The sequence below is a fragment of the Adiantum capillus-veneris genome, chromosome 14 (assembly GCF_014529385.1).
Source record: "Adiantum capillus-veneris isolate H3 chromosome 14, ASM1452938v2, whole genome shotgun sequence".
Classification (NCBI taxonomy): Eukaryota; Viridiplantae; Streptophyta; class Polypodiopsida; order Polypodiales; family Pteridaceae; genus Adiantum; species Adiantum capillus-veneris.
Genome location: NC_140944.1, coordinates 65,283,755 through 65,410,297, shown reverse-complemented (window position 1 = coordinate 65,410,297; position 126,543 = coordinate 65,283,755). Strand labels below are relative to the sequence as shown.

At 44.1% G+C, this 126,543-nt stretch overlaps 1 protein-coding gene and 3 pseudogenes across 1 annotated transcript; 3 read left to right on the top strand and 1 right to left on the bottom strand.

The window, feature by feature from the left end:
• Positions 1-17,984: 17,984 nt before the first annotated feature.
• On the top strand, positions 17,985-22,434 carry LOC147442521 (pentatricopeptide repeat-containing protein At5g27110-like; annotated as a pseudogene).
• Positions 22,435-29,415: 6,981 nt separating this feature from the next.
• On the top strand, positions 29,416-106,734 carry LOC147442520 (dynamin-related protein 3A-like). The gene is made up of 20 exons (XM_086528677.1): positions 29,416-30,227; positions 30,514-30,796; positions 30,891-30,919; positions 31,003-31,104; positions 68,332-68,400; positions 68,479-68,538; positions 68,619-68,732; positions 68,819-68,867; positions 68,981-69,090; positions 69,168-69,260; positions 79,534-79,626; positions 104,356-104,493; positions 104,573-104,674; positions 104,759-104,863; positions 104,967-105,036; positions 105,114-105,268; positions 105,361-105,507; positions 105,600-105,652; positions 105,740-105,839; positions 105,947-106,734. The coding sequence occupies exons 1-20, from the start codon at positions 29,832-29,834 to the stop codon at positions 106,232-106,234; spliced, it is 2,556 nt and encodes an 851-aa protein (XP_086384803.1). The 5' UTR covers positions 29,416-29,831; the 3' UTR covers positions 106,235-106,734.
• A 5,191-nt stretch (positions 106,735-111,925) lies between these two features.
• Positions 111,926-115,724, bottom strand: LOC147442519 (receptor-like protein kinase FERONIA; annotated as a pseudogene).
• On the top strand, positions 115,723-116,336 carry LOC147442518 (expansin-A10 pseudogene; annotated as a pseudogene).
• The last annotated feature ends 10,207 nt before the right edge of the window (positions 116,337-126,543 follow it).

The window sequence follows — 126,543 nt, the reverse complement described above, 5'->3', positions numbered from 1 at the left end:
TTGGATTTGGATTTATATTGGATTTAGACTTGGTATATGACATTTTCCTGTCGCGACAGTATTTATGGAATTGACATGGACATTGATGAGGATTCACTTATTGAATGATGAGTGTGACCAATGATATCCTGATACATTAGGGTATGACATATACTTCTTATTCTAGTGGTATGGGACACTAGAATAGGTAGTATATGGATGACGACACGCATAAACAACGTTGTTTAGTTTAATAATTTTTTATGAGATGTTCCTAACACAGAATACTAATCGCTGTTTTTGACCCATATAGTTTGTAGATTCTTATCTTTGCAAATGAGGACAATTGCTTTCCAACGGAGAGGTATGTAATGGAATTGATATTTTACTATTTATTGCAGCTGATAGGTGGAAAAGGCTTGACCGATCTAGGCCTATGCGAATGGATATATATATATGTTGGAATAAGGGTTGCAGAAAAACACCCACAGCTTGGAGAAGACGAAGGAAGCTCAAGGCACACAATAGAGAGTGTATTACTTAGTGTGCAATGGAAAGATAGATAGCCCTAGAGTGATGGGCGTATATACAATGCATGGGGGGAAAAAACCTCCTAAAGATGGAAAAAATGCCCCGGCGGTCCTAGTGTGTTCACACACATCACTACCACATGTATATGGTAACAAATCCCCCTGGAGTGATGCGGTGAACGATGCGGTGAATGAGAGCTGGCACATGAGTAAAGGGAAGTGCCATGCCCTAAGGACATGATCAGTCCACAAAGGGGAGTAAGCCCAAAGCTTTGCGGAAAGCTTCGAGCTTCTCACGAGACAATGCCTTTGTGAAAAGATCTGCAAGGTTGTCATGTGTTGTAGATAGTGTTGGCAGTGTCTTGTCCAACACCCAAATCAACCATAAGGCGTTTGAGCCATACACACTCAACCGCAGCTGTGAAGAGAGCCATGTACTCAGCCTCACAACTCGAAGTGGCCACAATAGGTTGCTTCTTGCTCAACCATGATATACATGAACTGCCAAGCATGAAACAAAAACCACTTGTGGACACTCGCGTGTCAAAACAACCAGCACAATCTGAATCCAAAAAAGCATGTAAGTCTGGCGGCAATGACCCCCCCTTGGGATAAAACAAGCCAAGATGTAAAGTGCCACTAAGGTAGCGAAAAATCCTCTTGACAGCTGCCAATGCTTAGACCCCTAGGCTATGCATGAATCTGCTGACCTATGGGCCTGCAAACTGAATATCTGACCTCGTGTTGCATAGATAAATGAGGCATCCAATAGCAGTTCGGTAAAGAGTGGCATCTGTAGGATCACCAGCATCATGAAGACTCAATTTTAAACCTGTTTCCATGGGAGTGGCAATAGGTTTGCAATCCTCAAGTCCAAACTTACATAGCAATCTCTCTATGTAACTTTTCTAACACAAGGCAATACCACCATCACACTACTTAAATTGTATGCCCAAGTAATGGTGCAACAGCCCCAAATCTTTCATCTTGAAAGTAGCATTCAAATCAGCCTTAAATTCAACAATATGTCTCTCATTTGGTCCAGTGATCAACAAATCATCTACATAAATAACCACAATGAGAAGTACATCACCCTCACGCTTTACATACAATGTGCTTTCTGTTGGACTGTTACAAAAGCCTTGTTTGACCAAATGAGTGTTAGCTTTCTCATATCAAGCACGAGGAGATTGCTTCAACCCATACAAAGCCTTCTTACATGTGCACACTTTGTCTTCTTGTCCTTTCTTGACAAAACCGCGAGGCTGCGTTACATAAACTTCCTCAAATATGTCACATTCAAGAAAGCAGTAACAATGTATGATTGATGTACATCCCAACGAAAATGAGCTTCCAATGCACATAGAAAACGCACAGTAGTCATACGACAAGTGGGAGCAAAAGTCTCTTCATAATCTATGCCTTTTTGTTGTGCATAACCCTTTGCAACAAGTTGAGCCTTCTGGCGATCAATCTCACCATCCGCCTTGCGTTTCAACTTGTAAACCCGCTTTGTACAATGGCCTTTTTGCCAAGAGGCAAATCACATAAAGTCCACATGTCATTTTCTATAAGTGCATCATATTCTGGTTGCATGGCAGCCATCCAATTTTTTGAATTCTATGCTTCCTCAAAAGACAGAGGTTCCTCAACATCATGTAAGCTAGACACAGTCAAAGCATAACAATCTGATGCATAAGATGCATGTCCAGAGCCTGAACAAGTACGACTAGACAAAGGTGCATCCAATTTATTGTCACGCAATGTATGCACCAGTCATTTTGGCATACCTCTAGCCTGCTCATTTTTAGCCCTTTCCTCATCAAGTACATCATGTACACCTGCATCAGTAATAGGCTGATCTGTAACATTTTTGAAAACCCCCATAGGCTGTACATTTGCCTCATTGGAATTTACATTCGAACTTCCACCACTGAAAAGAGGCAACAAAGTGTCATAAATGTCCTGTGAGCTTACATTACTATCTCTAATACATGACAACAAGGGTTGAACAGAATCTTTCATAAACTCTACATCCCGTGAAACCAAAATATGCTTTGTTTACGGATGATACAACCTGTAACCTTTGCTTTCGACACTATAACCAACAAAAATACATTTGACAACCTTATCATCCAATTTTTTGTGTCACCAAAGCATATGCCAAACACCCAAAAACACACATGTGCTCAAAAGAAGGCTTTCTATCATGCCATGTTTCATATGGAGTAATAGACTGCAAAGCTTTCGTAGGATACCTGTTAAGTACATAAGTGGCACACATGATGGCCTCAAGCCAAAAAGAATGTGGCTAAGCTTGACTTTTGATCATACATCGTGCCATTTCCGTAAGTGACTTGTTTTTCCTCTCAGCAACACCATTTTGCTGAGGTGTATAAGGCACTGTATATTGGTGTTTTATCCCATGACTAGCCAAAAATCATTAAATTCATGATGTTGGGGTATAAAGCCCAATGTGGTCGCCCAGGTAAGTGGGCGGGCCGCCAAGTATGTACACATATTCTTTTGTAAAAACCTAATAAGAACTCACTATGCTTTGTACATTACAACAGAGCGAGTTCACCATATCGTCGTGCTCTTCTTCTCGCACTCTCTCTCGCGTCGCACTTCCGCTCATACTCCTTCAACTGGTATTAGAGCTCAGATCGAGGCTCGGGGCAGCATTTGCAGGTAGCCAGAGTCACCTGCTCATATTGGAGTGAGATTTGACAGGCGAAGACACGGCCCCAAATCTTGTGGGATAGCCCGAAGGGCTAGGTGTTCTTAGAATTTCATTATGAGGTCATCTCGGCCACCATTCGGCTTCAACAAAGTTCTATGCAGGCCATTTTCGACTACGTGGTCTCGGCGAGTGCATATCCGACTCTGCAAATTTGGGGTTTTCGGTCTACGACTGCAGGTGTTGAGGATATCTGCACCCTTCTAGAGTGCTGATTTGTGGATGTCTACACAACGAAGGACGGCTCACAATTCTTGGAGGCGTGTCACATACGACACGGACGCACCTACACACAGACTGTAGGCGACATCCACTAGTTCATCAGGTAGCTTGTGTTTGCTGCTTGATATTCCAGATTTCATCCTGACATTGCAGGTACTTCCACATGGGATGTATTGTCAGAGATGATGTATGTCTGTTGAGGGTTTGCTGGCTGTGAGTCACGCAGCAAACAACCGCCGCAGCGGTTACAGCATACAGTGGGAAATTTGTGGATGTATGACTTTGTGGGAAGTCTATGTATTGTCAGATTTACTACAGCCTTTGTTGAGGGTCGAGTGAGGTTTTATTGAGCTGGGGGATTCTCGAATGTTGAGATCCTTTCGGTGATACAGGTCTTGGAGCGATCCATCGAGAACCCTTAGATAGGCAGCTAGGATGTATTGACTGTGAGTTAGACAGTTGGGATTGCATCTTTGCTTTACTGCCGTTGAGGCATTGTCGCAGTCTATGCTTACAGGACAGTGAGAGACAGTACAGGTGCAGGACAGTTTACCCACAACTTACAGTGTTAGAGAGATAGTGGTTTTTTGAGCTGTTTTTGGTCTGTTTTTGAGTACACCAGAGCCATTTTGCAAAGGAGACTCTGCCAAAATTTCTGCAGAATCTGAAGCTTTCTTGGTTCATTTGACAGGTTGATATTGGTTCAGAGGTCAGTTTACAGGGGAAACTCTGCCGAATTTTTCCCAGGAAAGTAAACTACTGTGAAGCGTAGCTATGGCTGGATCACAGGACACTGCTCTTTACAATATCAAGAAACTGGATGGAACCACTTTCCCATTGTGGAAGAAGCAGATTTGGCACGTGTTGGTACAAAAGAAGGAGATAAAACCTATAAAGCTGAAGGGGATAAAACCAGAAGATATGGACGAAGATGAATGGAGCGAAATGGATGAATTGGCACTTTCTACCATTATGCTGACTTTGGCAGAGAGCGTTTACTTCAATGTAGCAGACGAGATGTCGGCTTATGAAGCATGGTTAAAGCTGAGTGATCTTTATGAGAAGCAGAGTGCAGCTTCACAGGTATATTGGCTTAAGAAGCTTGTTGACTTGAAGATGAAAGAAGGGACACCTATGTCCAATCATCTGAATGAATTCAACACAATCTATAGTCAGTTGTCAGCTCAAGGTGTCAAGTTTGATGAACCTGTTAGAGCTATGTTCCTGTTGATCACATTGCCGGAAAGTTGGGACACTTTTCGCACAGCTTTGAGTAATTCTGCACCTCCAGATGGTTTGAACATACCAGGTGTAGAAGGAAGTCTGCTTACTGAAGAAACCAATAGAAAGACAATGGACAAAGGCAAAGGAACAGCCTTAGTTGTCAAGGGAAGGACCAAAGAAAAGTACAAAGGTGGAAAGAGGAATCAGTCTCGTAGTCTCGTAGCAAGTCCCGCAGTGCTAAAGGCAAGAGTGACATAGAATGCTACCATTGTGGCAAGAAGGGTCACATGAAAAGAGACTGCAGAGAATGGAAAGCAGAAAAAGGCAAAGAGAAAGCTGAAGACCATGGTGAGAAGAACAAGTCCTCATTGAAGATTCAAGAAATAAATGTGACAAACACTGTTGCAGAGGATGACAGTCTAGTGTCAGGAGACATCTACTTCTTGAAGAATACAATGGACTCAGCTCTTCTTACATCATCTGATGGAAATGCACTGAGTGACTGGATTATAGACTCAGGGGCATCACTTCATGTGTCTCCAAACAAGGACTGGTTTACCCCTTATGTGACCACTAAAGATCATGTTCGGCTAGGCAATGGGCAGACATGTGAGATCTTAGGTGTTGGAGATGTTCAATTGAAGTTTCAGAATGGCTCTTCTTTCACGCTGAAGAATGTGAGACATGTTCCCGCAATTACAAAGAGCTTGATCAGCACATGTTTACTTGATGAAAGAGAGGGTTGAGGAGATTAGAAGAGTTGTCTTCCAAGAAGATGGACCTGCGCGTGCAAGACAAAATGTCAGGGCTCAAGAGGAGCAAGGACAGGATAGATTGGAACCACAGGTTGTGGCTGAGCCTGAGCCACCTATTTTGCGTAGATCTGGACGTATCACGCGACCTCCTGATCGGTGTGTTCCATCTATGAACTATGTCATGCTGACTGATTGCAATGAGCCTTCATGTTACAAGGAAGCAGTGCAAATGAAGGACTCCGGGAATTGGCAATTGGCCATGCATTCAGAGATGACATCTCTGCATAAAAACCAGACATGGAAGCTAGTTAAATTACCACAGGGCAAAAAGGCTCTACCTTGTAAATGGGTTTACAGGTATAAGATCACCGCTCATGATAGTCAGCCAAAGTACAAAGCAAGGCTTGTTGCCAAGGGCTTTAAGCAAGAACAAGGCATTGACTTTGATGAATTCTTCTCACCGGTGGTCAAGATGACTACATTGAGATGCTTTCTTGCATTGGTTGCCATATTAGATTTGGTGTTGCACCAAATGGATGTCAAGACAGCGTTCTTGCATGGTGATCTAGATGTGGAAATTTACATGCAGCAGCCAGAAGGGTTTGTTGACAATTGCAAGGAAGATTTGGTATGCCAGTTGTTAAAGAGTCTTTATGGCTTAGAACAATCACCGAGGGCATGGTACCATAAGTTCCACAAGTTTATGCTTTCTCAAGGCTACAAACGTAGTGAGTTCGATCACTGTCTATATACAAATAAGGCTAAGGATGGCAGTTGGCTGATCCTTATTTTGTATGTGGATGACATGTTGATTGCTGGCAAGCACTTGGAAGAAATTTCAGCTTTGAAGTCAAAGATGGCAAAATCGTTTGACATGAAAGACATGGGTGAGGCAAGTCATATACTTGGTATGCGCATTGAGAGAGACAGATCAAAGAAGTTGATTTGGTTATCTCAAACAGATTATATTGACAAGGTTTTGCAACGTTTCAATATGGAGAAGGGAAAGGCATTGAGTGTTCCATTGCCACCATATGTGAAACTTAGCAAACAAGATTGTCCTGTGTCTGAGGAAGAACAGACTGAAATGGATAAGATTCCATATGCGTATGCTGTGGGTAGTTTAATGTATGCAATGATTGCTACTCGCCCAGACATTGCATTTGCAGTGGGAGTAGTAAGTCGATACATGTCAAACCCAGGCAAGAAACATTGGGAGGCAGTGAAAGGAATATTGAGATACCTGAAAGCTACAAAGAGTATGCGTATATGCTATGGGAATCAGGAGCTAAGTGTAAAGGGTTTTACAGACTCAGATTATGCAGGTGACTTAGACAACCGAAGGTCTACGTCAGGAATGTCTTTACATTGGCTGGTGGAGCAGTATCATGGCGTTCTAGATTACAAGATTGTGTTACTCAATCTACTACAGAGGCTGAATATGTTGCAGCATCAGAGGCATGCAAAGAATCAATTTGGCTTAATCGACTAGTAACAAATTTGGGAATCAAAGAAGAGATGCCTGTGTTATATTGTGATAGTCAAAGTGCTATACAATTGGCTCGCAATCCAGTTTATCACTCAAAGACAAAGCATGTGGATGTGAAGTATCATTTCATCAGGGAAATGCTCGAGGATAAGCAACTTCAGCTTGTCAAAGTTCACACCACAGAAAATCCTGCTGATCTACTTACAAAAGGACTTCCCTCAGAGAGCTTTGCGCATTTTCGCAAGCAGTTAGGTGTAGGGTAGTACATCACTTCTCTACATCTCTTGTATATTAGCTTGTATAGTAGCTTCTCTCACACTTAAAGTACCACATTGGACTTCAAGTGGGAGGTTGTTGGGGTATAAAGCCCAATGTGGTCACCCAGGTAAGTGGGCGGGCCGCCAGGTATGTACACATATTCTTTTGTAAAAACCTAATAAGAACTCACTATGCTCTGTACATTACAACAGAGCGAGTTCACCATATCGTCGTGCTCTTCTTCTCGCACTCTCTCTCGCGTCGCACTTCCGCTCGTACTCCTTCACATGAGACATATACTCCCCCCCTCGATTGGAACGGAGGGTGCCCATTGTAAATTTTGATACATTTTCAGCCATAGCCATAAATTGTTTGAAGCACATAAAAACTGTGGACTTCGCTTTAAGCGGAAATACCCATGCATGCTTGGAGTAATCATCAATGAAAGTCACGAAGTAAAGGTAATTGCCCAAGGACGGAGTTTTCATGGGCCCACAAACATCACTATGCACAAGCTGCAACCTGCATGTGGCCCTAACTGAACCATCCTTTGGAAACTTTGAACGTTGCATCTTACCCAAAATACAGCCTTCACAAACATGTTTGACAAGTGCTTCAAGAGGCGGCAAAGAAGCAACCATATCAGATTTCTGCAAACGCAGCATACTGGCAAAATTCAAATGACCAAAACATGCATGCCAAAGTTTTGCATATGAAATAGCCCTTGAATCTGCAACTGCATTTGCAAAATTTTGTCCACACTTCTCATACAAAGTGAGCTTATACATCCCATGGTACAAAAGGCCAAATGCAACAATTTCATCACCAAAACTGAGATGTGAATTGTACATCTGTCATCCACAAATTTGACTACAAGTCCAAGTCTAGCAAGTGCAGATACAGACAAAAGATTCTTCTTGATCCCAAGTACATAAAGTGCATCAAAAAGTGTGAAAGAACTGCCATTAGTAGAAGTAAGCACAATCTTTCCAGCCCCCTAAACCGGATAAGAGGCATTGTTGGCACAAGTGACTGAATTCCCATGAGGGACAGACTTGAGAGAGGTGAATAATTCACGGCGTGAGGTAATGTGCTTTGTAGCACCACTTTCGAAATACCACACATGTGAATCTGCAGCAACTGACATGCATGCATCATGGACAGCAAGATTGTAAGTGCACTCTGCACTAAAAGCCCATTGTGCATCAACTTCAGCATCACAGTCTCTTTTCACAAAAGACTCAACAATGGCTGCATTTGTAGTGAAACTAGCATTTGCAATGGAACCACCCTCTTTCTTCTTAGCCTCTTTGGCCTTCAACTTAGGACACTGCTTGATCAAGTGATCGTTAGCTTTATAATAAGGGCAACGCATCTTCTTTTTGCCCTTATCACCAGAATTTCCAGACGAATTGCTGCCAACAGAAGCATTAGGAACAAGTGATTTTCCACTCGCAAAAGAACCATAAGAAGTGGCTGCATTGCTGTTTCTACCCTTTCTTTGAGAAGCAATAAAAGCCTGTTCAATTGCACGCTGTCTAGTCCGTTTTTTTCTAGAAAGTGAGTCTTGCAACAGCAATGTGCACAATGCATCAAACTTGACAACTTCAGGTTTTCTTAGGTCATAAGTCTCCAAGTACTAGCAAAAGTCTGGTAAGAATTTGGTAAGGCATCATAAAAAGTCTGCACAAGGGAACTGTCTGAAATGACTTCACCTGCAAAAATAAGTTGCTCATTGATATCCTTGACACCAGCAAGGAAAGTGTCCATATCATCTTCCTCATGCATAATCTTCAACTCCATCTCTTTACGCAGCAATGCAATTTTAGCCACATTGCGACTTGCATAAAGACCAACCAGAATATCCCAAGCTTGTTCTGCAGATTTCGTTGAATGAATGTGAGGAGTAATGGTGCACTTCACAGACAACGCAATCAAAATACATGAGCCTGCGTATCCTTTACATCCCAACGAGCTTGTTCTGTCGTAGGCAAAACAACTCTAACAGCAGCAATTCTTGCAGCAAGACCTGCCACATGCTCAAGATCACCTACATCCTCAGAACCAGGGCGTACATCAATGCCCTGCACAATATTCCAAACGCCCTTTGACACAAGAACATGTTGCATCATGTAAGCCCACATAGGGTAATTGTCCCCATCCAATCTGTCCTTAGCAGCAAACATCTTGAACACATCTGTGTTGTTGTCATCCATGGAAATGCATGCACCTGATGTGAGAACTGCCCAAAATGAGAAGAAACTGAGTGAGACCAACACGTGCTATATAGCACAACCCGCAGTAGATTGTATGAGACCTGTTATGCAGTATCTGGCACTGATAGAAATTCTACACAAAATGACAAAATTGCATGTGCAGACCTAGCTGTAGTGGAAACGGAGGCCGAAATAGCCCGAATAAAAACTATGAGCAAACTAGGCTCTATGAACTTACTCGATATTTTTGTCGACCTATGAACACTCACCAAAGCTCACTAAAATCAGAGAAAGTGAGCAGGCGTGTGTTGGAGCTGGTTGGCGACTAAGCCCTAGAGGACGCAACCTACTCTGATACCAATTGTTGAAATTAGGGTTGCAGGAAAACACACACAACTTGGAGAAGATGAAGGAAGCTCAAGGCACACAATAGAGAGTGTATTACTTAGTGTGCAATGGAAAGATAGATAGCCCTAGAGTGATTGGCGTACATACAATGCACGGGGGGGAAAAACCTCCTAAAGAGGGGAAAAATGCCCCGACGGTCCTAGTGTGTTCACACACATCACTACCACATGTATATCGTAACAATATATTTTATGTACATTTTATTATTCAAGTCCTCTTTTATGGGCTTTGGCCATTTATGACCGTCCGGCAAGTTTATACTCACTTTGACCATTCAAGAAATCTATAAAGTAAATACGTGCAAGAGGAAAATGGTCACTCTTGCACGGGGGGAGATCGCACCCAGTGTCGTTGTTCTTCTCTCCTCTCTCTCCTCTCTCGCCATAGGAGGTGCGCCTGCACGTACTTTCTCAATCTATCTCGCTCTCTGTCTCTCTGTGTTTGTGTTGAGCTCGATTATGGATTTGTGTGAGTCGTCAGGTATGTAGATTTGTTCGTTTATGGCTTGCAGTGTGCTATTTTGGGTATTTTGCAGGGCCACCGTGTTCTCCGATTGTAGCAGGCTCCACATGGGCCTTCCCCTTCAAATGAGAGGGAATGCCCCTGTAGCAGCCAGGGCCTCCCTGTACACAAACTAGAGGGAGACATAGGGAACGCTCGGCTCCACACCCCAGGTCATTGGTCTGGTTCCAAAATCGCAGGCCAAGGCAGCATGGCGATAGTGGTTCTGATAATGTAGATAATTGTCAGAGACAAAAAAAATCTCCCTGTCCAGCTATCATATTCCACCTTCTTCTATGCACCCCTTCCCCCCAATGCACCACATAATCCCCTCCATGTCATGGCCTGGCTGCTGCCTGCGACTCTTCTTTTCCTTTAGTTCCCAAAGGGTATCTCTTGAGATACCCTCTAACAAAGTGCGAATGCAAAATTTACAGACTTATTTTACTACACCTATTGATCTACATTACTAAAAGTCAATTAATTTGTTAATGAGATTCCAAAGTAAGAGAAGGGCTCCTGTCACTATCATGGCCTCTGCACAAACCCTTGTCCTCACCATTGCTGCCTATGCAAAAAGCTCGCTCCCTTTCTCTCTCTGCCTACCACCTCCTTCCCTACCTTTGCTATTTGGTCAGAGCACACACAGTTGAGCCCCTTTGCTACTCCTCGTGGTGCAAGATTATCGTTGAGCTTGAGTTCCTGGGCTGCCTTCGCGCGATGTAGGAGCACTCTCTTCCTCTATCTTTCCCATTACAACTAGGGCCATCACTCCCTGCAAGTCTTTAACCCTCCTTCTCTCTCTCTCTCTCTCTCTCTCTCTCTCTCTCTCTCTCTCTCTCTCTCTCTCTCTCTCTCTGATGTATGCAGTGGGCTTGAAAAATTGGCCACTCGCAAAGCCGGAGATCTTCAAGGTATCAAGCCGGAGATGATCAAATGGACGGGAGATTTTACCCATGAGTGGATGTGTGATATGTTCAAACTTGCACTTCAACATGGTATGCCTTATGATTGGAGTACTAATTGAGTTAAGCCTTTGCACAAAGGAGGGGATGTAAAGAATGTAAACAACTATCGGACTATAATGATTGGGTCTCTTATGGCAAAGTTGTTTGGGTGCATAATGGAGATGAAATTGAGTGATTGGGCTGACCTTCTCTTTTTCCCTGCTAATAATATGGAACGTTTTTGTTGGGTCTATAAATGTTGCATTTCCAACTTTGAAGTGGCGGCTATTGTTTCAAAAAGTGAAAGAGCCTTGATTTGTTTATTTAGACCATTGTCCATCAGATGTGATTTGTTAACTAATGTGTGTAAACAACACAAAGAATATAATCACCCAGCCTATAGAAACCAACAATTTCAAGAGCCACGAGACATGGACAAGCTTTGTTTCTATCGATACAAAATTTGTATTGCTGCTAACATCAATTTGTATTGCAACCCGAAATTCAAAACATCTTGCATAAATTGTAGACTTGACCAACTGATAAAAATGAATAGTAAGGCTCCTTGAACATCCCTGTTATATAATGCATGCCATGGAACTCCATCTCCATTGAAGGAAAGAGTTATTATGGCATGAAGCATGAGAAAAAGTCCAATCCACAAACGATCAAGGTGCAAAAGAGTTTCGAAAGGACGGTTGCTCAACAATAACTATCTTACCCACTCTCTATCGGTCCAAATATACACCTAATCCCCTGTTTTCCTTTTTTGGAGTTAGAAGCTAACCACAAGAGATCATGTTTAGTGGCCATGATAGCTCTCTGAAGCCCAAAAGTACTGATTCATAATTTCGGCATGCAGACACAAGAGGCGGTGGAGGTGGCAATGGCACCAAGGCTATAAATGTCACCCTCTTTGCTAACAATATTCTATTATAGTTGAAAAAGAATGCACCTATAATATTATTGAGAAACATAAATCCCCAAAGAGGTCCATAACGTGCATGATTTGCAAACATTTCTTCAAAAGAGTTCTTGAAGTTGAAATCGTTACATGAACTCACATTGGAGATAAAGTTTTTTTGCCAAGAATAACCTTCATTCCAAATTCAATAACTTTATCATTTGAAATAAGACGAAGGCAATTTTGTATAAAAATTGCTTTTGCAATGACAATATATATTTATCAGCACCAATATTTAGTTATGGACAACTATATGTTGCGTTATCAAGGGCAAATTCTTCAAAATTTGCTTATACAAAAAAGCACACAAACAATGTTGTCTATGAAGAAATATTGGAATCTATACTATTATAATGGAGGAAGGGATTCTGGCCACTCCCCTCGGACACATGGTAGAACATGCTTGCTCCGGCCACTTCAGGCAAGTGTGCCTTGCGCGAACGGAGAGAGAGAGAGAGAGAGAGAGAGAGAGAGAGAGAGAGAGAGAGAGAGAGAGAGAGAGAGAGATGTCACTGACATTATTCCTTGAAAGGGGTTGAAGCCTGAAGGAAAAGGCAGGCTGCAAGCAGCCTTGCACTGTGCATGACTCAGCGGCATAAGGATGCAGGCTTGACAACACGGTACAATGTGTCAGTGAGTTTGTGTATGTGTGTGTGGACTTTTGAGTGTTCAGTCGTAGTTAATTTGAGAGATTACAAAGGCGCATGTAGGTGATTAACATTGGACTCTGAGAGAGAGAGAGAGAGAGAGAGAGAGAGAGAGAGAGAGAGAGAGAGAGAGAGAGAGAGAGAGAGAGAGAGACTGCTCATGCTGAGCTTACGTGGACCAACTAGTTGAAGCGCTTCATGATATGTAGTTCACACTGCACATTATCTAAGCTATGGGATGCTCACACCCAAGCACCACGTTCTATGTTCCAGCCTGTTTCAGCCGCTCAAGGGGGGAAACCCGCTTGAAGGACCAATCAAGCAGCGACCTGCATATGAGCACTTTTTGCAGGCTATGTGTTGTGTAGTGCGAGACTTTTGTTAGGTAATGCTTTAAATTTTGAAGTGGATGGCCACGGTAGAGAAATGAAATGCTATATTAACTTCAAGATTGAGATCAAAATGATATATTAACGTCTTCAAGTGGCCAGAAATGACCTATGAGACACAAACTAGTGAATCTCATACCATGTTTGGGTATAAAACATAGCAAATGAAACTAGAAGTCTACTACCTGGAAGAGAGAGAGAGAGAGAGAGAGAGAGAGAGAGAGAGAGAGAGAGAGAGAGAGAGAGAGAGAGAGAGAGGGGGGGAGAGAGAGAGTCTGCGATAGAAAGATCACGCAAGATAGGAGACAAACTCACTGAGAGAGAGAGAGAGAGAGAGAGAGAGAGAGAGAGAGAATAAGTCTTTCTTTTGTGAGCTCCCTTAAAGATTGTGCTAAGAAGAAGGATTTGTACCAAGGCAGTAGGATGCATGCTGATATTTGTGATAGTTGGTTACTTGATAAGAACACGTACTTACACAACACATTAGTCAACATCTATGTCAAGTGTAGCGCAATCCTCGACGAGCTTCCTATCCGCAATGTTGCCTATGGAGTGTCAGTGGTTGTCCCCGTGTCTAGGCTTATAGGCATTATGTCCAACCATAGTGAGCAACTGCCAAGTGCTCAACAGGTGGTGTGTGCGTGTCTGTGTGTGTATGTGTGTGTGTGTGTGTGTGTGTGTGTGTGTGTGTGAGAGAGAGAGAGAGAGAGAGAGAGGGATATGATTGATACGCGGACATACAGGGACTCGATCATGCAACATAACGTACAGGGGTTCGCAGCCTCGATTATGCATCGTTGGAGCTAAGAAAACGAGGTGAGGGATCACGAGGGCCTGCCAATGAAAGGATTTGTGAAGGTGTTGTCAAGAAGGAGGAAGAGGGGGGCATTGGAATGTGTCAGCTCAATATCGTGCCGTTTCGAATCTCAAAAATGCTGATTGAGTGCAAGGGGAAAAGGAGAAATTTCGACCCAAAATAGAGAAAAATACAAAAAAGTACTCCTAATTTTTAAAGATTTCCTCTTGGCAAACTCAAGGAAAGTAATTTTGCTTGTTTGGAAAAATGATTTTTCTTGAACAGTAATAGTCTCTCTCTCTTTCTCTCATGTGGACACCATGATCTCTCTCTCTCTCTCTCTCTCTCTCTCTCTCTCTCTCTCTCTCTCTCTCTCTCTCTCTCTCTCTCTCTCTCTCTAGCGTGCGCGCACGCGCGGACTCACTCACTCTGAGATACTTTAATCACCCAATTGACTAGTGATCAAGCATTGTTTGATGATTCATTTTTGTTTCTTCAAGCCAACATGACCAACCTTTACAAGGGGATGGCTTCATGCTCTGCAGCTTCTTAATCGCAAGACTGTTATTTGAGGACTTGCTTGGCAAGGTCTTGTTGTGCCATTTTTACGTCACTTGGGTATCCTATTGGGGCAGATGTTGCCTATGAACAACTTCTAGATTAGATCTCAAGCTCGAGCCACATTCACAAAAAGTATGTGTCCCAGAAGTCTCAAGCATAGCTATTTATACCCGTAATGGTGCCTTTTCATATCCATTTATGGCGGCCATCTGGCAAATGTGATTAAGTTTGATTGTGATTTACTTTCTTAGTTTGAAGAGGCTTGACAACTCTTATGCAGCGTAGGTTATAAGAAAATAGACTCGATCAATATGGGGTAACTTTGGTTGCATGAAAGCATATTGTCATCCCCAAGAGATTGGAACAGGATCTATTTTGGACCTCCTTGCTCATGGGTGGACCTTGCCTGAACTTTGAAGAAGCCTCATGCCGTATAATTTTGGTTGGTGGCTAGTAAAATATGGGCTCTTATTTCCTCGGTATGGTACAAGCTCAGTGCTCACTAGTCGTACCTTCTCTCGAGAGACTCGTCCGACATGGGCTCCCATCTCCTCGGTATGGCACAAGGTCACTAGTTGCAACTTCTCGCCTCGGTACTGAGTATTTCAAATTGGCAATCATGATCTTATTTCCTTCCCAATTGTCGGGCTTGAATCGTGTACAATGTTTGATTTTGATTCACAATCTGCGGTGATGAGCCATGGTCAACGTATACGAAGAGTTTTGTAGTGACAGGTTTCATCTTTGCTTGATGAAAATGTTCTTACCAAGACACCTCATTACATGCTATTCGCATGGGCATGCCTTACCCGATCCTGGTTACTTTTGTGACTGAGTGCACAGACTAACAAACTCCATATACATGTTTTGTGAGTTGGTCATGCGACCATTTTCTTGATCAAAATTACTGGTTTTGGGGGGGGGGGGGAGAGAGAGAGAGAGAGAGAGAGAGAGAGAGAGAGAGAGAGAGAGAGAGAGAGAGAGAGAGAGAGAGAGAGAGAGAGAGAGAGAGAGAGAATACGGCTGACCTACATAAAAATTAAGAAGAAAAGTCATCAAAAGCAATGAGTTATTGAGAGCAGGCAAGCAGCTCCCAAAGCAAAAACCCTGATGCATGGCTATGGGACAGGGCAGGCACAAAATAATCCTGAAACATTGATGTCAAAAAACATCAAATCAAATAAGCTACTCCATATGCTCTTTCCATATTTCATTGTAGCATCCACAAAAAGGAAATGGTTGTAAAACGGAATTCCATGTACATGATGTGGCCTAAATAAAGACGAGCAAAAAAAAGTAGCCTTGTTTGCCAGATAAATCAATATAAGTGTGGTACGCCGCATCAACACAATTTCTGAAAGCATTCAATTATAGGACGCTTGTTATTACAGTACAGCTAATTGGTGTCAATCACAGAGATCACAAGTTGGCAAAATGATAAGTGTGTCCGTCAAACTTTTGGCCGTTACAAGGAACAATCTCAAAGGGAATTGAGCCTACCTTACATGAGGCGATATTCTTGGCTGCGGGATAAAGGGGAGACCAAAAGAGGGATTCAGCCCCAAGAAGAAAAGAATTATGTCAAAGTTGTTGGAACAGTGTATACAGACGTTCTGTTGAAAGGTCAAAGAATACAGAATTGTGTATGTCACATATCATTGCCAGACTGTATGGACTCGAGTACCTGCACCACTTCAGCCATGCTTGGTCTTTTGGAAGGCATTTGAGACGTGCAAACAAGACCCAATTTCAACACCTGCATAACCTCAAGCTGAGCAGCAGGTCCCAGGTTTGGGTCAATGCAAGTAGGTCCCCGTCCCCGTTCAAGGGCCGATCTCACAACATCACACAATAGAATGCAATCTGCTTCAGCATTTTCATAGGATGTCTGCCAGTTGCAAGCTCTAGCAAGACAACACCAAAACTTTGACAAGCTACTTCTAGAGCCACATATCCCAAAGCTGAATAAAACCTCCGACTTGTAACATAAGTATCAAGCAACACTAGGGAAAGCTTTGAGAGCCCATAGTCAGATAAATGTGGCAGAAAATCATGGTCCCAAAGAATATTTGATGACTTCAAATCCAAATGTAAAACCTGGGGCCTGCAGTCATGATGAAGATATGTAAGACCCCTTGCACTTCCTAAGGCGATATTGCATTCCCTAATATTGGGTTAGTCTCGGGAGAAGGTGGGGTGCTTTCAAAGACCCTGTCTTCTGTCATCTTCCTCAACGCCCTAAAGTTCATCACAAAAATTACCACAACACACAGAGCAACGAATCCAGTGACCATTATGGACGCATCTACAAATAGCCGAACACTGCCATGATCTCTCTCTCTCTCTCTCTCTCTCTCTCTCTCTCTCTCTCTCTCTCTCTCTCTCTCTCTCTCTCTCTCTGGCAATCGACTCATCTGACTCCTGATTCATGCTTTCGAGCTCAGCTCACAAGACCAAGCTCTTGAGCGTGTGCAAAAGATGAGTCTCAGCCTGCGTCACCAACCCTGTAGGAGGAAGTTAAGGCACACAGCCAGCAAGGTGCGGAGCATTGATGATGATGCCATCCAGGTTTTCTTGGCTCGACAGGCAAGCCTGGGACAGGTGTGGGCTGCTCTGATGCTCGGTGGCACCCGCCAGTTGGTGGTTCTCTCTGTTTAAGCTAGTCTCGGTGGCGGTTTGGCGAATCTCTGGTTCTGACGGCCTTTTCTTTGGGTGGAGGCTCCTAAGAGGCCGGTAATGGAGCTCCAAGCTCCCCCTTCTTTCGGCTTGTTGCAGATCTGAAATGGCTCTTGCGGTGATCCTGTTTGGGCAGGGTCTTACCAGATGCAGAGGGTAAGTCTCTGGTGGCAGGGTACTCGTGTCATGAAGTGCACTGTTCAAGACTCGCAGGAGCCTCAAGACGAGCAGAGGTCTAGTCTCTAGACAAGACCTTCTGCTGCTACAGGTGAGGGATGCACCCGAGTGGGGGTTTTGGGGGGGGGGGGGGGGGACTCCTTAGAGTCGTGTGCGATCGCTCTGCGAGTCTACGTTACTGTTGTCCAGCTCACAATGTCGCTCTCAGGCCTCAACAGTCTAAGCACAAACTCGCACGCAGCTCCAAGTAGAATTTCACACGCGGCTATCACGTCGTCTTGCAAAACTACTAGCCGTCCACGTGGACACCATCCGTGAAAGAACGCCCAATGTAGCCCAACACTAAGGCCTTTCCTTAGCAGGCCAAAAATATACATAGCACTGCCAAAGGTAGTGCCGCCGCAGAAGGCAGCACCATTGTACTACTCTTGCGTAAAAGAGTAAGTTTACCTCCTCCCCTTGAATTCTATCACCTCCACATTTTACTTTACCCCCTCGACATAGTCCTTACGTCTCGTTTGTGACACGTATGGCATTTCTGTCTAATATCTGTGCATTATGATCCAAAACTGCACGAGCCATGGCTAGCGCCGTCGACCAGCTCTGGAAGCTTGGTGCGAAGACGAACATCGAAGAGGATGTTTGCTCCCCCTCTTCCGACAGCGAGGTTCGTCTTCCTCCCCTGGAATTTAACCAACAGGGCCTTGTTAATGATATCCTTGTAGAAAGAAGACATTCTGCATCAGAAGGAGCTCAAAAGCGAGAGGTGCGCAAGAAGGATTCCAGCAGAAATAAATCCCTTCAGCTTGGTGAAGACCGTGCTTCCTTTGTAGCCTTATTGAGGGCTTGTGCTAAGAACAAAGATCTCTCCAGAGGCATTATCATTCATGATGATCTCCGCAAGAAAGGATTGGTTGAGAGGTGCACAGATGCTCTCATTTCCATGTATGCAAGTTGTGGTGCCCTCTCTGAAGCTCGGGACTTGCTTGACATTTATAGAAGCAAGAATGCATTCTGTTGGACTGCAGTCGTTACGGAATGTGCACAACAAGGTCTGGGTCAAGACGCTCTTGCGTATTTTGAACAGATGCAGCTTGAGGGCCTTTCCCCAGACTCAGTTACCTTTGCTTGTGTGTTGAAAGCATGTGGAATTGTCAAAGCAATTGAAAAAGGAGAAGACATCCATGACCAGATTGCACAAAAAGGATTAATGGAGAAGGACCTGGTGCTTGGCACTGCTGTAGTGGACATGTATGCCAAATGCAATGCTCTTTCAAAAGCAAGGCAAGTACTTGAGGAGCTTCCCTGTCGTGATGTCACCTCTTGGAATGCATTAATTGGTGGATATTCTCAAGGGGGCCAAGTTGAGAAAGCATTTAGTTGCCTGGAGCAGATGAGACAAGAAGGTATTTCTCCAAATGCTGTATCATTTATTTGCATTTTGAAAGCTTGTGGCAGAATGAAAGCTATCCAAAAGGGTGAAAAAGTATATGGTGAGATTGCTCGCCGGGGTTTGTTAGGACACAATTCTAAGCTCGCCACTGCTTTGGTAGGTATGTATGCCAAATGTGGTGCCCTATCGAAAGCTCAGCAAGTGCTAGAAAGTCTCAGTTCTCGGAATGTTTTCTCCTGGAGTGCATTAATTGCTGGATTTGTCCAAAAAGGTCTAGCTCAGCAAGCACTAAATTGTTATGATCACATGCATGCTGATGGCATATCTTCAGATTCAGTCACCTTTAGTTCCCTCTTGAAGGCATGTGGTGCTGTAGGTGATATTATGCGAGGGGAACAAATACATGATGAAATACAGAAACAAGGTCTGCTAACAGACAATGTTGTGCTTAGTGTTGCTCTCTTAGATATGTATGTAAAGTGTGGTGCTCTCTCAAAAGCACAAGATGTTTTTGATGAGATTTCTTCTCCTAGTGTCGCTGCTTGGAATGCACTTCTTATAGGATATACACAACAGGGCCATGATGAGCGGGCCATGGATTCTTTCAAGCAGATGCAACATGAGGGCATCTCTGCAGATTCTGTGACTTATGCTTGCATTTTGAAAGCGTGTGGCACACTAGGAGATTTGGACAAAGGGAAACAAGTTCATGGTGAAATTTCAAAGCAAGGCTTGCTGGGAAACAGTACAGTGCTCTGCTCTGCCCTTGTGGACATGTACGCCAAGTGCGGTGCTCCTTTAGAGGCACAGAAAGTGTTTGATGAGCTCTCTTCAAGGGATGTGGTGTCTTGGGGTGCACTTATTGCAGGATATGCTCAAGATGGCCAAGGGCATCAAGCACTTGCCTGTTTTGAACGAATGCATCAAGAGGGCTTCTCTCCAGATGCAGTGACCTTTGAAAGCTTGTAGACAATTAAAAGTAATTGACAAAGGGAAACGAATTCATGATGAGATTACCACACAGGAGCTATCAGGGAAGAACATATTCCTTGGAAATGCTTTGGTGGATATGTATGTCAAGTGTGGGGATCTTTCAAAGGCAGTACAAGTGCTTGAGGAGCTCCCTTCTCGGGATGTTGTTTCTTGGAGTACGCTAATGGTAGGATATACTGAGCAGGGCCAACATGAGAAGGCATTGGACTGTTTTCAGCACATGCAAGATGAGGGTATCTTTCCAGATGCATTGACGTAGTCTTGTGTCCTTAGTGCTTGTAGTCACTTAGGCCTAGTGGAAGAGGGCTGTTTGCATTTTGTAAGTATGACTACAAAGTATGGCATAGAGCCAGACAATGAGCACTACACTTGTATGATAGATCTCTTTGGGTGTGCAGGGCATCTTGATAAGGCAGTGAAAGTCATACAGGAAATGCCATCCTCCAATTGTTCTGTGCTTTGGTCTGCCTTACTTTCTGCTTGTTGAAAGTGCCTTTGAACGAGCAGCAAGTAGATGAAAGTAATGCAGCCGCATATGTCCTCATGCTCAACATGTACACAATCGCTTGCATGGAGGAAGATGCAAAGAGGGTGAAACCTTTGCATCAAATCAGCACATAGTCCTTCGGTTCATGTAACTCTCAATGATACTTTATACCTTGGTGGGGATACAAGAACCAGCCGAGAAAATCGCTTTCTAAAAATGTAGATGAAACCGAACAAAGCTACTGACAGCACAGACTTGATACAACCACCAGACTGGAAAGAATAGACAAACTTGCACTGACTCGAGAGGCATAGTTCTTTTTCTGAGATGCATTGGGTCCCAAGATAGGCACCCCCGGCAGTATTTCTTTCTTTACAAGCCCCCAGCAAGATTTTTCCAAATGGTGGAAGTAGGAAAGGTCACGTGGATTGAGGGAGCAAGCATTTTTATCGGTTCTTTAATAGAGTTACATTGGCTTTCTGCACCTCGAGAGACCACATGCTTTATTCGTGTTGCAACTGACACTGTGGCTACTCTTTACAGCTCTTGAGGTTGCACGGGGTTGTCGGTATCTTGCCACATCAGCTTGTGATGCCATTGTCTGTACGCTGCCAGGTCAGCATTCTCAACGCCATCACCTGTATGTTTGGCACATAAACACCCAGAAATCACAATGCCATTTGTGCAGTTTGACACGCCAGCTGTTTCCGTACAGTGGCCCCATCAGCAAATCGGTGACATACCTGTTTGTAAGAAAACAGTCATTTGTTCCTGATTATGCCTATCATTTCAGACATAGCATGGTAGATCCGTGGACACTGTCATGCCCACAATTATCTTACCAGGACAGTACACGTATGGCATATGCATCGCAGAGCTTGCATAATACACACGCACGATGTCACATTGGTAGCATTTGGGCATAGAGACCCTGCCATGGCCTTCCAAGGGCGAGTGCTACACCCAAGTGCAATGCACCTGACTACTAGAGCGTATGAAATAGACTCAAGTCACTTGATAGCCTCTGATGGCAAGGACTGTCAGAAGTGGTGAAGAACTTTCCATACTCTGCTGATGCAATTGACATCAAATACTATCAAACAATTGTGTGCAGCATTTGTGCACTCAAACCATGACTATGGTGTGTCACTGTTCGGTGGCTGGTTGCCAAGCACCATTGATAGTGTGATGTAATTGAGGATAATTGTGCACTCAAGCCTTGGCTATGGCGTGTCATTTTCAGGTGGCTGGAGGGGAAGCACCCATTCCCACGAGACCCCACTATTCGAGAGACGAGAGCAAGGATGAAGCATCCTCTTCGCAACCATTACCTAAACTTCTCCTCAGCAGCTGTCATTTCTCTCCATGAGTGTAGGTATACCTATTGGGTATTATGTGCCCAGCTCTTCCGTCTTGCAAGACTTTGTGACAAGCCGTTGACGTGGAATAACGGAGGAGCAGCACATGAGCAGTAAAGCAAGGAGCCAAGTCTGAGTTCAGTGCGCCCTCAGTACTCACACAGGCAGTGCGCCCGTTAGCACCGTCTCATATGGGCATGGGCAGAAGGGTTTAATGGCCCATTTTAATTTCGGGGAGTGGGGCATCGTGGGCCGTTGATCTTGCGATGCCGCCCGAATTTACCAATCTGTCCGAATTCTCTAAACTGACCCGAATTTACAACACGACAGCTTTATCGTAGAAGAAACACATCTCCCGATACTTTCAACAAGAACGCGCAGGGGGTGGATAAGGTGGCTGGCTTGCAAAGTTGATGGGGGCGCCCGAATTCACATGTTTTGCGCACCTGAATTTACCTATTTTCATGAATTTACAAAAAGCGGATCTGACGGCCAAGATCGTACTCGATTGCTGAAATAGCTATGGCCATTGATCCCCTCCTGCCTTATGCCCTGTGAGATAGTGAGGAGGTCCAACACGCCGCAAAATCCCCCGCAAATAAATACGAGTTGTATGGGGCATGCGGCATACCCTCCGCACTATCGTATGTGGACGTCTAAAGAAAGCTTAAGCACTAATAGCAGGGAAAAATGAGCAGCTCAAATGAATCATCTCTATATATAATCTCTTGTTTTGTTTGCATCTCTAAATGCACTAACACATGTCAGTATTACATGAGAGAGAGAGAGAGAGAGAGAGAGAGAGAAGGAAGAAAAAGGGAGGAGAGGGTAAGGGACGCAGAGGAGAGAAGGGGGGAGAGAGAGAGATATGGGAGGCTAGGGGGATTGACAAGGAGACTATACCAAAGAAAAAAGAGAGAGAGATATGAAGGAAATAGCTATATCACTAGTGTCAGTGTCAGTTATGATCTTTTTTTTTTGGGTTGTCAAGGAAAGATAGACAATAGTTAATAAGAAAAATATTGGAGGCACTAGCGATCGATGTTTCTAGTGTCTCCTTTTAATTCACCCTCAAATTTTGTATATAATTAACCTTCTCTCTGAAAAAACACGTTCTCTCTCTCTCTCTCCATACACTATTTCTACCTCTTGGTTTCAATCTCCCTCCCTTTTACCCTCTCTCCCTACTTATAAATAAGAGGAGGAGAGGATAGAAAGATCATTTGCAGTTGTTTTGAATAGTAGGTATGGTCTATCTCCTTCTCTGTTTATTTTTGTTTCTTCCTCTTCTTTATCTCTCTCTCTTTCCATTTGCCCTCTCCCTCTCCCTCTTTAAGATACTCTCTCTCTTTCTCTCTCTCTCTCTCTCTCTCTCTCTCTCTCTCTCTCTCTCTCTATTGTCACTCCCCGCTCCCTGCTCTTCCCACTCTCTCTATTGTCGCTCCCCGCTCCCTGCTCTTCCCACTACTCACACTCACCCTCCCCTCTCTCATCCCCCATGCAATACACTAGAGCACATGCTTCTTCACCCATCGTTTGTTGCTGCCCGCAAACAATGTAACCTTCCGGCCACCCCCTCTCTCTCTCTCTCTCTCTCTCTCTCTCTCTCTCTCTCCTACCTCATCCCCTTGGTACTACTAGTTATTGAGGAGCCCCTTCCCGCAGTGTGCCTATCATCTCCCTGTTCTTGCTCGTCGTGGCTATTGACACACTTGAGTTGACTTGACGCACTCTCCCTCCTCCTTTCCAACGCATGATATACAAGAACTGGCAAGTTGAAGGATGTGGAATTGAGTAGCAAAGGTCAACATGAGCCTCCCTCTCTCTCTCTCTCTCTCTCTCTCTCTCTCTCCCAACCGCTTCCATCCTCTTTCGGCCCTCTCTCTTTCGTTGTGGCCTTGAATTGGATATTCACAAAAAAATATAAAAATCAAGCACTAGCGATATCACTAGTGCTTGATTTTTTTAAAAGAAAAATTAGCACAAGACAATTTCGTCCACTTGAACATGCAAAGCCACTACCCCAACTGGTATTTAAAAACTGGGTTCCAAGCCGCCACCATTGGCCCTTTCCTCTGCTTTTGCCTTTCCTCCAGCTCTCTCTCTCTCTCTCTCTCTCTCTCCCCAAGCGTTCATCCCAATTCATCCTAACAGCGTTCGATTAGGGAAATGCAGATTTCGGCGTGAAAATTTTGAAAGGAGATTTAGGTGTTCGAATGGCTTCATATCTAGTGTGCAATGAAATTGTATTGAGTATATACGTCAGTATTCACCAAACCTGTTAAAAAAATTGTGTTTTTTGGGTTTTGGATATAAATTTGAAGATTCTTAAGTAGGAGTGACTTCATATCTGGTGTGTTGAGATTTTATAATATGTATATACATCATCACCGATCAAACAAGAAAGAAGTTTTGATTCAACCATTTTACGATAGAATTGATGTTTTTCGACGAAAATGAGTTTTCAATTTCGGTCACAAAACTTTTGATTTTGGTGTTCGAATGGCTTCATATCTAGTTGGGACATTGTGCTATGTATATATCTCAGCATTCACCAAACATGTTAAAAACTTATGACCCGATCACTTTATGATAGAATTAGCTCGTTCTAGCAAAAATCACGTTTTTGGATTTCGGGTATAAATTTGAAGATTTTTAAGTCCAAATGGCTTCATATATGGCGTGTTCAGATTTTATAATATATATATACATCAGCACCCATCAAATAAGAAAGAAGTTTTGATTCAACAATTTTATGACAAAATTGGTAATCATTTAACATGTAAAAATCTTATGACTCGATCATTTTGTGATCACTTTAACATCAAATCATATTTTGACGACGCTCATATTTCAAACTTCAATCATTAGGAATCTTTTCAATAAAGGCGTGGATTTCATTTTGATGTTTAAATCCGGATAAAAAATAACAAAGGTACCGAGTGTACCTCAAAGGCCGATCCAAACAAACAATGTTGCATTGAAGCCTTTATGTTACAATGTATAGTACTAAACAAGATGGTCCAAACATTTATTTTTGTCCTCTCATCCTTTCCTTTTATGTGCCATGGACACCATCTCCTCGAGGACTGCGTGTCAACTCCATTGTGTGCTCTACTTCCCCGTCATTCGCTGTAGAAATTACATTTAAATATTGGTTAGGCATTTATAACGCCGGATGTACAAGTTGTGTGTGTGTGTGTGTGTGTGTGTGTGTGTGAGAGAGAGAGAGAGAGAGAGAGAGAGAGAGAGAGAGAGAGAGAGAGATAGAGAGAGAGGGATATGGCTATAGCAAGAGAGAGAGAGGGAGGCATCACCACATTTTGATACATTTGCATGTATAATGCTCATCAAATATTGCATAGCAAAAAATAAATTTGGCTTATCTACACCTTTGCTAGTAATAGCATAATTATTTTGCTACCCTTTTTTGTGGATAATCATGTTCAAATGCTCTTGCCATTGGTACTTGAATTATTTCTATGAAAATTTCCATAACCTCTTTGACTCCACTACCTTAGATTTCCTCTATAACCTATATCTTGCCTTTGGCTATCATACATCTGCTAATTGCCTTCATTTTGATTGCCTCGACCATTGCCACCTCCTTGACAAGCACCTCATCTAATACCTCTATTGTGGAATCTTTTTGGGGATGATAGCCTCCTTTTTCTCTTTCTTTGTTTGCCTCCCTTCCTCCCCATTTGCCTCTATTTTTGTCGCTTTCTTTGGATCCCTCCTTGCCTCTTCCTCCTTTGTCTCTTTCTTTGAATCTTCATATGTCTCCTTTAATTGGGTGGTTGTTGGTAAACCTTGTAAACCCAAGGTTTGGGTGTAAACCAAAAACATCATGAAGCTGGTGACTACTTTACCTCCACCCTAATTTGAGGGGAGGCTCTCTAAGTAGTGTTGGGTTATGAGAAAATCTAAAACCATGGTTGTGGAGGAAACTTAAAATCCATGGTTGATGAGTAAAGCAAAAACTCATCGTTTAGAGTAAACCCCAACAAGTTTGGGATTGTTAAAGTAAGCCCAACTTGTGAAATATAAGTGGTGCCTAGCTGCAAGGCTTGCATAAATTGGCTAGAACTGAGGTCTATAACACCTTAAGGTTTTATGGTTGGATGGCTAGCCCAGCTTGTGTAAAAATTGTAGCTAAGTGTGCATGTGCATGAGCAATACTAAGATCCATGACCTTCTGAGAAGATGTGCTCCCATGCCATGCCACTTCCTTTGTCTCTTATTCCCTTCTCTTTCTTTGAGTCTTGACTTGTCTTTGAGCGTCTTCTTAGGAGGTGACTTAGTGCCTTTCACTTTGTTGGCCTCTTCTTTTGGGGTCTTGTTCCACCTTTGTCCAAGATATGCCTACCTCTCTAGACTTCTTTTAAGTCATTGTTTTGCCTTGATAGCATTTTTTATTCACTTCAAGTATGTGCTTGGAGGATCCTTGCTCTAAATCACCAAACACGATTTTCAAGGTAGCATTCCCTATTCATTTAATTATAAACAAGTCAGTATCAATGGAGATTGGCAGTATCTTAATAGGCAAGCTTTCAGATTGGAAAAATCTTACCCCTGTCTCCTTATTTGAGTTGTGGTAGATGTCGTCACCTAGCAGCTTTGCATTGGTAACGAACCCTCCACCTAGTCTCCTTATTTGAGCTGTGGTAGATGTAGTCAACTAGCAGCTCTACATTGGTAACAAGTCCTCCACCCACAACAAAAGGACTCTAGCTGAATGGGGAGTCATATCAGGAGTTGAATAGTGAAACTATATTCACACTTCTCTATAAGAAAATCATGGAATCCATAAGCTTTGATATTGGTGGACAATTCTCGAGCAATTTCACAAGACTTGAGGTAGATCTATTTCGAAGAAGAAATTTAAAATAAGCTAAGAATTAAAAAACTACTAAGCTCCATTATATAGCCAATACGATGTACCATACATCATACCCGACCTACTAGGTCCACTTTCATGTAGAATGCATTAATTTCTTGCAGATGTTCCTAAGGAATCTGTGAATTGGATTGCGCACATCACCACATCAAAGGGATAGATCGAAGAGGAAACAAAAAGGTGGTGCCAGGTGGTGTGTGAGGCAACAAAGGGACGGAGGCATGAGCTACTACTAGTGGGCGAGGCCACCAAGTGGCAAAACCACTTGCATGAGAGGGGAGGAGAGGGATGTGACGCTGCACTTTTTTTTAAATAGTAGGGATGGCATGTAGAGCGTCTAGGCAATGTGTGACGGTGTGTGGCTTAGCGAAGAGTGCATTGTCTGAGCATGACGTAACAACCTCAATTCCACGTTGTTGTATACATGACGATTTTAGTGCCAACTGCATGGTTCACAACCTAGGATGGAATCCATGAAGATTTTATATAATGAAACGGAGATATAGAGCCCATATAGAATGTTGATAAGCTAATTGGGCCATTAATTTTATAGTTACACGATAGAACCAAAACTAGTTAAAAAGATATAGTATGTTGTAGCAAAATTTGGGCTTATACGAAAGACTTATGATCAGTAGACTCTTTGAAGTGCTCTCATTATCGCCTTCACTTGTTTTCTGATCAGAGATAGACTAGAAAGCATGGCATTGGTTGAAAGATAGAGAGTGTTCTCGCTCCCTAAGACCCAAGACACCTATTGTGAGCTTGTTTACACAGACTGGTTTACCCCACTCACCAAAATATGGAAGAAAAATTGGTCTGAAGCGCGTTGGAAAAGAAGCGTTAATGCGATATGGGAGATCAAATGGCATGAGTACATGAAGTGTTTTATCTGGAAGGTACTTTGGGGAGCCATGCCAACTGGAATTAAGTTTCACACTAGAGGGATCGACACTGACACTTGCTCTAGTTGCAAGGTGGCTTCTGAGGACCCCCTACATCTATTTAACAAGTGCCCACCGACCTCGCGGGGACTGGCCGTTAAAGTCTGCAAATGGGTACAGAAGACATGGAAGATTAGCTTCTTTACAAATGACCTAATCTTGGGAGGGTGGAGCTACCAAAGCTAGGCCATTTTGGTGTGTACCCAAATCACCAGATTCTATTACCTTAATCAAGTCTGGAAATCTAAGAGCCTTTGAGTGTTTGAGACTAAACTTGTTGTAGCCCAGTTTGATAATATTGTGCGCCTCAGCACCAAGCTCATCCATGTTGTAGGAGCTAAAAGAGGGACAATAGGTAGAGATAAAGAGTGGCATCATGCACTGAGCTGCCTAGGCTTCTCATAGCATGTTTTGGTTTCAGTAGAGGTTGGGTTCATGCCCCCTATGGAATTGTTGACACGTCAAGGCACATGTTGTGCTTGAGGGCGATAGTATTCTTTTCAAGTTAATATATTTTCTCTCCACTCACAATTGTGAGCAAGACAAAAAAAAAAAGAAGATCCACTCTTTAAGAATGAGAATTTGTGAGCCTTAAAAAATTACGTAAAATCTCCCATGGTTCCTATGACTTTCTCAAGATTTAAAAGTAGCGATTTGATACTATGGCTTAGCAATAAATAGCGATTCCATAATGAATAAGCTTTCTTTAGGCAAACTTCGGGACTTTCGAGCAAAACTCGACAAAACTAATGGGTAGATGGTGCTCCTTGCCCTTGTCTTCTTGTCAATCAACAATTCAACAATCCATGGAGGTGTGCGTGCATTCCTCTACCATAGCGGACACATGTATGCTTTTAACCTAGTGGTCATTTTGGGTTCGAGTTTTATTTTTCCATTCAACATGGCTTTCACCAAAGCCACTTGGCATCAATAGAGGGTTTTCACACCCCGTCAAGGGAGGGCCACGGGGCGAGGGCCGGGGCTTTGGAGGGAGGGGGGGGGGCACCCAATGCAAGGTGGGGTTTGCTTTCTACTTTTGCCTCTAACCACTCACTTGTGCTTCTTGAAAATAATGGAAGTCCACATGGTTTTGTAAATGAAGGCAAAGTGTAAATTCAAAAAAATTGCTAAATTCGGGTGCCTAGGCGACAATTGTAAATTTGGGTCTCGAGATCCACAACCCCGATTTCGTCCGCGCTTGTCTATTGCACCTCCACCCTTGATCCACTCAATATTGGTGGCGTGTCACATAGAGACAAGGGCTTGAGCCCCCCCTCCCTCACCCCAAGACTTGAACCCTTGACACCTCACTTGACAACCGATACCCTAGCCACTCACCCATGTGTACTTCTTGAAAATAATGAAAGTCTGCATGGTTTTGTAAATGATGTAAATTTGGTAAGTTTGGGTGCTCAAGCGCCATTTGTAAATTTGGGTCTCTAGATCGACGGCTCCGATTTCGATTGTGATCTTCACCGAACAGCGACGTCGATTTTCAACCATAGATCCCCTCTAAAAAAATGAGGGTGTCAATTAGACCGTTGATCCTTACTGTGAACTAGATGTAAACTTGAACAAATGTGAACTTGCATGTAAACTCTTGTTGTTGTAAACTCGAAGTAAACTTAGTGTGAACTAAGATCGCGACTTGCAATATAATGCTATAAGTCTCCATGCCTAGTAGCGGTAAAGGAATCGCCTTGGGATGGGGAGATTGCGAGCTAGAATCCCACCCCACCCTTATTTTTTTCTTCCAAATGAATCAAACGGCCCAGAATGAACAATTATCTGGGACCCGAGAACCCCTCTAAAAAATGAGACACATTTAATTTTAGAGTATCTTGGCGCAGGGGTAAAGAGTTGCGTGGGGCCCACTACGTCAAAGCATTCTCCAGTATATGTTTTGTCATTCTGCGCCTATCATTGAGAGCCAGCTGAAGCCTGTGTTCTGCTCCCCCCCCTTCTTTGGAATTTAAACACCATCGTGCTTGCGAAACCTAATCTTGTATAATCTGTCTTTCAGTAGAGCAAGCCCTAATTGCGTTTTCTGCAACCTTGCTTGTACGATTGCAGAAGGAGCTTTGTAGCGCCATAGCATTTGTGCAGGTTTTCTTGGCAGCTTTGCAGAATATCGCTTTTGAAGATCCGAAATAAGAAAGCTGAAATTTTGATTTTCTTTGAAGATCTTCGTTGTTATTAAAGAAAAGAAGGTGGGCTTGATAACGCCATTGTTAAGAGCTGGAGCACTCAGAGAGGATAGCAGGTGAGCAAGGTACCATGGCTGCTGCTGCCCCAGATACGGGGTCAGCGGCAGCACATGGGGCAACAACAACCAATGGAAATCCTGTATTTATTGGCCAATCTGTTGTTCCCCTGGTCAACAAGCTCCAAGACATTTTTTCTCAGCTTGGAAGTTCATCTACCGTAAACCTTCCACAGGTCGCTGTTGTTGGAAGCCAGAGTAGTGGTAAATCTAGTGTTCTTGAGGGTCTTGTTGGCCGTGATTTCTTGCCCAGAGGTTCAGACATCTGCACTCGACGTCCATTGGTGTTGCAGCTCATCCAGACCACTCGAAGACCTGATGAAAAGTCTGAAGTAGTAGAATGGGGCGAATTCTTACATGCTCCAGGAAAACGCTTCACAGATTTTTCCTTGATTCGAAAAGAGATTGAGGTAAGGGATGCTTGGATGTTGTTTTGTTGATCTTCAAGTTAGAAAAGCAACTGGAGGAACCTTTCATCGTTAGTATCGGCTGGCTTACCACTGAGCATAAGACTCTCTCAAAAAAATGCTGTTTGGCTATTTCTTTGTTGCCAGAGTGTGCAGCACTTTGGACATGACTTCTGCATTGCATGATTAGTACTGTAGTTCACATGCTCAATTACTCTCCGTTTAATGTGATGTATCCACATGGCACATGTCAAAATGCAAAATATGTGACAAAGGGGGTGCTTGGCAGGCTGAGACTGAAAGGGAACTGGGGTCAAACAAAGGCATTTCCGATAAGCAAATTCGGTTAAAAATATTTTCACCCAATGTTTTGACAATCACATTGGTCGATTTGCCTGGCATCACTAAAGTTCCTGTTGGTGATCAACCAAGCGACATCGAGTCCCGTGTAAGAACGATGATTCTTTCTTACATCAAGCATGAGACTTGTATTATTTTGGCCGTTTCTCCTGCCAATGCGGACTTGGCTAATTCAGATGCCCTTCAAATGGCAAGACTTGCAGATCCAGATGGTACTTGTTCATACTTTCATACTGGCTCTGATTGTTAACTGTATCATTTCTAAGTAGTTCAATTTACTTTGTTGTGTTACGATGAATTTAACAGGTTCTCGGACAATTGGAGTTATTACAAAGGTGAGTTGGTTTTTGATCTTCTTGCATAGACTCCATTAGTCAACTTCAGCTGATTTTGTTGTTCTTTTACTCATCGGTGACAGTTGGATATAATGGACAGAGGAACAGATGCACGAAACTTGCTCTTGGGGAACGTTATACCTCTTCGTCTTGGTTATATAGGTGTAGTGAATCGAAGTCAAGAGGTAGTGTTCATTTTTTGTACTCAAGCAGAATGTTGCTCTTGAGCTTTTTCAGGAGCTTTTAGAGAAGTAGAACTTGAAAAGAGGCCATTGCTTTGTTCCAAGGTGCCTAAATTGGAGTAGCTGATAAGCATGTTGACTGTAAATGCAATGACAGATTTTTTAGGAATGCGTCATCTTCTGTCTGAGTCCTTGTTCTTTTTGGCCTTGAATTTCCTATGTGCACCAGGTGAGACTTAGATAATTGATTGCTTTTTCCCATTAAGCTATTTAGTTTTCAGTTGCTTGTCAGCTGTTTCAAGCTTGTAAATTGGCTGTGTTCTTATTAGCTGTTTATGCAAGGTCCCTCTTGGGTGCAGTCCACAATTGTATGACAGACAATGCACATCCTACTTCATGGCATAGTTACATGGGACGGCGGGTCGGGGTCGGGACGGCAAAAGTCAGGAAACGGGGACGGGGTTCGGAACGGCAAAAAGAAAAAAGAGTTTTTTTGGCATTTTTTGACCTACACACATGCCACACACATAGAGCATCACTTTGACCATAAATTTACACTAAATAGACCAAAGAACACGAGTCATATAGGCTGAAATGTGCTAATAAAACATCGATGATCGATGGATACAAAATGAGAAGTGCATGCCACAAGGGCTCAAGAGTCAAAAAGCCTAAAGGACTTAGGACAAGCCTAAGGCCTCAAGGATAACAAAAAGTACAAAGGGCTATGTAGTAGGTAGAGTCGTAGACTCAAGAGTCTAGACTCGAGAGTCGAGTGATCAATGATCATCAAACTCAAGAAGTGCTCGCCTGCTGAATCTCCACATCGTCGTCGTAGTCGAGGTCGTCGGCGACGTATGAGGGCTCGGGAGGCTCGCATTGAGGCTCGAAATCCTCCTCTAGCTCCTCCAAAAGAGTATCGGCCATAGATGGATTCTCTTGTGCCGTCTCCCACTTAGTGAAAGGATCTGCCTTGTGTGTGACGCTCTTGGCAAGCATGCGCAAGTTAGCGCTCACAAACACCAAATCATTGGCCCTCTGAACCCCAAGGCGATTACTCTTCTTAGAGGCAATGTGACTGTACACACTCCATAGTTGCTCCAAGCAACTAGTTGTACATGCTTGGCTAAGGACACGAACAGCCAAGCGCTGCAAATGTGGACCATCTCCTCCATAGTCCTCCCACCACAAAACCGAGCCAATCTTGTTGCGATCAAGCTGTGCATCTACACATCCATAGGAGCCCTTCTTTTGCCGGTAGTTGAGTAGCTCGTCTCTAATCTTGCGCCTAATGTCACTGCTAGGCTCAAGGCGCTCCAATGCAAGCCGCCATCCTTTGCTCACCTCCTTGTCTGTCTCTTGACGCCTTCCTTGAAACTCAGGGTCAAGCACATAAGCTGCCGCATGAAGTGGAGAGTAGTATCCATTCCACCTCGACTCACACAAACCATGAATCTCCGCATACTGAACAGGGTCAGGCAGAAGCTTCTCAAGTGCCTCTATCATCCGATCCATGGCTTCGTAGACTTTGCCAATGCATGGCTGCAAGCCATCCACCACTAGAAGTAGGTGTAGAATAGGCTTGACCATGGCATCAAGAGTCTTCACCTCCTCCCACCAAGCGGCGTCGTCGGCCCATTCTCGGCATTTCAATCCTACTGCTGATGTAGACTCCGGCATGGCCTGGAACTCATCACTGAGAAAGAGGCCCCTTAAGGCTCCGCCACATGTAGACAAGCGGCCTAGCATAAGCCAATTAAATGCAAATCTTGTCTCTGAATATTTGAGCAAGGACAAGTGGCTCCTCTTTGAGAATTCATGGCGCACTTTTTGATGGTTGAGCACAAAGGAGACAATTCGAGAGACGTCACCAATGGTGGGTGAAATCCATGACAAGTTCCCTATGTCCTTGAGGAGGTTATTGAGGCAATGCGCCATGCAAAATGTGACATGGATGTTGGGATACATGCCCTCAATGATAGCTCCGGCTGCCCTATTTGACGCCTCTCCATCTGCAACCATACAAAGGACATTCTCTGGGCCGGTGATCTCTATGGTGCTTGTCCACTCCGCAGCAAGCATCTCGGCGGCCTTGCCACTATCGAATGCATCATGTGACTCCACAAAGTACATCTCCCCCCGAGAGTAGGCCACCACCCCGTGGATGGACCGCTTGCGGGTGTCGCTCCATCCATCTACAAGAAGAGAGACGCCATTGGTCTCCCACAAATCCTTTGTTGCTTGGGCCGCTTGTTCCACGGCAAGCTTCTCTTTGTCAAGGAGGGTGGTGCGAAGCCTCTCCGATGAAGGTGGCACATAAGAGGAGCTATATTCCCCTATTTTCGTAACCATGGTTCGAAAGTATGGAGACCTATCCACACAAAATAGAGCATGTTGTGTTAGTATGGAGAATCGAGAGTCGAGAGTCGAGAAGTTATAACCCATTGTGAATACAAAATGGAAGATTGCAATGTGCATATGCCAAGGGAAACTCACCGCGAAGCATGGAAGGCAATGTGGTCGTGGAAGAAGAATCGGGCAACCGACCTATCCACCTCTTCCTTCAATTTAGGATTCCAATTTTCGTTGAGAGTGGTTTGGCGATGTGGAACGGAAGAGGACGGTGTAGATCCATGGCTCTTGAAGGTTCGAGAGATGTCGTCAAGGTTGGCTTCCCTTTGCTCTCGCAGTGTCGCTGTGGCGGAGGGATCAACGGCAACAAAACGGCCCCTCTTGGCCACTTCCGCAACCTCATACACCGTGAGCTTCTCAAGAAGATCCAACCTCTTCTCGGGAGCTACATGAGGGCAAAACTTCACCTCGTGACCGGGTTCATGAAGAAGATGGGCTCGCACTTTGTTTGAATCACCCGATCTCTTGTATGGACATAGCTTGCACGTCCATGGTCTTGCACCGCCACCTTTGCCACGCGAGCTAAAGTCGACTTCATCCCACCACGACCACGTTTGCACGACGGGCCTCCTTCGAGAAGAAGCGGCTTGAGAAGTGGAGTTGGCTTGAGATGACATGATGGTGGAGAGACTCGAGAGAGTAGAGCTTAGAAGTTAGAAGAGTTAGAGGAGAGCTTGTGTGGAGAGAGAGTAAAGGAGAGCTTCAAAGTGGGTAGAAGAGGAAGAGGAGAGCTTCAAAGTTCAAACTTCAAAGTGGGTAGAAGAGGGAGAGACTTGAGAGTGGAGACTAGAGTGTAGAGTAGTCAATGGTCATGCTTCAAGCTTGAGCAATGAGCATTGAGTAGAGAGGAAAGCATTGATGATTGAGACTTGAGTAGCTTGAGCCTTGAGCTTGAGGGAAATGGAATGAGCATTGAGACTATGAGTATTAAGAGGCCCAAGGGAGCCTTTTATAGCCTTCCAAGGGCCAAGGCTCCAGAAATATGGCAGTTGGGGCTGCACAGATCCGTTAAAAACGGTAAAAAACGGGCAAATTTTTGAATGGACCCCGTCCGACCCCGGTCCGTCCCCCCTGCAACCTGCCCGTCTGGCCCGATTTCCGTCCGTCCCTCGGCGTTCCCTTCCGTTCCCGGCCCGGTTAGGGCCGTCCCCTGGCCCTAGGGCCCGTCCCCCCCGTCCCCTGTAACTATGCTTCATGGACACAAAGCGAAATAAGGGTACTTGAGTGGTGGTTATGCTGGTCAACTGGGCCCTTTCAAAGCACAAGGATGTTTGCTCAACCTGGGATCATCATAGTTTTGGGTAACGGGTTCTCATATATGGTCTCTTAGGGGGTACTTGTGAGAGCTGCAAGCACATAACGATGAACATGAGTACTTGCAAGCAAAATTGATCGGGGAGAAGAACAATTGGAGAATTTTGAACGTCAGAGGAACAATCCCAAAAGACCTTAAAGATCTATAACCAATCTCAAAGATCTATCCAACGACTCTTGAACTCAAGAGAGAGAGGCAGTCTGGTGTAATCTTTTTGCAGAGTATTGCAGAAGTAGAGCTAATACACGCTAGAGCAAGGGACCAAGACGAAGGATTTGTCTAGAGGCTCTGGAGAAAAAGACTACATTGGAGAAGAAAGTTCTGCACAGAAGATGAGGTTGCCAGGGGTGAGGGGGAGGTCAATACTTATTGCGATCGAGAAACATTACTGAAGCATTAACCAAAAACGCAGCCTCTACAATTTTTAATGTTTAAGAAAGTTGCATTTAGTTTTTAATGAATCGATCCTCACTTTGGTGAAACTTGGTGACGATTCCAAGGAGGGTTTTGTAGCCAGGACAATTATGGTGGTTTGGATGTGACGGCCAACTACAAGGAGAAAGACCTTGGAAAAGTATACATTGAGAAGTGGTTGACTTTTCAAGCAAGGAAAATTGTGTGCGCCCAACAATCATTCTATTTGCTACTAGATTTATATGTGTCATGATGCACCTAGTGCTTATAGACGGAGCAGAAATCGAGGAGAGGGTGATATACACCCCAAATGTTGGCACTACACACTATGCGATGTGTGTTCAATGGGAGGCCAACCAAGGGTCCTATTGTCACGAGGACGTGGCAATTATTAACCATGTCACAGAGATGTGGCAACTGCTAACCTTGGTTGTTGGTTTCTTTCCAATGGGGTTTATTTTATTTATTTTGAGACCCTCTTTTTGAAGTAGCAAACGGTCGGACATTGTATGGCCAATGTGAACGGTAGATTCACCGCAGACGGGAAGTGGTCGGCACTGGAATTCGTATGGTAAGAGGATGTCTAGGCTCAGAGCAAGATCATATAGGTCCCCCTGTCGCACTTAGCAAGTTGGTGGATACTAGGAAGTGAACTCAATTAAGGCGTAAAGTCAAGGTGGGACTACCAACAAAAAGTATCCGACAGTTGGGCCACATTGCATTTTTGGATGCGGTCCCAATGAGGATAGATGGTCAGAAGACCAGTGGGAGCCCAACGGAAGCATCTCCTAAAATTTAGGGAACTGCTATTTTGGGCCACGAAATGTGTTCGCGTCATTACCTTCGGTATGACTAGGGGAACACTTTATAACTCTGCCGCGAAGTCAACTGACGTGTCGGTTGGGATATTTTTAAGCGGCGAACCCGAAACGGGAAAATGCTTGAAAATGCGCCAAGTGTCACATTTTGGTGAACTTTCCTCTTGCAGAAAAATGGGCGCTGATTTTTTATGCTGGGAGAGGCCTCATTTGCAACCTGTCACAGGTTAAGAGCTATGGAGTGCTTTCTTTCCCTTCATGTACAGTGTGGTGCTAGGAGTGATGCCCTGCACACTACACACTGCTCTCTCTCTCCCCTACGTGCAGTTATGTGATGCCCCACAAGAGGGCTACTCATTTGACTGATGTACAGTTGTGTGGGTTCATGCTTTTGTGCTGAGGCAAGAGCCTCTTTGAGCAGGAACAGGGGTAGCTAACTGCTGCTCCAAAGCAGGCACTGGTGAGGGTCATAACCTCACCGTACAGGTGCAAAATCAGCGCTGTGTATGCGCTGTAAATTCACTGTTTTTCAGCCATACGGACGCCAGGATCATTGGGAATCGTGCCCCACTGGCAAAGGACAGTTAGGGGACTGTTTGGGGCTGAAAACAGGGCAAAAACCAGTAAATACAGCGTGCTGAATTTACTGTTTTTGGACAGGAATCAGAGGGTATACGCCAGTGCAAGCGAGTTCTAGCAGGGGAATTGGTTTCGCGCAAGTTTTGGGGCTGTTATGCTGCCGAAATTTGGCCAAATCAAATGGTATCTAGGTGGATACACGTGAAGGATTCCCAGGACCTTACCTTCTAATTTACCCTCCTAAAGAATAAAGAAATACCGAAAGGGGCGCCAATTTTGGGGCCTACAGGTTGTCGGCGTCTGCTCGGAGCATTCTAGCTTCCGAGCCGTGTGTGAGTTGAAGTGTTAATTCCCATTATAGGTTCTCTTTGCAAAGTGCTCTGTGTGTGTGTATAAAGTAAAGAATTTCGGGTGAAAGCCAACGCCTACCGCCCTACGGGCCGGTTACATGGTTCCATTGCCGGGATATCAATCACTTTTTCTTCAAAGAGTGAGCCTGGATTGTTCAGGGTAAAGACACACAGTGCAAGAACGCGGGGATTACACTATGGCCGACAAGGGAAAGGGAATTATGGAAGAGGGTTCCTCTCCAAAGGACAGGCAGGAGATTCCTATGGTTTTTGAGATTGGCGAGAGCTCACGGCCACGTCAGTCTGTACCTCCTGTCAACGTGAATGTCCCTCCAGTAGTCCAGGGCTTTATGACAGGGCAACTTGAGGATGATGCGGTTAAGACTCAGTTAGTTGCCGCGGTGAATGTCTTTTCGCAGCTGGTGCAGAATCCGAGGTTTATGGAATTCTTGCAAGCGCCACCAGTGCAACAGCAAAATAGGCAACCTACGCCGCGTACAGAGCTTGTTGAAGCTCAAGCCCAGGTACTTCATGAGGCGCAGGAGGAAAGGGAACACTCGCATGTTGCGGAGTCGGGGGCTGCAAAGCAGGTTCCTCCCGTGCTTGAACAGGTGGCTAGAACGCCTATTCCACAGGTTATGCCAGTTCAGCCCGCCACCTTTCAGAGCCAGCATGCTGTCTTGAATGGACAGGGAGCTGGATACCAGGCTATGCACTCAGTTTTTCCACCACCCACGGTACATCCTGGGTATTTCAGGGGTGGATCAGTGTTCCAAAGTATGGCTGGTTATGCGTTTGGAAGTCAGCCGTACATGCCAGGAACAGTGTTTGGGGGTATGCAAGGCATCATGCCAAACCCCTTGTATGGTACTATCGGCATGCAGCAAGGTTTCCACGGCAACCAGGGCCAGTTTGGGGTGCCACAGGCTCATTTTGGCATGGCTGGTTTTTCTGGACAGCAGCCAGATATCGCACCTCTGACGCAAAATGTGAATGGCCAACACGTGCCGATCATGCCTAGTACAGTGCCCATGTTGCAGACCATCCCGTATGACAACTTGGGGGCACTAGAGAAGCCGAAGGCTTACAAAGAAGGTGGTGCAGCGGTAAAGTTCAGTACCTTCAGTGGTTTCGAGGATAAGACAAAGGCACTCACTTTCCTCCAGCAGTTTGATACAGCTTATGCGGGAGGGAATTTTACAGAGGCCTCGAAGGTCAGGAAAGCTGCCACTTTCTTAAAGGACAATGCGCTTACCTGGTGGACGACATTGTTAATGCAAGGACAGGCACCCGCCACTTGGGTTTACTTCAAGCAAATGTTTGCATCTGCTTGGCTATCAAATGAATTTGAAGCTGATGTCTTGACAGATTGGCACCAACTTACGGCAGCTTCGTGCAAGAGCTTGCTGGAGTACAATAGGAGGTTTTGTAAAGCATTACTCTCAGTGACCTCCTACAGATTTGTGCCACTGACAGAGCAGATAGAGAAGTATTGTTGTGGGTTGCCTAAAGGGCTTTGCGATTACTGTACAAAGAATAGAGTGGCTACCCTTACTCAGCTTATGGAAGTTGCGAACACTGGTCTTGCCCTGTTGAAAGGAGAGGACAGTGGATTTCCGAGCAGTGATAAAGGAGGGCAGCAAAAGAAAAATTCAGCGAAGAAGCCCTTTGTGAAAACGGCTCCTGATGCGTCACAGGGGTCTGAACAGGCCACCAAAGATAAGGATTCAGTTGGGACTTCTGGAGCGCAGGCAAAGAAACAGAAAAGGAAGCCTTTTGTGCGCAAGTCGCTCGAGGAAAAGAAGGTCCTAATGGCTGAGAACAAATGCTTTATATGCGAGCAGCCTGGTCATATTTCTATCAATTGTCCACAAAGAAAAAGGCCAGCTGACTCATAGGATAAAGAAGACCAGAAAGGCAAGAAGCCTAAACCCACGGCAGGTTTAGTGCCAGACATGGTGGGTGACAGGCCCAGCACAGATGCCAGTGAGTTATGCAGGGCATGGGGTAAAGTTAGAGATCAGACGGCACTCATCTTCTTTGATCCAGGTGCCAAAGCCAACTTTATCTCACCAGAGTTAGCTATGAAGCTCGGCATCAAAGCTGAAGAGATGGGGTACACAGCAGAGGCAGGGTTGGCATGTCCTGGCCACTCAGAGTGTGTTACTCCCATCATTGGAAAACTGCGTCTGCATATTCAGTCGTATGTGGACTCTGAAGAGTTCTACATCATGCCGCTGGAAGGTTGTGACGCCTTGTTGGGGATCCCGTGGATGTTCCGAGTGCATGGAGTCTTGGATGCCTACAACAAAAAGATCACTGTACAGCATAGGGGCAAAACTCACATCTTGGATGTAAAGCTTAAAGGAGAGTCAGTCCCTATTGTATCTGCTTCTGCTATCACTTCTGTAATAAAGAATCATCTTTCTGTGTACTTGATTTTTGCACGTGATGTCTCAGATAGGGATCAGTCAAATTTATCTGTGTTAGATAAAGAAAGGTCAGCATTTTTGCAAAAGTTTAGTGACTGTTTTTCTGATTCATTACCGTCGCAATTACCGCCAGAGAGACCTGAGGACCATCGGATAGATTTGGTGCCAGGGTGTAGCCCACCAAATAGACCTCCCTACAGGGTTAGTGCGGCGCAGCAGAAAGAGATTATGGGCCAGGTTGAGGAGTTATTAGAGAAGGGGCTGATTCAGCCTAGTTCTTCACCCTTTTGCTCCCCAGTGCTCCTAGTGCAGAAGAAGGATGGCTCATGGCGCATGTGTATTGATTACCGTGCGTTGAATAAGAATACCATCAAGAATAGGTTTCCTATTCCTCGCATTGATGATATTCTCGATCGTTTAGAGGGTGCTGCAATTTTCAGCAGGATAGACCTGAAGAGTGGGTACCATCAGATTCGTATAAGCCCAGAGGATGTGCACAAGACTGCGTTTAGAACGACATTTGGTCTTTATGAGTTTCTAGTGATGCCGTTTGGGCTAACAAATGCTCCTGCCACGTTCAACAGAATGATGGACCGGATTTTCCGCTCGCATCAACAGTTTGTTGGAACATTCTTCGATGACATGATTGTGTATTCGAAGAATGAAGAGGAGCATAGGCGTCACTTGACCATTGTGTTCGAAGAGCTGCGCAGTCACAGGTTACTTGTCAATCCTAAGAAAAGTGAATTCTTCCTTGAAGAGATCCACTTTCTGGGCCACATAGTCTCAAAGGATGGTGTAAGAATGGATCCCGCAAAGGTCGAAGCTATCAAGACATGGCTAGACTTGAAGACTGTGCACGATGTCAGAAGCTTCTTGGGATTGTGTTCCTACTATAGAAGGTTTATCAGAAATTTTGCAGAGATAGCATCGCCTCTTCACGCATTGCAAAAGAAAGAGGTCACTTTCAGATGGACCCAAAAAGAGATTTCAGCTTTTAGTCTCTTAAAGGAAAAGTTGACTTCAGATCCAGTTATTGTTCTGCCAGATCTCAGGAAGTCATTTGTGGTCCAATGTGACGCGTGTGGCAGTAGCATCGGAGCAGTGCTAATGCAAGATGGACGGGTAGTAGCCTATGAAAGCCGAATTTTGCAAGGGCCAGAGAGGACTATGCAAGTCTATGAGAAAGAACTCTTGGCCGTTATTCATGGGCTTTCTAGCTGGAAGCACTGCCTCTTAGGTGCTGATTTTGTTGTCCAAACAGATCATCAGACCTTGCGATACTTCTTGACACAGTCAAAGTTATCCGAAAAGCATATGCGATGGGCAAACATTCTTTCCATGTTCCACTTCCAGATTATGCATGTGGAAGGCAAGAAGAATGTTGTGGCTGATGCGTTATCAAGAAAGCCACAAATTTCAGCTGTGTCAATTCCTTATCATCATGAGTTAGATGACATGAAGGAACAGTATACTGCTGATGAAGATTTTGCAAGGATCTTTGAACAGTTACAAGAGGGGCAACATCACGAGCACTACCTCCTCAGAGATGGTTTTATGATGATGCATGGCAGACTTTGTGTCACTAGGCCACTGCGACATAAGGTCATGGAAGAGAGTCATGTCCCACCGTATGCAGGGCATCGTGGCATTGATGCAACAGTTAAAGCGGTAGAGACGTTCTTCTATTGGCCTACCTTGAGGAGAGATGTGGATGCCTTTGTGCGAGCATGCATAGTTTGCCAAAAGGTCAAGTTTGACAGGCAAAAGGCACCAGGGTTGTTACAACCACTGCCGATTCCGGATAAGCCATGGGAAAGCATTGCTATGGACTTTATCTTTGATCTTCCAAGGACGCCAACAGGGAATGATGGTATATGGACCATTATCTGCAGGTTCAGCAAGCAGGCCCATTTTATCCCTGTCAGGAAGAAGATAAAATCTGATCAGATGGCACGCTTGTTCATGTACAATGTGTTTAAGTACCATGGTATGCCACAATCGATTATCAGTGATCGTGATCCTCGCATGACCAGTTTGTTCTGGAGAGGATTGTTTGAGAACATGGGTACTACGCTCAAGTTCTCGTCTTCGTTTCATCCACAAACTGATGGACAGTCAGAAGAGGCCAATTCTACTGTCTTAGATCTGCTGAAATGCTATGTGTCAGATAATAAGGGCAAGTGGGAACAGTATTTGCCTATGCTTGAGTATGCGTACAATAATACGGTGCATTCGTCTACTGGCAAAGCACCTTTTGAAATTGTTGAAGGCGGCAAAAAGGTTCCTCTCATTTTGCACACAAAGGACAAGATCTTTGAGGCAGATCGATATGTTGAGAACATGGATGAGATGTATAAGAAGATTAAAGTTGCCTTGGAGAAAACTCAGGCAAAACAGAAAAAGGCTGCTGATCGTCACCGTCGTGAATTGTTACTATCACCTGGTGATTGGGTTCTCTTAAAGTTCGAAAAGGCAAGGTTAAAGAAGATGAAGGGCAAGGAACGGCTGTTTCCTAAGCTCAGCATGCGTTACTATGGGCCTTTTCAAGTGCTTGACAAGATCAGCGATGTGGCTTACAGGCTGAAATTGCCTGATGCATGGAAGATTCATAATGCGTTTCACCTGAGTCTTCTAAGACCCTTCGTGGGTGATGTGCCAGAAGATATGCCAGTTGAGGATCAGCCAGAAGTTGAGGAACTTGATGAGATCCTGGTACCTGAGCAAGTTTTGGCACATAAGGACAGAAAAGTTAAAGGACAAGTTGCAAGACGCTATTTGGTGAAGTTCAAGAACTATCCGCCTATGGATGCAAAGTGGATGGAAGAGCATGAACTGTCAGAGTCACCAAATGTATTGCAGCTTTACCTTGAAGCCTTTGGGTTACAGCCTACTTATGCCCCAACCCAACGTGTGCAAAGGAGGGGTAATGATAGAGCTAGTACATCGAATGTACATATGAATTCAGTGCCATAGATAGAAATGGCAAAAGTATGAAGGCCTCATTAAGTCATTTGTATCTATGTATGTTACGACCTTTCTTGCGGATACATGCGATGATAAAAGAGTGTTGATAGCACAAGATCATCAGTGGCGTGTATTTATGGTATGCAATCGAGGACGTTTGCGATTTCAAGAGGGGGGTATGTCACGAGGACGTGGCAGTTATTAACCATGTCACAGAGATGTTGCAACTGCTAACCTTGGTTGTTGGTTTCTTTCCAATGGGGTTTATTTTATTTATTTTGAGACCCTCTTTTTGAAGTAGCAAACGGTCGGACATTGTATGGCCAATGTGAACGGTAGATTCACCGCAGACGGGAAGTGGTCGGCACTGGAATTCGTATGGTAAGAGGATGTCTAGGCTCAGAGCAAGATCATATAGGTCCCCCTGTCGCACTTAGCAAGTTGGTGGATACTAGGAAGTGAACTCAATTAAGGCGTAAAGTCAAGGTGGGACTACCAACAAAAAGTATCCGACAGTTGGGCCACATTGCATTTTTGGATGCGGTCCCAATGAGGATAGATGGTTAGAAGACCAGTGGGAGCCCAACGGAAGCATCTCCTAAAATTTAGGGAACTGCTATTTTGGGCCACGAAATGTGTTCGCGTCATTACCTTCGGTATGACTAGGGGAACACTTTATAACTCTGCCGCGAAGTCAACTGACGTGTCGGTTGGGATATTTTTAAGCGGCGAACCCGAAACGGGAAAATGCTTGAAAATGCGCCAAGTGTCACATTTTGGTGAACTTTCCTCTTGCAGAAAAATGGGCGCTGATTTTTTATGCTGGGAGAGGCCTCATTTGCAACCTGTCACAGGTTAAGAGCTATGGAGTGCTTTCTTTCCCTTCATGTACAGTGTGGTGCTAGGAGTGATGCCCTGCACACTACACACTGCTCTCTCTCTCCCCTACGTGCAGTTATGTGATGCCCCACAAGAGGGCTACTCATTTGACTGATGTACAGTTGTGTGGGTTCATGCTTTTGTGCTGAGGCAAGAGCCTCTTTGAGCAGGAACAGGGGTAGCTAACTGCTGCTCCAAAGCAGGCACTGGTGAGGGTCATAACCTCACCGTACAGGTGCAAAATCAGCGCTGTGTATGCGCTGTAAATTCACTGTTTTTCAGCCATACGGACGCCAGGATCATTGGGAATCGTGCCCCACTGGCAAAGGACAGTTAGGGGACTGTTTGGGGCTGAAAACAGGGCAAAAACCAGTAAATACAGCGTGCTGAATTTACTGTTTTTGGACAGGAATCAGAGGGTATACGCCAGTGCAAGCGAGTTCTAGCAGGGGAATTGGTTTCGCGCAAGTTTTGGGGCTGTTATGCTGCCGAAATTTGGCCAAATCAAATGGTATCTAGGTGGATACACGTGAAGGATTCCCAGGACCTTACCTTCTAATTTACCCTCCTAAAGAATAAAGAAATACCGAAAGGGGCGCCAATTTTGGGGCCTACAGGTTGTCGGCGTCTGCTCGGAGCATTCTAGCTTTCGAGCCGTGTGTGAGTTGAAGTGTTAATTCCCATTACAGGTTCTCTTTGCAAAGTGCTTTGTGTGTGTGTATAAAGTAAAGAATTTCGGGTGAAAGCCAACGCCTACCGCCCTACGGGCCGGTTACACCTATATGTAGACCCTACGTGCGCTTTGCGACTCCATCCATTTCTTGATGACATGCAAACGTGGACAAAACTGGGGGGGGGGGGGGGGGGGGCATTTAAAGCCGACAAAAATACTCCCAAAGTAGGCATAGATCCCAAGGGCTTGAGACATGTGAATCATAGCTTGGTACCAACTAACTAGTCAGGCCACATACTTGGCGCTACCTGCTTCAAAGTGTATCAATCTCACTCACCGACGGGCACACCCACAAAACAACTCTTATCTTCTAATCTTCGTGGTAGATATCGCAACCATTACTGGTCGGGAGGTGAACCAACTTCAACATTGCAGAAGCCAGAGTTACCAGAAAACCCCACTTTGTGGCTTGGGAATGTTGGAACGGCACTCCGAGCAATGCACATTGCATGGAACGTCTCGGAATGCTAAACGTTTTGGATAATCAGCCTTTATCAGAACGTGCAGGACGGAAACGGGCAGGGAATGGCCAGATTGGCGGGCAGCACGCTTGATGGACGGATTCAGTTCAATAGCTATAATTCTGGTCTACAATAAAAAATGGGTGGATTTTTGAAACTGAGTTATTTTGAGTGAGCCTCCCCCTTATAAAATGCACCCCCACACCCATTACCTTCACTGTGCACATGCCACAAGCTCTGTGCTATCAAGCTCTACCCTCTCAAGGCTCAAGCTCTAGCTCTAGCCTCTATCTAGTAGTATCAAGCTCTCGAGTCTCAAGTCTACTGGCCTACAAGGCTAGAAGCTTTGAAGCTCTCTCCTCTCTCCCTCTGTCTTTCAAGCTCTCTCCCTCTTTCTTTCAAGCTCTCTCCCTCTCCCCCTCCCTCTCTGTCATGAGAGTGTGACAACTACTATATATATTTGTTGGTTTTTTTTGTCACAAACTGGTGACGTGGCTGCCCGGTACACACACACACAACTTCCATTTGGCATGGAACAGTCCCGGATTGTTGGCGGAAATGTTGCACTGTACGGATCCGGAAATCACGTAGTCTTGCTGACGTGCCATGCCATTCGGAAGCCGGTGAATTGCGGCGCTTTTTATGGAAATTGCTGGCAGCTTTTGGCTACGCTCTACGCAAGAGGGGAGAGAGCTTTTATTTTTAAAAGCCTTGCTTTATTTTGCCAAGCAATGGCTTGAGAGAGAAAAAAAAGATAACTTTATTTTTAAAGTGCTTTTAATTGGCAGCTTTTGGGGCTCTGCTTTTAGCATCCCTTGTAAACCTTTATAATAGTGGCTTGGTCTCCCACTTCTCATAGCATTTGGACGTAAAGTTTGAGAGTGAGACCCTCCCACTTCCTTGTACTTTGAGTTGCAGATTAATACAAAAAGAAATACCGAAAGGGGCGCTAACCTTTGGGGCCAATATCTCTAGGCACAGAAGTCCGCCGGGCCGTGTCGAATTAATTGTGAACTGTAAACGGTTTTGAAGTGAATTCCTGTCGTGTCGCGGTAGAATCTTGACTTGGAGTGTACAAGTCTGTTACAGTGGTATCAGAGCCTCTTCATTTAAGAAGATCTCGTTCATAGTTCAGATTGAGCGGTTTACCTTGGGACTTCTTACAGAGATCCGAGATCATTGCTTAGAACAAAAGTCAAATTCCATTAAGGAATTGATGAGTCATGCGAAACGGGGTTTTGCCATTCATTCTGGCAGTTTGACCTACCCCACAGATGAAATCATGACGCAAAGGACTGAACAGACTTCGAACAATGAAAGTAGTAAGAGGAAGAGCAACCCAAAAAAGAAAGAAAAGGATGCACGATCCAAGCTTACTCTTTAAGAGAGAGCTCTCTACATCAAAGAGGGGAAGTGCTTTGGATGCGGGGAAACGGGGCATACCTCCGCAAAGTGCCCTAAAAAGGCACTGAAAGAACAGAATGACAAGGATGAAGACAAGCTTGAGGATTCGAAAGCAGCTAAGGAACGTGGACGAAAAGGCAAGATGAAAGCAGGACTGGTTCCAGATTGCATGGGTAGTGACCCAAGCAGAGTACAAAACATTGTCGAGCTTGGTTGGCAAAGTGAAAGACCAAGAAGCCCTGATTTTCTTTGATGGAGGAGCCAAGGCCAACTTCATTTCACCTAAATTGGCGGCGCGGCTCGAGATCACACCCGATCGGATGGGACCACGAGCAAAAGCAGTTCTAGCGGCACTCGGTAGGGACGTAGCCATCACACCTGTCATTGGCAGACTTTGGTTGTATTGTCAGGGGTATTTGGGGCATGAGAAATTCTACATAATGCCCTTGGAAGGTTGTGATGTCCTCTTGGGAATTCCCTGGTACCATAAGAACAACGCCGTGGTCGACTATTGGGCAAGAAAAGCAACTTTGACTACAGCGAAGGGCCGAACTATTGTACTTGATGTAAAACTTAAGGGCGAGTATGTCCCTATTGTATCGGCTTCGGCCGTTTCCAAATTAATGAAATCTAGTCTGTTTGTTTACTTGATCTTTTGAAAAGAGTTGAATGATGAGGATAGGACAAATATGTCTGAACTTGATAAAGAACGCCAAGATTTTCTCCACACCCATGCCGATTGCTTTTCAGAGGGCCTGCAAGGCGAGTTACCACCCGCTTGTCCTGAGGATCATACCATTGATCTGATACCTGGAAGCACACCACCGCACCGGCCACCTTACCGTGTGAACCGAGCCCAAAACGAAGAAATTATGAACCAAGTGAGACCTCTTGGAAAAGGGTCTTGTCCAGCCGAGTACTTCACCGTATTGCTCTCTAATGTTGTTGGTTTTGAAGAAAGACGGATCTTGGAGAATGTGCATTGATTACAGAGCTCTCAACAAAATCACCATCAAGAACAGATTTCCGATTCCTAGGAACGATGATATTCTTGATCGACTACAGGGATCCTCGTGCTTTAGCAGGATCGACTTAAAAAGCGGATATCATCAGATCCGAATCGCGCTGGGAGATGTCTACAAGACAGCTTTTCGGACGACCTTTGGGTCATTTGAGTTTTGGTGATGCCTTTTGGCCTAACCAATGCTCCTGCGACATTGAACCGGATGATGGACATGATTTTTCGAGAGTACAGAGTATTTGTTGGCACTTTCTTTGACGACATCATTGTTTTCTCCAAGGATGAGGCAAAACATAGACAACATCTGCTACAAGTCTTTCAGGCATTACGAGATCACAAGTTGGTGATTAATGCGAAGAAAAGTGAATTTTTCCTACACGAGATACACTTTTGGGACACATTGTCTCAGCAGCAGGAGTGTAGATGGACCCGACCAAGATAGAGACTATCCGTGATTGACCCGATTTGAAGAATGTCCATGAAGTTAGAAGCTTCTTGGGATTGTGTTCGTACTACAAGCGGTTCATCAGAAAGTTTGTAGAGGTTGCTTCCCCTTTGCATTTGTTGACACAGAAAGGAGTCCCTTTCTCATGGGGACCCACAGAGGTGACTGCCTTTCAGACACTGAAAGAGAAATTGACTACAGGACCAGTTTTGACTTTGTCGGACTTGCAGAAGGCATTTGAAGTATATTGTGATGCTTGTGGTCGTAGTCTGGGTGCGGTCTTAATGTCAGGAAGGCCATGTATTGCCTACGAGAGCCGATTGTTCTCAAGGCCAGAATTGACAGCACAGATTTATGAGAGAGCTTTTGGCGGTTATCCGTGCCCTTACTCAGTGGCGACATTACCTTCTCGGAGCGGATTTTACTGTCTTCACAGACCATCGGAGTTTACGCTACTCCTTGTCACAGAAGCAGCTATAGGTAAAGCATATGCGATGGGCGAACATCTTGTCACAATTTCACTTCCAGATTGTCCTTGTGCAGGGACATAAGAATTTGGTGGTGGATGCTTTGTGTCGGAAGCCGTTGGTTCTGGCTATTTCCGCGATTCATCATAGGAGCTTCGAGGATATGGTCGATCAATATGTCACAGATATAGATTTTGCAGTTATTTTCACTCGAATACGGAATGGGGAGATAGTAGCGGATATTCCATTCGGGATGGCTACTTGATGAAAAGAACGATGTTGTGCGTTACATAGCTGTTGAGGGAAAAGGTTATGACCGAATGCCACTGCCACCTTTTACGGGTCACTGCGGCATTGCTACCACCTTGAAAGGTGTAGCGAGATACTTCTTTTGGCCGAGACTCAAGAAGGATGTGGACGATTTTGTGCGTAGTTGCTTGGTATGCTAGAAGGTCAAGTTTGACAGGCATAAAGCACAGGGATTGTTACAGCCTTTACCCATATCCACCCGCCCCTGGGAAAATATTGCAATGGATTTCATTTTTGATCTCCCGAGAACACAGAGTGGTCACGATGGTATTTGGACTGTTATTGACAGATTTAGCAAGCAAGCTCATTTCATTCCAGTGAAGAAAACAGTCAAGCCGGATCACTTAGCGAGACTATTTGTGGCCCAGATTTTCATATTACATGGCATGTCCGAGACGATTGTCTTTGATAGGGACCCTAGTTTCACGAGTTTGTTTTGGAAGGCTATTTGGGAGAACATTGGCACGCGTTGCAGTTCTCGTTATCTTTCCACCCGCAGATTGACGAGCAATCTGAGATTGCCAATTCAGTGGTACTAGATTTATTGAAGTCTTACATCTCGGATCAGAAGACTCAATGGGAAAAGTATTTACCTTTGGTGGAATTTTCCTACAATAACACGATACACTCTTCGACGAGGAAGGCGCCATTTGAGATTATTGAAGGTGCTACGAAGGTTCCACCCTTCCTAAGCACGAAAGATAAGATTTTTGAGCCGATGAGTACACGCGTGACTTGGACACGGCTTTTGCCAAGGTCCGCGAGGCTTTGCAGAAATCTCAAGAAAGACAGAAAATGGCAGCAGATCGCCATCGTCGCGATTTGAAATTGAAGGAGAACGATTGGGTGCTCTTACGTTTCGAGAAGGCACGCTTGAGAAAGAAAAAGGGAAGGAGGGCCTTTTTCCAAAGCTTAGTATGTGATACTACAGACCTTTCCAGATTTTCGAAAAGATAAATGATGTCTCCTTTAGACTGAAGTTGCCCGACACTTGGAGGATTCACAATGCTTTTCATGTGAGTCTCGTGAAACCTTTTAAAGAGCAATGTGCTCGAAGATGGGGAGCCTAATGAGCAACCCGACGTGGAAGAAAACGAGGAGATCGTTGTTCCAGAACAGATATTGGCACATAAAGACAGAAAGATTAAGGGTAAAGTGATAAGGCGGTTCTTGGTTAAATTCAAGAACTATCCTGCATTGAATGCGAAGTGGATGGAGGAGGAGGACCTAGCAAATACTCCTCAGATTGTGAATCTTTACCTTGAAGCATTTGGATTAGCATAGTCTATTCTAAATGGAACCCTGAACTCAACTTGGGCGGAATCTAGTGCAGCGTGTATGCACGAGAGGGGAGTTGCTCCGCTCCTTTGTCAATAGATTGCCTCGATTTTTGATATTAAAGTCACTGATGTCTCTTTGAGTTTTAGGGATACTGTGAGCTGACAGTATTCTGCTGTATGACTTTATGAACTGGAATTCCCGATAATATGATACTGATTTGTTCCTGACTTGTTTAAGTGCAGCGAAATGATTGCAACATTTTGGTCTGAAAGTCACAAGGCGGGCATCACGTGCCAATAGAAAAGAACAGATTGAATAGACTTTTAGCACTTCAATTAACAACTGAACTGAAATAGAGAGAGACGACACGCGACACGGAGTGGCGGAATTCCACCCCAGAGAGTATTGGCCCCAAACCTTGGCACCCCTTTCGGTATTTCTTTATATTGCATCAACACAGTGCAAGCCGGTACCCCAGACTTTGCACCTTCTCCAGGAAGCATGCAAGAGAATGAGCCCTAACCTCATATTTAAAGGCCCTTGGCCTAAAAAGCAATTACAGTGAAAAGCGTTCAAAACTCAAAAGCTCCTGGTCCAAAAAGCAATGTCAAAAGCTGCCAGCTTTTCGTAAACCGTGCTGGTGTCTGTACAGCAGGCCACGTGTCAGTCTGTCACGTTAGCAAATCAGGGTTAGGGTTAAGGTTGGGGTTTTTGATTTTAGGGTTAGGGTTTCAAGTAGAATTAGGGTTTTTGATTTTAGGGTTAGGGTTTCAACATGATCAGGGTTTCGGGCATAATTAAGGTTTCTAATTTTAGAGTTAGGGTTTCAGCAGAATTAGGGTTTCGGGTAGAATTAGGATTTCTGATTTTAGGGTTAGGGTTTCAACAGGGTTTCTACACGTCAGCAATTTGTTACATCTCCACTTCTTGAAAGAGTGTAATCGTCTGCGATTACAGCATATCTGCAAAACAACTCAAGTTAGCTCAAAACTTTCCGAGGGTCATTCCGAGGGACTTTCCGAGGGACAATCAGTTTGCTCTTTTTATTAAGGAGTTAGCTTCTCCTTTCTGCTCTTTTGATCAAGGAGTTAGCTTCTCCTCTCGGCTGTTTTTATCAAGGAGTTAGCTTCTCCTTTCTGCTGTTTTGATCAAGGAGTTAGCTTCTCCTTTCGTCCAGATCGAAACTCTTGATATTCCGGCGTAGTAAAATTAGCCATCACACCCAGACCGAACTGATCTTCCACGGGTGTCTTGATGCGCTAAAATTACATACCTAGGCAATCTCATCCAATTAGGAATATTCAGTGGTTGGCACATCACAATGCAACACAAATGCTTACATATGCATGTTACAAGACATAGAAACATAAAGCCGCCGATGAACACTCCTCTTGCATAACCTAACAAGGTCCGGGCCGGGAGATATTCAACGATTCCCTCATCACTCCTCCCGCATAACCTAAAAAGGTCCGGGCCGAGAGATATAGAGGCCTTTTACAACCAAATGCTCCCCGCTCCCCAAACCGCAGTCTGCGTCGTTTGGAGGTGCTGAGAGTAACCACTGCTCAGACTTCTTAATACTCCTTCTGCATAACCATCCAGGTCCGGGCCGGGAGTCACAACAACAATTATTTTACAAGCATACAACCAAACGCTCCCCAGGCATCGGCCTGCGTCATTCGGAGGTTTTCAAACATACAACGAAACGCTCCCCAGGCATTGACCTGCATTGTTCCGAGGTTCAAACAGTACCAAAACAATATTTTTCACTTCTCCACCAGGGAGTAAAATCACCAATCAATGAAACCAATATTAAAACGAGAGTCAAACATTTCAAATCGGCATCAAAATAGGTTCAAAACAGATACCATCCATTTCAAACAAATTCCAAACAGGATCACCAAACAAGATTAAACAAAACTCAAACTTAAAAAGCAATCTCGACATTAGTCGAGCTCGAAAAGTCGACCGACTTTCCATCTTGACACCTGCACCAAAAATTAGGGTTAGGTTTCTTCCATGAGGTTGTAGTCGAGCACAACATGGTTCATTAGCTCTTGGACTGACAGTGTTTCTTTGGCGGCGATGGTAGTCCCAAGAGATTGCAATCACACCGAACCTCCAAGGTGCTATAATCTGCTAGGCTTTCCATGGCAATCATTCCAGGATACCCCACTCTGCCAGAATTTGCACTCCGAAGGAAGATGTCAGAAACCATATAACTTCGGGCAAAAAAAAAATTCTTGAAAGCTTGCCAAGTACTTGGAGTATGCTGCTTGGTAGCTGTAGACATCAACATCTGCATGGCACTGCTTCTGAGGAAAAACAATGACTTGAAACAAATCTGGATCCTTCTCTTGCAAGTGATCTTAATTGGCTTATGTCCTGTAAGACAATGCGATGAAGACGGGAGCACGCCCGATGCGCGATGAAGTAAGGGTGGGAGTGGCTAATAAGTCCGGGTATAATTCCTCACATAATAATTCCAATAGCTCTGTCTGCTCTTTTGTAGGACCGGTATGCTTTCAGAAAAGCACACACCTAATGCTCTGATACCATTGTCACAAGGCGGGCACCACGTGCCAATAGAAAAGAAGAGACTGAACAGACTTTTAGCACTTCAATTAACAACTGAACTGAAATAGAGAGAGACGACACGTGACATGGAGTGACGGAATTCCACCCCAGAGAGTATTGGCCCCAAACCTTGGCGCCCCTTTCAGTATTTCTTTATATTGCATCAACACAGTGCAAGCCGGTACTCCAGACTCTGCACCTTTTTCAAGAAGCATGCCAGAGAATGAGCCCTAACCTCATATTTAAAGGCCCTTGGCCTAAAAAGCAATTACAGTGAAAAGCCTTCAAAACTCAAAAGCTCCTGGTCCAGAAAGCAATGTCAAAAGCTGTCAGCTTTTCGTAAACTGTGCTGGTGTCTGTACAACAGGCCACGTGTCAGTCCGTCACGTCAGCAAATCAGGGTTAGGGTTTTTGATTTTAGGGTTAGGGTTTCAACAAAATTAGGGTTTCGAGTAGAATTAAGGTTTTTGATTTTAGGGTTAGGGTTTTAACAAATTAGGGTTTCGGACAGAATTAGGATTTTTGATTTTAGGGTTAGGGTTTCAACACGTCAGCAATTTGTTACACTGAATGATCTCAATAGACATGGCTGCAATAAGGATTAGTCAATCGGGCATCTGTGAGGTCTCGATTGGATCTAGATGCGATTGCTAAATATGTTGCCGATAAATCGTGGTCTGAGATCTGAATGAATGTTGAATGTGATTTGTCATGTGATGTCTTGTGATGTCAAGTGATGTCCTGTGATGTCGTGTGATGTGACTGTCGATTGGTACATGTGCTAGATGTGTGTTCCTAATGCGTCGGTACTAACAGTCAGTGTCTGCTAAGACAGTTTATGGCCTCTGTCTGTTCTGCAGGGCGTAATCGAGGGCGATTACAATGCCTCTAAGAAGGAGGTATGTCACAAACTGGTGACGTGGCTGCCCAGTACACAGACACACCCCTTCCCTTTGGCATGGAATAGTCCCGGATTGTTGGCGGAAATGATGACGTGGCTGCACTATACGGATCTAGATTTACGCAACCTTGCTGACGTGGCATGCCGTACGGAATCCCGTGAATTGCGAAGCTTTTTGTGGCGCTTTTTACGGAAATTGTTGGCAGCTTTTGGCTACACTCTATGCAAGAGAGGAGAGAGAGAGCTTTTATTTTTAAAAGTCTTGTTTTATTTTGCCAAGCAATGGCTTGAGAGAGAGAAAAAGATAACTTCATTTTTAAAGTGCTTTAATTGGCAGCTTTTGGGGCTCTGCTTTTAGCATCCCTTGTAAACCTTTATAATAGTGGCTTGGGCTCCCACTTCTCAGAGCATGTGGACGCAGAGTCTGAGAGTGAGACCCTCCCACTCCCTTGTACTTTGAGTTGTAGATTAATACAAAAAGAAATACCGAAAGGGGCGCCAGTCTTTGGGGCCAATATCTCTAGGCACGGAACTCCGCCGGGTCATGTTGAATCAATTGTGAACTGTGAACTAAAGTGAATTCCTGTCGTGTTGCGGTAGAATCTTGACTTGGAGTGTCCAAGTCTATAACACTTTTCCCTTGATTTTTATTTAATTTTTGGGACCCTCTTGTTAAAATCACAAATGCCTAGACATTGCATGGCCAGTGTGAAACGGCCGTTGGCCGAGAGTTTCACACGAAGGAGTGATGGCAAGGGATGGTTGGGCTGATCGGCATTGGAATCAGATCAGTAAAGAAGTGGCTAGGCTTAGTTAAAGTCATTTAGGCCCCTCGGCAAGACTTTATAAGCTGGTGGGTACTAGGAATTAAACCAAAAGGAGCAAACTGGACACATGGCAGTAGGAGAGAAACGTGCAGGTCAACTCGCTCTCTCCTGAAGCTCATCCCAAGAGGGGGTGCCCAAATTTGAGGCCGAGGGCTGATTTTTATCAGTGTGCTCCACAGTGTGTGTGTGTGTGTGAGTGGTGGGTGCAGGTGATCATAGCTTTATTGGAAAGCTTGCCTGTAACAAACTTGGACACTTAAGTCAAGATTCTACCGCAACACAGAGCAGAGATTCACTTCAAAACAGTTCACAATTGATTCGATACGGCCCGACGGAGTTTCGTGCCTAGAGATATTGGCCCCAAAGACTCGCGCCCCTTTCGGTATTTCTTTTTGTATTAATCTGTGTTCAAAGTACAAGAGAGTGGGAGGGTTCTCACTCTCAGACTCTGCGTCCAGATGCTCTGTGTTGTGAGGCCCTGTCCACGTATTTAAAGGTTACAAGTGATGCCCAAAAGCAGAGCCCCAAAAGCATTAACTCAAAAGCTTCTTACTCAAAAGCATTGGGTCCAAAACGTTTTAGAAATAAAGCATTCAAGCCCCAAAAGCATCTCAGCGCAGTTTTCGGAAATTCGTACGTCTGCTTGCGTGAAAAGCGGAAAATCCGTACAGTTGTCAGTCCGCCTGCCACGTTAGCATGTCAGCGCATTTTGCGGCCGTTGGCTGCCACGTCATCGCTTTTCAGTGTGTCTGGGTTTGATGCCACGTGTCACTGTAGTGTGTCCGGGGTCTACTGCCATGTCACCCATTTGTGACATTGCCTTCTCCCTTGTCTGATGTAGTGCGATGATTTTCTCGTGTGCATCTTTCCCCCTTTTCACATATGGTAATGCCCCTCTAGTTGGGCTTCCAATAAGACCATGTATAGTTTTATGCGCGTTTGCCAAGGCAAGAGCCTTATGTACAGGAACCGGATTAGCTGATTGCTAATCCACTTCAGGTACACACGATTTCATCGCGAAGGAATGCAAAAACAGAGAGTTTTCTCGCATGAAAACTCGTTCGATTTACAGGGGAACTATCTCATTGTGTGTGGGAGCTTCTGAGACGCATAGACGTGTTTGTCCGCTTAAAATGATGCGAAACTGGCAATTACAACCTGCTTTGTTTTTTTGCAGGTTTAGGGTTTCGCACCTAAACTGCAAGGTAATGCTAGGGGAGCCTTGGGAAAGCCTTGGGTGCCTGTACATGACAATTTAGAGAGATTTCTTGTGAGGAATCTCGTTTAATTCGAAAGGCAAAGTGACCCTACAGGTGCGAGAGCTCGATGGCTACGCACAGGAGTGATCGTCGCGTGAATCGGAGCGCAAAACAGAGAATCACAGCTTGCTGTAATTTTTTGAGGTTTAGGTTTTTGGCCGGTTTTGATGCCTACAGGTCCCAGGAGCTTGGGGGAAGCTAGGGAATCACCAAACAAGTGTTTTGGTGCAAATTGGAGGCCATAAACAAAGATTTCAGCATGTCGTAATTTCTCGCCAGGTTTTGTAAAGTGCTCTAAAGTGCATGGAAAGTCATTGTTCACTTGGGATTTTGTCCGTGGAGACTTCTATTGTGTCATGCTATTGAAATCGGGTTAGAGTAGGGGAATTTCAGGCCGATAAAAGTGGGACAGCTTATAGAAGTTTACAAGTTTTTCTCAAGTGTAATGAAAGGGGCGTCAGTCTTTGGGGCCAACATGGTGTCACTGTCTGCTTGGAAGCACTCTAGCTGCCAAGCTGTGTTTTTGTTTGAAGTGTTAAATTTTATTTAGAGGTTTATTCGTGAAGTTCCTCCGTGGCATAAAGTTTAACAATGTAAAGATCGGGTGAAAGCTAAAGTCCACCTCCTACGGGCCAGTTTCACTCTCCCTCTCAAGCCCTCAAGTGTACATGACACACGCTTGCCATTGAAGAAGCTCTCAAGCCTACAAGCTCTCTTCCTCTCCCTCTCCCTCTCCCTCTCCCTCTCTTTGCAAATCATGGTCGAGGGGCCTAAACCCTAGCAGAAGAAGAAGAAGATCCCTTGTTGGAATCGATTACACAAGGTACAACTCTAGCAAGCGAGGAGAATTTTCCAAGTCCTCTTCCTCCATCCACTTTGCATTGAGAGCGGAATAGTTCTTGCTCTTGATCAAAATTTCGGTGGACCAGCTTACCCTTTACTTTCCCTTCCTTGTGCCCTAGGATGTGGTGGTTGCTGCTTTTGCTCCTTGTCCATTGGCACATCACACCAAGTCTTCGAAACTCTCTGATTTATCATTAGGTGTTTTATTGTTTGTTTTGAAACTTAGCTGGAATGTGCCCAACCTCTCCACAATGATAGCATTTGCACCCTTTGAAGTGTAGCAGTGTGCACCTTCCCAGCCTTGGCACTATTTTTCCCATTGCACTTTCTGTCCACTGGTGCATTTTCTTGAGCCCATCCCCCCTTTTTATTAATCGTGACTGGTGGACAGCTGGCTGACCTGGTCATATGGGGCTATATATGCAGTGGGTAGGGAGGATCACCTTCCCTAGCGTTTTCCTCTCCAGTGTTTTGGGCAGGACTCAGCCCCAGCGTTTGTGGTGGGCAGCAAGTGCAGAGGACGGTGTCTACCCTACGGTGCTTTGTCTCCTCAGGGCAGCCTTTTCGAGGCCTTGTGTCCATAGTGGCAAGTTTCCTCGATCGAGATCGAGATCCACATCTAGATCTAGCTAGGAGGAGATGCACCAGATCTATGCTCTCAGAGCTTGTTGGAGGGGATGCACATGTTGAGACTGTGTCAGTGGTCTCGTGTGCAGAAGCAGTTGGCAGTGTCCGTAGCAGCCGCAGTTGTGTGTACCTTGGTCTATCCACAGGGCATGCTAGTTCTATGCCGGACCACCCTTGGTCATTTGTATGAGCAGATTGTTATCAGCATGAAGGGCCTTCCCCAAATCTCTCTCTCTCTCTCTCTCTCTCTCTCTCTCTCTCTCTCTCTCAGTGCAGCCGTTTTTTGACCTAGTAGATAGCAGTCCACTCTTTTGATCATAACTTCTTCATCCGAACTCCGATTTGGGTGATCTATAGCCTCAGTCAAAGAGCACGAAGTCCTCTACGCATTGATGTAAAGACAGAAATTTTCAGAGTTATGGAAGGCGTTTCTGTAGCAGCATTTTCGAAGTGAACAGGTTCAACAAAATTGATTCTCATCTCCTATTTTACATACAATGTCTTCCGGCACTCGCAAGGGTTCTTCTTCTTCAACAAGGTCCACAACCATTGTGGAAAATGATCCAAAATCTCCTAAGTGTGGAGATAGCAACACAACCACCCAACCAACGACATCGGAAACCATGATCATGGCGTACTTGGTATCATTGCAAGAGACCGTAAACAAACAAGGCGAAGACTTACGAGCACTTGCAATGGAGAATGGCACACTAAGGGTACTTGTTGAAAATGAGAATCTCAAGAGGACACTTGAGATGCAAACAACACGTTTGATGCAACTTGAAGAGGAAGTCAAGGAATGTAAACGCTCTCTTGTGGACTTGAATGCTTTGAAGGAGCGGATGAGCAAAGTAGAGCATGACCATGTATTGAAAGAGGAGAAATTTGACACTATGAGACGGGATGTATGCGACATGAAAAATGTATGCACAAACAAGTCTTGGGCTGATGTATGTGGTAGCAATGTGGTTTCTAATTCCTCACTCATGCATGCTATGGTTCAAACAAAGAATGTTGAGAATGTGGATGTGGAGGAGTTGAAGGAACGGGAGCGACGTTCCAAGAACATTGTTATTCGTGGAATTCCCGAAGAGAAGTTAGAGACACCTCCTTCTCTTGCCATTGTTATTGAAGATTTCTTCAAAACCCACTTTGGCATGTCCGGAGTTATCAAAACCCACTTTGGCATGTCCGGAGTTATGGTCTATGGAGCACATAGAGTGGGGAAGCAAGGAGCTCCTCGCTCGGGAGAACGGCCAATTGTATGCACCATGCCGGATGAGACCAAGCGAAAGATTATCCTTGATAATAGTTGGATCTATTTGAGGGATACAAAATGTTTTGTATGTGAAGATCGCACTATTAAGCAACAAAATATGCGTCGCAAGGCATATGAGGAAAAGAATAATAAAAACAAGGAGATCTCTCATGAAGAAAATGTGCCCAAGGAGGAGGCAAGTCTCTCAAGCAAATAGGGATGCGTGACCTATGAGACCGAGTTACAATTGAAAATATGCTTTTGGAATTGTAATGGATACCCATGGAATGCGGGGGTTGGCATTGATGAACTAACAAGCAAATCCGATGTTGTACTTCTTGTTGAAACTTGGGAGCATGATACACAAAGGATTAACGGCTTGGAGGATTACAATGTACATTCATTGATGTGGTCAAAGAATCTCAAGCAACGAAGAGGACAAGGAGGGTTAGCATGTATGGTTAAGAAAGGATTGGAAGATTTTGTATCAATTGTGAAAGATGACAAGTACAAACGTTATGTATGGCTGAAAATTATGACACCAAAAAGAGCACCCATTTTTGTAGCCGGTTGCTACATTCCTCATCATGATTCTCCCTTTTATGCTTGCATGGATAGAGATCAACCATTTTCTGATTTGGAAGAGGACATTGCTTATTTCAAAGGTGAAGGTGATGTTATTGTATTTGGGGATATGAATGCTCGCACAAAAACATTGCAACATGATACTCAACAATTTGATATGCCATACATTTCAAGGGAGTTGGAGGAAGTTCACTTGTATGATCGTACTTCAATGGATGAGAAAGAGCCGGATCACTATGGAAAGTTACTTTTACACATGTGTAATAGCACGGGTATGCTCATTGCCAATGGTGTATCTTTGTGGAGTGGAACCAATGGATTTACATGTAGAAGACATAATGGGGATAGTGTGATTGACTATATGCTACTCTCCGAAGCCATCATGTATCGCATAAAGAGTTTTATGTTTGGTCAATGGACCCCGGAATCCGACCATCGCACCTTATGTATTGACCTTTCATGTGGAGAAGCAACTAAGCATGATAATCTTAGCCAAAGGAAAGAGAAGTTTTCACTATGTATGGATTTCAAACGGGCACCAATGTACATTGAAATGGTTGAGCAAAAATTATGGATGACAAAGCTTCAATGTGATGCACCATTGGAAACTAAATGGGAAGCTTTCAAGAAAGCTATTTGTTCTTGTGCGGAAGAATGCTTTGCCATAAAGCATCTCCATGGTATCAAAAAAGATAGATCACGCAAAAGGTGGTTTGATAAAGAATGTCAAGATGCTCGAAAGTCCTTGATAAAGCTTGAAGCAACTATGGACAAAGACAACTATCAAAGTCATTTGCATACATACAAGGCATTGATTCAAAAGAAGAGAAGAAGATGGGAAGTAAAGCAACAAGAATTTCAAGTCCAAGAAAAGGCACATGCATGTGGAAGATTTTGGAGAAACTTGAGAGGCAAGCGGGTTGAGAATTTTGGGAACTTGAGTCTAGTGGATATGTACACACATTGTAGGCAATTATATGAGCAAGAAAATACTGAAAAAATGCCATTTTATGGTTCATTCCCATGTATGCCGTCTTTTTTTACTATTGAGGATGTATGCGGTGGGCTTGAAAAGTTGGCCACTCGCAAAGCGGGAGATCTTCAAGGTATCAAGCCGGAGATGATCAAATGGACGGGAGATTTTACCCATGAGTGGATGTGTGATATGTTCAACCTTGCACTTCAACATGGTATGCCTTATGATTGGAGTACTAATTGGGTTAAGCCTTTGCATAAAGGAGGGGATGTAAAGAATGTAAGCAACTACCGGACTATAATGATTGGGTCTCTTATGGCAAAGTTGTTTGGGTGCATAATGGAGATGAAATTGAGTGATTGGGCTGAAGAGAATGACAAGCGTGCAAAGGGACAAGCGGGTTTTCGTCGATGCCATAGACCATTGATCATCTTGTCACTCTTCGTGTTCTCATGGAGGAAAGTCGGTTGAAAGGCAAGCGATTGTATTGTTGTTTTGTGGACTTTAAGAAAGCCTTTGATATGATTCCACGTAACAATTTGTGGAGAAGGATGGAAGAACTCCAAGTGCCAAGTGAGTTTATGCTTGCGGTTTCTCGAATCTATGAGAAGGTGATTTGTCAATTGCGCATGGGAAGAGAAATTTCAGAAATTTTTGTAAGCACTATTGGGGTTAAACAAGGATGTCCATTGTCACCAACTCTCTTTGGTCTATGCATTGATCAATTGGAACAAATGGTACTTGACTTTATGCAAGAAGAAGGCATTGAAGAGGTCACTATTTGCAATGCGGTAATCATGCTTTTGTTGTATGCGGATGATGTAGTGCTTCTAGCACACACTTTAGAAGATGCACAAAAGCTTATGGTTGTCCTTGAGAACTTTTGCTTGCATAGTGGGCTGATTGTAAATGAATCCAAAACAAAGGTTATGCTTGTGAAAACCAACCATAAGGAGAAGCCATGCATTGTGTACAACAATGAGACACTTGAAGTTGTTGAGAGCTTTAAGTACCTTGGCCTTGAGGTTCCATCCAATCACAAGTGGCATGAATGTGCTATGCGTCGTTTGGAAGCGGGAAAGAGAGCATATTATGCATTTGAGAACATGTGTAATGCGGGAAACATCAAGTGTTGGGTTCTCAAGAAGTATCTTTTTGATGCATTGGTGACACCGGTTCTTCTTTAAGGAGTTGAAGTGTGGGGCGGGAGCATCTCAAAGTCTACTTGGAAAGAGTTTGAGAATGTCCAAAAGCGTTTTCTTACAAACTTTCTCCAAGTTAAGACACAAACACCATATATGCTCCTACTTCTTGAGTCGGGATCTTTTCCAATTGAGGTTATGGGCATGGAAAGGGTTGTGGAGTACATGATAAAGATGCGTCAAAACCCCTCACATCGACTTCCTACAATTGCATGGGAAGCAAGCAAAAAAGTTCAAAAGACGCATAAAAGCAAGATCTTGAGCACGGGATGGATGCAAGACATAAAGAAGTGGTTTGGGAGATGGGATGCATTACACTTGCTACATGATGCTTCAATTGACTCTCAAGTGAATGAAGCTTTTCTACAACGCCAATGTATTACGGCTTGGGAGAAATCCGGTGGGTCACGCTTCATACATTACACCACCTATATTGCCCCCAACTACAAAACCATGTTCTTCGCTGAGAGAGGAAACCGTACTCACACTTACATGCTTGAGCCTATTCCCTTGTCCGCGATACGCACTATCGCAGCAATTCGGCTTAGCTCCCATTTCCTTCGATGCGAGATAGGGCGTTGGGGCAATGGAGAAGAGTCAAATCGATTGTGCACATTATGCTCACTGCAAGTTCGAGAGTCTGAGTACCACACACTACTAGAGTGCTCAGCTTTTGATCACATCCGAACTTGCTTCTCTCACATTTTCAGCCATAACTTAGACCTACACACTTTCCTCTCCCAGCCAAAGTGTGGGCTCTCCATTGCGACTCTCATCACTACAATTTTGGAGCATCGAGAGTCACTCATCAGCCATACACATACTACATCACATGTAACTTTGGTCCCATAGGTCATATTTGACCTCCGAGGACGATAATAAAATCTATCTATCTATCTATCTCTCATTCTTAGATGTCCAGTCTCTCTCTCTACCTTAGTGATCTCTCTTCTCCACAGGTGTGCCTTGTTCATGTGTTTGGCATTGCAGGCGTTCTAGATCAGAGTTGAGGTGTCCACCGGATCACGAGCAGTTCTTGTTTGCATTGCATCTTCCGCTGCCACCTTTGACATGGCATTAGAGCCCTAGGTGTTACGACCACTCTGGATGCTCGGATATGCAGATTTGGGTATGTGGAGGCCTTGGATCCTCGTCTACGACTTCTTGTCTTTACCCTTGATTACCCCGACCACCTCTTTTCACTGAAGGGAACCCGATGGAGGCTTTAGGATGTGTAGCAGTGCTGGATTGCTTTGGTTTTTTCCCGGATGGAGTCATGTTGCCGTGCCTTGGTGGATCCAGAGAGGAAGCTATTCATTTCCAGCTTCTTCTTTAGAGAGAGTGTTTGGACAGTAGTAGGATCTTCTTCAAAACTTGTGGAGGGGGTTTCTATGGCTTTGTTTTCTTTGAGGAGATGGATTGGCAGATTTGCTGTGCCTTTTGCAAATGCAGACCTCTCTTGGAATTGTCGACGGAGCTACCTATCCGACAGTAGGAGGTTGATGATTCGGTTGCACCTTTGTACTAGATTGTGGATTATGGATGATAGAGGGAGATCTCTTCCCTTCTCGAAGCAGAGGCTGTTCTTTGATTTTCCATTGTCCATCTAAGGATGCAAGTTCTAGTTCCCGCTTGAGGTGACTCTTTCTCATCTGGTATGTAGCAGTTCAGGTGCATGTTCCAATGCATGTGTTGGACTCTTGTGAGCTTGTCAGTGTCAATTGTGGGACAATTTATGATCCTGGTGAGCTAGTCTACACCAGTTTTGGTGCATGTTTGCAACCTTCGATGGGAAGTTTTCTTGATGATCGAGAGCAGATTTGCTGAGATCCTTTGGATGACAGGTTTGCACGTAGTGTCGAGAGTTAGTGGGGACATCTAGAACACTTGGATGCTTCTTCCATACATCCTTTTGGGGAGCTCCAACCTTGGGTGCAGTCCTTTTCGGGTGTAGATTTGACCACGGCTGGCTAGTATAGTAGGTTCTTCCCTTGCAGTCTTTTGTCGAGTTTTTAGGCAAGTTATAAATCAGCCCCAATGTTCTTCACGGGCTTGTTCCTCGAGCCGGTTCCTTTACTCTCCCTTTGAGTATCGAGTTATGTTGTGTATTGGATATTGATTGCACAGTTCAGTTGTGGGTATATTCTTCTCAGTGCAAGTAATAGATACCAAGGGCGTCTCATCCCTCTCCACCCATCCTTACCTACAGAGGGTCCCCAAACTGGAACCCCTTACAGCATAGCTGAAGCTACCGATGTATCAAAGAGCCAGAGCTTTGTTTGGGGTTCCTGGAATTCAACCTGCGAACACACCCAATCACACCCTCTCCAATCCTCCCAAGGCCATACGCGTTGGTCAGTCTAGTCTCTACCTCTTCAAAGAAATCCTTGGCCCAGTGAAGACTATTGCAAGATAAGTGTATGGATCTGTGTACTCCACAGTTTCCTGACCATAAGTGAATGAAGGGGTTGATCTCCTGATCCACTACGGTGTGGTGTTAAACACCATAACCTTAGTTTTACAAAGGTTTACAGACAATCCACTATCTTCCACAAAGCTATGTAATGCATCCAAATGTCGCTGCATACCCTCCGGTGAGTCAGAGATCAACACAATATCATATAACAACAATGGAATCCATGTCCCTGCTAGCTGGGCACTTTTTACCCTCTCTGTCAACGTAATCTATATACATACCAAATAGAGTAGGGGACAATGGACAACCTTGTTTCACTCCAATAGTGGAGTGAACTAAATCAAATATCCCCTTTGGAGTGCGTACATGTCCCATCACTGATCTGTAGAGAGCCATGATTCCCCAAATCAGCTCATTGGGCACTCCCATCTCCTGTAGTCTGCGCATCAATATGGCTCTGGACACCATGTCAAATGCTTTGCGAAAATCCACAAAGCTACAATAAATCCGTCTCCCATGTGCTCTACCCTCCTCAATGATGACTCTGAGTGTTAGAATATAGGAGAGAGAGAGAGAGAGAGAGAGAGAGAGAGAGAGAGAGAGAGAGAGAGATTTTATTTACGTCTTCAAAAGGCCAAAGAAAATTGGCCTATGAGACAAATCCATGTACAAAAATGTGAATATCCTCTGGATATCTGGTATGTGCAAAATGACCGGGTAATAATGGCATCCGGTGTACAAAGTGTAGTGTGGTAAGTGACCGGGTAATAACGAAGCATCCGGTGTGCAGATGTGGGGGTGACCGGGTAATAAGAGGCATGTATGTGTGTAGTGAGAGTGAGGGGAGGAGGAAGGGGGGGGTGGTGTGGTACATCAGCTCCATCCAGTAATGATGGCATGGTGTAGTATCTGGTACATCCGTGAGCCTGATGTGAGGACTCTGGCTATGCTCGCCATGTCTAGTGTCTGCTCTACTCTCCTCTGAATATATACTGTATGTTGATCCTTGATGGCCTGGACCTCTCGTCTGTGTCTCTGAGAGGCCCTGGAGCGATATCCTGGTAGTCGTGGTCTCCGCCTAGCTCTGGCCTCCTCAGCTGGTATCAAAGTCATCCCTTGATGTGTGGATGGCTGTGGTTGCATGGGTACTCTAGGCTGGAAGTAGTATGTGAGGTGTGTCTGCCTGTCCGATCCTCCACCTTCCCCCGTCTGGAGGGCTCTCTCTCTCTCTCTCTATGCTGGTGCATCCCCACCAAGAGTCTCCCAAGTAGTCTTTGGTCTAATGATGTCATCACTGTCTGTAATGAGACCTCTGGCCTGTCAAATAAAGTGGGGTACCGTGATCTGATCTCCTCATAGTGAGGGCATCTGCATAAGAAGTGGCTCTCACACTCTACCTCCTGCCTGCATAATCTGCATATCTTGGCCTCGCGTGGGACCCGTGCCGATCTGCCGCTCTCAATCTCAAGCTGGTGGGATGATACTCTGAGCTGTCCGATGGCTACCCTCATGCCATGTGGTAGATATACATCCATGTAGTGGGGCCTCTGTATGAACCTGTCCTTTGTGAGTCTAAGGAAATGATCTCTGTAGTATGACATCTTCGTGGCCAATGGTCGCGAAGGTGTGAGCCAAGTCTGCTCTATATGCCTCTGTATGAGCTCATATCTGATAACTGTGTTCCTCTCAGTGTGTGAGAGGGCCTGGCGTGGTGCATCTAATCATATTGGGAGGGAGGCAATCTGTCCATAGAGTAGCCGTATGTTTGAAGCCATCTGGTCACACTCGCGTACCATGATCTCTCATCCCTAGAGTCTGCTAGCTTGCGGGAGGCCTCAAGAGCAAGGCGAGGTAGTCTATCTGCCCTCATGCCTCGCAACCTGTGGAGGTATCCCACTATCTTAAATAGCGCCTCCACTGGGACTGATGGCTTGCTCTGGATCATCCGGGCAAGCAGCAATATCTATGGCCTCTCGAGTCTACTCCAAGCCTGCTCTTGATAATCCTGGGGTCCACACTGGGGCAGCGTATAGAAGAGCTGGTGTCACTAAAGTGTCAAATAGCTAGCTCTTCGTGCGGGGCTCCTGGAAATGCATTAGATGACATCCCCTCTCAAGCATGGCTAGAGTTGCATACGCTCGTGTGGTACGATCTCGGGTTGCCTATGCCATAGAGAAGCGGCCAGTCTTGGCTGTAAAGGTGATGCCCAAGTATACATATGACTCTACTACCTCAATCTGGCTGCCCTCAAAAGGAAAAACTGATCTCCTCCGAACAATGCTTGATGTGTGGAATATCAAAACCTTGGTCTTGCCAAGGTTCACTGTCACTCCTCTCTGTGTACAAAATAAGTCTAGAGCCTGTATGTGGAGCTAGAGATCCTCCTGTGACTCTGCGAATAAAATAATGTCATCAGCATATAGCATATGTACGTGAGTGCCTGATAGGTTGGCGCATGCTCCTCCTCTCTGTCGGATGTAGGTCTCTATCTCATCTATGTATAGACCAAATAGAGTAGGGGATAGTGGACACCCCTGTGTTACCCCGATGGTGCTAGTGATGCTATCTGATAGTCCTCCTGGGCATGTGACCCTGCCTGACACTCTCTCATACAAAGCATATATGGCCCATATCATGTCCGGGGGTATCCCAAGAGAAATGAGTCGCTGTAGTAGTCTCTCTCTGGGGACTGTGTCAAAGGCTTTGCGGAAGTCCACAAAGCAACAGTAAAGGCGTCTCCCTCGACTCCGTGACTGCTCTATCAGGCATTTGAGAGTGAAGATGTGGTCCACAGTAGAGAATGTGCGTCTGAAGCCTGCCTGTCCGGAGGCGCGTAGCCCCTCGGTCTCTGTATATCTGCTCAACTCTGACTCTAAAACTGCTCCATAAATCTTGGCCATCATATGACCAATCATGATAGTCCTGTAGTTGGCTGGATCCATGCGGTCTCCAGCCTTATGTATAGGCACAATAGTATGCATAGTCCAGCTTTCTGGGAATCCCTCTGCCAATGCCCTATTAAACAGGTGTGCAATCAATGGAGCCAAAGTGTGTGTAGCGTATATAAAATGCTCACCCTGAAGCTCGGTGTTGGCCGCGGCTCGGCGGTGCTGTAGACTCTGAATGCCTCGTCTCACCATATCTATGGTAAAGAGAGTGGGAGCTGTAGGTCGGGGGGCCGCCAGGTGTGGAAGGGGGGGCTGAGCTGGCACCTGATAGAGTGTCTCTGCATATGCATGCCATACCGCTGGGTCCTCTATAGGCGTGGGTGGGGTCCGCTGTCTCATATCTCTCCAAGAGATCGCTGCCTCTCGACTCTGAAGTGTATGGTACATATCCCACCACCGTGTCTCCTCAAAGGCTCTCCTCTTGCGTCTAGTAAGAGTACCCATTTGTCGGTGCATCTGTCTCTCGGATATCTGCCCAGTAATATGTTGTGCCCTAAGCCTCTGATATAGCTGTCTGCACTCATCATCATACCATCTATTCTAGGGCATCGTCCCAGATCGTGGTGTGTCGCTAGAGTGCATGGTCGAGGGAAAGCTCTCGAGCGTTGCTGAGTGGAGTATGGAGGTGAGCTCAGTGGTGAGTGTGGGGAGAGAAGAAGAAGAGTATTTTAACGTCGTAGGAAACTATCCCAAGAGACCTTAAAGATCTATCCGATGAGGAGAGTTGAACTCAAGACCTGTTATGAGAGAGAGAGAGAGAGAGAGAGAGAGAGAGAGAGAGAGAGAGAGAGAGAGAGAGAGAGAGAGAGAGAGAGGAATCGGCGAAGTTCTGCTTCAGCATCTTGGCCCCACTCCTTTCAGTATTTCTTTCTTTTTTGATGGTGTGCAAAGTACAACAACAGGGGAGCACCTCATGTGCAACCTATGCGTTGTGAACTGCCATAGAGGGCCCCCAAGCCTCATATTTGAAGGCCCAAGGCCTAAGAGCATCAAATATGAAAAGCTGGCACCCGTAAGGAAAATTCCTAAAGTTCCAAGATTCCCTAATAGCCCGCCGTGAATTGTTGGATGTCCATATAGGTGTCATGTCATCATATTTTGAGGTTTTAAGCTTCAGAGTCTTTTCAGTGGTAATAGGAATAATTGATTTGTCATTAATAGAGATGGAACCACAATGGCTCCACGATACCATCATTGGAAGGTGTCGTGTGCGGTGAAGCACCACTATTGAGAATCTCAATGGGCTGCCTGACCCATCCAATTCCCCATTCCTCACGACATGAAAATGTGGGCAAGCGAATTACCCCTAGAGTGAACATATCCCAAGGGCACTATACATGGCGATCATGGAATGGGTACTGGCCAATTCGTCAGGGCACATACATGAACATGTTACTACAACCTTTAGACTGTGTCGATCTCATTCACAGCCATCTGCTCCTGGGAGATACCAGAGCCACTGTAAACAGGAACATCTTGAGACCGATGGATAGAACACACAATCCAGACGATAGAAGGAATGCTGTACTCGTATGCCTCTCTTCGAGAGACTGATTGGGAAAGGTATCTTTGATAGATTGAGCTCGCGAAAAACAATTCTCAAGGTGTGGCTACTGATTGTAGTCCATTCATTCTTCTGCATTTTTGTGAACCAAAACCACTTATGTTATTGCACTATGAGGGGATCAGTAAGGCACACTTTTTGCAGGATATGGCTTGTCACTTGGGTCAAGAGTCACATCATGTGTGCAGGATGGGAGGACCATCATCCCCCTTCTCTATGTATTCTCCCTTTTTTTATCCAAGTTGCTTTGTTTCGGATAACCTTTTCAACATACAATTATACAAAAAAGTGTGTGTGTAGCATTTTGTTGTGCTGTCTTTTTGTCAAGTTCTGGTTGTGTCTTGCAAGATCATGGTTTTCAGTTTCAGTTGTATTTAACTCCTGCGTTTTTACCACTTCAAGACAAGAAGAAATTAAAATGACATGTTAGTCTTGCCAGATTAAGAGCCACAGTTAACCAAGGAAAAAGTGACAGCATGACAAGATGATGGTTTTGGTACCACCTTATTATGAGTACCCTCGTTTGTTGTGTGTTCAGAGTGGTCTGTGCATGTCGAAAGTTTTATCAGAACAGGAAACAGGCAAGAGACCAGGAAACAGGCAAGAGAAAAAGATTCCCTAACATGAAAATAGTGAAATTAGGGTGGATAAGAAACGGCTCCATTTATATTAAAATTTACCCACACCATTTCTTTCATAGGAGGCTTCTTAAATAACCCTAGATGGAAGTTCGCTTGTGAGACCTATTGGTCGATTTCTATAATTTCTGTAAGCTCTTCAGGGTCAGGAATTGTTTACTCATGAAGCAAGTAGATGCCTGTGCAATACATGCTTTTTGATTGATTGTGGTTGTTATTTTGATGTACAGTGCATGGCTTGCAATATCGAATTTTGAAAAATTGCTGAGACCTAGTTTGCTGTTATTTCTACTATAAATGATGTTGGCTTACTGCTCGACAGGACATTCTTGGAAACAAGAGCGTAGTTGATGCTCTTTTGTATGAAGAGAATTTTTTCCGTAGCCGACCGGTATGTTGTTTCCTAGTATAAAATGGTATGCTCCACTTTCTAGACCAGCCTGACATCAAGGGTCCAATGAATCTTCAGGTGTACCATAATCTGGCGGATCGTTGTGGCATTGCCCAACTGGCAAAGAAGCTGAACACAGTAAGGCTTTTTTAACATGATCAGCTTAATCTGTAAATAGGTTGCTGTTGGAGCTTAACAAAAGCAAACTCTTTGTGTAGATTCTGGTGCAGCATATCAAGACGATTCTGCCTGATATGAAGGCACGCATCAATACACAAATGGTTACTCTGGCAAAAGAGCTTGCTAGCTATGGCGAACTTACTGAATCAAAGGTAAGCATGTTTATTGTTGCATGACCACGCTGAGTGCTTTTGGCACAAAGGTGGGATTGATTGTTTTGTGTCTATGCATATTTCAGTCAGGTCAAGGTGCTCTTTTGCTCAATATCATAACAAGATATTCCCAAGGTAAAGGATTTACAAGTTTTGTGTGCCTTTTTCTATGTTTTAGAGGGAGTCAGGATTCATATACTCTATTCAAGTAATCTTGTATTGAGTTGACCATAATTTTTTGTGTCTAGGGTTTGCTGCTGTTGTTGATGGCAAGAATGAGGAAATGTCTACATCTGAATTATCCGGAGGGGCTCGCCTTCACTACATTTTTCAAAACATTTTTGTGAAGAGTTTGGATGTGAGTCTGGGTGCTTTGCATGTGAAAGTTGTGCTATTGATGGCCCCTGTTTCTTATGCCCAATCATATGCGTACAGGAGGTGGACCCTTGTGATGATCTGACCGACGAAGACATTCGAACAGCTATTCAAAATGCAACAGGACCAAAGAGCATAATCTTTGTTCCCGAGGTATACAAAGTTTGTAGTTGTCCTGTTCCTTTATAGAGTAAAAAACTATTATCCCGTAGCATAATAAACTGGCCGCAAGAGAGAGTGCAATTGTATTCTGCTTGGACATTCTTTTGGTTGATCAGCAATGAAGCTAATTCTTCTTCTGAATTTCTTCTTCTAGTACATCTCTCTTTGTTATAATTATCTGTGGTAGAAATACCTTGCCTTGTAAAGTTGAGTTTTTTTTGGTGGGTGTTAGATTTGTGTGAGCTTCCTTCTTGTTGAGGTGATCTATTGAATAAAAGAAGTGCTGAGTTGTGATATGGCTGGCACCGGTTGGCACCACTTGCCAATGGGAAAAATAATGATGCGAGCAGAACGGAAGGGAAAGAGACTTCACGCTTAACTTGAATGGACAAGAAGGGGCATAGTTCCCATTCAGAGGGTAGTTGAAACCGGCCCATGGTAGGGCGGTAGGCGTTGGCTTTCACCCGAAATTCTTTACTTTAGACACACACACAGAGCACTTTGCAAAGAGAACCTGTGACGGGAATTAACACTTGAATACACACATGGCTCAGAAGCTAGAATGCCCCGAGCAGATGCCGACAACCTGTAGGCCCCAAAATTGGCGCCCCTTTCGGTATTTCTGTATTCTTTGAGAGGGTAAATTACAAAGTAAGGTCCTGGGAATCCTTTACCTGTATCACACTAGATACTACCTGATTTGGCCAAATTTCTGCAGCATAACAGCCCCAAAACTTGCGCGAAATCAATTCCCCTGTTGGATCTCACTTGCACTGGCGTATTCCCTCTGATTCCAGCCCAAAAACAGTAAATTCAGCACGCTGTATTTACTGGTTTTTGCCCTGTTTTCAGCCCCAAACAGTCCCCTAACTGTCCTCTGCTAGTGGGGCACTATTCCCAATGGTTCTGACGTCGGTATGGCTGAAAAACAGTCAATTTACAGCGCATACACAACGCTAAAAACGCACATGTACGGTGAGGTTATGACCCTCACCGGTGCCTGCTTTGGAGTAGCAGTTAGCTACCCCTGTTCCTGCTCAAGGAGGCTGTTGCCTCAGCACAAAAGCATGAACCCACACAGCTGTACATCAATCAAATGAAGAGCCCTCTTGTGGGGCATCACATAACTGCACGTAGGGGGGAGAGAGAGCAGTGTGTAGCGTGCAGGGCATCACTCCTAGCACCACACTGTACATGGGAGAGAAAGAAAGCACTCCATAGCTCTTAACCTGTGACAGGTTCTCAATGAAGCATCCCCCCAACATAAATCGAGTGCCCCCTCTGCTGCCCTTGACTTGTAATGCATGTGTGAACAAATAGATGCAAAAAGGGGAAGATTTCCATGGCTGCCAAAACCTGCATATCGCTGAAAACGCAGCAAAACAGCCTTGTAAACACGCATCTAATGCCTTCCAATGCTGAAAATGAGCTCCTTGGTCTTAGATAAAGTCATGGGAAGCTAAAAAATGTAGAGAAATGGTTGAAAATCACAGTTATTAGACTCCAAAACTGCTCCAAAGAGTCAGTTACGAGTTCTCTTCTCTCAAACTTGGTAAATTGACCAAAAAGTACCACTTGGCACTCATACATGCAGTTTCCCCGCATTGGGCTTTCTGCTTAAAAATCTCTCAACTGGTGCATGAGTTGACTTTGCAGCAAAGTTGTAAAATGTTCCCCTGGTCATACCGAAGGTAATGACGCGAACACATTTCACGGCGTAAAATAGCAGTTCCCTAAATTTTAGGAGATGCTTCCGTTGGGCTCCCATTGGTCATCTGACCATCTATCCTCATTGGGACCGCATCCAAAAGTGCAATGTGGCCCAACTGTCGGATAGTTTCTGTTGGTGATCCCACCTTAACTTTATGCCTTTATTAAGTTCACTTCCTAGTATCCACCAACTTGCTAAGTGCGATGGGAGGACCTACATGATCTTGAATTGAGCCTAGACATCCTCTTACTATACGATTCCAGTGCCGACCAACTTCCCGTCTGCGGGTGAAACTACCGTTCACATTGGCCATACAATGTCCGACCATTTGTAACTTCAAAAAGAGTGTCTCAGAAATAAAACAAAAATAATTGGAAAGAAACCAACAACTAAGGTTAGCAGTTGTCACGTCCCCGTGACAGTAGCAGCCCCAGCCCCAGCCCAAGCCCCGGCCTTTTAATTTATAGGCTCTAGAAGCTCAAAAGCAACTTAAGCCTTTGTTACTAATTTCCTAAAAGCATCTGCTGTTAACAGTTTTATTTCCAAAAGCACGGCTCCAAATAAGCCCTTTGTAAGATGCTAAATAAATCTTACGTAAGATGTTGCCGTGTCATCAGTTTCACGGCCTTCCATGTTATCGCGTGTATGACCCGCCTTTTCGGGCTCGATTTATGGGGTATCCCATGTGGATGCGCTCAGATTTGGCCTTGGTTCTTCCATCTGCTTGTTTCATTCCCTTCCCTTGTGAGAATAGGCAATTAAAGATGCAATGATGATAAGTGTTTTGGGAATTGTGGGCTTTGTCCTATGTTGGTGTGTATCTCCTCTATCCTACTGGGATGCATAGGTGGCACAGAACCATGTGTTAGCATGTGGAAAAGGTACTCAAGGTTGCGGGTGCCCATGGGGGTCATTATTGAGGGTGTGAACTCACCTAGAGTCAGTTAATGGACTCCTAAAGTGGCTTGATAGGTCACCCACGAGTTTGCAACTTGTATGGGCTGATTTGGAGCCTTTGTATGATGTCATCAGTGATGCCAGATGAAATGCGTTAGTGTTCCATACAATGAGCCTTTTGTACACACTTTCAAGTTTATTCAATCAATCTAGTTTTGCACCTATATTCTACTCTATCTCTATTGTGTAATTAACTTTGTCATTGGCATGTTAACGCTATGAATGCTAGTCTTAACAATCCACCCTAACTCCACAAGTGGTATCAGAGCTTTGGTGAGATTAGCATTCTCCAATCAATCTCCCTAATTGCATATCTCAATAGTCGAGTCTAACCTATCTATGTGTGGGCACGTCCTTGGCAGACCTAAGAGGCCACTACCCTCCATGGATTAGCCAAGCTTGATTAGAAAGCATTAATTTTCATTTAGGTTTCATTTCTTGTGTCGATTTTGTGTGTTCTTGTCCTCTAATTACTCTCCGCTTGAAGCTGCAAATCGTCGCATTATTAGTGTGTAGGATTAGTGCTCGACAAGAGCTTTCTGTAGAGCTCTTAAGTGCTCCATTCCGAGGCCGCGAGCTCGCTCAAGCTCATCACCTTCTTTATGCTATATTTGAATGTGTGGAGTTTTGTGTGTGCATTGGAAGGCCTTTGCAAGAGCTTTCCATAGACCCCTTGAGCTCTGCAATCTGACTTGATGTCAGGTGTAGCGGAATTGAAATGGTGAAGATCTAGTTTACACCTGAATTGAAATGGTGAAGATCTAGTTCTACACTTCCACAAATCCTTCAACTTCTTTCCTTGCGTTAATGAATGCTTTATGCTTCAATAAATGTTCCTTTTACTTTCCCCTAAAGTGATGGGCTAAGAGAATGCAATAGAGATGTGTAGAGGGAGAGAGAAAGACAGAAGAGAGGAGCGACACCCGATGGGGTCCCAAACAACCCTCTCAAGGGCCCCCCACACCGTTGCCTATGTGGTATTTGCTTTAGATTGCGTAAATGGAATGTATACACAATGCAATACCTCAATGCAGACTCTATTGACTCGATCAAAGATTCTTTGGTGGAGATTTCGGTCTTCTCTCAATGTCAGGATGGCCCATCTTTGCTTCACTTCCCTGTTACTTTCTTCCCTCACTCCCTTGCTTGTAGCTTTTGTTGTATCACCCATCTTTTGTAACTTTGCATCATTGGTAGTTTTTCCCCCCTGATTTTTTAATCATTAAATATCTTAAGGGTTTTTTTACTATTAGATAAGTTATGTGTGTATGCCTAAAGGCTGATGTAATGCCTTCGGGCTGTAATTTTGATTACGTAATACAGATGGGTACCAAGCCCCCCTTTTTACACACAGAGAGAGAGAGAGAGAGAGAGAGAGAGAGAGAGAGAGAGAGAGAGAGAGAGAGAGAGAGAGAGATTTATTATCGTCCTCGGAGGTCAAATATGACTTGTGGGACCATCCATACTTTGGTGCCCTTGAGAAGTCGTGCTTGTTGTAGAAGTGCTGTGCGTGCCTCTTTAGTCTTGAAGACCAAGGTACCTTGGTTGGTGCGGTTGTCATGGTGAACTTTCTCAATCTGAAGAGCGAAGCCAACATGCAGATCTCGGGCGAGTAGCCTAAACCCTTGAAGCTGAAGAAGAAGAAGAAGCATTAGAAGAAGTTTTACCAACTTGCAAAGTCTTACCAAAAAGGACATTTTAAAAAAGAGTTTCCACCAACTTATGGGACCCTGTCTGATAGGGCCCAAGCGACTAAAGGCATTAAAATAAAGCTCCCAGAAGCTTGCGTAAAAACTTCATGACATGGCAGCTAGTACGTGCACTCGTGATTTGCGCTAATGACGTGGCAACGTGTACGGACTTCTGCGAATTGCGTTGTTGACATGACACGTGTACGGATTTCCGTAATTCGTGTTGACAGCTTTGGGCGACAACTTTTGAGGCCAGATGCTTTTGAGTTTGAAGCTTTTCATGTAGCTGCTTTTCATAGGCCAAGCCTCAAGGGCCTTTAAATGTGTGCCACGGGCTCATTCTTTGGCACGCTTCTGGGTGAAGGTGCAGAGCGTGGAGTACCGGCTTGTAACGAGTTGAAGCAATATAAAGAAATACCGAAACGGGCGCCAAGGTTTGGGACCATTGCTCTCTTGGGGTGGAACTTCGCCATTCCTCGTCTTGTGTGTCGTGCTCTCTCTCTCTCTCTCTTTTCGTTCAGTTGTTATTTGAAGTGTTTAAAGTTGTTCAGTCTGATCTTTTCTGTTGTTGTAAAAGCCTCTATATCTCATGGCCAAGACCTTTTTAGGTTATTTGTGGGAGGAGTAATGAGGGAGTCGTTGAGCAGCTCATGGTCCGGATGTGGATAGTTATTTTTGGGGGGGATTGCTCCTCGGTGACTTTATTTTCTATGTCTTGTATCATGCATATGTGAGCATTTGTGTGGCATTGTGTTGTGCCAACCATTGAATACTCCTTGTTGGATGAGATTTTTTATGGAAAGCCAACGACCCATGATATCAAGAGCTTCAATCTGGAATGAGACTCCTTATTGGATGAGATTTTCAACGACCCACGATATCAAGAGTTCAAATTTGGAATGAGAAAACTGATTGTCCGTCCGAATGTCGCTTGAGTTGTTTTGCAGATATACGGTAATTGCGAACGATTACTTTCTTTCAAGAAGGCGGGATTGTCACAAACTGATAAGGTGTGAAGCCATTGAAGAATGGCGCCAACATACGGATTTCGGCTGAGTAGCCTAAACCCTTGAAGCAACAGCAGCAGAAGAAGAAGAAGCATCATAAGAAGTTTTACCAACTTGCAAAGTCTTACCGAGAGGCCTCTTTTCAAAGAACAGTTTCCACCAACTTATGGGACCCTGTCCGATGGGGCCCAATCGGCTCAAGGCATTAAAATAAACCTCCCAAAAGCTTGCGCAAAAACTTCATGATGTGGCCAACCATTATGGACATTGCTCTTCTGGGGTGAAACTTTGGCACTCGTCTCTCGTGTCGTGCTCTCTCTCTCTCTCTCTCTTTCAATTCAGTTGTTATTTGAAGTGTTTAAAGTTGTCCAGTCTGTTCTTTTCCGTTGTTGTAAAAGGCTTTTATATCTCATGGCTCGGACCAGGATGGTTATGTATAGGGAAAGTATTCATCGACGACTTGATGTCTCTATGTCTTGTACCATGCATATGTGAGCATTTGTGTTGCATTGTGTTGTGCCAACGACTAAATAATCCTTATTGGATGAGATTTTTCTTGGAAGGCAACGGCTCAGGATATCAAGAGCTCCAATCTGGAATGAGACTTCTTATTGGATGAGATTTTTCTAGGAAGCCAATGACCCAGGATATCAAGAGCTCCAATTTGGAATGAGAAAACTGGTTCTCTCTCCGAACGTCCCTCGGAAATTTTTGAGCTAACTAGAGTTGTTTTGCAGATATACGGTAATCGTGGACGATTACTACCCTTCAAGAAGGGGGGATGTCACAAACTACTGACATGTCAAGCCACTGAAGATCTGAGCCAACATGTAGATTCCGGCCGAGGTGCCTAAATCCTAGAAGCAACAACAGCAGAAGAAGTTTTACCAACTTGCAAAGTCTTGCCGAGAGGCCTATTCTTAAAGAAGAGTTTCCACCAACTTATGGGACCCCGTCCGATGGGGCTCAAGTGACGAAAGGCATTAAAATAAAGCTCCCAGAAGCTTGCGTGAAAACTTCATGACGTGGCAGCCAATACGGATACCCGCGATCTGCGTTGATGAAGTGGCAGTCTGGACGGACTTTCACGGATTGCGTTGCTGACGTGGCAGGTATATGGGGATTTTCATAATTCGCGTTGACAACTTTTGGCGGCAACTTTTGAGGCCAGATGCTTTTGAGTTTGAAGCTTTTCATTTGCTTTTCATAGGCCAAGGGCCTGTAAATGTGTGTCATGGGCTCATTCTCTAGCACGCTTTCGGGTGAAGGTCGAGTGCGTGGAGTATCTGCTTGTAGTGGGTTGAAGTAATATAAAGAAATACCAAAACGGGCACCAAGGTTTTGGGCCACTGCCCTCAGGGTAGAATTTCGCCACTCCTCATCTCGCGTGTCGTTCTCTCTTGCTTTCTTTCCGTTCAATTGTTATTTGAAGTGTTTAAAGTTGTTTAGTCTGTTCTTTTCCGTTAGCACGTGGTGCTCGTCCCTTGACAAAATGATCATGCATGGATTTCCTTTCCAGCCTAGGAGCCTTGGCTTCGGCCCCAATTGACGTTCCTCTCGCTCCGCCGCTTCCAAACGCTCTTGGCGACCTGCTGCTTCTTGCCACACCATCATCTCCATCATCATCCACATCATAGCATCCATGTGACTTGGTGGCAAAAAGGGACGGGTAGGGGGAGGACTCATGGGAGGATCCAAAGGTGGAAGTTACTTACCTTCTTGATTGGTGGGGGTCTCCATACTGCTACGAGTCTTAACCATGCAAGGATTTTCGCTCTTGGTTCAAGGAAGGTCGCAGACTAACCTTTGGGAGACTATCTACCCCCTCGTCCGCTCAATTGATACCAATGTCAGGTGCAACGGAATGGAAATGGTGAAGATCTAGGTTTTACACTTCCACAAATCTTTTACATCTTTGTTTGCGTTAGTGAGTTGCTTTAGCATGAAGGATAATTCCTTTTACTTTTCTTGAAGAGAGAGAGAGAGAGAGAGAGAGAGAGAGAGAGAGAGAGAGAGAGAGAGAGAGAGAGAGAGAGAGAGAGAGAGAGAGAGAGAGAGAGAGAGAAGAAGAAGAGTATTTTAACGTCGCAGGGAACTATCCCAGGAGACCTTAAAGATCCATAGGATGAGGAGAGTTGAACTCAAGACTTGTTATTCAAGAGGGAAATAGCATAACTTTCAAGTGTGATAGATTGGTCATGCCATTTCCCTCTTGAATAACAAGTCTTGAGTTCAACTCTCCTCGTCGGATAGATCTTTAAGGTCTCTTGGGATAGTTTCCTACGACGTTAAAATACTCTTCTTCTCGCGCGTGTGTGTGTGTGTGCGCGTGCGTGCGCTCTAATAAAAGGGGAGAGAGAGAGAGAGAGAGAGAGAGAGAGAGAGAGAGAGAGAGAGAGAGAGAGAGAGAGAGAGAGAGAGAGAGAGAGAGAGAGAGAGAGAGAGAGACGTGATGAAGTATTTTCAGTCATCACTAGCATTACACTATGGAATGTTTGGCGAGCTCGTTGTCTTCACATTCTTAGTGCAGCTCCACAGCTCCTTCAGGATACCCTCACTACCATCTGGCTGGACATCATCCACACCCTGATTTGGCAGTGGGATTCTTCCTCAGGTACCTCTCGAGCAGCCGAGGCTCGTTGCTTTGCCTTCCTTAGGCGTTGGGCCCAATCCCCACTCTTCTTCACACTTACAGGTAGCCAGATTCCATGGCATTATGCTCCCCCTCGATGGTTTCTCCTACACTCATCACACAGACCACCATGAGATTGTTCTAGTCGAGTTGTCACTATAGTGGCTCTCACCCTTACATACAGCTTGTACACCCCACGTGATAGGCTATTTTGGCATCCGCTGGGGATTATATTGTACTCAGTAATATACAGCCTTGACTTTTTCCAAAAGAGAGAGAGAGAGAGAGAGAGAGAGAGAGAGAGAGAGAGAGAGAGAGAGAGAGAGAGAGATCTCAACCAACCCTCTTAGGGGCCTCCCACACTGTTGCCGATGTGGTATTTGCTTTAGATTGCGTAAATGGAAGGTACAGACATGCAATACCTCAAGTACAGACTCTACAAAAACCAATGGAGAATGCCGCCTTGGTAACTCTTTAAGATGAAGCACCTCATGCACCTTTGGATCCGTCTTGATGTGGGATTGCGGATGGCCACCAAGGGGTAGATCTGGGGCTGGATCGCGCTCCTGATGTGAGAGGAATGAAGGGCTGAAATCCCAGATCTCGATCATGCGGATGATGAGTAGCAATGGAAGCACTTGATGCGGCGAGAGAATGGCCAAGGAGAAGCTCAATGGATTGCCGAAGTTCCGCACCGCATTTGAGAGGCTAGCTCTTGTAGATCTTGCACACCTCCGGAGATAGAAGGGCTGAAAATTGAAAACGCTAGCTGATCTGCAAGAAGGGAGATGGGGCTAGGGCTGAATTTTGCTATCGCTGGCAGATTTTTGCCAAAAATGTTAGCACTGATCTAGATTTGCAAAACGCTAGGGAGATCTGCTCATCTACAAAAATGCTGGGGCAGGTCTTGGCGCTAGCTGCATCTGATCCAATTGATGGGTTAAGTGCTCCCTTTATAGGCAAGGTTTTGGGCTTCTAAATCAATTAAGGGCTAGGTAGGGCAAATTCTCTGTCAATTTCTTAAAAAATAAATCATAAAAATGATTTATTAATAAGTTTTACTGGGGGTTAGTGTTGGGTGAAATTGTCGCAAATTTGCCTACCCGGGAATCCGATTTACCCGGGGAATGGCTCATTGGATTCCTCTACCGTAAAACTTTATGCACGTCATGCCAGATGCCCACCGTAGTGTAATAACATCTGTCAAAACGCATGTACTAACCATTTATGCAAGCGTTCTTAAAAATTGGAAAACCTATACTAATGGACTCGTTCGGACATGAAGGTCTTGCGAACAAGCTCATAAAATTGCCGGTACTAATCCTCCTATGATTCTAGAAACTTCTATCTAGGGGTAGATGAAAAACGGGCTCTGGAAGTCAATGAAGCATGTCCACGTGGCACACAAAGCCATGTGCATGTGACACACACCTCATAGAATTGACCCTTGGGGCCTATATATAGGCACCCTGTAGATCAGCCTGACCTAGCCCTATGCCTCCACTGCGTGGTAATAAATACCAATAGGGGGGCAAAATAGGCGAGGGGGCTAAATAAGCCCCAAGGGTTGTGGGAGATTATTGAGCCACTTGGGTATAAATACCTTGGGCTTGCAGAAGACACAATGGCCATGGAATAGAACCAAAACGCCAAGCTAAGCATGACTGGAAAATCCTGGCATTAGAAAACTACCTCACTTTGGCTGAGCACAGCCCTCACTGGAACCTACTTGACGAATCCAGAGAGATGCCATAACTCTACCAACCAGAAGCATACCTAGAGGCTAGTGTGTCTTAGTGTTTTAACACATTGTATGCATCACCACCATGAATACAGTTATGGCATTTCCACAACAGACTGCCACAACAACTTGTTGGTATCTTTGTTGTTTGTTGATTTACGCTTACAAATGTTTTTTCTTTGGATATTGATCTCCTTCAATCTTTGAATATACCCCTACCACTCTCCATTGCCTTCATTTGCCTTCATCGTTTTGCTTTTTCATATATCTGCCTAAGTCATTCAAGGAATTTCTGCCCGTCATTATGACGAAGCCATCTGCTCGATTTTTCAGTCTTAATCATTCAAGTGGTTTGTTCACATTCTATTCTAATTAGAGTATCGTCTACATATCCATGTCACAAACTTGATGGAAAGGGGCTTTCAAATTTTTTGGTTACAGTTTGTTCGGTTCTGTTGATGGGGTGTTACTTGTTTGCTTCAGGCTGACATCATAACAAATTTAAAGTTTTGATGGTTATTTCAGGTACCATTTGAAGTTCTTGTTCGCAGACAGATTGCTCGCCTGCTTGATCCAAGTCTTCAGTGTGCCCGGTTCATTTACGACGAGCTTGTTAAGGTGCCTCAGTTTATGTACTCACTATTTGCTGCAAGATGTGGGCTTTGCTGCCTTTCAACAGTTTCAAATTATAGATTCTAATTTGTAGGCCTCAGAAAAGTTCCCTAATGCACACAGGGGTCAAGGTTTCTTATTTCTCAATTTTCCTATGAAGCCTTTTTAATTTATTGGGCTCTAAGGAGATTCTTAGATCTCTATTTATCTGTTTGTTTGCAGTGCTTTGACCTTATATAAATTTAGGGCTGTGCAGTTAAAGAGTGTCAGTGGAATCAGCTCAAACTGGTGATGAGAAAGATGTATCATTGTGTACTACCATAAGTTATAATATGCTGTACTTCATTATCAGTATTGAAACCTGGAAATAAACTGAATTTGGTGCAAAAAGTGAAGGTAGAGAGAGAATAAGATGGTGGACTGGGATGCTCCTGCAGGAGATGGATCGGTGGGCCCATCTACTGCCATTGTCAGCACCTACAGCTGGGTATTTCTTTATTGTGAGCTTTGATACGATGTGATCTGCACACGTCCCCCGTTCCTCCTGGTAGTGATCAGCCTGCTGCTTTTCGGTGCCGTCTGTGCTTTGTTTCCTCGCGTGTGATGCTCCAGGAAACTCGACAGCAACTCCCGACCCCTGGTTAAAGTTATAGCTGATGAGCGCGCGGCGGTGTGTGCAAGTGAAAGAGCACGCGAGGAAGTGCAGTGTGTGTGCAGAGAGGGGAGGCGAAGGCCAGCAGGAGAGGAAGCGCTAGCAGAAGAGAGAGGGCTCACGTTTTTGGGGAAAACTCAATAAGTGAGTTTTGGGTTTTCCCACTTTTATTATAAGTGACCTTTAAAAAATGTGTCCAAGTTCAATATGAACCTGGACAAAGTATAAAAATGTACAAAAAGGGGTTATTTAGGCCTTTAACCCAACAACCTCCCACTTAAAGGCATAAATGGCGCCTTTAAGCTAGGTGACTCCCACCATCTCTATGCATAGATGATGTTGTGCTTTGGGTAAGCACTTAGTGAGAGCATCGGTTGGATTTTGTGATGTATGGACCTTAACCAATGTAATAAGGCCATCCTCAAGCACTTCTCGTATGAAGTGATACCGCACATCAATATGCTTTGTGCGTGCATGAAACATGGTGATCTTTGCCAGACATATAGCACTCTGGCTATCACAACCAAGCATAGGTGCCTTGGCAAGCAAGCCAAACTCACTGCATAGGCGTGCTAACCAAATAGCTTCTTTGGAAGCCTCAGTGGCTGAAATATATTCAGCCTCTGTAGTAGACAATGCAACAATCTTTTGCAATCTAGAACACCATGAAACAGTACCTCCCGCAAGAGTAATTACATAGCCACTTGTGGATTTCCCTGTATCCACATCACCAGCCATGTCAGAGTCACAAAATCCCTTCAACTCCATTAGTCCTTTACCATAGCAGAGGCATTTGTTTTTAGTCCCTTTCAAGTACTCATAATGGACTTCACTGCATCCCAATGCAACCTGTCTGGATTAGCCATAAACCGGCTCACAACTCCCACTTCATGGGCTATGTCAGGCCTAGTAGCAACCATAGCATACATAAGTGAACCACAAGCTAAAGCATAAGGCACACTTTGCATGTCATTGGCTTCTTCCTTTGACTTGGGACAATCATCCTTGGAGATTTTAACATATGGCTGTAATGGCACACCAAGAGGCTTTGCTTCAGCCATGTTAAATTTGTCCAGCACCTTTTCAATGTACTTTTCTTGCGACAAATACAATAGGCGCTTGTCTCTTTTCCGTGTAACACACACTCAAGTATATCTTCAGTTGCCCCAAGGTCTTTCATTGAAAATGCAGATTTCAGCTGCCCTTTAAGAGCATCTACAGTGCTTCTTTTCTTTGCAGCTATCAACATATCGTCTACATAGAGCACAAGAATGATCGGGCTGCCATCCTCATCACGTTTGGTATACAAACAATGGTCTGCATGGCTTCTTTTGTAACCATGTTTAAGCATGAAGCGATCAAATTTCTTGTACCACTGTCTACATGATTGTTTCAGCCCATAGAAGCTTCTATTGAGCATACATAGAAGCTTCTATTGAGCATAAATCCTTGCCAGGGATGACAAAACCCTCGGGTTGCTTCATGTAAAGCTCTCTTCCACATCACCATGCAAGAAAGCGGTATGTACATCCATTTGGTCCATTTCCAAATCAAGAGCAGCCACATTGGCAAAACAATACACGCAAAGTGGTCATCTTCACAACAGGAGAGAACACTTCCTGAAAGTCTATGCCCTTGGTTTGAACATATCCCTTTGCCACAAGCCTTGTCTTATACTTGGGTTTTGCATCAACAGTTTTGATTTTATACACCCATTTGTTAGGAATAGCCTTCCTTCCTTTGGGCAATCCAACCAAATCCCAAGTATGATTAGCATGCAAAGCTTTAATCTCTTCCTGCATAGCAAGCTCCCACTGTTGCTAAATTGGCTTTATCTTACAGAAAAATAATTCTAAATGAATTATTGGATTTATAAGTGAGAGGGTTTTCTCGCTTGGAACACCAAGGAAAAATAATTCTAAATGAATTATTGGAATTTTAAGTGAGAGGGTTTTTCTCACTGGAGACATCCGAGTACAGAATATTCCTAGTGCGTCATTCAGAGTAATGACGGGATAGTGCGTCATTCAGAGTAATGACGGGAGCACTGTGAAAGGGAATATTTGTAAGGCCACCAAAAACGGGTACTTCTGATGCGTCACATCGGATGGGTGACAGGGAGCATCGGGAAGAAGTATCCGACCATCCGAGAACGGACATCTCTGATGCGTCATAGGATGGGTGACATAGAGCATCGTGAAGGAGATTGTACCGTAAGTTCGGTAGGAAAGGACTAGGTGATGGGTATTCCTGATGCGTCACAAGGTGGGTGACGGATGCATCGGAAAGGGAATATCCATAGTCGAGGGGAAATTCCGAATTGTGTTAGAATTGTGCACAAGGAAAAAGCAAGCACTTGAATGAAGATGGGTTCAGAGGAAACTTTGAGGAAAAACGGATGCTTTTTGAGAAGGCGGAATTGCTTTTCGGGAAAGTAAATGCTTTCCCGCGAGGAAGTATATGTCTGCATTGCAACTGTGTGTGTGATTGCATCGAGGGACGCATGGCAAGTGTAGTGAAAGCATTGTTTTTAACTTATAAGGTTTTCTTGAGTTTTTGGACAGATTCAGACCATTTTTAAAGGTGACCAGCCGCCCACTTAATAAGTGGGCAGCTATCTGATAAATAAGGCAACAGATCAGCCAGCGTTTTCTCTCTCCCTATTTCGGGTACAACAGCAAAAAAAAAAAAAAACGGCCGCGATCTCTACGCAAGCAGTCTAGGAGCTATAAAAGCATCACATGCCCTCACTCAGAGAGGGGGACCAATCTTTGCAAGGAGGAGATGCTGCTGCAGATTTCAGCCGTAAAGAAGACGTTGCCGGTGATGCCCATAGCTGCCCCAAGTGTACCAGATGTCGCCAAGACCTAGTGCGCGAGTTCCCTCGCGAAGAAGTGCCTACGGAGCATGTTTCCATCGCGAGAAGCTGCTGTTTTTCTCTGTTTTCAGCCCCTAAATGTCGTAGACGGGGCTGATTAATGAGAAGGAACCGGAGAACACACCTCTTTTGTGTGTAGGATTGGAAGAGAGGATTTTCTATGGAGAGATCTCTTCCGGGGAATTGCTTTTCGAGAACGGAGTTGCGTTTCGAGCGTCGAGACTTTGAAGGTAACGATTTTTATGTTATGAACTCTGAGTGTTTGTTTGCAGGTGTACTTCCTCTTAGTGAGGGAGTAGGAGCAGAGGAAGGTATGAGCCTCTGCAGGAGAAAAGCGCTCTGAGGAACTAGAGCCAGATCAGCCCAGGGGTTTCGTACCTGAGTTTGGGAAGGAGATCCACGTATCGGAGAGAGGTAGTCTCTCAAGTTGTGATCCGGAAGTTGGGATTCCCAAGTAAGGACTTCGTGTTTGGGGAAAGCAGAGTTGTTCTGCGGGAAGAGGACTCTGAAAGAGAGTTGGAAAAGAGTTGTAGGGATGCCATGCCCTGAGTCTAGAAGGTGAGATCCAGAGGCGAGAACCTTGATTCTCAAGGATTTGGAATAAGGAATGGAAGTTCCTTGGAATAGGGTTTTGCCCTAGGAATCGGAAGCTGAGGCTTCCGGGAACCATCAAGTCTTATTCTAGAACGAATGTGGTAATGCGTTCGGTTCAAGTGCTTGTATAGACTTCTCCTCAGTAATAAAGATACTATTACGGGGGGGGACCAGCCCATCTTCTGGTCCCCAGTACTGTGTCGATCTTCTCACTTTATCTCTCTCTCTCTCTCTCTCTCTCTCTCTCTCTCTCTCTCTCTCTCTCTCTCTCTATCTATCTATTTCTCTCTATATCCTCTGGCTTCAATATTAAGTGATAAATTTTATTTGTCCGAGTATTTTATATTGCTATGCGCTCCCGTTTGTGACAGTGGTATCAGAGCATGGTCTCCTCTTTTTCTCTGTAAAGGAGGACGACTCTGGGAAGATACGGAAAGAAGCCATGACAAGCCAAGAGAGAAGTAAGCAGGCGGAACCCTAAGTCCTGCAAGGAAATGCTCGCAGAGTTGGAAATTTTTTTCTCTCTGCAAGAAGGCGACACAAGACTTGGGATTCTCTGAGAAGGCGACAAGAGCATGATGCTCAAGAACCTAGAGAATCCAAGGAGCGGAATGCTCGAGATCCTTCAGAATCTAGAGAATATCCATGAACATCAGTCCAGAACCATGGCCAAGAAATCCTGTCATCTCGGGAAGGATATGAAGAAGGTCTCTACACTCCAGTCAAGTTTGATACTTTTGACGGAAGGGAAGATGTCCTGAGCTACTGCTTTCATTCAACAGTTGAAATTGCCTTTGCAAACGGCAATTTCTTAGAAGTGTCGAAGGTGAGGCATGTTACCAAACACCTCAAGGGGATTGCAAGTACTTGGTGGTATACCAAAGCTTTGTAAGGAACTTACAACAAGACTTGGATTCAATTCAAGGCTGAATTTTCGGACAAATTTTTTTCCTCGACGTTTTGAGGAAGGCATTCAAGAAGAGTGGGATTGGTTTGCCTAATAGGAACACGAGCGAGTCAAAGCAAGTAGTGGTTCACTCTTGCCAAGGTAGCTCCACTCTTGACCCTCTCTGAGGAAGGAAAGATCAAGAAATTCAACGAAGGACTTTTGCTCGAATTTTGTAGACGCATGTGCAAGATGCTTTGCAGCAGATGGTGGAGTCAGCAATAAAAGCTGAAAGTGTACACCTTTGTGTACATAGAATACAATCCGTGCAGTGGGATGAGAACCATTGAACACAGAAAGTTTGGAGTAAGGGAATTCAATCTAACTCCTGAGTTTTTGACCCTCAAACTTGAAGTGAGAGGACAGGTCTTTGATCAAAGTTAAATCTTTGAGGAACTCATCAACTGCGTATTGCTTTTATGCATGAGATATGCACGTGTCTAACCAGGACAATCACTCTCGAGTGTTTATGAGAGTAAGGTTGAGTCAGAACATTGTTTTATACGATGAACGGCTTTGCTTAACCATCCGGAAGGTCCATGATTGATCTGGTATCCGGTAGTTCTCCAACAAATTACCTGCTATTGTGGGTAGGAAATTATGAAGGAACCATTCTGAGCTTTCAAGCAAAGAAAAGCTTTCATGAAGCTTGAGTACTCTTTAAGCCCACAACCCCTACCCGGTAAGGGAAGATATCGTAGTGCTTTTCGCGCAAGTGAATGAACACTCTCTTTACGAGGGAAGAAACAAGCGACGACTACGGCCTCTGCTCGAGGAATCCAAGGATTGAAATCCTAGATTATTTGATGAGCGGGTTTTGCTCTAAGATTGAGCCAAGTGATGATCAAGTTGAGCGTCTTCACTCTAAGGATCTTACGAAGGGAAGGTAATTCCCAAGGTTCACCGAAACTTTAACACCGCTTAAGAATTATGTACACTTTTGAGTACATGGATAACACACGAAGATGCAGACCTATGCTAAGGAGCTGGACGGGAGTTTGTTATACTCTCTTGAGCGCCTTTTTGCGCCAAGGATATTCCGATACGAGAATCTCTATTTGAGATGTGTTCGGTAGAAGGAATTTGAGTTTCTCTACGGAGAAGAGGTTATTGATGGTGGTTGATCATTGAGTACGCTATGTGCCTTTACCATTACAGTAGCAACTTTTGGTTGCGGTATATGTTTCTCCATGAGCAGGTCGAGTAACATTTACACGTTGCTGGAATAAATTCGAACTATTATGTTCGTAAGAGTAAAATTCGCCAACCGTTTTAAAAATGGTAAGAATTACCTTAACCACATATGGGAGAACATCATTGAGATCTATGTATGTTCGCCCTTAAGTCTGATCCCCGCCCAACTCAAAGGCAAGAAACAAGAACTCCAGAAAGTTCGAGAAGCACGAGCAGCCGGCAAATGGGCCGTCTACCGAGGCGGCAAGGCCATCATCGAGAATTTCGGGCCCCAAAAACTACCAAGCCACATTCTCCTTCTCTCCCCACCTAAGTGACATCTGTCACAATTTTGTTGTATCCACATTAGTCATGATTCTTCATGTATCCCTCTAGTAAGAGGCCCCTTGATCATGTTGTAGCTTGTCCATGGACACATAGGGTTGGATGTGTCACGTGACACTTGGGGTGCTGCAGCCTCGTCCACGCTCACAGGCCCAACGCTTCATTTTGAGATGGCTTCTATCAACAACATGTAGTGATTCAAGACGGTTGATCTACACTCCAGCTTCCCACATGGCTCATTCCCAAGAGTGGTGCAATGATAGAGAGTGGTGTTGGGAGCTCATTTGCGGCCTGACACTCTGGTTCATCTGGCAGGCCTTTTGCTTTCGCATTTTCAAGGCTCGTCTTGTCCCACCAGCAGAGATTGTTCATGATATCCGGCTGGAGCTGATCCATACACTTCTAGGTCAGTTTGAGGGACTTTAGGGCAACTCCGACTATATTCAGATATGGCTAGAATTTTATCTGCCTAAGATTTTGCGAGGAGTCCTAGATGCTTGCAAGGATGGCCTCTGCAAGGAAGAGACGCTAATGGGTGTCACGAAAACAGTGCTGGTGATAATAACTTGCAGGAGGAAATGATTGGAAGGAAGTGCTGCCGTGCACAAGGAATCTTCGGATTGGAACCATTCGCCTACGTTGAGCGACAACCCGAAACAAGAACCGTCTTTAATGTTATCGCAAACTCTGTTTGTGAAAGAAAGACATCGAGCTTAATGCTCTATGACTTGGGCATTCCCTATGTGGGAGGACACAAGAGGTTTGATACCCTCTAGGCTAACAGCGCAAGATTATGCGCAAGGACAGATACCTAGATTGATTTCTACGAAGATTATTCTTCTCGAATTTGAGAAGACAAAATCAAGTTAACAGAGTCTCGGATAACGAAACTTTGGATCAGAACAATTGGCCTACCCAAAGCAAAGGCCCGGAATAAGAACTTACTTTGGTAAGGTGGCACACTTTGTCTGCCACAGGAAGATTCACATGAGCTTAATGCTCTCGACATGCCCTATGCGGGAGGACACAAGAGGTTTAATATCCTCAGGACTAATAGCGCAAGGTTATGCGCAAGGACATAGACCTATATTGATTTCTAGGAGGATTATTTTTCTCGAAATTGAGAAGGTGGAATCGAGTTAACAGATTCTCGGATGAGGAAACTTCCAATCTGTTGGAAAGACGCGAATGACGAGTTCTTACATGGCTCGTAACTTTAATGAAAGGTGAAGGACATCCTCGAGGTACTGGAGGAAACACATGAACCGGTAAGGTAAGTATTGAATTATTGAATTTTTGTTTAATTTAATTTTTAGTTTCTCTTCTGAGAAAGGACCAGCTCAACTCACCATTGAGCAAGATTTGGAATTTTTCCAATTTCTCCTTGGCAGTTCAGTTGGACCCCTACGGTTGAGGACAACTGTTTATAAGTGAGACGGATGTTGCTAAATTGGCTTTATCTTACAGAAAAATAATTCTAAATGAATTATTGGATTTCTAAGTGAGAGGGTTTTTTCGCTTGGAACACCAAGGAAAAATAATTCTAAATGAATTATTGGAATTTTAAGTGAGAGGGTTTTTCTCACTGGAGACATCCGAGTACAGAATATTCCTAGTGCGTCATTCAGAGTAATGACGGGAGCACTGTGAAAGGGAATATCTGTAAGGCCACCAGGAACGCGTACTTGTGATGCGTCACATCGGATGGGTGACAGGGAGCATCGGGAAGAAGTATCCGACCATCCGAGAACGGACATCTCTGATGCGTCATAGGATGGGTGACATAGAGCATCGTGAAGGAGATTGTACCGTAAGTTCGGTAGGAAAGGACTAGGTGATGGGTATTCCTGATGCGTCACAAGGTGGGTGACGGATGCATCGGAAAGGGAATATCCATAGTCGAGGGGAAATTCCGAATTGTGTTAGAATTGTGCACAAGGAAAAAGCAAGCACTTGAATGAAGATGGGTTCAGAGGAAACTTTGAGGAAAAACGGATGCTTTTTGAGAAAGCGGAATTGCTTTTCGGAAAACCAAATGCTTTCCCGCGAGGAAGTATATGTCTGCATTGCAACTGTGTGTGTGATTGCATCGAAGGACGCCTGGTAAGTGCAATGAAAGCATTGTTTTTAACTTATAAGGTTTTCTTGAGTTTTTGGACAGATTCAGACCATTTTTAAAGGTGACCGGCCGCCCACTTAATAAGTGGGCAGCCATCTGATAAATAAGGCAACAGATCAGCCAGCGTTTTCTCTCTCCCTATTTCGGGTAGAACAGAAAAAAAAAACGGCCGCGATCTCTACGCGAGCAGCTATTCGTGCCCGTGGCTAGGAGCTATAAAAGCATCACATGCCCTCACTCAGAGAGGGGGACCAATCTTTGCAAGGAGGAGATGCTGCTGCAGATTTGAGCCGTAAAGAAGACGTTGCCGGTGATGCCCATGGCTGCCCCAAGTGTACCAGATGTCGCCAAGACCTAGTGCGCGAGTTCCCTCGCGAAGAAGTGCCTACGGAGCGTGTTTCCATCGCGACAAGCTGCTGTTTTTCTCTGTTTTCAGCCCCTAAACGTCGTAGACGGGGCTGATTTATGAGAAGGAACTGGAGAACACACCTCTTTTGTGTGTAGGATTGGAAGAGAGGATTTTCTATGGAGAGATCTCTTCCGGGGAATTGCTTTTCGATAATGGAGTTGCGTTTCGAGCGTCGAGACTTTGAAGGTAACGATTTTCATGTTATGAACTTTGAGTGTTTGTTTGCAAGTGTACTTCCTCTTAGTGAGAGAGTAGGCGCAGAGGAAGGTATGAGCCTCTGCAGGAGAAAAGCGCTCTGAGGAACTAGAGCCAGATCAGCCCAGGGGTTTCGTACCCGAGTTTGGGAAGTAGATCCACGGATCGGAGAGAGGTAGTCTCTCAAGTTGTGATCCGGAAGTTGGGATTCCCAAGTAAGGACTTCGTGTTTGGGGAAAGCAGAGTTTCGGGGACGCAAGGGGACCGCTGTACAGGTGATCTGGCGCATTTTCAGGGCTGAAAACAGAGAATTCAGCGGGCTGCAGATTCTCGCCAGGTTTTGCAAAGTGTCCGTATGCGTCGGGAAAGTCGGTCAATGCGTGGGAATACTGACTGTGAAGGGTTCTAGTACAGTTATGCTGCCGAAATCGGGCTGGAACAGAGGAAATTCAGCCGAGTTTGGGCGGGGCAGCTTGTAGGAAACCACAACGTTTATTCCCTCTTTTGAACAATAAAGAAATACCGAAAGGGGCGCCTAAGTTAGGGGCCAATCTGGTGTCGGTCTTCTCATACAGGTGCAATCTAGCAGCCTGTATCCCTTTCCCCTTTGTTGTGTCTTGAAAGTACAGGTAAAATAGACGACTAATAATGGGTGAAAGCTAAATCAAGGTTTGAAGTAAAGTCTACCGCCCTTTTTGGATGGAACAGGCCGGTTTCAGCTATGAGCTCCCGTTTGTGACAGTGGTATCAGAGCATGGTCTCCTCTTTTTCTCTGTAAAGGAGGACGACTCTGGGAAGATATGGGAAGAAGCCATGACAAACCAAGAGAGAAGTAAGCAGGTCGGGACGGCAAAAGTCAGGAAACGGGGACGGGGGTCGGAACGGCAAAAAAAAAAGAGTTTTTTTGGCATTTTTTTGACCTACACACATGCCACACACATAGAGCATCACTTTGACCATAAATTTACACTAAATAGACCAGAGAACATGAGTCATATAGGCTGAAATGTGCTAATAAAACATCGATGATCGATGGATACAAAATGAGAAGTGCATGCCACAAGGGCTTAAGAGTCAAAAAGCCTAAAGGACTTAGAACAAGCCTGAGGAACAAAAAGTACAAAGGGCTATGTAGTAGGTAGAGTCGTAGACTCAAGAGTCTAGACTCGAGAGTCGAGTGATCAATGATCATCAAACTCAAGAAGTGCTCGCCTGTTGAATCTCCACGTCGTCGTCGTAGTCGAGGTCTTCAGTGACGTATGAGGGCTCGGGAGGCTCGCATTGAGGCTCGAAATCCTCCTCTAGCTCCTCCAAAAGAGTATCGGCCAGAGATGGATTCTCTTGTGCCATCTCCCACTCAGTGAAAGGATTAACCTTGTGTGTGACGCTCTTGGCAAGCATGCCCAAGTTAGCGCTCACAAACACCAAATCATTGGCCCTCTGAACCCCAAGGCGTTTCCTCTTCTTAGAGGCAATGTGGCTGTACACACTCCGTAGTTGCTCCATGCAACTAGTGGTACATGCTTGGCTAAGGACACGAACAGCCAAGCGCTGCAAATGTGGACCATCTCCTCCATAGTCCTCCCACCACAAAACCGAGCCAATCTTGTTGCGATCAAGCTGTGCATCTACACATCCATAGGAGCCCTTCTTTTGCCGGTAGTTGAGTAGCTCGTCTCTAATCTTGCGCCTAATGTCACTGCTAGGCTCAAGGCGCTCCAATGCAAGCCGCCGTCCTTTGCTCACCTTCTTGTCGGTCTCTTGAGGCCTTCCTTGAAACTCAGGGTCAAGCACATAAGCTGCCGCATGAAGTGGAGAGTAGTATCCATTCCACCTCGACTCACACAAGCCATGAATCTCCGCATACTGAACAGGGTCAGGCAGAAGCTTCTCAAGTGCCTCTATCATCCGATCCATGGCTTCGTAGACTTTGCCAATGCATGGCTGCAAGCCATCCACCACTCGAAGTAGGTGTAGAATAGGCTTGACCATGGCGTCAAGAGTCTTCACCTCCTCCCACCAAGCGGCGTCGTCGGCCCATTCTCTGCATTTCAATCCTACTACTGATGTAGACTCCGGCATGGCCTGGAACTCATCACTGAGAAAGAGGCCCCTTATGGCTCCGCCACATGTAGACAAGCGGCCTAGCATAAGCCAATTAAATGCAAATCTTGTCTCTGAATATTTGAGCAAGGACAAGTGGCTCCTCTTTGAGAATTCATGGCGCACTTTTTGATGGTTGAGCACAAAGGAGACAATTCGAGAGGCGTCACCAATGGTGGGTGAAATCCATGACAAGTTCCCTATGTCCTTGAGGAGGTTATTGAGGCAATGTGCCATGCAAAATGTGACATGGATGCTGGGATACATGCCCTCAATGATAGCTCCGGCTGCCCTATTTGACGCCTCTCCATCTGCAACCATACAAAGGACATTCTCCGGGCCGGTGATCTCTATGGTGCTTGTCCACTCCGCAGCAAGCATCTCGGCGGCCTTGCCACTATCGGATGCATCATGTGACTCCACAAAGTACATCTCCCCCCGAGAGTAGGCCACCACCCCGTGGATGGACCGCTTGCGGGTGTCACTCCATCCATGTACAAGAAGAGAGACGCCATTGGTCTCCCACAAATCCTTTGTTGCTCGGGCCGCTTGCTCCACGGCAAGCTTCTATTTGTCAAGGAGGGTGGTGCGAAGCCTCTCCGATGAAGGTGGCACATAAGAGGAGCTATATTCCCCTATTTTCGTAACCATGGTTCGAAAGTATGGAGACCTATCCACACAAAATAGAGCATGTTGTGTTAGTATGGAGAGTCGAGAGTCGAGAGTCGAGAAGTTATAACCCATTATGAATACAAAATGGAAGATTGCAATGTACATATGCCAAGGGAAACTCACCGCGAAGCATGGAAGGCAATGTGGTCGTGGAAGAAGAATCGGGCAATCGACCTATCCATCTCTTCCTTCAATTTAGGATTCCAATTTTCGTTGAGAGTGGTTTGGCGATGCGGAACGGAAGAGGACGGTGTAGATCCATGGCTCTTGAAGGTTCGAGAGATGTCGTCAAGGTTGGCTTCCCTTTGCTCTCGCGGTGTCGCTGTGGCGGAGGGATCAACGGCAACAAAACGGCCCCTCTTGGCCGCTTCCGCAACCTCATACACCGTGAGCTTCTCAAGAAGATCCAACCTCTTCTCGGGAGCTACATGAGGGCAAAACTTCACCTCGTGATCGGGTTCATGAAGAAGATGGGCTCGCACTTTGTTTGAACCACCCGATCTCTTGTATGGACGTAGCTTGCGCGTCCATGGTCTTGCACCGCCACCTTTGCCACGCGAGCTAAAGTCGACTTCATCCCACCACGACCACGTTTGCACGGCGGGCCTCCATCGAGAAGAAGTGGCTTGAGAAGTGGAGTTGGCTTGAGATGACATGATGGTGGAGAGACTCGAGAGAGTAGAGCTTAGTAGTTAGAAGAGTTAGAGGAGAGCTTGTGTGGAGAGAGAGTAAAGAAGAGCTTCAAAGTGGGTAGAAGAGGGAGAGGAGAGCTTCAAAGTTCAAACTTCAAAGTGGGTAGAAGAGGGAGAGACTTGAGAGTGGAGACTAGAGTGTAGAGTAGTCAATGGTCATGCTTCAAGCTTGAGCAATGAGTATTGAGTAGAGAGGAAAGCATTGATGATTGAGACTTGAGTAGCTTGAGCCTTGAGCTTGAGGGAAATGGAATGAGCATTGAGACTATGAGTATTAAGAGGCCCAAGGGAGCCTTTTATAGCCTCCCAAGGGCCAAGGCTCCAAAAATATGGCAGTTGGGGTTGCACAGATCAGTTAAAACGGTCAAAAACGGGCAAATTTTTGAATGGACCCCGTCCGACCCCGGTCCGTCCCCCTTGCGACCCGCCCGTCCGGCCCGATTTCCGTCTGTGCCTCGGCGTTCCCTTCCGTTCCCGGCCCAGTTAGGGCCGTCCCCCGGCCCTAGGGCCCGTCCGCCCCGTCCCCTGTAACTATGGCCAGACCAAACCTCTTCAGGGATGTCACCTTTCAAAGACATGTGAGGGGATCGATTGCATATATGCACTGCAGTTTTCAAAGCTTCTCCCCAAAATCCATGAGAGAGATTAGCTGTGGACAACATGCATCTCACCCTCTCACAAAGTGTCCTATTGAATCTTTCAGCCACACCATTAGAAGAGGGGCTGTATGGCACAGTAAGCTCCTTTTTAATGCCCAAATATTCACAAAACTTGTTAAATTCAGCACTTGTGTACTCCCCCCCATTGTCTGTACGCAAGCATTTTAGCTTTCTACGAGTTTGGGTGGTCACAAATGCATGAAATCTCTTAGACGCAGCAAAGGCTTCATCCTTAGACTTAAGCAAACCCAAATTTTTCAAGAATGATCATCAATCAAGGAGACAAAATAACATGCACCACCCATAGACTTAGTAGGCATGCTACATACATCGGAATGTACAAGATGAAGCACACAAGATTTATGAGAGACACCAGAGTAATAAGAACGCTTTACTTGCTTGCCATATTGACATTCATTACAAAAGTCAAGCTTTGTGCCTTTAGCATCAAGCTTGTTCAAAGTACAAAGCTTAGAAAAGCCCTTTTGGCTCATATGGCCAAGCCTCTTATTTCACAACTCCATGTGAGAGTTAATTTCAGCCAATGCAATAAACTTGCCCAACACGGCCTTTCCATGCATGCAATAAAGTGTCCCTTTCTCTGTGCCTTTTACAATCAGCCTTGAGCCTTTAGTCATTTTCCATGACCCTCTCTCAAACAAGATGCTGTAACCATGCATATCCATCTGACCAACAGAACGCAGACTCTTCTTGATTCCCGGCACATATCGAACATCATGCAAGACAAGCTCATTTGTGTCATCTATGGAGAGATGCACAATGCCAATACCTTGGAACATGCATGATTGTTTCCAAGGTATACATGGCCACGCTTGCCCGCATCAAAAGTAGAGAAACACTCCTTGATAGGAGTCACATGAAATGAAGCACCGGAATCAACAATCCAAGTCTGGGACAATGCATCATTGACAGTCCACAAAGCATCAATAAGATCACTCATGGTGATCTGCATGTCGTGTGAATGAACATTTAGAGAGGCATCAAAGTCGTAAGCATCATCATCTGACAAAGTGGTACACAATATGTCCTCTACATCTGACAGCTCCTCAATCACGACACTAGAAGCCACATTGGCCTTCTCTTTGGCCTTTGAGCTATCTTGTGCATCTGCCTTGACTTCCTTCTTCTCTTTCTTTTTGTCTCCGCCATTCTTTTTCCTTTCTAACTCAGCTTTATAGTACCTGCAATCGGGTTTCTTGTGACCTTTCTTGCCACATTGATAGCAAGTCACATCACCCTTGCCTTTGCTTGCATTTTCCCCTTTCTTTACTCTTACTCTTACTCCTTTGTGCATAAGCATTCTTCTTTTCTGTCCTGCCAACCATGTTGGTAGAGTTGCCTCCCTCTCCGCTTGCTTTCCTCGTGATTTCTTCATTCAAGATAGAACCCCTAACACCATCAAAGGTCAAATTGGGGTTATTGGATAACGAAACCACCAAAGTTTTCGATGACTCAGGTAAGGTCATAAGCCAGAAGATAGCTTTCAGCTTATCATCAAAGGGGGGCAAGCCAGAATCTTGTAACTGCGACAAAGTACCTACGAACAATGACAAGTGCTTTGCCGCGCTCTTGGACTCATCTAGTTGTATGCCAACAAGTTTTCGCATCAAGTGCACCTGGTTGACAGGCGTTGTATTTTCATACATTCTCTCTAACTTCTCCCACACATCAAAAGCAATCGTGAAACCTTTCACATCAATGACGGTCTCATCTGTCATGGCCATTTTAATGTATGTAACGGCTTTCCTGTTCATGCTAACCCATGCTTCATCCGTCATATTCTGTGGCTTCACTTGTTCAAGTGCCCCTTCGCAATCCTTAAGAAATAGGATTCAAGGAAATAGGATTCCTTGAATCCTGTCTTTCCAAAGATCAAAACCTGTACCATCGAACCTCCTAATCTCGAAGAGATTCTTCACATCCGAAGAAGATGAGGCCATAGTTGCACGAAATAAGAGGGATAATACGTTGAATTTTTTGGGCAAAATGCGCAAAAATCGGAGTATAGCCTCACAGAGATGTGCACTACAGCTCCAAATGGTCACATGAGCAATTTGGGGCAAAATAGGTCGATTTGGGCACAAAATTCAATTTATGCGCAGGAAATTTCAGCGAGCGAATTTGTGCTCGAAAACAACAAATTTAGTTGTTTTTAGCCTCAAAAGACATACATAAGGCTAATACACAGCCTTTAGAAGCATCAAAATTGCATGAAATTGAGCCACAAATGGTCATACATTGACAAAATTTGTCAAATGTGCGTAGATTGCATCTATTTGCACTTTCCCCAATGTAATCGCACCATAAAAGCACTTGCAAAAACCTGCGTAAATCTTAAATTTTCTTAAAACACTTGTTTTAGGGCTTGTTTTTCGGCAATTTCAGGGTTTTAGGGTAGCGGGGACTTAGCAAAAGTATTCCCATAGCTTAATACATCATTTGCATAACTTGTATTTTGCTGCCATAACTTGTAATTTCCTGTTTTTGACCTAATTTCAGTCTGTTTTAGGTCAATTTTGGTTGTTGGGAGCTCTCTAGTAGTGTCCGGGGACGAGTCCTTTGGCGACGAAATTGCAAAATCTCGCGTGAAAGTTGGCCTTCTTTGCTGAAATTCAGCATTTGCAGGTTTGGAAGCAAACCCTAATTGGGCTCTAATACCAGATGATGAGCGCGCGGCGGTGTGCAAGTGGAAGAGCACGCGCGGAAGTGCAGTGTGTGCAGAGAGGGGAGGCGAAGGCCAGCAGGAGAGGAAGCGCTAGCAGAAGAGAGAGGGCTCACGTTTTTGGGGAAAACTCAATAAGTGAGTTTTGGGTTTTCCCACTTTTATTATAAGTGACCTTTAAAAAATGTTTGAACCTGGACAAAGTATAAAATTGTACAAAAAGGGGTTATTTAGGCTTTTAACCCAACAATAGCATCTTAAGTGAATGGCCCAATGTGATCCCAATATTTATTTTGGCTTTAGGTATTTATTTACTTATTTGTCAAAATTCTGGGTGGGGCAATTTGCTTGGGGGGGGCGGGGGGGGGGTACTAACGGCCCCCAGTAAGACACACCCAGCCCCCATTGTATTATCATCTAATTCATTACCTAGTTGGATGGTTCAACAACATCTCTCTCTCTCTCTCTCTCTCTCTCTCTCTCTCTCTCTCTCTCTCTCTCTCTCTCTCTTTGAGTAGCACGTAGGCAGGAGAATCTGAGCAGCATGCAGGTGTGGTCCAGCGCACAGACACAACAGTACGCGCAGGCCGACAGCTTACAGCTTACAGCAGTACAATGTGGGGGTTTGCGTGCTGTCGAAGGCGGCGCACAGCAGCAGCATGTCGTCTCTCTCTCTCTCTCTCTCTCTCTCTCTCTCTCTCTCTCTCTCTCTCTCTCTCTCTCTCTCTCTCTCTCTCTCTCTCTCTCTGCTCCTGCCCCCTCCCGGCTCGTGCCTCCCCCTCGCGCTCTCCCCTGCCTGCTCTTGGTGCACCCGCCTCGCGCTGCTCCCCCTCGCGCTCTCCCCTCCTCCTGCTCCCCCTCCCCCCGCAGCCCCGCCCTCCCATCGCGCGCCTCTGCAACCCTAGCCTAGCCCCCCCTCTTCGCACTCTTGCAACCCCAACCCTAAGCGCTCCAAACCTCCCCTTGCCGGCCCGAGCGTAGAGAGAGAGTGGGGAGGGATTTTAGGCGTAGAGAGAGAGAGAGAGAGAGAGAGAGAGAGAGTAGAATGGCAAGGATGACCCGGTGGAGGATGCCATCCAAAAATGCAAAGAAGAATTGACCGAGTCCATCAGCAAGATCAACCGCCACCTCCTAGGTACTATTAACGGACTAGACGCACGCGTGGCAGCACAGGAAAGCACGATACATACACTCGAGGATCGCGTGAAGGCCCAAGAGGAGGAAATCTCACTACTCAAGAAAGAGCTTGTAGAGGTGCGATCGCATAATGCCCTCGAAGAGGTAGAGCTTCAACCCTCTGTCCTTGAAGAGCTTAACACGATTAAGGAACAAGTACGGGCAATCAAAGAAGGTGGGGAGCAACAAAAAGAAACGACAACCTCGTGGGTAGATGTCATCACAAAGACCCAACAAAAAGCAGAAAAGGCCGAAAAATGGATTGAGATTGTCAAGAAAGGAAAAGGCAAGGAAATAAACCCACCCCCACACCAACCATCATCAACTTGACACTAGAAGAGGAGCAAAGGAGACGTGTGCGGGCCTTACACGTAGGGATATGTGGCCTGAGACCAAGATAATGCGGATAAAGAGGTGAAAGAACTCATGACTCTGGTGGGGGTCAACGAGCAGACGCATACGAGGGCTTGGAGAGTGGGCACTAAGAAAAGTGGGAACAACGGAGAAACCTCGAAGGAAAGGGCACTCATTCTCCGCTTCCCCTCCATGGAAGCGAAGGACTTCTTGACGAAGAGACCGACTCCAAAGAAGACTGACATCTTTCTTGGAGATGACCTCACCCTCTCGTAGATTGCTCATATGCAAGAAGTAATGCTGGAAATTAGAGCAGCAAGGGAAAAGGGAAAGATTGCTTTTTACAGGGATGGAAAGGTGGTGATATTGGAGAGACGCCCCGCATGACGGTGCGAGACCTATGGGACCACACTAAAGATGGCAACGTGGAATTGTAATGGGTCACTCCGTCTTGATGTAGGGGCCTTTGAGGATAGCTTCTTGGGGAGAGACATCATTTTCTACTGTTAGATGCATCAAGCACCTGGGCAATCCATGCCACAGGTGAGCGGATATAGATGGGAGACAGCTTGCAGAAAGGAGACCAGATCGAAGCATCGAGGACGGGGCTCAAGGGGAGTGGCAGTTCTATTCAGGGAGGAGTTGTAGCCACTGATACATATAGCACGCAAGGATGAACAGGCTAGGTACAAGTGGGTGAGGCTCAGGGCAAAGACGGGCAGATACCTCTACATTGCTATTTGTTACTTTCTCCTAGTACGTCAGTAAATGCATCATTTAGAGGACAATCCCCCTTTGCTATTTTGGATAATGACATATGGGAGTTTTCCAAGGATGGTGACAATATCATACTAGGGGCCACCAGACAATATTTTATGATACTTCTGAGGAGATGCTTAGGGAGCTGGACGTCACAGAGATGGGTCTATCTAGACTATCACAAGATTAGGAATACATTGAATATGGCAGATACCTGATAGATATGGGAACCGCACATAGATTGGCCATTGTGAATGGCCTACAAAGATTTTTGACAGCTGGAGGTTTTACTTGCTTTCCACACCGACATGGGGCCACCACAGTGGATTATGTTATGGCGTAGCCAACTCTCATTCCACTCTTTCACGATTTCATGGTGGGTACTAGGCCAATTGGAGTAGCAGTTGATCATGCTATCTTGTCTTTCACCCTAACCTTTCAGTTCAGCACAGCTCCATTAGGCATTTCATCTCTCTCTCTCTCTCTCTCTCTCTCTCTCTCTCTCTCTCTCTCTCTCTCTCTCTCTCTCTCTCTCTCTCTCTGTGGCGTGTATTTTCCGCATTGCTTTCTTGTCTTTCACCCTAACCTTTCAGTTCAGCACAGCTCCATTAGGCATTTCATCTCTCTCTCTCTCTCTCTCTCTCTCTCTCTCTCTCTCTCTCTCTCTCTCTCTCTCTCTCTCTCTCTCTCTCTCTCTCTCTCTCTCTCTCTCTGTGGCGTGTATTTTCCGCATTGCTTTCTTGTCTTTCACCCTAACCTTTCAGTTCAGCACAGCTCCATTAGGCATTTCATCTCTCTCTCTCTCTCTCTCTCTCTCTCTCTCTCTCTCTCTCTCTCTCTCTCTCTCTCTCTCTCTCTCTCTCTCTCTCTCTCTCTCTCTCTCTCTCTCTCTCTCTCTGTGTGGCGTGTATTTTCCGCATTGCTTTACGCTTCCGCGTCGTCGACTTTGACATGGTACAAAGCTTAGTGCTTGTTGATTGTGGGAGGAGAAGCGCATAGCGAAGAGAAGTGGCATTTTGGAAAGGTTCACAGGTTCGACGTTTCTTCTTTGTCCCTACGTTTTGTTGAGTGTTCTAAAATGCTGGCATAAAAGGAGGCAACAACTTGCGCAGGGGGCTCTTGACCCCAGCGTCTTGAAATGCAAGCTTATGCGACCCTCATGCTGATATAATTTTTGAAAGGCGATCACCCTTTGGCAGTACGTCCAATGTTCGTCGATGGAGCGTTTTAAAATGCAGCTAGCAAGGAAGGCATGAGAAAATTGCCCATTGGGAGGGTCCTTTGGAGTGAGCATTTGAAAGGCAACCCCTAAAGGGGGCCGCCTGCAGGGTGCGTGTTGGGTGGCAGAGGCTTCACGAAGCTGGCAAGGGAAGCTAATTTCCTCAAAGTTTTGAAAGGTTGTTGCTAGGTTTGGAATGGTGACCGCTCTTTTACGAGGGGCGGTTTATTCATATGTTTGTAGCTAAAGCACTTCCATTATATGACATGACCAAGAAGGGGAATAAGTTCATTCGGACCCAAGAATGTGAACAAAGTGTTCAGTGTTTGAAGGAGGCAATTAGCAGGACGCCAGTTCTTCGTTAACCAGATTGGGGTGTAATCTTTCATGTACATGTGGATGCAGCCCAGCTTGATGGGAAGATAGACTACCCAGTCTACTTTGCCAGTTGCCGGTTCAGTTCAGCTGAACAAAGGTATTCCACTATTGAGAGGAAAGCCCTGGGAATGGTGTCCAATGCAACAAAGTTTAGATGTTCTTGATGGAGTTTGAATTCGGAATTTTTCATAAGACAGGCAAGACGCACCATGGTGCAGACTTCCTTTCTAGAAGTACTGAAGGATATTCAAAAGTTTGTCTTCGAGATGACCAATGGATGCTGAGTTATTTCAAAACTTAGCAATAGAGGAACCGGATCTAGACAATTTTCTTCAACGTGGAAGATTTCCAGATGGCTCATCCCAAGCAATTAAGAAAGCAGTGATCATAAAAAGCCTAAAGTTCACCATTATTGGGGGAGCTCACTACAGAGTGGGCATTGCTTGAATCCTCAAGGCTCAGAAGATGCGTACTCATGAGAGGAAGAATACAAGTCATCACAGAAGCCTATAGTGGAGATGTGGGAGGACATTTCTCCACTGACATCACTTATAAGAAGATTCTTTAGGTAGGATTATGGTGGCAGAATATGATGGGTGATGTCAAAGCATTTTGTAAAACTTGTGATATTTGTCAAGCGATGGGAAGACCAAGAGCAGCTAATATAAAACCCTTGACTGTAGTACAACTACTAGGAGTATTCATGAAATGGGGATTCGACTTTATGGGTCCTTTTAAGAAGGTTACTCTTGGAAAGAACATATATATCATTATGGCTACCTATTATGTGAGCAAGTTGGGCCTCTCAAGTGGGTAGAGGCAAGGCATTACCAGATAACAGTGCCCAGTCAACTGTTGTGTTTCTATATGAGAATATCATGTGCAGATATGGCTGTCCTATTGAGATAGTTTCTGACCAAGGCACTCATTTTATCAATGACAAGATGAGATACAAATGGAACTATTCTCAGTCAAGCACAAAGGCCTTACGAGGTCCTCTAGGTTTTTTCAAATGGCACAATTAGACTAAAAGATCTTTCAAGTCTATTGCTGCCAGTAGGATATAACGGGCCATGATTAAATTATAATATACCAGATCAGATGAAACTCCACCAAGGCCAATACAGGAGGACAGTTCAGAACCAGAACCATTAGATTTGTTCCACATCAGACCAGTGGGAAGAGGAATTATCATTTCAGGAACCAGTGCAATATTCTTAGCAAACCCAATTTAGGTCCAGATAGTAAGGCCAGATCAGATCTAGACAAGGGAAGAACCAATAAGGTCAGTACAGTATAACGGTCACCAGTTGGATATAAATGCACCAATCATTAAGGGAATCTTGTCAATAATAAGGATAAAAACCGACCAATGCATGAATGACAAGTCACAAACTGTGCACACAAAACCAAGACATGAAAGGAGCGGAGCATTCATGGCGCATGAAGAGCTTTTGATAAAAAGGTTGTGAAATCTATAGAGAGGTGGGGATTTTTGAATAAGTCTTGCAAATTGGATGAAATTAGTTGGAATAAATGGTTGTATTATCTCCAGATATAACTTACCATTAACAACGTATACGGATAACAATGAGATGAGTGCGAAATCCTTCACTTTATCCACTGAAACTTGTGTGACTTGCGTCGTGACCTGCAAAGCTTCCTCTACCTTCATCTACGACATCACTTGCGGCACATCAAACCTGGTCTCCACTTACACCTTCTCCATCCTCAGGAGGTGTTGTCTTACCAGAAACCCCTCGGTGTTCTTGCTTTGACTCTCCCACCTCCCCAAGTGAGTACTCTCTCTCCACACAAGACTGCTCACACAAATTGTATATGGGCAGGAAGAAGATGTCCAAGAAAATGAAAGAAACTATGGACAAGATGACAACGCAAAATGAAATCCTTTTGGCATCGGGGGCAGAAGCTGTTAGTTTTGTAGCACACCACAAAATTGGGAAGTATGTTTTCCAAGAGAAGGAACAAAGGCTCATTAAGCTTTGGAATTTGGATGTAGTGGCCAAAGCCACAAAGATTGCCTTTGACCTTGAGATTATCCAACAGATAATAGACACCTTTAACCCTGACGAGGGCTGACAACAAACACAGGCAAATAGATAACAACAATCAAAATTGCAGTCTGGAGCAGGACTTCGACTTGAAAAAGGGAAGGAGTTCATTCCTGACTCCAATTTTGATTCGGACCATAATCATGCACAGAGCTGCTGACACTCAGTAAGAGTTTGAGGAAACAAAAAGCACTACAGATATAGGAATTTCTGCATGATGAGACCATTTACTCTGATTTAGAGAGATTCTACATGCTATATGTTGTTGCGAGAAGAATGGTCAATGACTAGAAATTAATGAGCTATCATAATCAACAAGTCTGTCAATCGCCTCCACACCCTAGCTGTGTTCAGGTGTTAAGAGTGCCAGAGTGGTGTATCACTACTGATGATCTGGCAGTTAATTCCTACATCAAGGATACTCCATTGACAATTTGCTAGCTCTAGGATTGCAACTGGAAATGCTTCTAGGAACCAAGCCCACCTACCAGTGCATGAAGGACATTCGTATCCAGATCGAGGAGATGCTTATTCAGATGCAGAGTGCGAGAGGAGTTCTGAACCAGTGGATCAAGGCACTACTGGAAAATAATGCCACCAGTAGCAAGGGGCCGAAGACCCGGATGACACCGAGGGAACATGAAATGCATCTTAAGAGTCTTTACCATCTGGTCAAGATTACTAGAAAGATGATGCATCAGGAAAATCAAATAGTAATAAATTTCCTAGACATTGTTTCCGATTCACCTGTATCATTGTATGCAAAGAAGGAACTATTATCTCGGTTCTTTCCTGCCCTATACCCGAGGTATACTGAGCCGACTGACATACAAAGGTATATTCAAATTGTCAATTAGCTAAGGGAATTGTATGAAAAGAGTAAAAGCTGAATAGGCTGCATGGCGAGAGCCTCAAAAATGGGTCAATGGAGAAGCCAATTGGTGCACTGATTTAAATCACCAATGAGCTGATTCAGTTGAATGTAGAAGCTTCCTAAATTTCTGAAAAGGCATTGGCAAACAAGGCAGCCTCTGAACCACAATTCAGAGAGATGGCTGAAGTATTGTTCGAAGCAAGGATTAAAGCAAACCAGCCATTGCCAGCAGGATGGATCCATGCTGCATCCTTTTGCCGTAAACTAGCAAGGGCTCGCTTAACCAAAGGAAAAAACGCCCTATACGATACCAAGACTTGGGAGCCCCTCACACCTTATGAGATGGAAATGACAACTGAGCACAGAGTGCAACTTGAACAAGAAGCCATTTACAGGTTGATTTAGAAAGAAAGGATTGGTTCCAGTGCCACAGGCCCAACCCGGTGCACCACCGAGAACCACCAAAGAAGAAGGCCCCGGATAAACGGAAGAGAGACCGATGGACTGACACTACCTGACATCATCGACAACTACTGAAATTTCAGTATAAAAGAAAAGAGGAAAGGAATGTAGATGGTAGGAACAACCGTGAGCTCGAGGAATTAGCTGGCGGCTGGGCTGGTAATTCTCAAGAACAGTTACTGCGGTATTTGCTACAGTGGACAGTCAGTCAGAGGTCGCGTCCAAAGGCTATATATAGGGCTCACTAATTTATTTTGGAGATCTCTCTTGACTAGTGCTTTGTATCTCTATAACCCTAATTGAGCTTAGAGCAGACTTGACTCACTGTTGTATTGGTTTACTCTAATCTGAATATGTTCCAGTTCCAGTCTCCAGGTTCTGTGTTCAATCTTATTTCCAGTTCAGTCTATATTTTAGTTACAGTCTTTACATTTCATTCCAGTCTTGTCTGATGTGAAGTTATAAGCTGATCTGAACTAATAACTACCAACCTCGATAGCTGTCATAAGTGTTCAGCTCATTCCACCATTTAAGAGGTTTCGTGTAGAACATCAAGATAAACGTTGAAATTTAAACGTGGACACTTAATGACCGTGCACATTGCACAACATGTATAAGTAACATGAGTGAGAACTCATTGTTTACTTGAAACTTGAAACGTCAAATTGAAGCACAACCACTTTAGCAAAAATCTTGGTCTTCAAGGGAAGGCAAGCTTCATAAGCACAAAGTTTCAGAAATGTTTCCCTAAGATCTTTTGTGGAAGAAACGGGTTTTATAGCCATTCATAGAAAATTCATGGTTCATGCCCTAATTCTTTTTCTCATTCTAGAGACTACTTGGTAATTTGTCAACTGTCACGACTCCAGCAATATCTCCTTGTTCCTGTGCTTAGCTCCTTCAATTCCCATTCAAAGTAGTCAATGTGTGAGATTGGTGGCCTTCTTTTTTGACAAAGTCAGTTTTATGTAACTCTTGTTTTGGTTTTATCCATTCATTTGTTTTTAAACAAATAAGGTGTTATAATCCTCACTCTTTGGGTGTCTTGATTTGTCTTTGGTGCCACCAATCTCAGATCTACGCTTATATTAGATCAGTGGCATGCATCTTTTACTTAATCCTTCGCTAGCCACTGTGTGGCTATGTTGCATGCTGACTCTGTCTTGAGGAGAATCTGTGTTTGTTGCATGCCCACTTCTCCATCTTTTCACATGGGCAGGCTTGGAAGTGCTCGATCGTAACTGGAAATTATAATGTTGTCTTGGATTATGTTCCTTCTGCATGGAAAGAGCCTCTTTTGTAACTGTTGCCTGTTTTACAGATCTCTCATCGATGTGAGAGTCACGAGTTGCAGCGCTTTCCTGTCTTGCGTAGGCGGATTGAGGAAGTAATGTCCGGTTTTCTGCGGGAAGGTTTGGCGCCTGCAGAGACAATGATATGCCATCTCATTGAAATGGAGGTGTGCAACGTCAGATTGCTATATGTATACTTGTTATGTTGACACTAGCAAGAAAGTCATGTTCTAGTTGCATGTACAGATGGACTACATCAATACATCTCATCCTGCTTTCATAGGTGGTAACAAAGCTGTGGAGGTAGCGACTCATCATATTCGAGCTACCAAGGCATCAAATTCAAAGGTTTGCTGAATGTAGATCTTTCAAGTTGATTCTGTTCGACATTTGATTAACAAATCTTTTGTTATTGTGAAATTCTTACCACAGGATCCTCTTGAGTGGAAGGAGTCACCAGTTTCTGCAGCAGGACAAGGACCAAAGTCCAGGGCTTTTCTTTCAAGAAACCCTGTTGCTGGAGCAGTTGCTGATAATGTTCGTCAAGAGTTTTTGAATTTAACTTTACTGTTCAATGAGCGTTTTTTGTTACAGGCAACTGTTTTTTGTGATATTATTGATGTGTACTTCTTCTTTAAAGGGCTTAAAATCGGCAAGCACGCGAACAGAGAGCAGTATGTCTACTGCTGGGAGCACGGTGCAATCAAAAGGTACTTAAGCCATACTGATCGTACTGCTTTTCCGATGAAAAGTCAGTGGGTTAAAGGCTTTTCGTTTACACGTGTAGCTGCAAATGTTGGTGGAAACTGGAGCATTTCATCCATTTTTGGAGGAAACGATGCACGCATGAATGGTAAAGATAGCAGCAGCAGCAGCTACAAAGTCTCAAATGAGACACTGCCAAATTGGGATGCTTCTTATGCAAGTATTCAGCTGAAGCAGGTGTGATGAAGAAATTATGTGTATTTTCCTTGCTGCTTATCATCTATCGGAGGATGGTAGTGTTCACAAACAACTGTGTTTTTTCATGTCAGCCACCTTCTGTGCTTAAAGCTGCTGACGCGGCGACCGACCAAGAGTCAATAGAGATTGCCGTCACAAGACTTCTGATCAAGTCTTATTATGACATTGTCAGGAAGAACATACAAGATGCTATACCTAAAGCTGTCATGCACTTTCTGGTAAGGTTTTTTCTGTATGCTCAGAGATCATTCATATTGAATAGGATTATGCTTTCTGGTTTATAGCAAGATATTCCATCTTGTTATTGCAGGTGAACCACACTAAACGAGAGCTCCATAGTGTCTTCATCAGGAAGCTTTACAGGTGTTTTCACACTCGGATTATATTTCGACATTTAGGTGTTCCAGTTTGATGACGTGCTAAATTGGTTAAAAGGATAATCTACTGTAGGGAACACCTTTTTGAAGAAATGCTTCAGGAGAGGGAGGATGTAGCAGTAAAAAGGAAACGTTGTAAGGAGGTTCTTCGCGTCTTGCAACAAGCTGTCTATGTAAGTTTTGTAGTCGGCAAGTCATGTTTATGAGGAGCAAAATATGCTGGGTTGCGTCATGGAATGTGGTTTCATAGTAACAAATTCAATTTTAACAACATTGACAGACGTTGGAAGAGCTGCCTCTGGACTACGAAGCTTCTACCAGATCAAGTGTTACGGATGCCACTGGCTTACCGCCTTCACTAACGAAGTTTTCTGGTATCGCATATCAAGCGATGGCCAATGGTGATGCTCATGGGAATCAGAATGCCACATTCATGAGCTCGCCGAAGACCACCAAATCTAGAAAATCGGGTCTGTCTGAGATGCCATCGTCTGTCAACAATCCCTACACCGCTGATGTAAATGGATTTGGAGACGCAGGAGTTGCTTATCCATCCATTTTTACATAATAGTATACCATCGTGAAGCTTCTGCTGATTAAATTAAGTCTTCAATCAAAACAACTTGGCGGGGCACTTCTTGGGGGTGCTTCCTCCGGGATGAGGCTAGACTGATTTTGATGTATATTTTGTGGAAGACCGAGGCTGTGGCCTCCTGATTATTTTAAGCAGTGTTAACCCTTTGTGAGCTATAATATGCTCTGGGGTCCCTACAGCCTACACATGGTGACTTGGCAGGGTTGTAATGAAGCACAGAGGAGAGGATCATACTTCCTGTTCATGTCCATGCCATTTGTATTCATTCTTTACATAATTCTTTTTGCTAGATGACCTAGCGTCCTCTCCAAGGGGTGTATATGCCGAATGGAGGTATTATGAGTATTTTTCAGTACCCATTTCCTTTTAACATCAGTCTTTGCTTGTATATTTTTTGTGCTGAATGCAAAAAAACTTGCTGATGTAGGGTGGACTTTTTTACTTCAATAGTAAGGATGACAAGATTTGAAGCATTAGTTTCTCATTTGATTTTGGTATAAACTTGCAGTCTCAGTTTTGCTTGAAATAATAAAGGGACTGTTATTGTTGGACATTTGTTCCAGATGAATATTGCGCATAGACTAAATGGTGCAGCTAACAGCTAGCATGGCGCTGAACAAAAATTTTCTGGATCTTTGTGTTCAATGCTAGTATCTATGTCTTGTTATGTAGACAGCAATGAGCGTGGGGCTAGCCGAAGCAGGCACTGCCAATCATGACTTTGTGATAATTCGGCATGGATGGAAAGTTGAAACAGATTGCTTGAAATGGTTTAGCTGGACAAGCAATGTGAGCATTGGTGGAGATAAATTATGCGTTGAGCTGAAAATGGCCGTGGCTGTTTATTTGGGCAGTAATCTCTCTTTTTGGTCGAACTGGGGATGGAAGAATCACTCGGATAGGGAAAACTCTAATACATGCCACTCTGCGCCACCCTTGCTGCCGCCGCTCTGCTTGCTGCCTCACACCGCCGCCGTTGCCGCGCATGGTTGTCCATGCAACCTAATTCTTCCCACCCCTTAGCACTGCCTCACTAGTCTCACTAGATTGTCATTGATTCCTAGTGAGCTAATAGCTTGTCTTAACACCACCTGCACCTACCAGTGATGCCCTACCTAGAGGAACTCACATACTTTGTCAGATACTCACTCAGGCTCCAAGGCATGGGGAAAATGTAGTCAATCGTTTGTACCTCCTAGCAGTTCTTTGCCCCTGCCCGCACCAATGCATTGCCATCAAGAAGTCTTCACTTGTCGATTTCCTCTAGACCAGAGAACTTTGGAGTCCCCCACTATGCTTCGAAAGCAAATTCGAGATGTGACCCCATCGAACAAAGATTTAATCAAATCTTGATACTTACGTGCATCATACCATGGCATTTTTTGAACTGAGGTGAGTACATATAGGGGGTTGTCAATCGAGGTCAGTGTGAGCAGTGGTTGCCAATAGAGGTTAGTGCCTAGATTGTCAACATGGTGACCGTACTTGATAGGTCTAAGCTATGGTGACATCTCACACATTGGTTAGAGAGTTCTAAAGGCAGAGAATGAGAAAGAGGAATTAATGAGAGATGCTTAAGGTGCTTTTCAACCTCTTGTTTGGAGGGACAAACACCACATAGGCATTCTATGCTCTTTTGCTACTCTCCTAGAGCCATCGCTCTACCACAACAAAAACACATGGAATGAATGCAATCAATTCAAATCATGTGACGTGCATGTACTCTGCTCTTTTACGCCTATAAATTGGAACATATGAGTAAACGGAAACAGAAAGCTAAGAAATTAATTAGTGATGGAGACCTTCATCCAAAATGCCTTATCCTTAATCGAGTCTTTTTCACTTGTCAAGATATTATGTTCACAAAAGATGCTTTATATACCTAAGGTCACATTTGGAGGATGTTTGATGCTTTATATACATAAGGTTTCATTTATGTTCGTCTGCTTAAGTTCTTTAGGGAGGCTTGTGATTCATTCTTTAATCTTACACTTATTATTTGGAATTCATACTAGGAGTGGGATCTCCTTAAGAGCTCATTTGACATAGTATAATACCACTATTGAAATCCCAAGGAAACATTACACATCAATAGGTTTGTAGTAGCCGCTCCCACATGGCAGCCCAAATAGTCAATGGTCCATTGTGCATATCTATTGCAACTGTGTAGCTTGTAATGTATACTTATCACTACGTAATGCTTGCCAAGTAAAGGCTTGTCACCTAATAAACATGACTCCATTAGTTTTGTTGTGCAAAATTTTGTGTGGCCTTGGATGTTTGGGAAGTTGGTATAGAGGATGCATTGAAGCACTTTTTTTAATCGTAGTGTGCTTGAAAAGCAAGACGTGTTTTGTCATGGAAAGTAAATCACGACAAGATTGAACGAGTGGGTTAGTTATACAAGAGATGGAAAAGGAAAGAATATGGAGGTGTTACCAAGATATAGAGGTATCACTTATTGCTATACTTGTTCACTAAGTAATATTACTTTGGGTCATGTGTGCTCTTCCTTCATCTCCAAGCTTCGTGCGTACATTCTTGCAACCCTAAATCCAACAATTGATATCATGTATGCTTTGCCATCTTAAACAGTGTCCCCAATACCGCTTTGGCTCAAAGAAAGCTCCAGGTGATCAATTGTAGGGTGAGATAACCTTCAAGTGAGCTCCCTATATTAAAAGAAAAATGTTGCTTGCTCCAAGGACACCCATTGTGGGCTTATAAGATTGAACATGTTCTTGTTTCAAGGGACGTATGAAATATTCTACAATATCATTGTTTAAGATACACTGTTGTGGATACAAGGTCTAGCTAGTGCAAGTTTTAGCACTTCTATTGCTATTGCTAGAGTTATGCTTTTGATAGAGATGCATAGGCACACAATGATTGTGCTTTTTAGTAAGCATTCTGCTCCTCCATAGATTCACTTAGCAAGAACAAAAAGAAAGTCATCTAATATTATAACTTCTTAGTGCAGAGGTCACAATGAGCCAAGTGCTTAGCAGTGTAAAGAGTTAGACCAAGATTTTGTAGGAGGAAGACGGTATGTATGTATTTCTTGTGAAGGTTATAGATCTCAAAGAGCAAATGATTACCATCGATACGATCATTTTCCAGAGTTCCATTATGTACAAAATTCTAGAATGCAAAGTTAAAATCAAATTCATATCTTTAATTGAGACTTGTGACGCAAAGCTAACCTACTACTCTAAAGTTTTATACTCTTATCCCTTTGTCCTGAAAGAGGTGCAGTCTTTGACAAATAGTGATAAGATTCATATCTTCAATTGAGACTTGTGACACAAAGCTAACCTGCTACTCTAAAGTTTTATACTCTTATCCCTATGTTTTGAAAGAGGTGTAGTCTTTGACAAATAGTGATAAGAAGCGTTCTATTCATCAAGCTTTTGTGCTTGTAGAAGAGGAATAATAATTTTCCACCTTCAATGCTTCTTCTTTCGCTAACAATCCTGTATAGTGATAAATACAAGAAAAAGCTAAAATGAAATTATTAGAAGCAATTGATAATCTCATTGAGCAATTTCCAAAGGTAAAGGCTAAAAGAGGCTTGTAAAAAAGAGGCAAATGTGCCAATTGCGGATGTTTTTCCATTGTAGAGCCTGCTTCAATTGCGAATGTTTCTTCCATTGTAGATCTTGCTTCTATTGTGGCTTGATACAAAATAGCATAATGTACAATGTCTCATTCATGATGTACATGTGACATTGATTATTCTCATATATGGTACTTTGATAATGGTGCTACAAAGCACACTATGTCTTATCATGATATGTTCACTTCTTTTGAGGCTATCTCCATAAACAATACTATCACTGGTGCCAAAAGAAGCTCTTATTCACAAAATGGAGTCAGTTAAATTAGGCTTACTACTACAAGTGGTAGCTATTTCACCCTAGCTGATGCCCTATTATGTGTCTAACTAGAGAAGAAATAATCATCTGTCTCTCCCCTTGCAAAAGGTGATCTTGGTTATGAATTTTTAAATAACACATGCTTTTCACGTTCTCATTTCAAGTGGTGTGACTGTGCCATTGGATACTTTGTTTTGTGGGCTTTATAAACTCGATGCATATGAAAAATCACACATACGGTTTCTGATTGAAAGGATGTTGCGCATGAAAATTTTTGCTGTATATTTTGGTCATGTGAATTTTTCCATTTTGTAGTGTTTCCCTTCTCAAGGCACCAACTAGACATGTAGGTGAATTCGTATTTGAGGAAAAGTGCAGCATTCTAAATTTGTAAGGTAAGATGTCATCTGGGTTACTCACATATTGTAGCTTGCCCATTTGTTATCACTGCATACTCCATCTTTTGATAACCATTACCTTTTGGCAACCATTTGTACTTCATGAATTTCATGGATCATTATTGAAGGCATACATGGGTATATCTGTTACCATATACATGTGGTAGTGATGTGTGTGAACACACTAGGACCTCTGGGGCATTTTTTCCCTCTTTAGGAGGTTTTTTCCCCCGTGCATTGTATATACGTCCATCACTCTAGGGCTATCTATCTTTTCCATTGCACACTAAGTAACACACTCTCTGTTGTGTGCCTTGAGCTTCCTTTGTCTTCTCCAAGCTGTGTGTGTTTCTCTGCGACCCTAATTCCAACAATTGGTATCAGAGCAAGTTACGTCCTCCCGAGCTTAGCCGCCAACTGCTCCAGCACGTGCCTGCTCACTTTCTCCAATTACAGTGAGGTTTGGCAAGCGTTTAGGCTCATTTCGGCCTCCGTTTCCACTCCAGGCAGGTCTGCACATGCAATTTCGTCATTTTGTGCAGAATTTCTATCAGTGCCGTTTTTTGCATAACAGGTGCTTTACAGTCTTCTACGGTTCGTGGTATATAGCAAGTGTTGTTCCCGCTCCGTTTCTCTCCTATTTTCGAGGAATCTCAAATCTTGAGCAAGATTTTCCCTAAAACGAGCAAGAGTGGCCAAGGCACACTATACAAAACAAAAACCAAAGAAGATTTTTTAGGTGACTTCAAGCACCAAAAAAAGAACAAGATTACACCTAATTTTAATGGTAAAACGATCACAAAATTTTGACAAAAAAGGCCCCTTAGACAAGGGTTTGGTAGAATGTTTTCTTTGATGGGCTAGAACAATTGGAACCCATACAATGGCATGTTGATATTCCTCTTGTGGATATAACTTTCCTATTCCTCCCTCCCTACATGTGGGACCACGAGACTTACACTAAAAGAGTAAGGTTGTTGCCACTCGAACAAATCTCATAAATAAGGAGAGTCAGGGAGCTTGAGCTTCTCTTCACTTTTCCTTCTTCTTCTTCCCCTCTCTCTTGCTCTACCTCAAGTTATTGTGGGTTGATGCACGATAACATACTATGAATTTTAAGTTACTCTAGAGAAAACGGTGGAAACTTGAAAAGAATTCTATTATTGCAATGAGGCTATTCTTTTGAGAAAATCCACATCATGGTATATAGTAAAGTTTGGTCACATCATCATAGGTAGCCTTCTATCGGGGGGCCCAAGCATCAGTTCTTAGCACCCCATAAGGGTAGCTGGGAGGTTTGTTGTGCTACAACAAACAACATTGTGCCACATTGAGACAACTGTGTTGGCTAGGAAAGGTAAATCTCAGGGTCCCTAATCATTGACAAATTTGGTTTTGAAGGAATAGGAAACTCAAAATAGATGAGGCAAGAAGGTATAAACAAAACCCTTCAAAAAATCTCTTTGAAAGAGATGCAAACTCTTTCACATATGGGCAGGGACCAGTGCTCGAAAAAAAACTTTGTTATGAAAACTTTGTCCTCACTCTCTCTCAATCTCTTAAAAAAAAGTCTTTGAAAGAGCTCCCGCCAGCGTGGACGGGTAGATGCAGCAAAAGGAGACCTCCGGAGAGGTGCAACTACTAAATCACACTTCTCTCTCTCCTGGTCGGCTAGATCTTTAAGGTCCCTTGGGATAGTTTTTTACGATGTCAAAACTCTCTTCTTCTTCTTCTTTTTCCCTTCGGAAACAACATGAAAGACATAGTAACAATATCGGCAGCAATAACCAATATTCAAAGAAGGAGATGGGGGAAAATTGCAAAATGCTAACCCTTGTATGCTTGCAATAGTCATGCTTTCAAGAGTAAAGCAAAAACTATATCTCATTACACGAGCTCAAAGGTCCAAGGTTTCTATTTAAGTACTATCGAGTCACAACTCTTGGCTAAATCTTGCTATGCCGCTCACTACTTGGACTTCTCGGTGGCCTCAGTCCCTATGCCAAGCGCTCTTCCCTCCTTGCAATTTTTTGCTCTCTAATAGCTTGAATAGGGGGGCAAGGTTTCAGGGAAAACAAGATGGTGTCATAATGGAGGATTTGGTGACCCTAATGGTTGTCCCATTTTGGACAAATCTGCGATCTGAACTTATTCCAAGCACCCCACAATGATTTCATGAAATCGGATCCCTTGGGGGTGATGTTCATATGACCAAAAACATTTGTGACCCATGGCAGTTTTTGCCAAGTCTTGTCTACCTCTAATGCGAAGGAGTTACATTTCCTAAACAACAAACAAGCTAAGTGCAATTTGATAACAAGGCCAATAGTGAGGGTCTAAAATGGCCTCCCTATACACGTGGGACTCAAGGATAGTAAATAGCAAAGCTACACAAAATAAATAGAGAAGGCACATCTTATATATCTATGTTAAAATGAGAGGATATGTTGTGATGTGGCAGCAACTCCCTCCAAGAGGTGCACCCAGCTCTCGACAGCCACCACAGAGGTGGAATTGAGTGAGGAGCCAACATGGAATTCAGTGAGCAGTGCTTGGGCAGCGATCGCGTCAAACCGTGGGCAAAAAGACCACTACCTCAACACTCACAAATGGCTTGCCACTTGGGCATTGGCATACATTGGCAAGCTTTCTTGAGGTAATCTTTCTTAAATTACAGGCGTGCACATGGTAGTCAAGAGTGAACCCCTGCAGCCCAAGAGCTCGGATGCTTCAAATTCCTCCAACCCCCTTTGCTCCCTTGAGGATCTCCTCAAGCGATTGATGCTCCAGTCCATGGCTTGCAAACGCTCAAGCCACTCAAGTTATAAGGAATGAAGCCTAACACAACTTTCTCCATGTTGCTTTTTTCTTAGATGCGGCCGATAAAGCCTGCCACGACGCCCAAGACGTCCATGATGAATATGGCCAGCACTACAAAAAGCGCGCCAACAATCACATTGCAGCCATGGCCATTATCTGAGCCGCTCAGCTCAGTGCCATGGATTGGCAGTCGACGCCAGGTGCGTCAAGTTAGCAATGGCCGCTTGCCAAGTCCATTGATTGCTTGTCAAGTTAGCAATGGCCCTGAGCCTGATTACTAAAAAGAGTGTGTGAGTGTGTGTTTGTGTGTGTGTGTGTGTGATAAAGCCCGCAGTTCCACCTACGCCCTCAGCCAGGTCGACAGCAAGCAATCAGGAGAGAGTGGAAGTGATCAAGCCTGTAGTTTCGCCTAAGTCCTTAGCCAGCTCCCTTTCTCTAACAACATCGTGGGTTGTACTACTGATGGAACTGCTCAGCCAGGTCGACAGCAACTAGGTCATGACTCATCACGCTACTTGATCAGTGCCCACTCTCATGAAACCAAGATCATCTCTGAATGATCCTCACAAAACCCAATGAGAGAGACCAAATGTCTATGTCGAAGCTTCGACAAAAGCTCGATCTCTGTTTGAAACTCAGTTACACCTTGCTCTGAGGTAGGGTTCCCTCTCTTCACTGCAACACTCGTCCCATCCTCCAATACCCCCTTGTAAACCTTCCCAAAACCTCCTACTTCGACCACACACCCTTCATCAAAATTGTTCGTCATCTCCAAGATCTCAGAGAAGGTGAAGTATCTGCAGTTGTTGGATGGCATAGATGAGACATAGCTGCCCGTGCCACTCTTTCGAGAAGTTGTCGAAAGCTTGCTTACAATAGAGTGTGAGTTGCCTCCATGAGAAGGAAGCAGCAGCCATGAGGGAGAACGGCCTCCACCGCTCTTCTTCCTTTTCCGGCAAAAGCATAACAGGATAATGCAGAGAGCAGCTAAAGCAGCTACCGAGCCCGCAGCTCCTCCTACAATTGCCACAAACTTTTTGCTTGATGTCCCTATTGAAGGAGATGAAATATTCAATGGGGGCACAGTAAGCGGAGGCGGGCGTGGCCCCTGAAGATTGCCAGCAGAATCATTCATTTTGAAGATCTCCAAGCCATTCAAGATTGCATTGTAGTAAGCAGGTCGTGAGATGATGTTAGGGTGAAGCTCCACTGTGATGAAGGGCGCATCAGTCGACTGAAATGGCATGGCAAAATCAAGAACAGAAGCAACGAACGGTCCTCCTGCTTCCCCCGCCACATCATATGGTGATAGAGTTGCTAGCTGACTGTTTATGAAGATGTCAAAAACCCTCATGTTGCTCTTAGTGTACTGAATCTCACAAAAATGAAACCGCATGTAGTAGGTAAAGTTAGGGTCGACAGAGAAATCCATGTGAGATTGAACTGCATGTTGACATCATTGTAATTTGTCATGAAGCGGGCCAACGTATACACACCTTCTGGTGTGGTGAAGTTGTTGAGAGTGCCATAAGAAATAGCATGAGGTACAGATGTGGCAACACCTTGTTGAGCTCCAAAAATGTGGGCTTCATCTGTTGCCCAAAGGCGCCCGAGAGCATCATTACTCTCAACAATGGCCTGTCCGCCGACATTGAGTCGAAACATTGTCTCTAGCGCTGTCCCAGGCACTGGAAATGGAATCACAACATCCAGATTCACTGCATTCAAGCTATTCACATACATATCCTCAGGCATGGACAAGATCTCTATGCCATTCACCATAGCATATGCGTTTGGACTACTGCCGGGAATGAAATTCAGTGTCAAGAAATTCTCCGTCACATTCACAGAAAACTCCTTGAATATAAAGCCAAGATTCAGCGCTGACATGACATAAGACAGGCTAACATTTTGCATGAGAGTGTAGGTATCTGTTTCCACTGTCAGGATGGCATCTGAGATGCTGTATGTCAAAAAATCGAAGGGGTAGAAGTACAGTCGTATCCAATGGCGGCCGGGGCTGACAGGGAAGGAGTATGTAGCCGGACTGGTGAAGATACGTGCCGATGAAAAGGGAACAGAGTCCGGAAGGTTGATGTTTTGGCTTGATGAGGATGCATTGATGTCCTTGCCTATATTCAAGTTCAGATAAGGGTTACCTGATGCAGCGTTGGGAGCATCCCCTGTCCACAAGCGGCCCTGCGTCTCCTCCCTCTCTCTCTCTCTCTCTTCAAAAAGAAACTCTCTGAAAGAGTGCGCGCCGGCGCACGTTCTTTCAGAGAGTTTCTTTTTGACTAAGAGAGAGACTCGGGAGTCGGGTGAGAGAGAGAGAGAGAGAGAGGTCCCAAGTGGTAATGAGAAAACCGCCATGATGCTATCAGGCAGCAGGCTGTTGGCGATGCAGACGACAGAGGGCAAATAAATAAATGTCATAGTGGACATGAGGGTAAAAAATCTTATGATGGTGCAGCTGTGATGCTTGCTTCGAGATCCGGTGCGATGCATCGTCCGACCCGCAGTGGTGCATTGCTAAAGAATCGGTGACGGTCACGGCCACCAATCTGTGTGCTCCCAACAATGCCTTGCCCAACAATGCGGGCGGCTGGTGCAACCCACCTCTCGAGCACTTTGACATGGCGCAGCCAGCGTTTGAGAAGATTGGAGTGTACAGGATCGTGCCTGTGGAGTACCGCCAGCCAAGAAGGGTAGCATCCACTTCACCATGAATGGTCACGCCTACTTCAATTTGGTGCTCAGTACAAATGTGGGAGGAGTCGGTGATGTGCACTCCGTCTCCGTGAAGGGCTCGCGCACGGAAGCCATGACTGGAAATTGGGGCCAGAATTGGCAGAGCAATGTGCGGTTGGACGGCCATAGCCTCTCCTTTCAGGTCACCACCGGCGACGGCTGCACCCTCACCTCCTACGACGTGGCGCCCACGGATGGCACTTCGGCCAAACCTTCAGCGGTGAGCAATTCTAGCTTCAATATTTGGTCGCCCAAATCAGTAGGCTAGCTACTTCATTTTGGATTGGGAGCACAATAATATTCTACACTACACTCTATTATATATACTGTGGACCTGTGCTAACATCTCCATCTTGCGAGCTGAGGTTGCACCCAATTATGTTTACCCAAGGGCTGCCTGCAAGCCAGATTGTTCAATGTGATAAAGCCATCCCTCCAAGCAGACAACTCAATGTTGAGGGAAAGGCATTGGGAAATATTGCCACTAGTGCAAGTCATGGTTTGATGAGCCTTTGGCTTCAGACACACTCCTTGTCCAGCTCTGTTGATAACCTATTTGAAAATTTGAATAGGCAAGCATTTCGGAACAATTTGCAGATAAACATAAACATCTCTCATGACCGATTCAACGCAGAATATGGTGTCCGCAAGAGTTGGTTAATGTGACGTAGCTCCAAGGAGATGCAACAACATTGCAGCGGAAAACTAAAACATTTCCAGCGCTAGAGACAATGTTTCGACTCTGGAGAAAACTAAAACATTGTCTCTAGCGCTGTCCCGGACACTGGAGAAAACTAAAACATTTTTTAATGTTGTGAAAAGGCACAACATGCTACTCTCTATTTTCCATCAATATCCCACTTTTTATCTTACAATTCTTAAAAAATCTCTCTTTTTTGGATATAGGATATGAAAATTGTTTATTGATATAGTTTAGAAACTTTGTAGATGTATGAGCATTGTTGAATTGCATAAGATTTATTATTAGAATTTGAATTTAAAATATAGTGTTGATTGTTGTTGTGGATCATGACATGGTTTGCATACTTGTAAAATAACTTTGCTACTCGATTAGGTTTCTCATTGCTCGACAAATCTTGCATTAAAATTGTAGTTTTGATTGTTGTTGTGGATCATGACATGGTTTTCATACTTGTATAATAACTTTGCTACTCGTTCAGGTTTCTCATTGCTCGAGAAATCTTGCTCGGGTTACGATAAGACTCCCTATTTTCGAGCAGTTTTCACATCAGGTGCATCATTTACCATGGCTGACAACAACACAAATGTCTTCGAGATGTTTGCTGCTGAGGACAGGTTGGATGGGGACAATTACCCTGTGTGGGTTTATATGATGCAACACGTTCTTGTGTCAAAAGGGCATCTGGAATATTGTGCAGGGCATTGATGTACACCCTGGTTCTGAGGATGTAGGCAATGTTGAGGATGTTGCAGGTCTTGCTGCAAGGATTACTACTATTAGAGTTGTTTTGCCTATGGCAAAACAAGCTCGTTGGGATGTAAAGGATGTGCACGCTCATGCATTGATTGCGTTGTCTGTGAAGCGCACCATTGTTCCTCACATCCGTTCAAAAAAATCTGCAAAACAGGCTTGGGATATTCTGGCTGGTCTTTATGCAAGTCGCAATGAGGCTAAAATTGCTTTGCTGCGTAAAGAGCTGGAGTCAAAGATTATGCATGAGAAAGATGATATGGACACTTTCCTTGCTAGTGTCAAGGATATCAATTAGCAACTTATTTCTGCAGGTGAAGTCATTTCATACAGTTCCCTTGTGCAGACTGTTCTTGATGCCTTACCAAATTCTTACCAGACTTTTGCTTGTACTTGGAGATTTATGACTCAAGGAAATCCAGAATTTGTCAAGTTTGATGCATTATGCACATTGCTGTTGCAAGAGTCACTTTCTAGAAAAAACATGACTAGACAGCATGCAGTTGAACAGGCTTTTATTGTTTCTCAAAGAAAGGGTCATAACAGCAATGCAACCACTTCTTATGGTTCTGCTGCGAGTGACAAAACATCTGTTCCCAATGCTTCTGCTGGCAGCACATCGTCTAGCAATTTTGGTGGTAAGGGCAAAAAGAAGATGCGTTGCCATTATTGTAAAGCTAATGATCACTTAATCAAGCAGTGTCCTAAGTTAAAGACCAAATATGCTAAGAAGAAAGAGGGTGGTTCCACTGCAAATGCTGGTTCCACTACAAATGTAGCCATTGTTGAGTCTTCTCTAAAAGGAGATTGTAATGCTGATGTTGATGCAGAATGGGCTTTTAGTGCAGAGTACACTTACAATCCTGTTGTCCATGATGCATGCATGTTAGTTACTGCAGATTCACTTGTTTGGTATTTCGATGGTGGTGCTACAAATCACATTACCTCACATCGTGAATTGTTCACCTCTCTCGAGTCTATCCCTCATGGGAATTTAGTCACTTGTGCCAATAATGCCTCTTAGCCGGTTCATGGAGTTGGAAAGATTGTGCTTACTGCTGCTAATGGTAGTTCTTTCACACTTTTTGATGCACTTTATGTACCTGGGATCAAGAAGAATCCTTTGTCTGTATTTGCACTTGCTAGACTTGGACTTGTAGTCAAATTTGTGGATGACAGATGTGCAGTTCATGATCTCAATTTTGGTGATGAAAATCATTGCATCTGGGCTTTACCGTGGGCTGTATAAGCTCACTTTGTATGACAAGTGTGGGTAAAATTTTGCAAATGCAGTTGCAGATTCAAGGGCTATTTCAGATGCAAAACTTTGGCATGCATGTTTTGGTCATCTGAATTTTGTCAGTTTGCTGCGTTTGCAGAAATCTGATATGGTTGCTTCTTTGCCGCCTCTTGAAGCACCTGTCAAACATGTTTGTGAAGGCTGTATTTTGGGTAAGATGCAGCGTTCTAAGTGTCCAAAGGATGGTTTAGTTTCGGCCACATGCAGGTTGCATCTTGTGCATATTGATGTTTGTGGGCCCATGCAAACTCCGTCCTTGGGCAATTACCTTTACTTCATGATGATTACTCCAGGCATGCATGGGTATTTCCACTTAAAGCAAAGTCCAAAGTTTTTATGTGCTTCAAACAATTTCTGGCTATGGCTGAAAATGTCTCGAAATGTACTATGGGCACCCTCCGTTCCGATCGAGGGGGGGAGTATATGTCTCATGAATTCAATGCATTTCTGGCTAGCCATGGGATAAAACACCAATGTACAGTGCCTTATACACCTCAACAAAATGGTGTTGCTGAAAGAAAAAACAGGTCACTTACAGAAATGGCACGATGTATGGTCAAAAGTCAAACTTTGCCGCATTTTTTTTTGTCTTGAGGCCATCATGTGTGCCACTTATGTACTAAACAGGTGCCCTACAAATGCTTTGCAATCTATTACTCCATATGAAGCATGGCATGATAGAAAGCCTTCTCTTGAGCACATGCGTGTTTTTGGCTGTTTGGCATATGCTTTGCTGCCACAAACACCGCCCAAAAAATTGGATGATAAGGCTGTCAAATGTATTTTTGTTGGTTATGGTGCTGAAAGCAAAGGTTACAGGTTGTATCATCCGCAAACAAAACGTATTCTGGTTTCACGGGATGTAGTGTTTGTGGAAGATTCTATTCAGCCCTTGCTGTCATGTACTAGAGACAATAATGTAAGCTCATGACACTCTGTTGCCTCTTTTCAGTAGTAGAAATAAGAATGTAAGTTCCAATGAGGCAAATGTAAAGCCTATGGGGGTTTCTGAAAATGTTACAGATCAGCCTATTACTGATGCAGATGTACATGATGTTCTTGATGAGGAAAGGGCTGAAAATGAGCAGGCTAGAGGTATGCCAAAATGACTGGTGCATACATTGCGTGATAGTAAATTGGATGCACCTTTGTCTAGTCGTACTCCTTCAGGCTCTCGCCATGCATCTTATGCATCAGATTGTTATGCTTTGGTTGTGTCTAGCTTACGTGATGTTGAGGAGCCTCTATCTTTTGATGAAGCAAAAAATTCAAAAAATTGGATGGCTGCCATGCAATCAGAATATAATGCACTTATAGAAAATGACACATGGACTTTATGTTAACTGCCTCCTAGCAAAAAGGGCATTGGTACGAAGTGGGTTTACAAATTGAAATGCAAGCCAGATGGTAAGAGCGATCGCCGTAAGGCTCGACTTGTTGCAAAGGGCTATGCACAGCAAAAAGGCATAGATTATGAAGAGACCTTTGCTCCCACTTATCGTATGACTACTGTGCATTTTCTCTGTGCATTGGCAGCTCATTTTGGTTGGGATGTACATCAATCATACATTGTTACTGCTTTCTTGAATGGTGACATATTTGAGGAAGTTTATGTAACGCAACCTCACGGTTTTGTCAAGAAAGGACAAGAGGACAAAGTGTGCAAATGTAACAAGGCTTTGTATGAGTTGAAGCAATCTCCTCGTGCTTGGTATGAGAAAGCTGACACTCATATGGTCAAACAAGGCTTTCGTAGCAGTCCAACAGAGAGCACATTGTATGTAAAGCGTGAGGGTGATGTACTTCTCATTGTGGTTCTTTATGTAGATGATTTGCTGATTGCTGGACCAAATGAGAGATATATTGCTGAATTTAAGGCTAATTTGAATGCTACTTTCAAGATGAAAGATTTGGGGTTGTTGCATCATTATTGGGCATACAATTTAAGCAGTGTGACGGTGGTATTGCCTTGTGTCAGAAAAGTTACATAGAGACATTGCTATGTAAGTTTGGACTTGAGGATTGCAAACCTATTGCCACTCCCATGGAAACATGTTTGAAGTTGAGTCTACACGATGCTCGCGATCCTGCTGATGTCACTCCTTACCAAACTATTGTTGTCTGCCTTATTGTATGAAACACGAGGCCAGATATTCAGTTTGCAGTCTCACAGGTCAGCAGATTTATGAATAGCCCAGGGTCTAAGCATTGGCAGGCTATCAAGAGGAGTTTTTGCTACCTTAGTGGCACTTTACATCTTGGCTTGTTTTATCCCAAGGGGGGATCGTTGCCGCCAGGTTTACATGCTTTTTCGGGGACTCAGATTGGGCTGGTTGTTTTGACACTCGAGTGTCCACAAGTGGTTTTTGTTTCATGCTTGGCAGTTCATGTATATCATGGTTGATCAAGAAGCAACCTATTGTGGCCACTTTAAGTTGTGAGGCTGGGTACAGGGCAATCTTCACAGCTACGGTTGAGTGTGTATAGCTCAGACGCCTTATGGCTGCTTTGGGTGTTGGACAGGACACTGCCAACACTATCTACACTGACAGTAAGAGCGCATTGGCAGTTGCGAGGAACCCAGTTTTTCATGCTCGCACAAAGCACATTGAGGTGCATTACCACTATGTCAGGAAGAGGCTCTCAGTAGGAGAGATCAGCTTAGCTTATGTGCCACCACAGGACAACCTTGCAGATCTTTTCACAAAGGCATTGTCTCGTGAGAAGTTGAAGGTTTTCACAAAGCTTTGGGCTTACTCCCCTTTGTGGACTGATCATGTCCTCAAGGCATGGAACTTCCCTTTATTCATGTGCCAGCTCTCATTCACCGCATCACTCCAGGGGGGATTTGTTACCATATACACGTGGTAGTGATGTGTGTGAACACACTAGGACCGCCGGGGCATTTTTTCCCTCTTTAGGAGGTTTTTTCCCCCGTGCATTGTATATACGCCCATCACTCTAGGGCTATCTATCTTTTCCATTGCACACTAAGTAACACACTCTCTATTGTGTGCCTTTAGCTTCCTTTGTCTTCTCCAAGCTGTGTGTGTTTCTTTGCAACCCTAATTCCAACAATATCCGCTTAAAGAAAAAGTTTACAATGTTATGTGCTTTTACAATTTTTTGTTTATGGCTGAAAATATATGGGCTTTCTCTATAAGTACTCTCATTGTTTGCTCAAGGGGCAAACACATGCCAAAAGAGTTCAATGCACTTTCTAGTCGTTGGATAGAATATTAGTGTATAGTGTTGTGATCGCTCAACAAAATGGCATTGTCAAAAGAAAACGCGTCACTTATGAAGATGAAATGATGTATGGTCAAAATCCAAGCTATGCTTTAGTGCATGGAACAACAATGCAGAAGATTGGATGATAGTTCTACGATATGTTTCCTTGTTGGCTATTTGAAGGCAAGGGCTATAGACTGTGTAATCTACAACCAAAGTAGAAAAGATGAGTCTTTGTAGAAGATGCTCTATAGGGACCATTATCATGTACTGTTGTCACTCTTTCAATGTGGTGAACAAGCACATATAGAGAATTACGAGATAGGAAATCAACCTACTTAAGTTTCAAACAATGTCACCTGTCGTCTTATTGCTATCGTGAACTTACTTATTGCTTTGTTAATATGAAGAATGTGACTTGGTCTTTGTGTGGTTTGCCCCTTGGCAAAAAGGAAACTGGCACTATATAAGTTGATAATTTAGAATGTAAGATGAGTTGTAGTATTGATTGCTACGCGGTTAGACTTGTGACAAGAGGTTATGCTTAAGGAAAATGCATAGATTTTGATGAGAATTTTACTCCCACGTGTTGTCTGACTACTATCAGTCATGGTATTTGTGCATTGGAAACTCTTGATGGTTGGAATATGCGTCATTGGATATAAAGCCAATTTTTTTGAATTGTGATATGCATAAGGAAGTGTACAAAGGCAACCTTAGGTGGGAGGAAAATAAAGCGTGCAGGTGAAAAAGATTTGTAAGGTTTGAGGTAATTTCGATGGTGCTTTTTGTATGAGTAGATATATGCTTATTTTGCTAAATAGTAAATTGAGAGCACTTTGTATGTACAATATGCAAGTGTACTTCTAATCTTTGCTTTGTGCGTCGTGATATGCTTGCTCACTAGACTAAATGAAACTAATTTACTGATTTTAAAGATATTTTGAATGCTTCTTTTGAGATGTAAATTTTTGAACTCTTACATCTTTATTTGGGCATACGATTTCGGCACTTTGATGGAGGTAGTAATTGTGTTAGACAAATTTTTGAACTCTTACATCATTATTTGGGCATACGATTTCGGCACTTTGATGGAGGTAGTAATTGTGTTAGACAAAGTATACACGGATAGATTTAGCATTGAGGTATGCATGACTATACGTATGGAGATACGCTTGAAGTTAACTCTTCATGATGTTGGAGATTACTTGTATCTCACTCTCTATTAGGAGGCTATTGGCTACCTTATTTATGTATACATCACACGACCAAATTGCTAGAATTTCCATATGCAACCTCACACGTGAGTAGATTCATACAAAGCCTATAAGCATTGATAGGCTACTTAACATATATTATGCTACTTTCAAGAAATCGGAGGGTTTTTGCAAGCTAGAACATTTCCAAGAATTTTAAACACATTTTCTTTAATCTTATGTGCATTCCCACTAAATTTATGGCCGCAAGATTTGCAGGTAAACCTCAATGACATCTTTCCAACTATCAATTCATCTACATAGCTCCAGTCATATCCTTTCACCATTGAAAAGATATTTGTGAGTACCAATAAAACTATCTATCAAATTCATAGCCCAAATTAGCTTCAATATATATCAATCATTGCTATCCTATTTGAAAATCAAATCATTACCATTTAGTACAAGCATGACCGGTAATAATTCTATTATTTTTAAAATTTTAAATCTATATTCTTGAGTTTTATTTCATAACATATTGTTATTTAATCTTAAACTTGCACTCTACACATGAAGAGGAATCACCTAATTTAGAGTCTATACAGCCTTCAAGTGTGGCTAAACTCAACACATGACAAGCAATTTTCAATCTCTTAAACCTAGTTAAAGGACCTCCTAGTATATATGGTGTTTAGCATGCATAAATAGTAAAGAAAGTAAAAGCATACAAGGAATAAAATGTGGAATTCTACTATTATATCCCGAATGGATGGTTAGAATATCGCATATGCTTTGTAGGATATCCATATGCTAACTTTCATTGTTGATTGCTTACTAGTGTAAGTACTATGGTGGATAAAAACCAATGTGGCATCCATTTATTCCTCAAAAATTCATCACCTTCAGTAATTAAGGCTAAAAAGCACCCATGTGAACTATCACATTAGCACATCGTATGGTATGATCATGCCATGTCATCACTTTGAGACAAATCCTCCTCAAAGTGTTGCAATGAGCATGAGCTAGCACTCAGTATAGGGACGTGCCAAGCCCTACAAAAAGAAAATAACCCAAAAATGGGAGTAATCCAAAAGCATTTCAGAAAGCTTCAAATTCCCAAGAGGTGGTGCCTTTGTGAAAATTTTTGCAGGGTTGACTAAAATAGGCACATACGCTAGTAATTAATCTCTAATGTAGAGTCTCTCCCTAACTTAGTGGCACTACATCCCAATGTTCTTGGTGCACGCATTAAAAATTGGTTACTGACAACTACTTATGCACTTTTTCAATGAAAATACTAGTGGAAGACTCCATTGCAGCACCCAAATCAGTCCACGAGGTGTTGAGCAAATTACACTCAACTCTAGTTGTGAAAGGTTGTGTAGTGAGGTTCACAACTAGAGGTGGCCCCACCGTGTTTCTTCTTTCAAGACTACAATATGCACGACTTACCACACTTGAGAAAAATACAACTTGAAGACATGTACGTGTCATGGAAATTAGCACAATAAGCATTTTGAAAAATATGTAGTTTGATAAAAATTATCTCCGCTTGGGATAAAACAAACCAAGATGTATAATGGGGGTTCAAGGCAAAGAGAATACTTGATGAAGGAAAAAAAAACCAATCCAAAAGTGATGAATTTGAAGAGTGCACATGCGTGGATGCGTGAATGCAGTGTTGTGTAAGGATGGAGAGCACAGTGTGGGTGAAGCACAGAGAGTGAGTTATCCTCTCTCACTCCTTGTTCTATATTCAAGTAAAGAATAAGTGAATTAGTAATGATGGGTTAGTAACGGACGTCCAATCACCTGTCTTGAACACTAACAATCTCCCTTGAAGTCCAACATGGCCCAATTGGCCTATGTATGTATAACATGTGCAACCGTGAAGCAATCTAGTGGATTCACCTTACCCCCATCATTTGAATGCAATGTGTAAACTGCTTTGAAGCTAGACTCTTTGTGATGGCATCTATAGGCTTGTCATCCATATGAACCTTGACTATCTCGATGCGCTTGTTAACCAGTATGCCAATATCACATGATACCTGACCTCTATGTGTTTCAACTTGGAGTGAAACACGGGGTTTTTTGTTAATGCAATAGCACTCTGACTATCACAATGAAGCATTGGAGCATGATGAATGCCGAGGTCTCTCACTATACAAGCTAACCATACAACTTCCTTGCGAGCACTAGAAACCGCAACATACTCTACCTCTATGGTGGAAAAAGTAAAATCTTACAGACATGATCTCCATGACACGACTGCTTTAGCAAATAACTTATACATAGCTAGATGTGGATCTTTGATTATACAACCTGCATAGTCCGCATATATATAACCCACTATGGATGCAACATTGCTTCCAAAACATAAATACTTTCTTGTTGTACCCTCAAGGTATCTCAATGTCGCCTCCCCCCCCCCGCCCCCCCCCCGCCCTGCCCCCCTCCCCATATTAAAACATTGCAAGACCTTGTGGATATGCATTTCGTGAGATAACTCTAGTATTGCACATTTTCTATCCCTCTTGATAAGCATACCAAGAAAGTGACTTGCATCTCCCAAATCTTTCATAGTAAACTGCGTGCTAAGGTAATTCTTCAAGATGGAAATTTCTTCTTTAGACTTCCTAGCAATGAGCACATCATCGACATAAAGGATCAAGATGATAAGTGAACCATCATTCAACTTTTGCGTCTACAAGGAGTGATCTTCATGGATCCGTACATAACCTTGGGATTGTATGTACTTGTCAAAGTTTTTGCATCACTACCTTGAGCCTTGCTTTAGGCCATACAATGCCTTATGTAGTTACCCACCAGTTTGGCCCTCCTAGGCTTTTCAGGTTTAATTTTAAAACCCTCAGGCTATTTCACGTAAATGTCTTCTTCTATATCTCCATGAAGGAAATCCGTCTTCACATCCATCTGAATAAGTTCCATATCCTCAATGGCTACTAGTCCAAGCCCAAGAAGCAATTTAGTCATCTTGGCTACTGGAGAGAAAATCTTATCAAAGTCCATGCCTTTCTTCTGCTTGAATCTCTTATTAACCAATCTAGCCTTATACTTAGGCTCAAGATCTTCTTCTGTGTATTTCTTCTTATACACCCATTTGCAAGGCAAGGTTTGTTTTCCCTCTAGAAACCCTATCAATTCCCAAATCTCATTTGCCACAATTCTATTATACTACACCTCCATTGCTTTTGTTCCCACTTCACGATATCTTCCATTTGAATAGTCTTTTGGTAG

Coding starts and splice junctions, on each gene's coding strand:
- LOC147442520 (XM_086528677.1), top strand. CDS start 29,832: ATGGCTGCTGCTGCCCCAGATACGGGGTCAGCGGCAGCACATGGGGCA. Junction 30,920..31,002: donor CAATTGGAGTTATTACAAAG/GTGAGTTGGTTT, acceptor CATCGGTGACAG/TTGGATATAATGGACAGAGG. Junction 31,105..68,331: donor TAGTGAATCGAAGTCAAGAG/GTAGTGTTCATT, acceptor ACTGCTCGACAG/GACATTCTTGGAAACAAGAG.